The sequence below is a fragment of the Pelodiscus sinensis genome, chromosome 2 (genome assembly GCF_052426305.1).
Source record: "Pelodiscus sinensis isolate ZL-2025 chromosome 2, ASM5242630v1, whole genome shotgun sequence".
Taxonomy (NCBI): Eukaryota; Metazoa; Chordata; order Testudines; family Trionychidae; genus Pelodiscus; species Pelodiscus sinensis.
Window position 1 is genome coordinate 174,900,044 of NC_143053.1, and position 138,646 is coordinate 175,038,689.

The window sequence follows — 138,646 nt, forward strand, 5'->3', positions numbered from 1 at the left end:
TTATACTCCTCACCATGCTTCCAGATACTGTTCCTAAGGCTATGCCACTCCACCTCCGCCCTGATGCAATTTTGCCTATGAAGAGGCAGCATTTAGAGCTAGTTATTGAAACACCATATCTACAGTGCTATTGGCTATAATAGAGCAACATTCGGAAATTATGTCCTATGGGAAATTCCAATATTTGTTTTCATCACAGATTGGATAAAATGTTGAAAACTTATTTTTTTGTGATAGAACAAAATATTTTGAGACATGTTGATTTGAAAATATTGATACCATTTTGCTTTGCCATTTTCTATAGAAAGAAAACATTTCAATAGCCCCGAAACCAAAATGTGTAGTGGATTATCTCATGAGAGCTGTAATTATGGAATATGATGTACCTATTCTTTTCTATAAGCCAGACTTCCTCTGCAAGGAACAGCTCTCATGATCCACGTAAACCACGTGACTTTCACAATGCATCACACAGCTTGATCAGACAGTTATCCATATTGTATTAGTGGATGTATATGCCCCAACCCATGAGAGAAAATGGAAAAGAGCACTAAAACTCTTCATGAGGCAATGCACAATGACAAGAACTATAGTTTAAAGTTGAACTGATTCAAAACAAAACATGTGGAAGACACCCAAAAATCAAATATTTAAGTGTGATTTTTCTCCAGTGGAAAATTTCAATTTTTCTGCAGAACAGTTCAATTTTGTTTTGTTCATCATGAAATCATTCAATAGAAAATTCCAGATCAGCTCTACTGTTGAAATCGATAATTGCACAGGTATAATTTGATGATGCATCAAATACTTATTCGATAACATGACCAACACTTACAAGAATCCAGAATCCAGCCAGTGGCGAATATTTTCTTCTTTAGAATCTTCTAAAAATAACAATAAAAAAGAATTAGGACCACTGGTGACAGTTGCTAATTGGTTTGTAGCAATTTACCATGTGACTGAATTGCTGGATTTCCCAGTACCATTAATTCCAGAATTTGTAAAAGCTCTAAGAGGAAAGGCTGACAGTAATTTCATTAACCTGAATTCTTTCTATATGTAGGTCTGCTTAGCTAGGCAGTCCCTGGCATGATCTAAATGGCAAGATGGAGAAAAGGCTAGAGAAAGAAGGGAAACTGAGGCAAAGAGAAACAGCGCTCATACAAGAAGTCTGTGGCAGTCAGAAATGGAACTCAGATCTCTTCAATGTCAGTCCTATGGTTTAGCCAAAATGTTAAAGAAAGTCTCTAACAGAAAAATTCAAAATTATTTAATCATTAAAAATGCTAGAGTGAAAATCTGGTATGTATTTATGCTTTCTTGCTTCTTGTTGTTCAGATAAATCATGGGTTTAAAAGATGGTCTTGTGGTCACAACTGAGTCTTTCATTAATTAGGGGAGCAGAGCAAAAGTTCATTGGAAGAGTCATCTCTGGAACTTTGTGTGCTATCAGATGTTAGACATATTTCACCAAAATATAAATAAGAGAGATGGTCAGAAAAGTATAGCTGTTGGGCAAACTCAGCAAAAATTAAATGAATGCTTTTATTGTATGTCCATATACTCCATGTACAAGGCTCTTTGGTATTGAAAAGTGGTGTGACATTCTTGTTTATAACTTGCATCAGCAGAGTTATATTAGGAGATAATGAACTAATATTAATGCTTATTACCATATAATTGCTTCCACTGGAGTTTGCGTATGATCTACCATGGAATTATTGTAAAATGACACGATTATTTCAAGGTAGCCATGTGATGATAAGCCTGATCTTACTTCCAGTGGAGTCTGTGCCTTAGTAGTACTGTCATTTGTGCAGTCACTACCGTTCAAGTAAAAATGCCATTATCCTTTATCATAATAGGCTTTTAAGTATCCCAGGAATGCCATTCCCAGGTCTCACTGACCCAGCTGTGAATCAGGAGGAGGGTTATCCACTATAGTTGGAGTCAGAGAATCTTCATCCAGGTGAATCCATGATGCTTTGGCAGATAACAGAATATTCCTCTTGTTCATTTCAAAGCTCCTGCTGGTCCCATGACAGTAAGACTCTGAAGCCATCCCACAGTGCACGTTTGTGAGCTAAGAAAACAGATAAAAGAATATCACGTTTAATACATTTTACAAACCCTGGCTGTTGCACACTATCATCATCCTTTAGCTCAAGTGGCAGAGGTGTGCATTCCCGCAGGGAATGGTTTGAGGATTGATGCATTGGGTTGAAACTCAGGATACCTGGGGTCAATTCCAGGCTCTACCACTGACTTCCTACATGACCTTGGGCAAGTCATTCATGGCACATGAGTTTACATGACCTGTTCTACTCATTGAATTCTCTCCTGTCTCAGGTGACCCAAGTGCTTCTGAAAGAACTAGAGAGTGAAGTCCTCTATTTATGCGGAGAATAGTCCTAGTACAGACAGTGCCAGAGTGAGATTCCCCATGCTGTATTGCCAGTGCACTCCAACCTTTTCTTGGAGGGAGTCTAGTCCCTTCAAACTCCTTTTGCCCAGATGATAGTAGGCAATGGAGAAGGACCTAGTGTGCACATGGGAGGGAGGGAATGTAGAGAGGGAAGAAGAGAACAAAGGAAGCATTTCTCCCATGCACTCATCATACCTTCTGGGCAGTCTCAGCCCTGACACTCTACAGGGGAATAAATTAAATATTCCTCATAGCAAAAACATTTGTCTCTCCTTCTGAGTGACGATAATGTGAAGTAATGACACTGGAGCACAGAATGATCTCCCTTTCTCTTCTGGGAAACACAGCAGTGCCTGGACGTGTGAGGTCTTCTCTCTGTGAGCAGTTTTGGCCAACACATTGCAGGGAGACAAGAGTAAAGGAGAGAGCTATGCCTTTCTGTCCCTGCTTGCCTTCTTGTGGAGGAGGCAAGCAGGAGAAGGAGGTATGCAATGCCCTCTTACTCCTGAACCTACAGACCCAACCTCTGTAGAGACTCTGCCATTGTATAAGGAGGGGAGATCCAACTTCTCCTTACACTCATGTAAAGTTACGTTGCTTGCCTCACTACTGAGCTCACAGTGAAAATATGGGACTACAGGGACTACTGCCTAGAAAGAAGTGGAGTCCTATGCCTGTCACACACAAAAAATGCTGTGAAAGTGGGAAGTGGGTCACACAGAGGATGTACATATACAATGTGGAGAGGAGAGCTCGTTTTTCTCACCATTGCCTCTTCCTGCAGAACCAGAGGGTGAGATGCTGTGGCACAGATTGTCCAGAGATGAAGGCCAAACTTTCAGATATAGCTTTGCTCAGTGTGCTTATTTTCAGGATTTATGCCTGTGGGCCTGATTGTCCGTTGTCCTGAACCTAGTATTGATTGCCCTTTATAGCTGGGCAAAGGGATGCGATATACTACCAAAGCCAGTCTGGTATCCACTTTCCCCAATGTTAATGATTACACAAAGTTCAGGGCAACAGAGAATCAAGCCTGCTATCTGGAAATGCAAAGAGGTAATTCCCTTTAGCTTTAATTATTGTTAGCATCATTAATTTCTTTTTCATAGATAGTGGTAGAGCTTCTTTGGATTTCATATTAATTAATACATAATGAGTAATCTGATAAGGTACATCTTTTCAGACAAGAGTGTCCTCTTGATCATAGTTTGGGTGCCAGAGTCTCTCATCATCTGTGTTTTTTAATTTAACAGATCTCCAGAAGCAAATTTAGCTCTGAAAAGCTGTTGATGAAATGAAGGACTGGCTAGCTTCCATATTCTGTATATTTTTCCCATTAGATAACACATTGGGAACATCTTGGCGGTTCTATTCACAAGAAGGCAACAGGTAGAAGTTAAAGCCTTTTGTGAATGAGCTACGTACATGTTCGTAAATACAAAAAGTAAATAAATCTGAAATAACATATAGACAATTTATGGCAAGTTTTCAGGATGATCGGTCTTACTTCAAGTTGCTAGTGCTTAGTTACTCTATTTTCCTTGCCACGATTTAAAAATTATTATTTAACAGAAAGCAATTTACTCTTGATCTCCCTTCGTCACACAACATTCATTCTGGTGGGTGATTCGTATACATCAACAAACATTTAGCAGAATTAGATAAATACAAGCCAGGTATGAAATAGAAATTAGTTGACAGACAATAGACTGGAAAGATCTCCCAACAAAAAAATAGTGTTCCAGAAGGATCAGGCTCTGGAATGGGTATTATTTAATGTTTTTATTGACTGTACAGAGAAAGGATAGAATTTAATAATCATCCAATCAACCGATAACAGTCAAAAGGAGAGGTCTGCATAAAAAAACAAGCGGACAGAAACAAACTACAGCACTAGAGCAACACGGTGGCTTGCGCACAATGAAAATTAGTATTAATAAAATGTAATGCCAAGTTCCTAGGAAAGTGACATACATCACGCAGATACGGATTAGAAGATAGCAGCAAGTCACTGACATTCCAGTTCAGCTAAGAACTTAAGGCCAGGCTTAACTTTGAACACATTAGTAATTCAGCAAAGCACTTGAGCATGTTTTGGGGGGCCAGAATGATTTATGTAGGAACCCAGCAAACTAGCTATACTGTTACTCTCCAACACCACTGTGGGGAAAAAAAGCCAATGCTATTTTCAGACATATATGTCAGGATCACAACAAGTTCTGTATATCCTGGAATGTTGTAAGTGGAATGTTACATATAGTTTGAAACCGATCCCTTCCATGTAGAAAGAATTTTAAAAAGAGAAAAAACCCTACAAAGGCAGCCTTTCCTATTATGACTTTGAAAGTATTTGTAGAACAAAATCATGTCAATTATCCTGAGTCTTCTCTACTTTCATCATATTATTCCTTCAGGTGAATGGAGCACAATATATATAACCCAATAAAAAGAAGAAAGACTACAGGGGGATACACAACCTCAGAAGCAGAGGGAGAACACAACCATGGTAACTTTCCTCTATCAACACCTTGCCAGATCCAGGGAGGTAAACCCCAGCAGTGACCAGTCCCAGGCGGGCGCAGGGGATTTCTTACATCCTCTTTCCCCTTCCCCGGGTATCTGTGCAGAACTTGTAAAAATGTAGCCCTAGAGATGGGATTGCACTGAAATCTCAAATTTAGGTGTCCCTCCACCAAATTTGAAGAAGCGGGTTTCAGATTTAAATTCCTGAAAAATCAAAAGGGTGAAAATCTTGTGACAGCAGCCAATCTAGCAAAATTTCCACATTCTAGACAGCATAGGCCATGGAATTTAGGCACCTACAAGATTCAGGGGGAGCCAACTATGGAGCTCTGTGATTCCTAGTGGGGGGTCTAATTCTGTGATTTAGGCAGTGCACGTGGTAGTTAGATGTATACATCTTTTTCTGAATCTAGTCCTCTGTGTCCTGATTTCTCCATATATGCAAAACTATTTTACAGAGACATTGTGAGGCTAAATTAATTGTTTGATAAATGTATTGAAATCCCCATGTGAATGCTTCTGTAGAAGTGTAAAATATTATATACTTCGTGCTACAATAATAAGAAATAATTCCATATTATAAAACAGAAAACTTTAAAAAATACAGCAGATACTAAAATGGAAAAAATTCAAATAATGCCTTATATTTATCATGATATTGTAGATAAAAATCTTGGGTCAGGTCACAGTAAAGTGAATTGCAAAACTTCTATTGACTTCAGTAGGCCATGATTTCACTCTTGTTCTTATCAAAGTAGAGGTACAAGTGTAATCTAAGACAACTAATGCAGCTCTTTGTTAATCAATTTTATGTCAGAAGCTGAATCATATCATAATGATTTAACTTTTAATTGAGAAGACTGAGAACAGCAGCTAATAAGAACCCACGGCAGACACTCCCCTCCAAATCCATTTTAAGCACAATGCAAAACTATATAGAAAAAAAGGAGAGAAATAATTGACTTTTAAATGCCTTCAATATTGTTGTAAAAGGAAAAGCTTGAAAATTCAGCACATAGCTCATAATCCATGACACTTGCTGCAACTTGTTAAGTGCAACAAGTATTAAAGTTGCAGCAAGTATTAAAAAAGCAACAACCTAAAAAGTGTAGAATTCATTCCATTTGACCGGATTCCAATGCTGTCATTAATAACATTTCTTGGGCAGACAACTACAATCTACAAGGCTGGGAAAAAGCAAAATCAAGGGTACAGTTCTTTTAACTGGAATTTAAACCAGAAAAAAATAAGAACAAAACAGCATTTTTCATTAAATTGGAAGAACAGAACACATTTTGCAGTATATAAAAACAGTTAGCTGCAATCTAACCTGTGCTGCTTGCTCCATCTGTTTATAAAATGGAATTGGTGTCTGGATGCTTCTACATCTTTGCTGTGCTAGATACCCAAAGACTGAAAAGCCCAAATACAAGATCTTATGCTCATGGGCCAGCTCCTTAGTCCCCATTAAACAAAAAACAAAACAAAAACCACAACATGAAGGGCCAAGAAAGGCTATTTGCCAACAAGTGGTGTTTGAATTGATAGTTAAGATGGACGATTGTTTGCTTACCCTTCCAGCCAAAGGAAAGTAGGAAAATGTCTAGTCTAGGTTGTAATGATTAGAAGACTTAAAAAAATCAGAGTGACGGGTGTGTGTGAGAGTTAACTGAGATCAATACAAAAGCAGAAACGGCTTTACTTGCCTTTACGTTTAAGAAATGTATTCCTGTCCCTTTAACACAATGTGACCCTTTGGCACAGGCACAAAGGGAAGGATTACATTTCACTAAGGAAGCAATGCAAACTTGTCTTCATTTGGTTACCATGGATATGGTTCTCTTTGATACAAACCCTCCCATTTGCATTGCAAACAATCACAAGCAATGAAGGATACAGAACTTGATATTCAGGATGCAGAGCGCCTGTGTAACGTTCATATAAAAGATCACAAGTAAAAATAGCCCGACCCGCAGATCAGCATTGGTACTTAGAATGCTAAACTCAAAATAAAGGATTTAGGTTTCATATTCTTAAGTAAAAGGTACATCCATTAGTGCTTATGTACTTGTAAGTAGTAAATGACATTTCTATTGATACCTGGTTTTGGAATGTAGCTTTGGTTTTATTCCAATTTTGTAGCTACTTTGGCACCAAGGTGGTATAAATCATTTGATATTTTCAAAGTACCAGATTTCTATCAATACTGGAATGGAAATGAAAGTGGCAAAGTGGTACTTATTACTATTGTTTGTTATTGATATTACCATTAAGCCTAGGAGTCCTAGACCGGGGTGAGCAATAATAAATGGTGGCCCACCAGCAGTGTTCCCTCTAAGCTGTGCAACAGCACAGCTTCACAGGTGATTAATCTGCCTCACCCAGTCAGTGTCTCAGGGCTCCCTGCATGGAGCTGACTGACTGGGCGGGGCTGTTTAATCACTAATGAAACTGTGCCACTGTGCAGCTTAGAGGGATTAGTACCTGGCTACCTGCACCTCTACAGGTATCAAGAGATCTCAGCTCTAGTTGGCCATGGATCACCATTTGTGCAGGCTCATGAGCTAGAATTTGCCTGCCCATGCCCTAAATGGACAAAGACCTAGACTCCATGGTGCAAGATGCTGTACAAGCTACAAGAATAAAAATGCAAAATCTCCTGAAAATGAACTACAGGGATCCAATCAGAATGGCTGTAGTAAATAGGAAAGTAAAAAACTGTCATTTGAATCCCAAAGGAATGGCAGATAACTGATCACTAGTAATTCTGTTTATCAACTAAAATTTAGCCATTATTATAGTCATTAGGTCCAGCATATAATTTTTATTTCATATGATACCAAATACGAATGACCCAGTTTTGCTCCAATAGCCAAATTCTCATTGATTTCAGCAGGAGCATAACTGGGCCCCAATTTTGTCAAGCCACAACAGTTATCGAAGAACCTACGAAGGGTTTCTCATTCCAAAGGTTCAGATACAGTTTTCAAGGGAATTTTATACAAGCATTTGGTGAGAAATTCTGTTTAGTCAGTTGGGTTGGATTGTGTTATCTGTGTGCTGGAAACAGAGCTGTAAGATCACCTCAAAGAAAGCAGACAGTAAGGACATCCCCTAAGCCCTCCAATGTCTAGTGGAGCACACAGACTCCTACATCACTTTAATGGCAGCAGCATTTTCATGGCTAGGCAGCTTTGCCAACATGGATGGAGTGAGGAGGGCAGAGCCATGGCTGTCTCACCTCCACCCCTTCCCTTACCATCTGAGGAACTCCCCCTGCCCCCGAGGAGTAATTAGGACCACAATTCTGCCCAAGCTTCACATGTGCCATGCAAGTCAAAGGAGGTTCCTTCTTTCCCTCTCAGATACAGAAACTGGTACCACACCAGAGCTATGCAGAATCCAGAACAGCTGATTCAGAATGTGGAGCAAGACTACATCACAATTTAGGGCAGATGATGAAGACTGTTGTGTATCACATAAAAAGTCATATGTGGGTCCTGCTTACCAGCTCTGGGATGGAAATTTCCATCCCTGCTGTACCCAGCTTAGCATAGCCTGGGGCCCGCAAGCACAAACATCAGCAGGGCTTTATCAGCTCTAACCCATGGTGGGGGGGGAGTCTGTTTTTGGACTGGCTCTGTTCAATATCTTCATCAACGATTTAGATATTGGCATAGAAAGTACACTTATTAAGTTTACAGATGATACCAAGCTGGGAGGGCTTGCGACTGCTCTGGAGGATAGGGTCATAATTCAAAATGATTTGGACAAACTGGAGAAATGGTCTGAGGAAAACAGGATGAAGTTTAATTAAGACAAATGCAAAGTGCTCCACTTAGGAAGGAGCAATCAGTTTCACACATACAGAATGGCAAGCGACTGTCTAGGAAGGAGTACGGCAGAAAGGGATCTAGGGGTTATAGTGGACCACAAGCTGAATATGAGTCAGCAGCGTGATGCTGTTGCAAAAAAAGCAAACACGATTCTGGGATGCATTAACAGGTGTGCTGTGAGCAAGAAACGAGAAGCCATTCTTCCGCTCCACTCTGCGCTGGTTAGGCCTCAGTTGGAGTATTGTGTCCAGTTCTGGGCACTGCATTTCAAGAAAGATTTGGAGAGGGGCCAGAGAAGAGCAACAAGAATGGTTAAAGGTCTAGAGAACATGACCTATGAAGGAAGGCTGAAAGAATTGGGTTTGTTTAGTTTAGAAAAGAGAAGACTGAGGGGAGAAATGATAGCAGTTTTCAGGTATCTAAAAGGGTGTCATAAGAAGGAGGGAGAAAACTTGTTCATCTTGGCCTCTGAGGATAGAACAAGAAGCAATGGGCTTAAACTGCAGCAAGGGAGGTTTAGGATGGACATTAGGAAAAAGTTCCTAACTGTCAGGGTAGTCAAACACGAATAAATATTCCAGGAGGTTGGGGAATCCCCATCTGTGGAGATATTTAAGAGCAGGTTAGATAAATGTCTATCAGGAATGGTCTAGACAGTATTTGGTCCTGCCATGAGGACAGGGGACTGGATTCGATGACCTCTCGAGGTCCCTTCCAGTCGTAGTATTCTATGATTCTATGATTCATGCCTTGAGCTGGGAAACTACTAAGTGGTAAACAAGTTTGACCTCGGTCTCAGCTCATAAAAGTGACAAGAATGGCGTTGAGCCAGTACGCACACACCTGTAAACAACTGGGCTGTGTCTACACTGGGCCACTTATTCTGGAAAATCAGCCGCTTTTCCAGAATAAGCTGCGAGCTGTCTACACTGGCCCTTGAATTTCCGGAAAAGCAACGATGCTCTACTGTACAAAATCAGCCGCTATTCCAGAAAAACTATTCTGCTCCCGCTCAGGCATAAGTCCTTATTCCAGAACACTGTTCCGGAAAAGGGCCAGTGTAGACAGCCCAGTAGTCTTTTCCGGAAAAAAGCCCCGATCGCGAAAATGACGATCGGGGCTCTTTTCTGGAAAAGCGCGTCTACGTTGGCCACAGATGCTTTTATGGAAAAAGGGCTTTTCCGGAAAAGCAGCCTGCCAATGTAGACGCTCCTTTTCCGGAAAAACTTAAAACGGAATAGTATTCCATTTTAAGCAGTTCCGGAAATTCATGACAGTGTAGACACAGCCCTGTAGTATAACTAGTGTAGGGAGTCCCGTGCCACGTGAGTCTCACCAAGGATCTAGACCTCGGCAGGTGCCCTGGATTCCCCCCCAGCTGGAGCCACACCAACTGCGGCCTAGTGCAAGGTGACAGAAATGGGATTCCTCGCAGACTGAATGGGCATAAGCATTTCCAAGTGCCTGTTACTCTCGTTTATGCATAGCTCTGCCTATGCTTATTGACATATTACTTTGCAGTAGCTGTGAAACCATCTGGCAGTATTAAACCTGTAGTAGTAGTGACGTAGTGAGATTAATAAAAGCAACTATCCCTAACTGACTCTGTCTTGAAATGAATCCATAATCCTGTTTGGCCATGGCCCTGTGAATTGACATTGTGTACATGTGAAACTCCAAAGGAGATACAGGGAGGTAGAATGTAATTACTAGAACTAGAAATTGACCAGGTGACAGGCACAGACGTCCTGATCTGGACAAAATGTGTGTCTAGATCCATGACCAGAAGTCAGTATTTCAGTTTTCATGAATAAGCCAGGAGAGAATAGGATCCCTACTGCCATGTTGGATTAGGAGTTCCATATTGACTCAGGCCAAACTGCCCACTTACTGTGTGATGTTCTGTTTGAGAAGCTTAGACCCTAAAGGCACAATCCCTGGTACCACAAATTAATCTAGACCACCACTATCTGCAACAAGTGGGTTCTCTCATGCAGCCTAGAAAGGCTGCTGAAAATTTGACCTGGAAGAAAGTACAGAGGAGTGAGGAGAGAATTACTTGGCATATATAAACAAGTGTGCCTTATTCTCCTATTACTGATACCAATTTTACATCAGAGTAATTCCAGTCACTTAAGTAGATTTACTTCATTTATAGTGGTGTGAATAAGAGGAGGATCAGACCCAATATCCCTTTCTGCCCAATCCAGATGTATTTTGCTTTTCATTTTCTTCTAAATCAGGGAGCTGGCACCAGGCCTAGCTTGGCATGTGTTTTTAAACCTATATTCACAGAAAGTTAAAGTCAAGCACTCTTGTATAGCTGAGCAAACACCGTGAGAAAATAGAAAGGAGGAGGCTTTGCAAAAGGGTTGGAGTTTTTGTTTGTTTATTTTCTATCTGACCTCTTCCTTTGGGCTCAGCGCTGCCCAGTTCTCACATGTGAACATCTACTGGATACAGAAAAATTCACTTAGAGTCAGATCCAAAGAGCTGTTGAATGCCCCTTATGAGATGCTGAGTGCCATTTTCAGGAGGTGCTTAGCATTTGCAGACTGAGACTTTCTCATACTCTAGTGCCCATTTTAAGGCACCTCCTAGCCCTTGGAACTAGGGGTGCTGCCATCCACCCAGCTTGAAGTGAGCTCCACTGTAAACAGGATTACAGTTTGGTTCAATGACTCTTATCAAGACCTTCTCCCCATAAAACCAGTCTTCTGCCCCTACTTCTACCCCTACTTCTGCCCTAGTGATAACTTTCCCTCAGTATGACAGAGTCTGCCAAGCCCTTAGGAGAGCACACTGTGTAGTTGAGAAACAGGGAGGGAAGGGACCCAGAGACCCTTACTCCACCCTTGGGTGGCCTGAGTAAAGCTTGCACAACTAGTCACTGCACTCAGGGGAGATAACTCTGTCCCTACGCTTCCAGGGAACACAACAGTACAAAGGGGACATGGCCCTCCTTTCCCTCCGCATTGCCCCACAAATCAGGACAAGACAGCAGAGGAAGGCAGGCTCTATACAAGGGCAAAGCAGTCCCCTGCTTGTCATGGAGGTCAGTATTGCACAATGCTTCCCCATTTTCCCCGGAGGCATTGCAGCAGAGCTGTCACCCCCAGGATGCACAGCTGGGCCTAGCAGGCATGTCTACTCCAGCGTTTTCGGCATTTGAGGTATACCCTATAGCAGGGACAGGGAAGGATAATGAAGTAAACTTGCCAATTTTTCATGAGCTACATAGGAAAGTGTTAACTGTGGTCCATAAATGCAGAACCAGGCCTGCTAACATAAGGATTTGAAAATGTATTAGGCTCTTACTTAAACTTTTCAGTTCCAATATTTCTTCCCCATGAGCAGACTGCTTTCCTGTCTCTCCTTTTTTTCACTACTATGAAATTAATTTTGAAATGCTGCTGCAGGCATTTTTTTAATGGCATATATAACACAGACAGTAACATGGCAGTAGCATGGCAAGTGAGCTAAACGAAATGGATAATCTGTTGAGAGAGGTATTACCCCAACACCTCTGAAATAACTTCGGTCTAGATCCAGGCTGGGCAATAATATAGCAGTGATTCACCATTAACACAGCTCCCATTGGCTGGGAATGGCAATCTGTGGCCAACGGGAGCTGCAAATGCCTCTACCAGCAGAGGTGTTGGTAAATATAGCGGCAGTGGCATGGCAAGGGCTAACCCTGGTGAACCAAATCCAGCCCCCAGGCCAGTATTTGCCCACCCCAGTCTAGCTCCTCCCCTCAATAGGTCATTTCCCTGTATGTTCAGTGATATAACCACTTACTTAAGTGACAAAAAACGTTTAATTCTGTTAGTCCTGAAATCAACACACTTGTTCAATTCTATATGCAGAGAGACATGTTGCCAACTGGTATAAAATCACTGATGTTTCATTGGACTTCATTGAAGCTAAACACATTTACACCCCCTGAAGATTTGGCCTGCTACTTTTATTTGTAGTGCTATCTGAGATGGAAAGAACCCCATTTGACTCTTGGGGGGTACGTCTAGACTAAAGGCTTATGTCGACAGAAGCTTTGTCAACAGATCCTGCCAACAAAGCTTCTGTTGACAAAGAGCGTCTAGACAACATCCAGTTCTGTCAATAAAGCAAGCCGCTTTGTCGACATGACAGTGTAGACGCAAAGGACAGTGTAGATGCAATAATACCTTCTGTTGACAGAACTCTGTCGACAAAAGGCGTTATTCCTCATAGAATGAGGTTTATCGCCGTCGACAAAACTGCCGAGTTCTGTCAACGTTATATCGACAGAACTCAGCGGTAGTGTAGATGCAGGTATAGTTTTGTCGACAAAAGTCCACTTTTTTCAACAAAACTCTGTATTCTAGACATACCCTTAGAGCCCTACCTGAATTCAAAGAACTGGAAAATAAGATTTAATCCAGAAAGTACTGTAAGATAAATGTAAAACTCTCAATGTAATTTTAATAGGGCTGCTTTTCAGAGTAAAACATAACTTTAAAATATTTTTTCATTAATTAAAATTTGTAATAATAAACTTTTGGAAGCTATTTTATTTCCTTGCCAATGTCTGTTCCCACTTCTCCACTGCATGCAAACACTGATTTATATCCCAGTACAAAATCAGCATTGACTATGTGAATATCACTATTTAGGGTCGGCGTCCAAATGGAATTAGGCAGGAAAGGTACACTTAGATTCTGCCATCTTTACTCATATTGGGCCTGATTCTGATAACTTTACTCATGCACCCTAGTCCACAAGCAGCCCTACTGGCTGCAATGAGAGCAGGTGGAACAAAATGCTTTTCTTTCTTTGTAAGGTTATCAGCATTCTCAGTCTGTGGACTAATTGCTTATTCCATGTGAATAAGAGCAGCAGAATCAGATGTTAAATACTAGAGTTATTTGGTAGATTTGTTCTCTTTAATATTTAACAAGCACCTTCCCTCTTCCTCCTCAGAGATCAAATTTCTAATCATCTTAAGGGCTCTTGTATATGCAAGTAAGGAAGTAGATAGGATTTTTCTCTTAATCATTCCATTTTTTTATGAGACTACCAGCGTGATCCAAAGCCTACCGAAGTCAATGAAAAGATGCTCACTGCAGTAAATTTAACAGCATCAGGCCCTGCATGTCCTAAGAACTATATATAGCTATATATAATTTTTAGGGCACTGATTTTATTCTCTGTTTTGATATCTATAATATAATCAGTTTTGCTTCCATATTATTGACATCTCTCAGGGTATGTCTACTACAGAGTTGTTTTTTTTTAAATATGGCCAGTTTTCCAAAAAAACCTCATGTCCACACTGCAATCACATTCTTAAAAAAAAAATCAAACGAACAGAAGGGTTTTTCTGACATTGGTAAACCTCTTTCTATGAAAAAGAACGCCTTTTCTGAAAGAGCTCTTTCGGAAAAAGGCATGTGTGGATGGAGAAGAGGGAGTTCTTTCGATAGAAGAAGAAAAAGGAAAAAGCACAGGTGCCCTGGTGGCCACTCCACTAATAGTAATCACAGCTTACATGAGAGATAGCATCCATTCAGTGTGGACACTATCTGTCAAAAAAGCAGATCGCTTTTTTGATGTGCTTTGGCAGTGTGGACGCTCTCTTTCGAAAGAAGTTTTTTCGGAAGATCTCTTCCGGAAAAGCTTCTTTCGAAAGAAGCCTGCAGTCTAGACATAGCCTCAGTCGCATATCTGTCAATGTCAATGAGAATTTGTTTGAGTAAGGCCTGATTGGAAAATAAGAAAAAAAAAGTACATCTAGGTCACGTCTACACTCGAGAGCCATATCAAAATAACTCCCCTTGTTTCTAAATAACAAAGCATGAATCCACGCTACCAAGCCTGTTATTTTTAAATAATAACTCCTGCTTGTGAAAAGGAATAGTGCTACTTCAAAATTATTTCAAGAGTTATTATTTCAAAATAACTTATTTCAAAATAACTCTCTAGTGTAGGCAAACCATTATTTCAAAATAATGTCGAGATGGAGGACTTCATACTTCAACTCCTGTATCCCTCATTTCATGAGGAGTAAGGGAAGTCAAAGGAAGAGAATTCTTCCTTCAACTTCCTGATATATAGATAGTGCCAAAAGCCGAATTAAGCTATTTCAACTTCAGCTACGCAATTGATGCAATTTTGCCCTGCAGTATAAACATGCCCAAAGAGAACTAAGATAGAAACAATAGCAACAATGTCCCATAGACATAAATTAGTTGACAGCACATGAGATCTCTAGTGAATCTGTCATTCCCATCTCATATTGTGGTAGATGCATAACACGCTATTAGAGTAACAAAAAATGTGGTCTTTCAAAAGGTATTTTGTCTTGGCAACACTTTTCAGATAGCTGTGGGATATCTAAAATATATGTGTAAGACAAGCATGGTTTTAATAAAGGTTAGGGGAAAGCAGTAAAAATATTGTGAAGCTCATTCATTTTTATAGCCCTGCCCCCAAAAGTTAGAGTAGTTATATATATTTTATATATATATATATATACACACATGCACACACGCACAAACACAGGAGTATAGCCTTACCTATGTAAGCGTGAAATCCAGAAACCAGTTTCTAAAGCTCATCCAGAAGTAGAACACTAACAGATAAAGCTCGCCAGTAGAATTTCCCATTTTAGCTAAACAGCTTTCACGCTTTAAAAATCTTTGACACAGTTTTAACAGTTCCTAGTGGAAGAAAGGAGAAAGGACAAACATTTGCCTAATCGAGGTTGACATTTTCATAATCCCCACCCATTTACTATAAAGAGAAACCTATTTTTTCAGATACACCTTATCTGCTCTCAGTGTCATACAAGTATTATCAGGAAAGGATAGTGTATTCAGTAAGCTAGCTAAACTGATCAACATGCAAATTAGGGAGGAAAAAGCAGTTCTGTGACCTACCAATCCTTTTTCAGAATCGTCTTGGGGAGGGGGGCAAATTGAAACCAAGGAGGAATAAAGGAGGAAATATGCTCAAAGAGCAACTTCTGTGAGCGATTGCAAGACTTTGTATAAAAGAACTGGAGTAAAGGAAGGAAAAAGTAAAAACTGGATTTGCATTCTTATGTACCGTGGTAGTATCTTCCAGTGAAGCTACCTCTTGGCCTTTAGGTTGAGATCAAATATAATAGCCCTTTATTATCCAATACATCCCCTCAGTGGAATCAATCCAGCATGTGTGAGACAGAGAGCAGTTTAGTAACTTTTCCTACTTCTAAACTATGTCAAGATGGAGTTAAGTTTGATATCATTATCAGTGAATTAGGGTAAAATACAATTACATCTTTCCCATCCAACTAAAAAAAATATATTCAGAGTTAAGGTTAAACTTAAAAGAAACCCAGATATGATCAATGACAGGGTTAGCATTTCCAAACAACCTTAACACTGCCCTCTTATGACCCCATTCAATAACCATACAATTACTAGTAAGGCCTTGTAGAGTTTGTGGTTCCAAATACATTAAACGAATTTTTAAAGGCCTAATAAAGGATTACTGTTTTCTTTCCCTTCCTGGTCAGCAAAGTTAAAGTTATTAGGATGACCTAAGTAGGCCTCACTTATGCACAGTTAACTTGCTGTTCTGCAGGAATTGCGCATTCCACAATATTAGGTTTCTACTGCAGTTTTGACAGCAGGAGCCTCTGCTCTTAGTCCCATGCAGCCAAGAGCAGATAATTATTACCACAAATAATAGGGTCCATTATTACTTTTCTGCAATTTTTCATGGCTTGTCTGCAACTCAGCCACACTTTTTGACAATAATCCCAGAATTCAAGCAAGACCTTCTGCATAACATATTTACATGCCTTTAGAGTTTATGGCTGAAATTTAATACGATTGTTATACAGTACTTAACTCCAGATAATCAGAATATGTATGGTATGAAGATCTTATAAAAATCCTTGACTGTATGGTGACAAACACTGTCTTCTGTGCCAAGAGATGGTTTTGATTTTTTAAAGACAATCTCCTTGAGGCACAAAGATCTGTATACTCTCAGAAAGAGAGTATAAGATGTGTGAAAGCTACAGAGTTCATCGAGGGACAAAAAATCTTAATGCCTTCATCCAATATAAATTCCACGGGGCTATCTCAAACATCATCACAAGAACAAACAAGACTTTTAAAACAAAGCAACAGGCTCACAAAAACAAACTCAGGCCTTGAAAACAAATGAAAATAAAAAAGCCAGAACATACAAAGCTGCTTTCATCAGACTTTAAAAAAAATCAGCAAGGCAAACAACAAAACCGGTAACACAATATTATAAAATACGTATCTGCTAACAGATGTCATTCAAGGGAGGATCTTATCTGAGAGCGCTCAACTATTCTCAATAGCCCTTATACTTTGCCAATACTATTATGGGATATGAGTCAACACGAATGCTTCATATGGCAAGGTGCCAGCAACTCCCTTATTCATGTGGCCATAGGGGCAAATGAGGAGAGACACAAGCATGGAGTTAAGCGGCAGGTCACAACTTTTAATAAACTTTTAGCACAAGGAACGGACACTATCCACCCATCACCAATATAACCTTATACCTGGAATATCATGGTGTAAGGTGACCATATTTCCCTATCCTGAATATGTGACTCCTGGTTAAATTACTTTTATTCAAGCAAGCTGAATGACAATCAATCATGCAAATGATCAAATTTACGTCGAGTTGATTGAGCCCTAGTTAAAAAGAAATACTATGTAGCTGGCTTCTTTGTATTTATCTTCTTATCATTAAGGCTTTAGAGTTCACATGGGGAGGGCTGATTTACACACACCTACACTCTCCCCTACCTACAGGTGACACACAAATGCCCATATGCCTCTCTCCCATGGGACAGGAGCAGGATGACTGATGGATCTGATCCTTCCTGCCCAGTACTCTCCTCCCTCCATGCTTGGCTGGGCTCCTGGGATGGACCCATCTCTCCTGGTACCTAGCACCACACCTGCCGAGACAACATGTGGGTGGGAGGAATGCAGGGTCACACAACAGTTGCTGCCTGGCACCTGGCCATACTCGCCAGCCACTGCAGCTTGCAGCACATAGCCAGTGCTGGCTGGAAAAGGGATGGGGAAGGGCTATGCTGGCTGAGAGCTGGGATGGGGACTGCATGCAGGACCAGCAGAGGAAGTAGCCAGCCCCATCTGCTGCATCTTTGCTCCACCCCTGATGGCTGGATGGCTGGCAAGCAGGGATCCAGCCAGTGGCAGGATCTGCCTGTACTGATGAGGGAAGCAGAAAATACAAGACATTGTTTTTAATAAATATGTTTTTAAGAAAAAAGTAAGGACATCTACAGTAAGGCTTAAATATGGGTCTATACCTTTTTAAAAAGGGACATCTGGTCACCCTAACAAAGTTTGATGTCACTTGGCAAAGGCCACATGAGCCCAAGGCCAATCATGAAAATTTCAGGACTTTTACCTCTTAACCGCACTGGAAACTGGCTGCAAGCAATGTTCCCTTTAATTTTTTACATCTATGTGTGGAATGAATTTTTTATGTACACTGATATGAAGATGATGTTTGACAAATCACCTCTGTATTGCTGCACATATTCACTCTGCACATGGATGCCGTGTGTAGTGGGTGGGGCCGTGGGGGTTCGCTGTTTGAGAGGGGACTCAGGGTTGGGTTATAGCGTTTAGAGTGCAGGCTCTAGCTGAGGGTGAGGCCTCTGGATTGAGGCTGGGGCTGAGAGCTTGGGGTTCCGAGAGGAGAGAAGACGACCCCATTTCCTTTCCCACTGCAGCAGCTTGGGGCCAGGTGGGAGGTTTCTCTCTTCCGCCACAGCAGCTCCAGGCTGAGCTGGCTGGGACTCATTTTCTGAGGAAGAACGGCTGTTGCACAAAAGGGGCTTTTTTTTCACAAAACGGCGCCGTCTACACACAGTTTTTCCTCTTGCACAAAAGGGAAAGGAAGAGGACATGCAAATGAGAGTGCAACATATGCAAATGAGTGCTCCATTTGCATTTGCTCTTCCGCAAGAGGCTCGTAGTATAGACGTAGCCTGAGAGGGGACATAAGAGTTGATATTAAGTACCTAAAAGGGTGTTACAAGGGGGAGGGAGGGAGAAAAATTGTTCTCCTTGGCCTCTGAAGATAGGACAAGAAGCAATAGGCTTAAACTGAAGCAAGGGAGGTTTAAATTGGACATTAGGAAAAACTTCCTAACTGTCAGGGTGGTTGAACACTGAATTAAATTGCCTTGGGAGGTTGTGGAATCTCCATCGCTGGAGATATTTAAGAGCAGGCTATACAGACATCCCAGGGTGGGCAGAGGGGTGGAGGTGCATGGTCCTGCCATGAGGGCAGGGGACTGGACTCGATGACCTCTCGAGGTCCCTTCCAGTTCTAGTGTTCTAGGATTCTATATTTTCAGCTCACCCATTGTGACTTGCAGGGGCAGGCAATCAGCTCCACAACCTCTGTCAGGCTGGGTTCCCATTCCTAGGTCAGGTGGGTAGGGTGGGCTGCTGGAACAGGGCCAAAAGAGGCTGAGCATGGCCCCTGTGCTAGGTTAAATGCTGGGCACATGGGAATGCTGTCCAGCCAGTGTCCCTTTCCTCCAGCAAGCCAATGGGTGCCAGAGACTACCACAGGGCCTACCTATTGTCCCTCAGCAAGTGTCTCCCTCCCATGCTATGGGGACTGTCCCCCTTTCAGCCCTATCAATTTTCCCCTTCCTGATATGGATGGGTGGCATTTCTAGACTTAGCTCTGCTGATAGTTTCCTCTGTGGGCTTGGCAATCACTTGACTTCTATATGTCTACATCTCACCACCTGTCAAAGATTTTACTGTACTTTGCTTATCGCAAAAGGGTGTATTGATCATTGGTTTATAGCTCTTAAAGTGACAATAAATGGTTACCTGTACCACCCCCTCCCTCTTTAAACTCAGTTCCTGTTTGAGGTGAGGCATTTTCTTGGCAACCATTGGCCAAGCCCTGTGCACAAGGATCCTCTGAGGAGCCATTCCTTAGGTCAGCCTTTCTGCTCCAGAATCCTGAATAGCACAAAGCTCCAGACTCTCTTCTTTTTCTCCTGCTTCTGACAGGCTGAAGGTTGTTGCAACCTGGTCTGCATGAAATTCCCAAACCACCTGCTAAGGTTCAAGGGATCTAATTAAAAGTAGTGTTAAGAATAGCACAAGAAGATGATTACATGAAAACTAAAGAACCTGGTCTGCCAGCCTGTAAAAGATCATGCAGATAGATTCACTTCAAGTCTAGTTACAGTGGATTTTCAGGGGTGAGGGGGGGAACTTCACACACACACACACACACACACACACACACACACACACACACACACACACACAATGGGCATATGTTGGGAATATTTTATTCTTTTTCCCTTTCTCCCAAACTTCTGAAGTATTATCCCTTTGTCCCTCTTCCTCAAATAGCTCCCCCACACAGTCTCTAGCTTTGGAGATCCTAAGTTCCTCTGCCGCTACAATAGCTTCTCCTGTCTCAAAATGCAGCCACCCTCCTAAGACTGCCAGAGTGAGTTCACCAAGTGAATTGTAATGCTATGGTACAGGCAATCTCACCCTCAGGGTGGAATGGGAAGGAGGTCTTAGCAGCTGCAGTGAAAAGTGTTTCTGTACCTAATTTGTAGATGTCTCCCATGCACTGGAATTCTTCAGATACAGTTTATGGTGAGATGGGAGTCTATCTCCTTCCTGTTTCTCATGAAAAACCACTGTCAGCCGACAGTCAGGGCAGTGAGTGGTGTGTGTGTGTGTGCTATACACCCGAGACTTCAACTGCTGAGACCGGGGTCCCTTGCAGCGGGCAACCTGGAGGAGGTTGACGAGCGCCCCAATAAGTTTGCAGGGAGAGCTTATTACACTTCAGATTTTAGCTGCTAGAATCTGTGATTCCTTCACAGCGGGCAGCCTGGGGGAGGCTGAGAAGTGCCCCAACCGATCTGCCACCTGGGAGTGACACAAATCCAAACGCCCAAGCTCTCCCTATATCTGTCCCTTAAGACCGGCTGAAGTTCTTTTAAATTGTGCCTGGTTCTGTTACAGCAACTGAAGGAGTCAGGTTAAAGCTTAAACAGTTACAGGTTTATTGAGGAAGCTTATAAATCATATGGTTGCAATGGCTATTGTTCTATTTCTTAACTGCTAGCAAAATATAGATCTTAAAAATGGTTAAAAGAAGATAAAGATAGGAAAACAGAAATAGTACCAAGTAACAGCTTAATCTTTAAAGAGCTCTAAGTCTGTGTACACTTAAGACAGAGGACCACATCCAGGTACAATTTTTACGCCCTTCGGTGCCTCTCGACTCCAGCGTGTTAGGCCAGGGCCGGTCCCTCAATTCCTAGGAAAGATGAAAATACGAGGTGGGCGTCCCCATAGAACCTCGGGAGGTCAAACACCTAACCCGACCAGCAGGTAGAGGGTAGAATGACACTCAAAAGTGAGTGCGCTGCTGGACCTATTTTTATACCCATGGGGTCACGTATTTCTCTTTCTTGTCTGTCATGCCAAATGCTGCTGGTCTGTCTTTTGTGAGACCAGTTCTTACAAGGGAGTTGTGAACTTAATTTACACTTGTAAGAGAGATAACTAAATTGGAAGTACTGGGCATTCTTTTCTCAGTGGGGGATTCCTCTCCCAGGGACTGTGTGTGTTCGAATCAACATAGGTGCCAGCTGGGTACTTCTCGCAGCCTCGAGGCCAGCTTATTGCCTTAATCGTTCTCTCCTCATATCTATGTTTTCAGCTTCTCAGGATCAGATGAGCCAGCATAGACTATGCTGATATTATTGCTCCTTCTCTGTCCTGTATGCTTCAGGAACCTCAGAGAGGCAAAATAAGATGGATGAGATGGGGGGGGGGGGGCCTGTCTGGCTACAACCACTAATCTGACTTAAGCACCTAACTCCAGAAAAGGATTCATGGCTGTGAATTCTGAGCAGAGAGAACATGGAATTGAATCCCGAATTCCCTTTGGGGCAATGGGCCTGAGCCTCTGGCCTCAGCATTGCTACCCGCTCAACCTGCTGCCTGATGCTTTCCATGCAATGTATAGGGTCAGTCAGCTGCCCAGGCCCATCTCCTATACATTGCATGGGCAGCATCAGGCAGCAGGTTGAGCGGGTAGCAATGCTGAGGCCAGAGGCTCAAGCCACTCCCCAAAGAGAATCCAGGATTTAACTCCATGTTCTCTCTGCTCAGATTTCACAGCCATGAATCCTATTCTGGAGTTAGGTGCTTAAGTCAGATTAGTGGTTTTTCACCACAAACAGGAAGGAGATAGACTCCCATCTCACCATAAATTATATTTGAAGCATAAGAGCACTCACTCTGGAGGGAGGAAACCTGGTTTCAAATCTCCACGCTGCCTGATGTATCCCATCAGAGAGCCTTAGCTGCAGGATACACCAGCTGCCACCCTGTGTATAAATAGCTGGATATTCCTTAGAGCAGGCTGTCTGGAATGTAAGGGTGCGTCTACACAGCAGGGCTTAACTTGAAATGAGCTATGTCAATTGTGTAGCTTGTCGAAATAGCTTATTTTGGATTTGGGCACATCTACACAGCATTTATTTTGAAATAGAGCACTCTTCCTCCGACTTCCCTCATTCCTCGTACAATGAAAGTTACAGGAGTCAGAGTAAGAAATCCTCCAGCTTGACAGTATTTTGACACTATTTTGAAATAACCGCCTGCTGTGTAGACGCGGACTAAGTTATTTTGGAATAGTGTTGCAGTGTAGACACATCCTAAGTGTCCCACCAACTAACCAGGTGAGTGTCCTCACTGCTGGGATGAAAGTTATAAAGGGAGGAAGGGGCATCATCTCCTTCGGCAGTATTTTTGTGCTGGTTTAGATATACTTAACCCATCTCTTGTGTGGGTTTAGTGTGTCCACCAGATCAGACCCCAAAGGGGAGAGAAATCGGGGCAGGAAGCTACTCTAGAAAATTAAATTGGCTTAACTACATCACTCAGGGGTGTGAAGATCCACACCGCTAAGCAGCATAAATAATCTGACCTAATCCCCAGTGTAGATCGCACTATATTGACAGCATTTTTCTGCCATCAAAGCTACTACTATGGCTTAACTACACTGATGGAATACCCCCTCCTGTTAGGTAAGTAGTGTCTACACAGAATCACTGTAGCAGCAGATTTATGCTGATGTAGCATTTCCGATGTAGACAGCCCCTTAGTTTGAGAAGCCCTCTGGGGTTTAGGCATGAGTTAGGTGCTGAGTTACCAATCTGTACCAGAACTTATACAACTGTGTGCATGTCTACCTGCCAAAAGTTAGATTTCTTGGAGACTTTACCAGTAGAAACTTTTGTCTCTGGGTACTTGAGGAGCCTACATGGTTAGGTAGCAGCTGACCTGGGGTTTTGTGAATGCCGATGGTCTTGGAATATTGGTCTCAGGTGCCTAAAGTGGCATTTACACATCCCTTTGTGACTCCCACAATTAGTGTTGTAATAAAGAGATTAAGTGAATAATTCAAATTATACAGGTGAACACGATAAACAAATTTATTCTCAGCAACTGTTTAACCCAGTTAATTGATGGGCTTAATTGCCATTTGCGCTGTCAGAGCAGTGGAATGCAGCCTTATTATACATAACAATTAGGCTCTTTAAATTGTTGTGAAGTAATTTGTGTGTATACGTTACATCTTTTTGTAAGAACATTTCCCCACATGAGTGGACAGGACTGTTGAAAACAAACAAAGGAGCAGGTGACTATGAAGGAGGGAGGGTTGTAGATCACAAATATAAAACACTGTTAGAGCCCTACAGAGGTTTGATTTTCGATCTCTGCTTTCTTTTAATCTTTCAAGAAATGTGTGAACAAATAAGCTGCTGCAAACTCTACATTGTTTTTCACTGGGCCACAGCTGAGGCTTAGCTCCCTGGATCTGCTTATCAAGAATTTTACTGTAGTGACCACTGAACACAAACAAGGACTCCAAACTGACTCTCTCCTCTTCTTTAAATTCTGGGAAGGGACAGCCCAGGGTTATCTAGGGCTCTTTAAACAGAGTCCATAGCACCATTGACTCTCACTTAGATTTGGCTTAGTGAGTTTAGAGTTAGGGCCAGGGTCTGTGGAAGCTTCCTAACAGTGTGTGTAAGGTCAACTGACACCTGGGCCATGGTCCCACCCTATACACCACACCTTCTCTGGGACCTGGCCCCAATACTGCCCCTCCCCTGCAGCCCCACATCCGCACCACTTGTTCCCCTGACATCCCTCTCCCTGCTCTTTTGTGTCTCCCCACTGCCAGTTAAAAGGGGGGGCATGGCCCCTAGGCTCCCCTTGTTAGGGTGACCCTCTCCATTAGGCCATAGTAAGCACAGTTCTGTTATTATCCCTGTCGTATTGGTGAAAGGTAACATTTCATTACCCATGCATTCAAGACTAAAATGGATTTTTAACCCAACACATTTTGGTGAAGCACATCTGTCTGCTGATCACAGAAGTGTCTGCGTCTAAAGCAGGGGTGGGCAAAATATGTGCCTCTGGACCAGATCCAGCACATCAAACATTTTCCTCTGGCCTGCCAGGACCCTCCAAGCTAGAGCCACAGGAAAATGTCCAGCAGCTCAGTGGGGCGACCAAGCAGTCTACTCGCCTGCCTTGGCCCCTGTCACACTGCTCCTAGAAGGGCTATGGCCAGAGACTGCTGGCAAGTGCATCTGTGTGCTCCTTAGGGGAAGGGTGCAGTGGGTCACACAGCACCATCCTCATAGCTCCTATTGGCTAGAAACCACAGGTTGTGGAATCTCCTCCATTGGAGGTTTTTAAAGGCAGGTTACATCGGTCAGGGATGAGATAGATGGTGCTTAGTCCTGCCACAAGTGCAGGGACCAGGACTTGACCACCTGTCAAGGTTCCTTCCAATTCTATGATTCTCTGCTGGCAAGCATCTCCTGGTACTCCCTCCCACATTCCAATCCTTGTCCCAGGTCACAAACCCCTCCTGCACCTAAACTCCCTCCCAGGCCCCGCCCCAGGTCAGAATCTCCTTCTGCACCCAAACTCCATCCCAGACACCACATCCCACACCCCCTCCATTAATATAATAAAAAGTGTGGTCTGTGACCACTTACCAAAATTACTGGAGTGACCCACCTGCAAGAATTATTACAACAGGAGTGGGCAAAGTCTTTTCCTCCAGTTTATCGACAAATGGCAAAGAGAGAGCTCATTCAGACTCAGTGTCAGAGTAATAATGATGCAAATGCAGAGCAGACTACAGCTGGATGGGGGAGAGAAAGGAGTAGACTAAGACAAACAGTCTGATGAGCTGTGCTGGAGGTGGGAGATAAACTGAATAGGAGTAAAGGGGAGGAGAGCAGGACAGGTTGTGTTAGAAGATCTGAGCTGTGAGGAAGACGAGGCCAGGAATGATAGGGCAAGGAGACTGGGAAAGATTAGGTTGAGATTTAGAGTTCTGTGGGGGTATGAACTTGGAACCAATTGCCTGCCAGAAGAGTGGAAGGAACTGAGGGTGCTGGCAGAAAATAGCTAACCAGGAGTTAGTGATGAGTAATCAGTGTAGGGAAGGAAGAGACGAGGAGGTAGGGGAGACAAATCTGTCAAGGAGAAAATTTGAACTTGTTAGACAAAAAGACTGGGACAAAAAAACCATTGAATAAAGCAGGGTTCAAGTGAAAAAAGTCGTATGTGATTATCTAATCAAAGGCTATTGTAATGGGCTCACAGGGGTGAGTGCTAAATTAAGGTTGCCCGTGCATTTTGGGTGCTTGACTTTTAACATTTTACACACACAAAAACTAAGCTAGACACATGACAAATCTCTGTATAAGCTTCCAGAGACCATTATAGATAGAGATACTTATAGCCATTATAGGGAGGGAGCCAGGAATAACACGAGAAGAATTTAAAGTCACCACGCCCCAATGAACTTCCAGTAAACTCAGTCTATTACACCTCTGCCCTCCTACCTACTGACAATAAGTTATCTCCCAGCTAATGACCAAAACTGAAAAAAAGCATGTTGGAATTACATTGTCTCCTAAAGATTTCCAGACATGGGCTTTGTCCATTGGCAAGAGGGAAGGTATGCCAGTGTTGAGAACACTCTGCCAGCCAAACCCTGAAATCCAACCTCAGAATCACAGATGGACGCTACACCACACAACCAATAGGTTAGCAATGGCATTTGTGTTGCAAACTCTCTTTGAGATCAGCCTCTCCATATCATCATTGAAATGAGCTAACTTTTAGTGACAATGGGCACAATCCTGCTCTCATTGACACAATAGTGCATGATCGTCAACTACTCTCTCTGACTAAATGCTTCACGATGAGGTCCAATTTGTGTCTCTGCTGCTGTCAACCCTCTGACTCTAGGGCAGATTTTGCAACTCGTATAAATCAGTGCAGCTTCATTGACTTCTGCGGAGCTATGCCAAATTAGATCCATTGAAAAACTGGCTTTTTTTTTGCAGTATGTTACATAAACTGAATGGCCCTTGTTTCATTCATTTCTTTATTTGTTGCTGATTTAGAGTTTAGCAAACAAGATGTGTTACAATTTGGAGGGAAATTGGAACCTGATTAAACAACATTAAGGAACCAGTAACCTATAAAATGATGAGCTAAAGGAGATGGTTTGCTAGAAGAAGCTTTCAGTAACGCTTCCTGAACATCTACCACCAAGTCAAGGGAAGTTTGGGCTAATTTATCTGCCTGATGCTGTTCACCTCCTTTCTGGAGAATTCTAACTCTTCCCATAGGTAATCTGTTCTTGGGGCTCTAAAAGGTAATTTTAAAGGGCAATAGCTTCCCCTTTGAAATGCACTGGGTTGGCCCAAATGGCCAAAGTTTCAAAAACATTCCTAGGGGATGGTTCCTTTAGACTCCTCTGAAAACAGCGGCCCCCTTTCCAACGAAGTGCCCATCTATCAAGCTTACTTTACATAAGCTAGACAGATTTATACTTGTTTGGGCACAAGTACATTTCAAAGTATAAATACTTTCCAGCAAATACACTTAATATCAGTGTTTGCCAAGCACTGCAGCCTCCTTTCTACATTATTGTAACAGGCAAATCTTTTTTTTAAATGGAAAAAAGCATAAATGAATGACACACAGCTCCTCACACACATGCTTTCCTTCTCCTAAAAGGGAGGTTTACATGGGATTAAATGGTACGTAGCCCATCCACTGACCCTCTGCACAACCAAGAATTTCACCCTGAGACATTCCCATACCCAACAGATACGTTTCACACAAGCTAGGGAAGAGTTTTTATGAGAGTGCCATATTAAAATACTGTCATCACGTAATAAGAATGTATGCCCACTCACGATGAAGTCAATGGGAGTTTTGTTGTTGATATGAACATAGGAAAGATCGGTACATATGGGGTTCCCTTACACAGTCAGGGTCAAATGCTGCCATCTCACCCTTATTGCACTGATGTAACTGTGGACAGAATATAGGCAGCACACTGCACAGTTAATGTTTTTGACCACATGCTTTCTTCATTGGAACTGAAACATCTCATAAAAAGCTATTGGTTTCAACAGAGCTTTCATTTTCATGGTTTCTCACATCCAGGTTGGAGTTTCTGGTCAAAGTAAGAGATGCAACCCACTGACTAACTAATAATCTGCTGGTTGAGGCACTCCCTTGCACTATGGGAGACCCTGGTTCAAGTCCCTGCTTCAAATCAGATAGCACAAAGGCCTGCACTGGGGTGTTCCACCTCCCACCATGGTCCTTACCCACTAGGCTAGTTACTATTCGGGGTGGTGTGAGGTTGTCTGTTCCCCCCCCCCCCCCCACAACATTTTCTAAAAGTTTCAGTATTTTTCCAATGCAGAATGAAAAATTTCAAAATATCAAGAATTTTCTCAACACAGAATTCTTATTTTCTGGCCTTGTCTAGCACTTAAATATTTTGCTGAAGTGTTTTCCTGAATCAGAATTTTAACTTTATGGGCATATTCTGAGAATCAGCCTGTTAAATGTTCTTGAACAATATGTTTCAAGAAAAGCAAACTTCCTCCCTTTCAAAAATGCAAATAGGCTGGTTGCTGCATAGAGCAGGACACGTATACCCCTATACAAATAAAAAATAAAAGCCCCATTGATGACGTTTGGCTTTCAAGCAAAACTGTTCCCATCAGAGCTATTTCTGGAACACTATGCAAAAAAGAAGAGGACATTTTTCACTAAGTCATTAATAAGAGGGAATTTGAGAATGTCTGTATGCATGCATGTGTTTATCTCTGTGCAAAATTATACATGGCATTGTTAAAGCTGTATTTCTCACATGCCCTGAATGAATTTAGCCAGAAAATGGTGAAGAACATAATTCAGAAGGGTAATAGATAATATTTTACTCTTTCCTCCTATGGTGCAAAGAATTTTTTGTGAATCCTTTATTCCAGGGGTAAGCAATAAAAAAACACAGTCTGCAGGGTTAGTCCCTGGCAGGCCAATGCCACTATGTTTACCTTTGCCTCAGCAGGTACTGGAGAATTGCAGCTCTGGTTGGCTGCAAATTACCATTCGCATGCATGTGAGAGATTGCAATTGGAGTATGAGTCATTGTTGTAGGATTTTGTTGAAAGGCTGAGATGTAATCAGCTATTTTTAAAAATGGATACCAAACATTGTGAGTCAGTCTTGGACATCAATTGAAAACCAGTCTGTGTCCCAAGTGTTCTCTTTAACAACTTCCTATTATTACATTCAATCAGTCACATTTTATTTCACACCTATTCTATCCTGTACATTTTTGGAACTAAGGGAAGTTGAATGTCTACAACTTTCTTCCTCTAAAATATTTTAGCTCCTCATAATGAAAACATAATTTAAAAATGGAGCAACATATTTTGAGGCAAATATTCGTGAGAATTTCATGTGACTTGATACTTTATTAATTGAACAGATATGCAGAATTCCACTAGCAGAGGTCATTTTGACCCAAGAATGAGTTAAGTAGCTTCTTGAAAAGGCCTGCTTTTGTCAAAGGAAACATCTTGAAACACTATTTGATTTATATTCAAAACCCATGAGCAGTTGATGAAGGCTGGGGCCCCTTTCAGCCCCGCCCCTTCTTCTGAGGCCCCGCCCATTCCATGCCCCACAGGGAGGCAGGGCAGCATGATATGCATGCACTCCCCCTCCAAACCACAGGGAGAAGAGAAAAGCAGGCGGGCATGCACTCGACACAGCCTCCCCAGCCCTGGGAATGGCAGAGGGCGTAGCATGGCCCCAGCCCCAGAGGAGGGCACACCATGTGACCTAGCACAGCCTCTCCAGCCCTGGAGGAGGTCAGAGGGCACGCAGCATGGCCCCAGTGTCCCCAGCCCCAAAGGAGGGTGCACTGCGTGGCCTAGCCTAGCCCTGCCTCTCCTGCCCTAGAGCATAGGGAGAGCAGGTGCTGTGGGCACCAACACTCCACCCCAGAATTCCTACTGCAGGCGCTCTGGGGGTGGAGTGTGGGTGGGGCTATGCCTGATAGTTTGGGAAGGCAGAACTTTCCCCTGCCTTACATACCAGACACCCATGTCTATGCCAAAGCTAATAGCTCTGGGATGGGTGAATAAGAGTGCTAAAAAGGGTACTACACTATCCTCCTCTGGGCAAACAAATTCAATATGTGCCACGAAGTAGCAACAATATTCCATTTTTAATATAGTTTGTGCACATGGCATAGTGTCGTTGTAAAGCAACTGGGATGGTTTTTGCTGAGAAGTTACATTTCTCAGAGAAAATTTGTCTGTATGACAGTAAAATATCTTATAAATATCAGTATAACTGCAATGGTGAAATGGGAGCCTTATGTGTCTCCTTTTTCCCTGGAAATCACCAGCACCATTGTCTGTGACTCCCTTCACAAACAGCCAAATCCTGACCTGAGTAACAGCATCTAAGATGTGTGGGTGTCACTGAGGGCAGCATTTGGCACATATATTGTATACCTGCAGACACACAGCCATACACGATCTTTCTCAGAAACATTCTATTTCTCCCATGATGCCTTTGTATAATTGATCTATAGACTTAGATTTATGGATTTTTTTTCTTTAACCAGTCGCTTTTGCAAAGGTGAGAATGTACATTTGAGAGAGATGAAAAATCAGCCAAGATTATAAAGTGCAGTTGCCGGATGAAGTTGGAGAAGTATAAGCTGCTGACCATTAGGAAAAAAAATGGAGAAAAGCTGTAGAGCCCAATAATACTGCACAAATTCACTTGTTCAGAATGAGCATCAAAAGTACTTGGATAAAAAGGAGCTTTGGTAATACAGGAGATAGGTAGTGACGGATTCTTACACAATCACTTGGGGCACATAGTGCATGTAGTTTTGATTATTCAAGTTGTTGTGTATAAAAATGTACTGTGCCATGATGATGTCTAAAAAGACGTTTCCATTATTGCACACATCTTCAGAAGTTTTCACTATCGAGCCCTATATCCCGTTACCCTTTGTATTATTATTTATATTGCCAGAATTTTCAGGAGTCTCACCCATGGACCAAGACCCCACTGTGCTAAGCACTGTACAAATGCTGCATAGAAAGATAAGTCCTGCCCCAAAGAGCTTACAGGATGAGAGCCCCAGAGTGCTAGACAGTGTATAAACAAAGTGGATGTAAACAGTATAAACTGCATCCCATACGCATAATAAATATTTCGAAATGATTAAAGTCCAAGGACACATTCAGTTGCATCAGATTTCTACTAGGTGATATGTCAGTGGAGTATGAATGAGTTGGAGTGATTGATTTGTTTATTTTGCCTCTTAAAAATGATCTTTCTATGTTTTTTGCAACTTCCAAGAAAAAACAACTACCTTGGGGTGAAATGTGGCATATGACATTTCAGAGGGCTGGATGTGGGCCAGTTGAAAATCAGTCTCAGAATGCAATACCAGTTTTGTGTGTAACTAAGGAGCAGCTAGTTCAATTTCACAATCACTCTCCAAACAGCAACATTTTGTGTGTGTTCCATATAAGCCTGACTTAAATCTGATTGAAATCCATGGAAAGACTCTGAATATAAAAGTGTTTTTATTTCTTAAAATCATGGCAGGCACTTTATAGTAAATGTTTTGAAGAAAAAATAAATTAATTATGCCTTCTAAGTTTAAAAACTCTTTTTCAAATTACTATCTGAGAATAGTAAAGCAACAAGGTCCCTATTTTTCCCCATTTTACACCAAGGACTGAAAAGGGAGTTGAAGAAGATTAATTACATGGCCTGCTAATCAATGCAAAGACCTATTTTTCTGCTCTGCCGTCTCGTAATTTTTATTTCATCTATTTTTTTTTAAGATTGCCAGATGTCCCAGTTGCACTGGGACAATCCTGGTTTTTGAAGGTACATCCCATCTGCTCTTGAAAATATTTCTGTTTGCTGCTCTCTTGTTGACTGTGTGCTTTTAGAGCATCCAGCCAGCAAAGGAATGTGGGAGAGAGGCTGATAAATTATTATGAATCTATAAAAAGCTACTCATATTTCCCCAATGCTGATAATTAATTCTACAGGGAGACCTTGTCACAAAAAGTAAATGGTCAACATGGTATGAGAGTAATTATGCCCACGATTTCCATTTCTGTTCAGTGATTACCTCTTACGTGTGCACATTTCCAAAGGGGGCTGGTAAATTTGCTCTTGCAATATTGCATAGGTACCAATCTGTGCATGTAACATCTGCTTTTACCCAAGCAAATCACTATTTGATTACTTGCTCTGAATGCATGTTTACTTGTGCAAAGGCTGGTTTGGCACATCTAATTTTACAAGTATAAATTTAGAAGACACTTTCGAATATTGTACATGTAAGAAGAATTGTTTCCTCTTTGTCAAGTGTACAAAGAGTGGATAATATCCTCTAGCAAATGGGGACACCTTTTGCTGAACCAATGGCAAAATTCAGCCCAAAAACCTGAGCAATCAACTCCACACAGGGCAGATCCTCTGGTAATCTGGGAGGGATAAGTGGAAGAAAGTCATGTCAGGGTTGTTAACTCTTTTTTGTGACAAATGGTATTTTTCTCAAAGCCCCAGCACTTTCAGTCATGTGAATATGTAAAAAATGAAACTTTTATTTAAAAAAGAGTAAGTTTTTAGTCCTCATGCTTAAAGAGAAAAGCTTTAAAATAGACCCCTCTATAAGCTCAAAATAGACCCCTCTATAAGCTCAAAATCTAGAGAGTACATAAAAAGCACCCAACTTGGTTATTTTTAAACTAATCCCATGAGGCCGGGGGGCCAGATTTTTGAATATTTGGGGTTTGTAATACCATCTTGTACACTGGGGTACTGGTTCTATACTGAGTGTCGACAGCTGGAGAATGCAAAGATGAGCTTTAATCTCATGTCTCCACACCTGCCCTGTGCTGAGTTCAGGATACAGCCACCTTACTCCTATACCATGGAATTCAGGGCCTTTTCCATAAATGGCTTTTGGCTCTGACATTTACTCTCTATACACCCTGTCCCACCACTCCTTCCAATATTATTATCATTTTATCATTATTATTAATAACAATAAGGAGCACTCACCTACATTCTCCAGGGATATTTCTTGCTGCTTCTTGCCATGCTCAACAACTCCAGATCTTGCTGTTCAGAGATGAAAAAATAAAGAACTTCTCTTATACTAAGGGATTGTTGGCAAGCCTACTACCTGCCTTCACACACCTGGTTCGACAGAAGCTGAGTTTGTTGACCTTCAGGGCCCATTGTAAACACTCTCTTTTCTCAGACTGTCTCTGATGGAGTAGGTCTAGGGTGGGAAGGTTCCGGGTTGTGCAAGTTGAAGAATATTTCTCAGTCACCCTTAGCAATGTGGGTTTTTTATAACAATGTGTTTTAATATTGAATAGCATTGAAATGTTTGTGTGTGTAGAGTCTGGAGACTGCTATGCCTAAATCAATGAAGTATATGAGGAAACAAATATGAAACACAGCAGTTTTCACATTAGACCAAACTTCATAGCTTCATGTGACTTTTTTGAGCTTGCTCTACTGGAGAATTAACCAGGAAATCGATGTTGTTTGGAATTTTTTGAGAGGACAAAAATGCATGGTATAACTGTCAGATGTGGTACAATGAATATATAGCTAGAAATTCACTTTCATTGCAAGCTATTCTCCAATGCCAGATTCTCATGGTGGAGTGGGGGAAAAAACGGTATCCAAGCTGCATATGTAAAATATCCATTCATGTGCATCCAATATTTATGTGGGGGAAAATATGTAGCTGAGTGCACAAAATGAGTAATGTTTCCTGCTTGTATGTAAAGTCACCCGTTCTATGCATTCTACTGCATTCTGTGCATGTCTGCCCCCACATGTGGAATTTTAGATTCTAGGCAGATTAAAAGACCATCAGAGGAGAAAGATTGTCTTTGTTCCTGTGTAAAGCCTCTCCAGTTGCACATTTTGGATACTGAAAAGGTAAAAATAAAATTTGTTTTTGAAAAATTGTTCAACACCTTGCGGCTGTGAAACTCATAGCTTTCTGTAGCAAGGCTAGCAATAGCAGCACTGATTCCACTCCATTGAATCTGCAGGAACTCTTTCTGAAGGGTACAGAATCCCTCTACATCTTGAGTTCTCAGCATTCTACATTTGTTCTTAGCAGAATTTAAAAAGATGTGAACTAGGGTTAAAACTGCATTTGCATAATTGAAAGAGTGTACAATGAATGGAGCTGCACAAACAAAACCTGTTGCCCTTTTTCATTTCTCGTTACTTCTTATGCTGAGTTTGTACTTTCCGTTAATGTGCATTTTTGTATAGTTCTGCTCAGAAAGTCACCTTCACTCAGCAAATAGGCCCAGTTTCATCCTTCAATAGCTTTTTTCTCCACACTTACGTTTGTAACAAAATGGAAGCAAACTCTACATTTTGTGTAGTATCATCTGTCATTGCTCCAACTCAGAAAACCACATAAATATAGGCTTAAGTTCATACCTATTCATGACAGCATTTAAGCACATGTTTAACTTTAAGATTTGGAATTTAAGCATGTGCTTAACCATTATTCTGAGCATAGATTCCTTCCCAACTCAGAGCAATTGCCATTATCTGGCCTACATATAATGTCAGAAACCATGCACAGAGTAACTACAAATTTGGTCTAGAGAACAAAGATGATTAATTTAATATCCCTTTAGTCTAAAGACAAATGTACATATCATTAAACACATCACTGTTATAGTGTACACCACATAAACAGGATAAAATATGAGCAAGAAGGATACAAAGACAGCTCTGCCTCCTTAATTCTAAGCCAGCGGTGGGCAAAAGCCACTCAGCAGGATGGATGCAGCCCACCAAAGACATTGATTCGGCCTGTGCATCTGTTCCAAGCCTCACCTCCTAGCATGCTGCTGGGGAGACGAAGCCATACGAGTCCTTTCAACTACTTCTATTTAAAGGGCTCGCGCCTTCCGCACAGCTGCCAGGCAATGCGTTGCCTGACATGTGCGGGGAAGGCATGAGCCCTTTAAATGGAAGCAGCTGAAAGGGTTTGCAGCTGCCTCCCCATTGCCAGCGCTTTCCGTGGGAGCCACGCATGAGCCCTTTCAACTGCATCTGTTTAAAGGACTCGCACCTTCGCAGTAACTGGCAGACAACAGCCCCAGGGAAGGTGCAAGACCTTTTAACAGAAGCCGTTGAAAGGGCTCACAGGTCCCCGGCTCCCAGCTATGCACTAGCATTGGGCTGGAGCCAAAAGTGCGTAAATAGCAGGAATTGAGAGGGCTTTCAGCTCCCATCTATGGCTAAAGTGATGCCTGGGAGCCACTGGGGAGGCACAAACCCTTTCAACTCTTGCTATTCAAAGGCCCCACCCCTTCTGTATGAGGTCCCTTCCCTTCTGGGGCAGCCCGCAACAACTTCACAATTTTTTGAAGTGGCCCCCGCTCAAAAATCATTGCCCACCCCTCGTCTAAGCAGTCGTGGGAAACAGAGTTCTTCTACAATAAGAAATTACTCAAATTCACCCAAAATGTGAATCAAATCTGAAAACATGTCTTCTAGGAAGTGCAAAAGGTTTGTTTTAATTTTTTTTTCTGGTTTTGTTTTCATTATTTGCAGCACTTTCACGGTCAAGACCAGATGGGCCAACTTTGCCACACATACACAAAACCTACTTAGTGGTGCTTCAGACTAGATGAGAACCACAAAATACCAGAAACATTATCAAAAACCTCTGTGATAAATACTGCACAAGACGCTACTATAAATAAACTCCTATAAACTTTATTGTGCTTGACGGCACAGTTGCATATGTGGAAGAACAGCAGCTGTTGGTTGGGTACCCCGCTTGAAAGGCATTGTCCTACCAGCAGCAGCACAGAAGTAAAAGGCAGCACCACTGCCAACAGCAGTGAAGAAGTAAAGGTAGCAGTACCACAAACACACATACAATAACCGAGCAGCTCCCCACCCCTCACATCTCCTTTCTGGGTCAGGCCCCCTACAATTACAACAGCCTGACATTTCAGATTTAAATAACAGAAATCATGACATTTACAATTTTAAAAAAAATCTTCTGACCATGAAATTACCCAAAATGAACCATGAATTTGGTAGGGCTCTACTTGTGTTCAGTACTGCAGTTCTGACCACTGTGGGCAGTGGTCAGTGGCAAACAAAGCAACAAAACAACTGTTTTTACAGTAATCTGTTATTTATTTAGAGCAAAAACATTTCAGATAAAATATGTCTTAAAACAATCAAACACACTATACACATGTCACGCTTATAAGGGGGCTATCCATCTTTCTCATGGGCTCATCATATGCACTACTCACATGCAGTATTCATAACATTATTAAAAAACAACAAGTGGTCCTGTAGCACCTTAGGGTATGTCTACACTACAAAATTAGTTCGAACTAACGGACGTTAGTTCGAACTAACTTTCATAGGCGCTACATTAGCGCTCCGTTAGTTCGAATTTAATTCGAACTAACGGAGCACTTAGTTCGAACTAGGTAATCCTCATTCCACGAGGATTAAGCCTAGTTCGAATTTACTAGTTCGAATTAAGGGCTGTGTAGACCCTTAATTCGAACTAGTGGGAGGCTAGCCCTCCCCAGGTTTCCCTGCTGGCCACTCTGGCCAACACCAGGGAAACTCTACTGCCCCCCTCCCGGCCCCGGACCTCTTAAAGGGGCATGGGCTGGCTACGGTGCCCGTGCCAGGTGCAAGCCTGCCAGCACCCAGCCAGCACCCAGCCAGCAGACCCTGCACCTGGCACGGATCGAGCCACCCATCCGATGCCCCTCAGCCCTCCCCCTCTTCCCGGGACCAGGCTGGCGGCTCCCGGGAGCTTGCCCGGGACCGCAAGAGGCGGGCACCCACCTGGGCTAGTGCGGACCTCGTGGACCTCGTCCACGACCTCTGCACTAGGCACAGGAAAGTGGCCAGCTAGGGCAGGAGAGCTGCCAGCCTGGCCACCCAGGAGCAGGTGTGCATGAAAATCAAGGTGGTCCACTGAGACCCCCGACCCTGAGCCCTGAGCTTACAATGGCCGTCCTGGGTCAGACCTAAGGTCCATCTAGCCCAGTAGCCTGTCTGCCGACAGCGGCCAACCCTAGGGACCCTGGAGGGGATGGACCGAAGACAGTGACCAAGCCATTTTGTCTCATGCCATCCATCTCCAGCCTTCCACAAACTTTGGGCAGGGACACCATTTCTACCCCCTGGCTAATAGTACTCCATGGACCCAACCTCCATGACTTGATCTCACTTCCCTTTAAACTCTGTTCTAGTTCTAGCCTTCACAGCCTCCTGCAGCAAGGAGTTCCACAGGTTGACTCTTTGCTTTGTGAAGAACAACTTTCTGTTACTAGTTTGAAGCCTGCTACCCATTCCTTTCCTTTGGTGTACTCTAGTCCTTCTTTATGGGAACTCATGAAGAACTTTTCTGTATGCACCCTCTCCACCCAACTCCTGCTTTTAGAGACCTCTATCCTGTCCCCCCTCCGTCTCCTCTTTTCTAAGCTGAAAAGTCCCAGTCTCTTTAGCCTCTCTTCATATGGGACCTGTTCCCAACCCCTGATCATTTTAGTTGCCCTCCCCTCTCCCAGCCTCTCTCTTCCCCTCTCCCACCTCCTTTTCCCAGTCTCCCCCAGTTTTGTTCAATAAAGACAGATTCCATTTTTGAACACAATTGTCCTTTATTTTGTACATCAAGAAGAGGGGCTAGGGAAGGGTAAGTGGAAGGAGGTGAGGGAGGAATGGGGTACGCATCCCTGATGGGGAGGACTGGGCTGGCTCTGCGGGCTTTTGGGGTGGAAGCTCTCCTGCAGCCCCCCAATTGCCGCCTCTCCCCAGATGGCAGCCTGCGGCAAGTGCAGTCGGTCTGATGGCTGAGTGCTGTGATTTGCCCAGTGTGGGTACTACGGGCAATCCAAGCCAGGACTGCTTTGCAAGCGGGGCACCCCTGAGAACTGTCTGTCCGGGAAGGGGTTGGGACCCTTTAAGCACAGCCCTCGGCTAGCCTGACACAGAATCTCAACGCTCTAAGTCTTCCTCTGATGCCCTGCCGGCACTGCTTCCGGCCATCCTTAAGCCTAGTTCAGGGTCCACTTAATGTGGACATGCTAGTTCGAATTAGCAAAACGCTAATTCGAACTAGTTTTTTAGTCTGGATCCGTTAGTTCGAATTAGCTTAGTTCGAATTAACTAATTCGAACTAAGTTAGTTCGAATTAACGTTGCAGTGTAGACGTACCCTTAGAGACTACCAAATATATATAGAGAGAGTATCATCAGCTTTCATGGGCAAAGCTCACGTCTTCAGATGAGCAGAGTGGACTCCACATCCATATGCAAGATGTACAGAGCCAAATTCCCTAAATGTGGCCATCCATCCCACTTTGCAAGCACAATTTTACATGATATGTGTCTGAACCGGGAAGCTATTGCATAACCTCAGCTCCCATTGACCTGGAGTTAAGAGTGCTCAGTACATTACAGAAAGCAGCTGGCTCTTAGCATGACTGATCTCACTGATCTCTGTTACTGATGTGCCACACACAATAGAATTTATATTCACCAAATATCATGTGCATGTGCAACACGGTGAATTTGATTACAGCTAAGTTTTACTATCTTCCACCAGTGATATGGGCAGCTTAAGTGAGAATGTTCAAACATAGTGCATGCTTCTGAATTCAACAAACAATACTGGACACACAGTGTAAGGGTATGTCTACACTGCATTCCTCTTTCGAGAGAGGAATACAAATGCAGCTGAGCGACATTGCAAATGAAGCGTGGATTTGAATTTCCCATGCTTCATTTGCATAATCGCATCTGGGCGCTATTTCGAGATACTCTATTTCGAAAAAAGAAACGCAGTCTGGACGTGGTTATTTTGAAAGAAAACCCTTCTTTTGAAATTACCCTTACTCCTTATAAAATGAGGTTTAAGGGTAATTTTGAAATAAGGGTTTTCTTTCAAAATAACCACGTTTAGACTGCGTTTCTTTTTTTGAAATAGGGTATCTCGAAATAGCGCCCAGACGCGATTATGCAATGAAGCGTGGGAAATTCAAATCTGTGCTTCATTTGCAATTTCGCTCAGCTGCATTTGCATTCGAAAGAGGAATGCAGTATAGACGTACCCTAAATGTTTTACCCTAGTTTTATTGCCAATGTTTGAACTATTGTGCTTTTGTTAACTGGAGTGTCTAAATACAAAATATAAGAAAACAGAACAAAGTTTTAAAAAAATTAAAAAGGTGCAACAGCCCAGCTCCAATTTCACAGAATGTAGTGCCAGAAGGGACCATTATGAGCTTCCAAGCTGACCTCAGTTTCAAAGAAAACAAAATGAAAAGAACAAGAAGAATTTTTTTCTCTTCAGGAATAGCTGGGTTGTGTTCCTCTATGTCAGCATAATTTTCTGTTCCTGGATAGGTTTCCATTTGTATTGTTCATGCCAAGGGGAACACAAGTAAATTAATTACTGTAGACTACAATGTAGTCAGTAATACCCAAAAGTACTCAGCACGCTGGATGACATTTAAATTGAGGCAGAGAGAACCGTTGGAAGTTTGGGGGCTGCAAGCCTCTTTGGATATTTCACAGGTAGACAGAACTAGTGCTAGGCCTGAGCTACATTTGAAATTTAGGTTGACATAACTAGGCACTCGGGGGAATGAAAAATCTCCACTCCTGAGCTCTGTACCTATGCCATCCTAACTTCCAATATAGCTGCAGCTGGGTGGCTTTCGTCCTTTTAGCTGTCATCGCTCAAGGATGTGGTGTTCTTACAGAGATCGAGAAACCTCTTCTAGTGCTGCAGGCTGAGGCCTAGATCCAAGAGAGACATGGGCATTTAAATTCCATTTTTAGGCACCACTGCAATCCAGAAAACCCCTGCATGGCTGCCACCTAATCCTGAAGGTGCCTAAACTCATTTGGTGCAATTCATTAGATAATAATCAAATTATTTCCTGCCAAGTTTTCCCACTATAACCAGGAAGCTTTTACTGTGGTATTCTACGTTCTAAAAGGATGCATTTGCCAAATAATATTCTGATTACATGCTGTTCTGATATGAGGTTCCTCTCTGGGAAGCTTTTAGCGACTCTGGAATTCATTCTGACAATCCCACATCCACCGGTATAAATCAGAAGCCGGAGCTATCCCTCTATAGTTCCCAGTATAGACATAGCCCTAGTTTGCACATCAATGTTTCTTGTAACATAAACTTATTTTCAATAAACAATCCTTTAAAATGCACTCCCTCCCCAACTGGCTTATGTGGAGGAAGAAGGGCTGAATTTGACTCAATGGTTTTTTTTTAGATAAGGACAAGTCTTAGATATTTTATGTCAAACTGGTTTTAAATTAGGTGGGAGCTCCCTGGACTCTAGCATAGCAGACAGAAATTATAGCAACTTTATTTAAATTTTAAAGCAGAGATTTCCGACACATTAAATATGAAATAGAACAACCAGTACAATTGCCCATCTATCATTTATTTTAATTAAAGTTGCTCAGAAAAAACTGACCAATTTTTTAACATATTTTGGAAAAAAAACCTGGATTCCTCATGAACATTTTTTGTTTGTTTCCTGTAAAGCCCTAATCCAACAAAACATTTGGTCTTTGAATACCATTTTATGTGTATTATTTTTCAATTTTTGGTAAAACTTTTTTTTCTGAAACAAAAAAAAACTTTTAATCAAAAAAAGTTGAATTTTTATTCTGTTTTATTTTTTCATAAAAAGGTGCATTTTATACTGGTTTTCCTGCCTTTCCTTGAAAAAACAGAAACTTTACACCAAAATGTGCATCTTTATTTTGGCAAAAACTTCCTTTTTTGTAAGAAAGAAAGAAAGTGTTTCAATGAGTTTTTTGACCAGATCTAATTTAGATATTAAAATTAACTTAATTTTTCTATGCCTCCAAATTTTTCCATTCTCAATATGGCACAGAATTTTGTGCTGACACAAGTAGTTGAGGCCAGCTCTACACTAGGAACAAGTTACCTGTTTAACTATATCAGCATACTATGCCAACAAAGCACTTCGGGTATGTCTACACTAGCCCCCTAGTTTGAACTAGGGAGGCTAATGTAAGCATTTGAAGTTGCAAATGAAGCCCGGGATTTAAATATCTCGGGCTTTATTTGCATGTTCCCGTCCGGTCGCCATTTTTAAATTCCACTAGTCCGAAGTAACTGCCTGTGGCTACACGTGGCAGCGAAATGGTAATTCAAACTAAGTCCTTAGTTCGAATTAACTGTTACACCTCATTCCATGGGGTATGTCTACACTAGCCCCCTAGTTCTAACTAGGGAGACTAATGTAGGCATTCGAAGTTGCAAATGAAGCCCGGGATTTAAATATCTCAGGCTGTATTTGCATGTTCCTGTCTGGTCGCCATTTTTAAATTCCAGTAGTCCGAAATAACTGCCCATGGCTACACATGGCAGTGAAACGGAAATTCGAACTAAGTCCTTAGTTTGAATTAACTGTTACACCTCATTCCATTTATGTAACAGTTAATTCCATGAGGAGTAACAGTTAATTTGAACTGAGGACTTAGTTTGAATTACCGTTTCACTGCCGTGTGTAGCCGCGGACAATTACTTCAGACTAGTGGAATTTAAAAATGGAGACCAGACGGGATATTGAAATCCTGGGCTTCATTTGCAACTTTGAATGCCTACATTAGCCTCCCTAGTTTGAACTAGGGGGCTAGTGTAGCCATACCCTTCTGCTATAGACACAGCTTTTTCACTTTTGCTGGCATAGCTTATTCCTCATTAAAATAAGCTAACCCCTCCCTCAAAATCCCCTCCACAGTTTTACCACTATAGCTGCAGCTATACAAGAGGCTTTCTCCCAACAGAGCTATGTCAGTCACAAGTCATATCTCAGAGCACCCCTGACTGATACAGCTGGGCCAGCAAAAGTTCATAGTGTAAACCTGGTCTGAACCATAGAAACTCTTGGGGGGAAGTTTATCATTTGGATCGTTGAGTGTGGATAGATGGAGCTTGTGTCACTTTGAGAGGCATAAAAAAAAGAGTTCATGATCATAGGAAAGGAACATTATCTAAATGGCTCTGCTCAAATGACCAGCAGTGAAACTGGGATAGGTGTTGATATTAGGCTATTTCTATATTAAGTACTATGAATGAGATTCTCTCCCTTGCGGTATTCATAATGGTGTTAGCTTGATGTCAACTAGTGAGTCTTTAAATTGCATCCACCGTAGCCCAGGCAATGGCCTGAGCCCCATGGCATGCTTGCTGCCTGTGCTATCACAATGGCACTACTATTTCATCAAGTTAGTACAAGCATGTGTACACATGCTAGGACTCATATTCCTAGCATAGTGTGGATGTTGCCTGGAACTGGTTCGGAGTTATGAACCTATTAACTGAATGGAGCTGTTCCAAGCGCTTGTCTCAGATTGCATACAGATTCATGGAGACGGCACTGCATCAGTTTACACTTGTGTCATACTTTGAAGGTTTCTATCCCCCAGCCCTGTAGGTTACACACAAGCTGCCGTGGATACTGTGGCTGCGAAACACACGGGAGTATCTCAGCATAGCAACGGGGCAGTGTCACTGGGGTGGGCATTCATGTGCTAGCTCTGCTCAAGCCAGAATATTAAATTGATTTGTGCAGCCATGGCTTCACAGGTGGAGCTCACGCTTGCCATCCAAGTACTGCCCTTTCCAACCTTCCAGGTATATCGTTAGTGAGCAGCCTGAGCTGACATCTGGGCTGTTGTTGCTATTTTTAGGCACTGGCTTGATCGAAGATAGTGTGTGAGCCTGAGCTGTTTGGACTCACCCACAGAGACTTGGCTAAAGCCTATAGTGCATTTAAAGGATAAAGGACATCCCCAAATGTCCACCTAGCACTACCCAGTAATCAGAATGCCATACTACTTTTTTTCATTAGAATTTCTCTCTTGCTCTGTACCCCTCTTTTCATGAGTGCTACTTCAGTAACATTCAGGTCAAGCTTCTGAACCAGGAAACCAAATGTCAATGTGATAGAAATGGGGAGCAAGCTTTTGACATTGATGGGATTGCAGCTGCTTAGGTCAGGTTTTAATTTTTCCAAGCAATGGCAAAGTGAGTTCAAAATCGCTCCCCCCATCCCTTTAACTTTAACTGCAAAGATATTAGGGTCCCGGAATCTGCTCACTTTCCTTTTTCTTCACTTATTAATTTGACAAAGAATCTTCTTGTCATAGATGCCAAGTGTTGCACAGCTCCAGGTGTGACCATTTATGCAAGTTATTTAATGAGCTAATTTAAATATTTGCAAATGCAGGAACTAGCTGATTAAATAATTTGTACTGAGGGCTGTAAACTTCAGCTTCTGGTCAGTACACCTTTCCCAAGTAGCAGTGGAGATCAGATGCTGAATGGCACATCACTTGGCAGCTGTAAGGCTGCAGTTAAGATTGTGAGCCCTCTCACCTTCTGTTCTCAGGAGGGGGGTCCCTTGGCTGCTCAGATCCAACGGGGAGAGAAACCAGAGGCGATGCAGACATGAGGCCAAGCTGCATGACACCAAGCTTCACAGCAGCATCTAGCAGCCACAGTCGGAACTGCAATTCTGCCAAATCCAATAGCAAAAGATTCAGGGTTGAGAGATGCAAGCAAGCACACCAGTGCTGCCTTCTTTGTGACTAGCATGATGAATGCACGACACTGGGCATCCCTGCTTTTCCTATTCATCGGGAACAAATCAACGGGTTTCTCAAGGCCAGCAACAACCAGAGGTTTCCCTACTCCTTCCGGCAAAATGGATAAGCATGCAGTGAACTGTCACTGCTTCGTGCTGGTACATGTTGCACCTGCAGTTCCAAAGATTTTTGTGCTAGCCCCTGCGCATCCATTATTAATCTAAGTCAGACCATGTTAAAATCTCTAGCACCGTATCTGCTACATTCTTCTCCAACTGCATTGACTGAGGAGGTCCCAGCAACAGCTACCTCCAGCTACACACAAATTGAGCAGCTTCTTCTGAAAAGACAGCTACACTGCACACCCTCTTCAAATGACAGCTAATCTAGGGAACAGCTGCAGATATGCACAGTGAAATCACTGCAGTATAGCCTACCAAGCTTTAAAGAAATAGGGGTTACAAAACCAGGAAAAAAAAAAAAAGGTATTTCCAGAGAAAGCAAGCACTTAAACTCAGGCAGATTTCCTTTAAATAAATTAGTTTAATTACTTTGTTTCATATGGAAATATTGTATGAACGGTATTGCGGATGTGGCACTCAGGTGGTTAAATCTGCACAATTTGCTTTCTGAAGCCTGGAATCTGCTGATTTTATTTCAAAGCAATCAAAAGTATCTAATTTGCATTCACATTCACATTAGTGGTCCATATGTTACTCCTGTTTAAAAGCTATATGCTGCATTCATTATGAAATACTTGGCTTCCTTTCTTCATCCTTTTACTTTGAAATTATTGTGATAATATTGCAACACTTATATTCAGGTTAGTCTCAAATATACAGTTTTTGTGTGTGTGATTCAGTCTTTTTTCAAAGGCGGCTATGTCTAAAAGCATAAGGTTTTAGTTATGTTTACAGTATTATAGAAACTTGCAAATCAGTTAAATAATTCACTATCAAGCCATTTCACATGACCGTGTAGTATTCCTCATATCTAAAGTTTCATTAAAATATCACCTTTTCAATCTGTCTTTGCACAAGTTTTCAGATCACACACAGTCATGATGTGTATATCCTTAGAACTTGGGGTGTTGTTCACATAATTGAACTATGCTTTAGGAAATGGCAAATTTAGAGTTTGGTTACGTTAGCAGCCAAACTAATAGCATTATAATAGTGCATAGTGCATCCAGCAGAGGTGTGTACAAACACACAGTAAGAGATGGTCTCTCTCATAGAGCTTACTGTCTAAATCGACAAAAGAGAGACAAACGGTAGAAAAAAAGGAGTATTATCCCTACACTACAGATGAGGATAGAGGCACAGAGAGATCAAGTGACTTGCTCAAGGTCACCCCGGAAGTCTGTGACAGAGCTAAGAACCAAGCTAATGACTGCTGAGTCCTAGTATAGTAATTTCATCACAAGACCACCATCTCTTATCGGATTCATTTTCCTCTCACATTTCATCACTTCATTAATATTTGCTATTGTATAATAGCACAATAGCACAATAGCAAATATTAATGTCACTGCTGCAGTGTATAGTCTTCACAGTGTTGTTACCATAAATTGTGATGAATAAAAAATAGTTTAGTACTGTGACAAAATAATTCATGTACAACACCAATGGGCTGGAGTTATGATCATATTTCTTCTTTAGTTAACAGAGACACGGTTCCTATTTGAGACTGATTTAGACTCATATACCCTCAAACGTTCTGAACAGAACAGCTTTCCCACTTGGAGCTTCACAGTTTTTAACACTTGGAAATGTCCTTTAACTTCTTCAAATTGTATCTCAAATGAACCTTGATATGAAATCTTCATCTTCGTTTTCTTCATTAGACATCAATTAGCAGTGTACATAATTATTGTTGACAAAATGGGAGGGAAATTTTTTTACTTAAATGAAAACATCTGTACCTTTGGAGGCTTCATAAAGATGCTGGAGAATATAAACTCAAAGAGATATCTTCCAGGATATATCAATGATAAAAATGTACCTGCAGAACCTATATGTTCTGAAACATATAGCTCAGGTAAGAAAGCCAGACAACTTCCTTTAAAACCTAGAGTTGATCCTCTCTAGTCATGTGGAACTTGAAACATAGTTAGGTTTCTTTTTTTATATATTTCTTAACTGGGACTCTTAACACATTGACAAGGCAGGTTCAACAAGAGATTTGTTTGAGATACTGGACATAAATGTACAAAAATACATACAAGAACTGAATGTATCCTAGCCCCAGCAGACACATACAACACAATTAATGTTCATCTGCTATTATAAACTAAGTTTCCTTCATATGGTAGACACTAAGGGTGTGTCTAGACTACAGGGTTTTGTCGACAAAATTTGGCTTTTGTCGACAAAACTATACCTGCGTCTACATTACCGCCACGTTCTGTCTACAGTAAGTCGACAGAACGTGGCAGTTTTGTTGACAGCGGTAAACTACATTTTACAAGGAATAATGCCTTTTTTTGAAAGTACTCTTTCGAAAAAAGGCGCTATTGCATGGAAACTGCTTTTTCAAAAGAGAGTGTCTAGACTCTCTTTTGAAAAAGCGGCTTGCCTTTTCGACAATACTGATCATAGTCTAGATGCTCTTTTTCGACAGAGGCTTTGTCGATAGTATCTGTCAACAAAGCCTCTGTCGAAAAAGGCGTGCAGTCGAGACATAGCCTAAATGAACCCATGCAACAAAAGATATACTAGCCTCTCTACATAAGTCCAAATGCCACTCAGTAATGTTTGAAACAGTAGAACGCTTAGATCTATGTGTGCTTGAGTTGAAAAATGGTCAGCAAATGCAAATAACCAAATGTATAATTTGGTGTGATGGGTTAAACTCATCTTTCCTGAGTGCTTCAACCAGGCTGGATGTGGTGCTGCAATCCTTTTGTTCTTGACACCCCTGTAGTTGTCAACCTTTTTAGGCAAGTGGCCTAGACCTCAAGCCAAGTCACATAGCTAAATGGCAAAACCACTTCAGGGGAAGCAAAATCCAGCAGACTATCTGCCCTCATCAAAGTCTTCAGCTCAGTCTCTTTTAAACCTTGCTCTTTGCTTGTGCCTTCTAAATAAGTTTTATCCCTTTTTGGTGCCTAGGCTACTTTTCAGTGACCCATGGGGGAACTTGAGCCTGCCCACTTCTCCAGGTCCCAATACAGGGACCCTACCAAAAGAAATCACTTATCATTGCTTCTAGTTTATTGCTGCTATTCATAGGGTATTTTTCTATGGAGCCTCTGGCTGTTCACCCTGATCTCATTTCTGAATTTCTCAGATCCTCTTCCTCCTCGCTGAATGCAAATGCCACCTGAAACCATATTCTGTTCTCTCTGGAGCTCTTGTGTTTAGCTAGCTTGCTTCCCTCCTTTCTTCCTCTGGTTTCAATCAGGAACTGACCAGCTCAGGTTCTACAGCTCATTTTATCTAGGTCTGCAGGCTTCTTCTATGGAGTCTCTCTAGGCAGTCCTAGAGGGCCCACCTTCACTACTCCTTTTCTGGGGTGGGGTGGGGTGGGATTGCAAGGTCTCCAACAGGGGCCTTTAACAGGCCGGGTACACCCCATTATATTTCACAGAGTGAAAAAAAATATATTCGTAATGAATTTATGAGATATTTAGCAGACTGGAATGCAATAAGGATATACATCATAGTGCTATGGATCCCAAAAATATAGGCACTGTACAAAATCTCATTAGCAATAGGAAAAAGTAAAAGCTGAACTAGATCAGATGGTAAAATCACATGCTACTAAGATGCTACTAATTGCCATGGTTAACATTGGGGCCACCATTAAAAATTAAAAAAAAAAAAAACCCCCAACTCATGAAGGGTTTTTATAAATCTAAAAAGAACTGAATAAGGCCATCAAACATGAGCATTATCCCATAAAACAGCTGAAGAGGCCATGACCAGATTTTAAAATATAAGAGTATTTTCAGTAACTTTCCATTTTCATAGATTCAGACTCTGAGGTAACTAAAAGCAGTTTGTCTGCAAGATCACCTCCACATAGCATATACTTAGAATGGATTGACTATAACAGAACAGAATTATGCTCAGATTGCAAGTGGAATGCTAGCAGTTGTTTCTGTGGTGAGCAGAATAGTGAGTATGTTTATGCATAGAAGTTGGTCAAGGCAGAAATCACCCTTCAACTGTTGGAAGCCACAGTACAGAAATCATTATGCAATGCAACACCTACACACCAGAAAACAATCATGAAATTGCAAAAGTACTCATTAAATGTGAGATACAAGCATAATAAGAAACTTCATATGGCAGACATGTTTTCATGAGTTCCTGTAAGCAGTGACAGAAAGGAGCTATACAAAGAACAGCTTGAAATAAATATGATTCAAGAACTACTCATTTCCAGCACAAAATTTGGCAAGCTCAAGTGAGAAATGCAAAGTGATCCAAACTTCCTATCTCTTCAGAGCACAATTCTAGATGGATGGAGACATCTCAAGCATGAAAATAGGTTGGAACTACTCAGGAGATACTGCTGCAAATGACAGGTTTGGGGGAAAGGACATGCTGTCATAACACCATACAACACAAGTTAGGAAAGTCTACAAATTTTCTCTTGTGCTACCCATCTGGATAAAAAAAAAAATTTAATTGTTGAGCCAGAGCTGGCCTATTCTGAGCCCTCATGAATTCTGCAATCAAAGATAAGTTACTCAAGTGTGAAATCTAATAAATACAGCAGGAAGAATCCAAACCCATCACTGAAGCCACAAGACATTCCTGATCATTCTTGGTCCAAGTTTGGTGGATAGCTATATTAATTAAATGGGAAACGATTGCCCTTGTTAGTGATCTGCTTCTCCAAATTGTTTTAAGTTGAGTTCTTGAACGATGCTGTTATAACGTAATAACCTAGTTGCCTTGCTAGGGGATTCCAAGTGAGGTAACAACAGAGAGCAGTCCACAATTCACAAGTGATTTCTTTCAGTCAGTAATTCTCTTTGATATATCAGTTTAAAATGCATTATGGCAAGTATTATATTTTATCACATGGGTCAGTAAAAGGTCAATGAAAACAGCATTATGGCAAGTATTATATATTATCACATGGGTCAGTAAAAGGTCAATGAAAACAGCAAAGATCTTGATTTTTAAAAAGTCCCAGCGGATACAAGATATCTATCATAATTGAGCATTATTCTTAAAATCAGTTCAGAAAGTTTGGGCAGAAGGCCAAAGTCTTAATGCCAAAAAATCAAATAAACTTCTTAAACCAAGGAGTATTAACCCTGAACCACTTATAAAAGCACAATATGGCAAGAAACTAGAACAGAAGTACAAGTAGGAGTTACACCCACTGCAAGTAGGAGAGAGTATTACATTTCAACAAGAAAAAGGGTGATAACCTGGCAAGATAACAGGTATGACATCCATAGCAGATTATACTGACTACCACTCAGGTTCGATTCTATAGGGCCTAATGAGAAAAACACTGGTACTTTGTTTCCAGAATGTTATTCACTGTGTTTATTCACTGACATAAGAAGAAGTTTGATTATCGTGGAAGTATTGTCATATGGAAGGTTAGGGTCAGATCCTTGGTAGGTGCAAATCAGTGTAGCTCCAGTGAGGGAATGATCATATCTTCAGCTGCTATAAATTGGATAGCTCCATGAAGAGAACGATTTAATGCTAATTTTCACCAGATGAGGAGCTATCCCATAATGGTTAGCTAGACACTATGAAATTCTAAGGATTCTGGATAATGCTTCAGCAAAATTACTACTGTAACCCTTCTGCCAGGTAGGCCTGGCAGTAACCAGGGCTGGGTTCAATATCTTGGGGTCCATCTCACATAGAACCGGCTCGAGCCCCCACCCAGTAATCTGGGAAATTCACGCACCCCAAGGCGCCTCTGAGAGGCAATGCTTCCCCACTCGCAAGCACTGAGTCTGAGTGTAGGAAAGAAACATTTAATGAAAGAGAGAGAGAAGTCATACGGCATTAACTTGGGGAAAATACCATAAACAGAGTTCATAACCCAAACATGAGCCAAGCCCCCCCCCAGCCAAGAATTGCCCGATGTCCAAAGAGTCCGACACCCCAAAAGTCTCTGTCCCTGGTCCGTGCCACCCAGAGTCCCAAAGTTCACCTGCAGGGTTTCACCTCCCAACCTGGTAGAAATGGGGTTGGGAGGATAGATAGGAGGCACCTTATACGAAACTCCGCCATGCTCCACTAGCTGTCTCGTCCCACACCACTGGACGCTCCGCTGGGCACCTGCCACCGCTCGTCTGCTGCCGCCACTGGTTGCCACTCCTCGCCTGCCGCCGCTCCACACCATGCCGCTGGTTGCCGCTCCTCGCCTGCCGCCGCCCCACGCCACGCCGCTGGTGGCCTCTCCTCACCTACCGCTGCTCCATGCCACACCACACCACTGATGGCCACTCCTCGCCTGCTGCTGCTCCACACCACACCGCTGGTCGCCGCCACTTCACTGGCTGCAATAGGTCTGGCTCTCAGCCAAACCAGTGATTTCAGCTCTCATTGATTTCAACTCTTTAGCCACAGCTGGACTGGCAAATGAATCCTGCTTTCACTGGACTAGCAAGAGAAAAGACTCCTCAGGGAGTCTGCTTTAAGTCTGTCCTTAAAACAAAGGGGGAAAGGTGCAGGCTGGGCCAGTCTTATAGCTCACACCTAGCAGGTGTGAAGCAGGCTGACTCAAGCCCTTTAACCCTTTCCCCCAGCTCTGTTCACTCAACTCTGGAAGGGGGGAGGCTTGTTCTTCCGAGACCTCTTACCATGATGGTGGTGTCTCTCCTGCAAGCACTGGTAGCATGTTTTACAGTTCCCACATTTAGGGGTAGCATGAATAGTGACCCCCACAACAGTCCCAAATTATATACAATTCTCCACATTCCATTTCAACACTGACCTTCCATCAGCCCTGGCTGAATGGGATTTACATAGCCACACCTCGGATTCTCTCCTGAGCAGTATTTACATGTCAACAGTTAACAGTTAATTACCTTGCAGAGCTAAACAACTGTAGTGGGCACACCCACCCCTCCTTTTAGCTGGCTGATAGCAAGCAGGAGTTCAGCCCCTGCTTACACTACATTTAGGATTATATTCTTCCTTTAACACATACATGTAACTCAGAAAAGAAAATATAACTCTAAATGTGAAAAAAAAATCAACCAGGAAGTCAAGATCTTCTGTATGCCTCTTTGTGTGCCAATGTCTAAGGTAACAACTGTATAACACCAAAGGCAATGTCAACATACAGGGTGTGTCTAGGTGTGTGTCTAGACTACAGAGTTTTGTCGATAAAAGTGGACTTTTGTCGACAAAACTATACCTGCATCTACACTACCGCCGCGTTCTGTCGACAGTAAGTCGACAGAACACAGCAGTTTTGTCAACGGCGGTAAACTTCGTTTTGTAAGGAATAACGCCTTTTTTCGACATAGTTCTGTCGAAAAAAGGCGCTATTGCATCCACACTGTGCTTTTTTCAAAAGAGAGCATCTACACTCTCTTTCTAAAAAGCAGCTTGCTTTTTCGACAGAACTGGTTGTAGTCTAGACGCTCTTTTTCAACAGAGGCTTTGTCGACAGTTTCTGTTGACAAAGCCTCTGTCAAAAAAGGCATGCAGTCTATGTACCCACAGAGAAAAGAAATGAGCACTTAGGCTAAGGGAAACATACACAAAACTTTTCAAAGAGAAGTATAATGGGAAAAAAGAATTAAAATATGCAAATGAATATGTAAATTACTCTTCAGTGACTATGAATCCTTTCATGAACCCAAATTCTGATCTTGCCTTGTGTAAGTATTAGAATATTCTTGCTATGGATAGGAAAGCCAATTCAGATGAAATAAAATTATCATATAGCTTTCTTTACCCAAAACTAAAATAGTACTTTTGAAGAGGCTTGAGGAAGTTCATATAATTAGTTACTTGTTTTTTGTGTACCTCTGCACTTCCTTATTTCAGGGGGATGTCCTGTGGAAAAAAAATCGGGTGTCACGGTATTGCCAACCTGCAAGAAAGAAAGGATTAGAAATCACATTTAAAAAGCACAGAAAAGATGGTAAACTTATTGTGACTTGGGGTGAAGGGGAGGTTTGAGTGGCTAAAGAAGCTCTATTATCACCTGGGGAGCCCCAATCTGGTCTATAAAGTAGTTTTCTGTCCCCTTAGTGCCACTAGAGTGGGGGCTAAAGGAGGGGGTCAGAATCAGACCTTGATAGTTTTGATAAGTTATGGTTTTCTCTAGCTGAGTCCCTTCATGGACTTGATGAGGAATTTTTTCACAATGTGACTACACTTCCAATGGTGCTACTCTGTGCTGTTCTACCGATGTACTTTGCAGAAATTTAATTTCACTACAATACCATCGGCATCTGGAGCTGTCATAAGGAACACTTCAAGAAAGTCCATGAAGTGGGCCCCTCCATTCAATTCCATGCTAAAGTTTTGAGATTCCCCATTTGATCACATATTGCCCATGTGTCAGATTTGAACAGATGGCACCAGGCCACCTTCTGCTCTGCTGTTTTGTTTGAAAGGAGACTTTAAGGTTGCTAAAGTGAGGATATGAAATGCAAGTGAGGATATGAAATGACAGATCAACTTAAGCACTGGCTAGAATCTCATTTTGCAGTTGGTTTTATTGGGTTATAGCTGGTAGAGTTACCCAGGATTATCTTAACCTAAAATTATGGTAACTAATCTCTGTTTTCCATGCCATGTCAAGAAATATTGGGCAACACAGAAACTCCATCTGATAAATGATGAGTGCTATCAGAGTCCTACTACTCAGAAATCCTTGTTTTGATTGCGAACCAAGCACATGTCAAAATAGCAGCTATCTAGTGGATCCCAAGTAGTTATAATTAACCAAAGTCTGAGATTCAGAAGCAGAAGGTGAGTAGACTTCATCCTAGCTCCTAGAAGGGATACCCATCTTCTAGTTCATAGAAATCCTCTAAAATTTCTCTCCCAAGCTTCTCCGAAGAACACACTCTCACTGAAATCTTTATAGTTTTCTTCAGACAAAGCATGTAACTCATAGAGGCCCTAAGAGGCTAACAATTTCCCTAGCAACAGCATTTAATAATCCATTATTCTATTTATCAGAAAAGCAACTTCATCAAGAAACTTATATTGACACAATGACTGAAGGTCAGTTAGCCACACTCCCTTCCATGCCCGTGAATTTTCATGCATCTGTCACTTCATCATATCGATCTTCATTAGGAACACACTGCAGCGGTATGGTTATTTTTGTTTTTCTAAAAAGAAAAGGTACATTCTTTTGCTATGTGGTGTCTTCATTCCAGATTATGGTAGCTAAGTACACAAAAGGTACATATTAGTTTGAAATAACTAGCATTTTTTTCAAAATAACTTAATCCATGTCTACACAGCAGGCAGGTATTTCGAAATAATATTGAAATATTGTCAAGCTGGAGGACTTCTTACTTCAACTCCTTTAACCCTCATTGTACAAGGAGTAAGGGAAGTCGGAGGAAGAGTGCTCTATTTCGAAATAAGTGCTATGTAGACACTCCCAATTTCGAAATAAGCTATGCAATTGACACAGCTCAATTTGTGTAGCTTATTTTGAGTAAGCCCTGCTGCGAAGATGCATCCAAGTGACATCAAGTCCAGTGCTCTCAAAACAGTAGTAAGTATGACAGTGGGAGTTTTAGCGATTTAAAGGCTCTCTCTTGTTCACACTTACATCAAAATTTGCAAATCAAGTTAGATTAGACTAAGAATAATTGCTCAAAGAATTTAGCCAGATGCAACCTTCTCTATCTCTTTTTTTTAATGTAGCTTTCATTGGAGCTTCACTTTGCACCAGAGTCTCCAATACCTTGCACTTTGTCTAATTTAACTAGTGCAAAATGAATGCAAAATGCTGCCATTCTGATTTAATATCTCCTGCCAGTTTGCACGGGTATAAGTAATTGTACAAGGTACAAGGCATTAGCGAAATCTGAATTTTTTTAAATGTTGAATGGGTGGTAAGATTATACTCATCCATAGTCTGATGGCTGGTTCTTGTCATAAGAAGATAAGAAGGGTTTTTTTCTTTAAGAGCAATAATGTAAAGATGTATGTTTCACCACATGATGTCAGAATTTACCTACAATATGGAAAAATCAAATAGTTCTTCTTACAAGGCCAGCTAAATACCAACATTAAATCAGCTTTGCATGTTTCTAATAAGACCAGCTTTTACTGGTAATTTCAGTGCTAGCCTCTCAGTTGTTAGTGGGAGAGCCAACATTTGCAGTTAACCCCCAAAACAAGCCATGCCTTTGTTTAAAGTTAGGACCACCTTATTATAGTACAGTGGGGGGTAGGAAACAACGCTATACAAAAACTCTGAGATGAAACAATGCTACTTTTGCCTGACTCATGTCATTTAACCTTGCTGCAATATTAATTGTCATGTAGACAGTATGTGAGGAACAGTGTCATCATTCCAAAGAAATCTGTGCATAGACAGCATGAGTGGCAAAAAGACATATTTGTCGGCTTGCATTCAAACTTTGAAAGTGCTCATGCTTTGAGATGATAAACTCCTAAACTGACCACAGCCATTTGCATGTCTGTCTACTTTGACTTAACATAGGACATTTCAGACAGAGGGATGGATGATGAATAAGATGCTTCCTCTCCAGAGTGGCTGCACAAAGCCTCTTGTAATAAGTCTGAGGGTATGTCTACACTACAGCACTAATTCGAACTAACTTAATTCGAATTAGTTAATTCGAACTAAGCTAATTCGAATTAGTGCATCTAGACCTAAAAACTAGGTGATGGTCCCAGTACTCCTGGGTGCTGGTCCCAGTACTCCTGCTCCGTGGTGGTGTTCCGGAGCAGGCCGCGAGTGTGGGAGCATGTCCTGGGCGGGATGGTGCGCCCTGCACGAGCAGCTGGTGCAGCTGTAGAGAAAGAAGAGAAGTGGTCAGTTCTCCCGGGGGACGCAGCGGATGATGCCCAGCCCCCTCCCCCCCCCACAACATGAGGGTGACCATGCCCTGCACCATCAGAGCCGCTGTGCTTGTACAGAGGCCATGGTCAGGATGTCTGGCTCTCCCCGGGACAGGGAGTTGCCCCAAGACCGCACCCATGTCCCTGTGCCATGTATAGTGTGGCCGGGGCGGTGGGAAGTGTGGGGGGGGGGAGATGTCCCCTGCCTCCGTGTAGAGGGAACACGTGAAGGGAAAGCATCCTGCTGGGTCCCACCCCGGGTTCGGGAGCATGTCAGGTCTCTTCACACATGCATGTACCTATTGGGCCATGGCCCCTGGGTGTCACGCAGCTGGAGCCACCTGCCCAAGGGTGGCATGGCACGTGCTCGCACGTGCACAGGTGTCTGCATGATCTGCGGAAGGCATGGCCCATGCGCATGGTCTCTGGTCTCCCTCCCGCTTCCCCCCCCCCCCCGAACTACTTAATTCGAACTACTTACCCGGTACGGTCTCCCTGGACGACCCTGCTGGAATAGCTGGCAGTGGCCCCTCCGGTGCACCCGGGTCAGGGCCCTCCAGTCCCGGCTCGCTGTCCTCCGGGCTGGCACGGACCGCCCCGCCCCCCAAGAGTCAGTTGAGAGTGGGAAAATAGGGGCAGGTGGCAGCCCCTGCTGCAGCGCCACCCCTGGTGGCCCTGGCATACGCCTGCCGCAGCTGCTTTACTTTCAGGAGCACCTGCTTCTGGGTGCGCCTGTGTCCCTTTCGGGCCATGGCGGCTGCTATGCAGCCGTAGACAGCCGCGTTCCTCCACCTAGTGCGGAGATCATGGAGGTTGGGGGCCTGCCCCCAAACCTCAATGAAGTCCATGACCTCCGCACTAGACCAGGAGGGTGCGTGCCGTCTACGGCCCCTGGATGGCCCCTGGGTGCTGGGGGACTGGGCAGGGGACAGCTCGCTGGCACTGGCTCCCTGGCTCATCGTGAGGCCACTGGGTCGGGGCAGAGACCGCTGGCAGGGCTGGCTGTGTCAAGTGCCGTCTGGCCAGAGTCTACCCCTTTAAGGTCCCGGGGCTGGGGGAGAGAAGTTTTCCTGGTTGTGCCCAGAGTGGCCACCAGGGGAACCTGGGAAGGGCTAGCCTCCCACTAGTTCGAATTAAGTGGCTACACAGCCCTTAATTCGAACTAGTTAATTCGAACTAGGCGTTAGTCCTCGTAAAATGAGGTTTACCTAGTTCGAATTAAGTGCTCCGCTAGTTCGAATTAAGTTCGAACTAGCGGATCGCTAGTGTAGCGCCTATCAAAGTTAATTCGAACTAATGGCTGTTAGTTCGAATTAACTTTGTAGTGTAGACATACCCTCTCAGTGTTAGGTGGCATGCCTGGACTAGCTCCTTCTACATCCATCAGGGATCCACATTCCATCAGAACCAAGTGACCTGGGCATGTTAAGTTAGGTGCTGAAAGGCATTGAACAAAATGGTGTGTAAGATGGGAACACTGAACCGGTTGAACTGGAACCATTTTTATAACAGGGATGTTAAAAGTGGAAACCATGTCGTTAGCTGTAATTACCACCACACCTCCAGCACTCCTAGTTCCAGCACCCCTGGGAACAACTAGGGAGTTCAATGTGTTCCTTACAGAAATTAATATGTACTGTATTAAAAACATGTGTGCTGTTTAAAGCCCAGTGCTGCAGGCTCAGCTATGTGAGTTGACCTTAATGCTACCCTCAGCAGTGAAGTCACTGGGGTGCTGTAAGTGCAGGGGACCACCTTGGTGAATGGTTTGCAGGATTGGCTCGAAGGCTGCAATGCAATAGCCATCCATCCCCTTGATGTTTTTTCTCAATGTTCTGGTTTTCCTTAAGGAAGATAATTTTCCACTATTTTTAAGATACCCATTTAATGGTTTAGAAGGCACACTGGAAAGCCAATGGAATTGAAAAGGGATGTGACCAACTATGTTCCTATAGAAATTACAAATTTGTATTGTTTAACAGATGTTGAGATTGTTTCTGAAATTGCTAATCAGTCTTCTGAATTCTGTTCCATAACTCTGGGACTGCAGAATGGTCTGAACCAGAGATACAAACATTTAGCTGTTGGTGGGGCCCAATTACCTGGTTTGCATAGTAAATCACACTATATTTGTTCTCTTATTATATATTTGATCTTTATAAAAATCCACCATTTCACATTTTACCACAATTCCGATTACCAATGCTATGATTCTATGAATAAAGCATTGATTCACTCAGTCCCTTTGGTCGTAATTCAGTCTTCAGCAAACACAACCTTGACCACTGTTACGTGACACCCTTTCCCCCTAGTGTACAGGTCTGCATGCCTAGCTATAGATTGTAAGCTCCTCAGGAGAAGGGCTCTGCCATCTTTGCTGTTCGAAGTATGTCTAGCACATGGTGAGTACTAACTTAATAAAAATTCCATAGGCCTACATTTTCTTAAGTGACGGATAATTTTGGGTGCCCTGCTTTGAGTCCTGTTAAAGGGGTCTGCTTTTCAGAGAGCTCAAACCTCTTGCCCCCTGAAAATTAGGCCATTGTAAGGGTTTCTCTCTCTGTTGAAGCACCCAAAATGAGTCACTTTTGGAAAGGCAGGCCAATAACAAAATTCACAAATGAACTCCTTCCCTCTCTGACTAATCTTTCACAATGCAATATTTCTTTCACTTTAGCAACCAGTACTCAGACAAAGTCTAACCTGCTTTCAGAGATCTCCATTCATTTCTATTTATTTCAGAGAAAAAAGAAATACAAGGGTGTTTTAAACATTATATCTGACTGAAGTGATTTACAATCCAACACCTTCAGTCAAATACAAAGATCTATGACTTTTCACTAAAGGGGAATTTACTGTTTTTGGAACCGGTGTACTGAGTTTGTGGACTATTTATTGTGATTCAGCCTTAAAAAAATTGCCAATTATCTCAAACTAAGCTGTTGTGCAATTGGCTCCTATAATTACTAGCATAATAGTTTATGGTTGGTTCAAACAAACAGAGGGTGACTATTGTTGGTTGTTTTTCTTTTGTTTTGTTTTTGCCAGAGTAGTAGTTTCTTTTTGTAGAAACAATTACCATGGCAGTGCTTTGCAGCAAAGAAAAACATAGCCTGCAGCCATCGCATATTTCATTTTCAGTCCAGCAGTTTTAGAGGGGTTTTTTTTTTTTTTGCTTTTCTAGCAAATGTACAATAAGAGGAAAATGACTGAAGGTGTCAAATAAAATGTGGTGTGTCATAAAGCAGCCATCGAGGCAAACTAGAGGTAGAACTGAGAGGAAGCGGCATGGGTCTAGATAGCTCCTTGTTTTCATGCATGTACATAAAGTGGTTATATGGATTCATTACAGTGCTGTCACCTGACAATAGGATGCAACTAATCCCCATTTACACCGGTCACAGCTGCTACGTTATTTCCATGGCTGACACAATGGTTTATGATTCTGGGATGTAAGACCACATAGGGTCAAGCTGTCTCCAACCCTAGCACGCAGACTTCTGTGCATACCACTTGCAAAGCCAAGAAGGGCCAGCCACAGTCAGAGTCTAAAGGGACTAGAGCCCCCCTGTTTAGAACAATGCCACTAAATACCACAATTTAGGTTAATCCACAGTTAGAGCTGGGAAAATAAATGACTTTTCATTTTGGTGGCCAAACCAACCCTCTTATTCCCTCCCTCTTCTCCCCCCCCCAAATGTGGTTAGTTTTGCACCCAAATGAAATTATTTTTCCTGTTGAAATGAAAAAAATGCTCAAGTGTTTTTAAATAGATGTCTATTTGTAATAACATTTTCAAAACAAAATATCAAAATGAACCAATTTGATCATTTGGGTAGGGAGGGAGTTTCTTCAATTTTGTTTGTCCAAAACTGTCAAGCTGACGCAAATTCACAAATAGTTTCTGCATGTTTTGGCAAATGTACTATTTAATAGAAAAAATTCACCCACTCTGCCCATGGTGACTAAGAAAGACACTCACAGCACCAGTGCATCAGACATTTCCATGTATACAACACAACTGGAGTCAATGCTAAATGTGGTGTTGTCCACCACTTCACTATGATTTCACTTTTATAGTTCAATAATGCCTACAACCTTGCCGCTTCAGGGTCCCTTCATACTAGGGACAGTAGAGACATACAGTAAATGACAATCCCTGCCCCTATTTTTAAAGTTTTCTTCATCTAACTCTGAATATTCCATTGCATATTGGCCTGCAATGCCAGTTTTATTTTAGCCCAATGCCTTTCTATTACAAAGAATATGTCTACACTTACAGGAGGAATAACAGGTAGTTCGAAATAGGGCTTTATTTTGAACGCCCGTTTCCCTGTCATGTGTAGATGTGGGCAGTTAGTCCAGGCTTGTAAATTTCAAAAATGGCACCCAGCCGGGAACATGCAAATCAAGTGCGGGATATTTAAATCCCGGGCTTGATTTGCAAGTCCGAATGCAGCCCTAGTTCGAATTAGGCTGCAAGTGTAGACATACCCAAAGACTGTCAGATGCCATGCCAAGCTGAATGGAAGTTTTGTAATATTGGGCAAATGTGGTGAAATAAATAGTGGTCAATGGGCAGGAAGCAAGTATAAAACCACATCTGACTAATGACGCAAGTCAAATATAAAGTCTCCAATGGCAAGAAGCTAATGCACTGTTAATAATAAATAATACATAGATCAAAGAATATTTGTAGTTCTTTACCAACATGAATTAACTAACCAGCACCGTGCCTGTAGTGTTGAAGCTAAGCTAGCTAAACACAACAACCGGTGCCAGAGAAAACCCTAAAAAACATAAGATGGTAGATGATTCTCCCCATTTTAAGGATGTGAAAAGTGAAATGTTAAGTAACTGCCACAAAGAAAGTTAGCGGCAGAGCCAAGACTGGAACCCAGATTTGTTGTGTCTCAGGCCTAGATATAATCTTCTCAACTGATCAGCTCTCCAGCTGCTATGCAACATAGAGATCCCAGCATCCAAATTCCAGCCAGGAACTGACATATCCATCACCTCCAAATAGGTGCAGGGAGGTGTTGCAAAATCAGAGTCTATGTCTGCCTATACTGTAGCTCTGAGCAGTCCATTCATAGTGCACAATCACAGATTTTCTTGGCTAGGAGCATGAATAATAGGTGTACAGGACTGTACACTGAAACTGATGCCAAATCAGCCAATGCCAAATCATGGGGCATTTGAGTATGCACATGCAGCCTGTGCCCTTCCCACCCCCTCAGCTGTTGTGAAGGACCTGTAGAATGGTCCCTTCCTGAGTTTTGATGGGAGACAGGATTAATCGTATAACTTCTGCTCTACACTTTGACTGCTGGCTGGGGATTATTTGGCATGTACTTGTATGCAGCACCTGCCAGAATTCAGCCCTTAGGCATTAAAAGTTTAACTGAAGGATTACGTGGGGTGATTTTTTTCTCCTGTTTGTTTGGAGGTTTTTTAAACTATTTCAAGGAAGTGTGACTCTAGCTTTCATGCAAGGGGAGGAAAGAAGAGCAATAAGAACTTAATTTTTTTCTCCTTGAATTAGAAACATGAATTTTCTTCCCCTCCCACTGATTGTGGCTCAATATTCAGCAAAGATGATCATGGAAAAAGGAAAAAGCAAATGAGCAGTGCTGTTTCTTAGGATATGAAATACTTTACAATTAAATAAGGTGCTGTGGAGTATTGTGCTGATCATCCGTGATTGGTAGCTCTCTGCTAGGTTGCAAATGAATTCAGCACAGGACAGCATTCCAAATTGCTCTTACAAGCTTTCCTTTATTATTTTTATTTGGTTATGCTCTGACTCTCATCCAGAATTGTACTTAATGCCCTCATCTGAAGTTGTTGGAATGGCACCCTATGGCATAGTGTGACAGTGAAAGGATATTGCCTTTGGAAGCTGCTAATGGTCCATGAAAAGAAAACAGCAGAAAATGGGAGAACAGTTGTTCCAAAATAATAAGAACAAAAATCTTTACATCTTTAGCTCATCATCCAGCCATTGTCAGAGGATTGAGAATGGGCAGAGCATGCTTTGAAGCTAGCAATGAGTTTCACATCCAGATGGGTTATCAATCAAAGCTAGAAATAGTGTAAAGAATGAGTGCAGTTTATAAAACAAAATTATATACATAAATCTACTGTTTTCAATGTAAAGTCAGTATTTTACTGTATAATCACAATTCAGGCAATAAGCGCAAAGAAAAGAGAAAGATGGGTTAATACCATGGTGCAGAAAATGCTGAGTGAAAATACAGTACGAGCTTTCCATTCAAATGAGGTATTAAGTCAATGCTTTCAGGATATTATTATAGGCTGAGATACTGCAATTCAGAGGTTCATGGATTCTAAGGCCAGAAGGAACCCTGGTGATAAACTTGTTTGACCTGCTCTATTATCCAGGCCACAGAATTTCACCAAAATAATTTTTAGAGAGCCTGTCTCTAAGGAGAACCTCCCATCTTGATTTAGAAATGGTCACAGTAATGGACAGTCTACCAGAATCCTTGGTAAGCTGTACAAATACTATCCTGGCAGCATGCCTAAATTAGGTCAGCTTCTTGGGGCTGTGCTATGAGCTGCAGCACTGCTGAAAGTGCCTGAAACATAACACATTGCAACCCCACTCCCAATACACCACTCCCACTCCTAACCCCTGCCAGGGCTTGTGAGGAGTCATTGGAAGACAGAGTTATGGCTGCTTCCAAATTTCCTCCAGCCAGAATCAGGACTTTCATGGCCCTTTTATGCTGCTCTAGCCATTTCACAAAATGTATAGAATATCTCAGAAAGCATTTGGTCCTTGGTAAACAATGAAGACAAAGTTTGACCGTAAGATGTGTGGAAGCCTGTTTGTCCCTAACAGTTAGCTAGTTAGACTGTAAGCTCTTCAAGTTGGGATTGTCTCTATTGTATATTTGTGCAACTGCTCGCACGATAGAACCAGGACCTCTTGGGGATAGCATAATACAAATTAATATAAGAATAAATCTGTCATAGGTGTGAGGGTCAGTGTCCTAATTCTAGAGTCAGTTCTGTGCTTGCACTAGCCTCAGCATAATTTACAGCAGCCTTCAGCTCTAAATTATGCCACTTAGCTATGGTTCACAAGGAACTGTATACAAACCAGTGATCACAAGAGCAGTAGAGCTGTGGACAGACCCTTTTTATTTCCTCAGGCTATGTCTACACTACAATGAACTGTTGGAAAAAGGTCCGCAAATTGTGCTCCACAATTCGCATACCTTTTTCCGATAGTTTTTTCGGAAGAGGCTTTTTCGAAATTTGTCCCATCTACACTGGGCCAAATTTTGGAAAAGCCTCCTCTTTCTTGGGAAGAGGAAGACAGGGCTTCCGAAAGAGCGCATCTGATCTTCCACAAAAAAAAGTGGAAGAGCAGGCGCAGTCCCTGGACACAGCAGAGTTTTTCCGAGATGCCTCTGGTATCCCAGAAAAACCCCATAGTGTAGGCATAGTCAAAATGCCCCTACAAGGGCATTTGCCTCAGCAGAAATATAACTGCTTTTTGCCTCAGCAGAGATATAACTGCTTTCTCACACTTTTGTGCCACCTGAGCTGTGAAATGGGAACAGATCATAGTTAAGAATTTATCTCTTAAGTTACCTCTGGGCTTGTCTTGATTCTGATTAACTTTGCCAAGAAATAAAGTGCTTAATTTTCCAATCTAACCATAACCTAATTTTGCATTACCATACATTTTTTCTATTTTCCTCTCCTCCCCAAACAATATGATCAAATAAAATAATAACAATAATAATTAGAAGGGAAAAAATATTGTCCTAGGAGACAGTCATTTTTACTGTGTAGTGATTTCCCAACAGAAATTAATTCAACACAAATTTACATTCTACATTTTAAAGATGATATAAATAATTCATATTTTGATATCATGAGCACTCTGTATGTCTTACACCGGGGTACCTGTAATTTTTCAGTTTTCCCATTTAAAATTTTCATTTGGTAGCTCATTATTATGTTTTTTTCTGCTTCTGTTCCACTGTGGTAATTTAATAGTCTTCAATAAAATTATGTTCAATTAAAATGTATTCAGTTTTATCATTCCAAATCTTTTTAGCTGTAAATTTAAATTGCTGTAGGCTTCAATTTTACTTATGTACTATTGACATACCTTGTTCTCTCTCTCTCTCCCTCTCTGCTCGCAAGAATAAGGAAATACTAAAGCACAAGTATAGCCTGTGAGACAATTTCTGACTTCACTCAGTCAGACTTACTTGTCAATCCATGGACATGAAAGGCTGGAAGGAAGGAAGCCAGAGTGGAGAAAGTGGTTGATTTACCCAATGACTTTGATTAGAATCAGGCTTTTTGGCTTCATTATTTAACATCTATCCTTCTTCTATGTGCAAGTGCTTAATTGATCTCTAATATTTTTATGCAGCTACTTCAGTAAAAACATTGCACACAATTTTAGCACATATAATAGCAACTTTTTATATATGTTAGTCTGCCTTTTCCAAAAAGCATACATAAAACCAAGGAGATTGTGGTTTAGGATAGTTGTAGAATCCTTCCCAAACCAGCAGAAGACTTTTTGGTATGGGAGACAAACTTTTCTTTTTAGCAAGACAGCACTAAATTAAAGTCCCTTCATAGAGGCTCCTCAGTTCGCGCATTCAAAACAAGGTTCCTGACAAGAAATAGGTACACTTTTTTCTGTCTTTCTGAAAGATAGACTTTAGCTCAACCCCACGCTCTGAGCTAGATGCAAGAGTCATTGGGTGAAGTTCTACGGTCTGTGTTATGCAAGAAATCAGACTACGTGATCATAATAGTCCCTTCTGGTCTTACAAACTATCAGTCCACTAACCATAAGTATATATATTTTAACCAATCTCTTTGGGAGAAGAATGTTATTGTTTTCCTAGCAGCAGCAGGAGAACCTTCCTAGGAGGTTGCCCTCTTTATGACTCTGATCCAAACCCCATCAAAGTCAGTAGAAATACTCTATTCACCCACTTCCTGCTGCTCCCATTGGCCAGGAACAGTGATCTACAGCCAATGGGAGCTGCGAGCAGCTGTACCTATAGACATGCAGATAAATAAAGTATCTGGCTGCCCACCAGGGGCTAAGTTTGGCAAACCTGTGGGACACTTATTGCCCAACCCTGCTCTATATACAGCTGTGTTACTTTCCTCCCTCAAGCTCATTGAGAGATTTCTCTAGTTGCCTACCTTCTTTAGGAAGGCAGGGATATAGTACCATTCTGTCTGAGTCCCACCATTTACCTACTGACCGTCATGTAGATAAAAATAACGTTCTATTTAAATATTCTTATAATGTGTATTTAGTGCCGTATGATCTCGAATGGCAACAAGCAGACAAGTCTTCTGTTTTCTCTCTCTTCTGCAAGATGGCAACTCCAGCAGAACAGTGATGCTATGCCAGGCTGGCTCCGGCACCAGGAAGGCAGGATAAGGGACGTCCTCAAGATAGGAGGGTGGGATGGGTTCTAGAGTGGCCTGGCTGCCCTGGGAGCAGCTAGACAGTCAATACAGGCTGCCCCAGGGATGGACCAAACTCACTGTGGCTGGATGTGGGGCAAGAACTGCTGGCTCCCATTGAGGGAAGTAAACTGGAAGTGGCTGGAGAAAACCCGTGCCTAATTTGTGAATAAGAGACAGTTGCCCATCCATTGGCCTGGGGCTGTATGAAAGGCTGGAAGGAAGGAAGCCAGAGTGGAGAGAGTGGAAGCGGAGTGATAGCACATTCCTCCTGGGAACAGACACTAGAGTCCCAGTTGTGTATGGTGAAAAGGTGGGGGGCGCACAACCTGTACAAATGGCACCAACGGTCCCTGAACCCTACGGTCTCTGAGTGACTTGGTCAGCACAGCAAGGGCAGGAGTCAAGAGGGGCCTGCAGAGCTCTGCTACACTGAGACAAAAATGTTCCACCAGTGCTCCTTTGAGAAGCTCCTAGGTAGAAGTCACCTATTTTAGCATTAAGCTACACTGACTGCCTCTGCTTGGTTTGACAAATGCAGTAAGATCACAGATCACATGGCTACCTGTGAACATTCATAAAATACACAACACAAACACAACTTGTAATGTATGGAACAAAGTACAAGATAAGGAAAGAGTCCCAACGTAATTTCTAAGTGAGGAAATAATACAAAAAGTTTACAGGAAACGTATGTAACTCTTCTGCCAGGTAGCTCCAGCAGCAACTAAGGCCAGGTTCAGTTTCTAGGGGTTCCTCTTTGTCCAGCCAACACAGAACTGGCTCGAGACCTCTCCACACCCCACCTCAGTAATGGGAAAATTCACACTCCACCCCTGGGCACCTCTGAGAAGCAATTCTTCCCCACTCACAAGCACAGAATCTGAGTGTAATAAAAAAGACTTTTAATAAAAAGGGAGGGAAGTAATATGGCATTCATTTGGGAAGACACCTCAAAGGAATTCATAACTAAAACCATGAGTAAAAGTCCCACCCCAACTGGGTTGGGCAATGTCCTTTTTCCTCTCAAGTTCTAAGTCCAGCAGTGTAAATGTTCCTTTCACATGCCCAACCCTGCTCTGCACCCCACTCACACTTGCTGCCCTTGGTCAGGACAGACCCAGAGTTCAAAGGTGCAGCCACAGAGTTCACCTCCCATCCTTAGTTTGGGGAGGTAAAGAGGCATCTTACTCACTCTGTTCATCACTCACCATATGCCTGCTCACTGCTCTCTGGCGTCGCCCTGCTGGCCATACATTTCACCTCTCCACTGCCGCCCTTCTGACCACTCATTACGCTTTTCTGTTGTCACTCTACTGGCTGTTCATCATGCTGCTGCCACTCTTCCGGCTGCTCGTCGCATTTTTGCACCACCAACCTGTTGTCTCTTAGGCCATGTCTACACTAGGAAACTATTTCAAAACAACTAAATTTGACTTAATAACCGCCAATTTTACAAAATCAAAATAGTGTGTCCCCACTATGGGGAAACCTTGAAATTAGTATGAGGCAGTGTCCATTAATGTGGACGCACTACCTCAACTTAAAGCTCCAGGTAGCATGAGGGAGTAATTAGTTCAAATTATTCTGGGAAGCAGTAATTTTGAAATAGCAGCACCTGAGCATGCACACTGCCTCTACTTCAAAATAACTATTTCAAAATTAGCATTTTTCCTCAAGAAAAGCAGAGGGCAGATTTCAAAATAAGCGACCCCCTTATTTCAAAATAACAGGGCTGGTAGCATGGATGCTCCACTTATAAATTAGACCTAAGTGGGATATTTCGAAATAAAGCCCTAGTGTAGATCAGGGCTCAATCGCCATCTGCTTCATGGCTGTAACTTCTGCCCGTCAGTCTCAAAAGATTTCAGCTATCAGTGATTTCAAGTCCTAGGGTATGTCTACACAGCAGCATTATTTCAGAATAACAGACATTATTCCAAAATAACACAGTGCATGTCCACACTACAAGCCTTTATTTCGAAATAATGTCGAGCTGGAGGACTTCTTATTCCAACTCCTGTAAGTCCTCATTTCATGCGGAGTAAGACATTGTTCTGGTATAATTCACTGTAAAAAGGGTAAGTATAGAAAAGGAAATGAAAAAGGGTAGGTTTGTACTTCTCCACTGGCTGCAGAGTGTTAGGAAAGACATCTTTATGAGAACAAGGTCTTTCAGTATTTCCCCTGTGATTCCTGCATTGTGTATTAGTATGGTGAGATGGGCAGGTTGAGACAGATGAAGAGCAGATGACACCTGAGATGACAACTTCTTTAATCACATCAACAATATTAAAAGCCAAAGTTGGGCCTGAACTGCAAAATTTGAATTCAGATTTCAAAGGCCACCATACTTGGGGATGAATAGATCCAGGACCTTTCACACACTGTAGACTGAGAGGCCAGCTGTAAAACTTGGATCTGGATTTAGATTCTGTGTCAGTTTTTAGATAGGGTTTTGGTAAAAGCCTGATTGTTTAGAAAGAAGTTGAGGTAGGTCCTGCCTGCATATGATTTAGGTTACATCTAGACTACAGAGGTATCCCGGAAAAGCTCTGCATCATCCTGTAGAGCAGGGGTGGGGAACCTAAGGCCCGGGGGCCAGATGTAACTCCCAGCTTGCCTGGATCTGGCTCCCGAGGCTCAGGGCTTTCCCCCAGCATTGGGTAGCACTGGCATTCCAGCCCTCTGCCACCTCCCTGCACAGCTAGAGCTCACAAAATGTACTAGCCTGGACCCCCTAGCCTTTCGTGTGCGAGGGTATTCTGGGGAATGTCTTCTCCTTCTCAGTTGGGGGCCATGTCATTTTGTTGTTGTGGTTGGGTTTTTGGGAGGAGGTGGGAGGAGTTTTTGCTTCTCACTTGAGTGCATCCCCTGACTGATTTTTCTGTGGGTCAGTGGCCCCAAACCAAAAAGTTTCTCCACCCCTACTATAGAGCTCTGAAAAGTCGAGCATGGTCCTACTTTCTGTATGCCCACAAAATTACTAACATTGGTAACCATATTTTTGCTATTCCTACATTTCATCCAAACATAGCTGGTGTTAGGTCACAAATTAAGTTCAAATACCACTCCATCTACTGAATATTTAACATACCCAAGCAAAGCAGGAGCAAACTGTATTTACATAGACACACAGCTAGCTGTAATGAAAATCATTCCTTTTACTCACACTTTTATTAAATTCCACAGGATTTCTTCATAAGGCATAGTAGAAGATCAGCATTTCCAGAATGGTATGGTAGACCAGGGGTCAGCAACCTATGGCTCTCGAGCTAAATTTGGCTCAGTATGAAACCAAATATGGCTCTTTGTAAATTAAAATGAAAAATGTATTCTTTTTTCAACTATTTCACCTTTAACCAGAGGTGAAAGTAAAGCAGTGCACCCAGGCAAGAACCGGCTGGGAGCTCTGCTCATTTAAAGGGCTGGCTGAGAGCACACTATAGGGGGACGCATGCGTGCTCCCAACCAGGATAGTGAGAGGGGGAGGCCACAATTTGGCTGCGGCGATCCTGGCCCAGCTCTTCATCCAGCCCCTAATCCAGCCACTGCTGCCCAGGTGCCGTGGGGGGTAGATAGGAGAAACTTCTCTTACTCCTCAAAACTGCGAGGAAGTCCAGGGTTGCCAGAGTTACCCTTAGTATTTGATTTAGTGTGTCCTAACCAGACCTGCTAAATCAAATGCCAGACAATCAACCTCTGGAGCATAGATCTTCCTGGAAGTGTAAATGTGACCTAAGAAAAGCAATGAGCAATATTGAGAGGTTAAAGCAGGTAAAATATAATACAGTCGGTAGTTTTTTTTTTTTTTTTTTGCAGTAATACCTCATAAGAGCAACCACCTCTTCTGGACAACATTTCCCCAGGGAACACTTTCCTTACCTTGAATAACAGCAACATTATGGACTCATAAGAGCTACATTTGTGATATTATGATCAAGGACTGTCTCACTGAAAAAAAAAGGGCAGGTTATCTGAGACTCTCAAATTCTGGAGACTACCCAAAACTAAGGCCAGGTCTACACTAAAAGGAAAGGTTGATTTAAGATATGTAACTCCAGCTTTGTTAATTAACAGCTGCCAGCTCCAATGCTGGTGAAACAGGACTTTATCCAAAAGGGTTCTGTGACAGAGGGCATGTAGAAGAAATTGAAAAGCCAGAAGGAGGGAAAGCTTCAAAGGACGGGGTAGCTGTGCTACTCAGTGCCAACGTGGATGGGAGTGAGAAACACCCACTGCTCTTGATTGGAGAGTCAGAACAACCCAAGTGCTTTCTGAAGGATTTCAGTAAACTAACCCCCAATTGCATCAGTTGAGCGAATGCCTAGATGACAGGTGTGATTTTCATCAATTGGCTAAAAAAGTGGGATTGCCAGCTTTGATTCTAGAGTCGTAAAATATGCCTCTTTCCGGACAACTGCTCCCCACACCAACAGAAGTCGTTCTCACTAACATTCAGCTTGATTTCCTACCTCCAACACTGTATCTTTGATACTACCTATGGATCAGAATAAGATTAAGAACATGAAGGAACATTACCAATCAAAAATCCCACGCCAGATTATTGTTGCTCTTGATGTGGACTCCAGTGCAGATGTTCAGATAGTCCTGCAAACTGTAAATTTGCTAGATTGTGTTCATCTTGTTGCTGAGGCATGGCAAGATGCAAAGCTGGCAACAAACCCCAACAGAAAAGGCAAATGTGTTGTGTCAGAGGAAGGTATGCAAGACAAGGATATTGAAGAGTCTGAGATCCTGAAGATGTTCCACTTCTAGTTAACATAGAAAAAAGAGGACTCAGTAGCTGCTGAGTTGCTCATTTTTTGAGAGCTAACCAATGAGGAATTACTGAGCACTACTATTGCTGCAAGGCCAGAGAAATTAGCTTCTGTTGATCGAACATATCATAATCAAGAGGATAATCAAGAGATGATGTTTTGGATGAAGTTCCACCTCTGACAACTTTTGAGCTATTGAAGGCTATGAACACACATTGGCACTTTTCACTGCTGGAGGGACTTAGTGGCAAGTTCTATGGCTCTCTTTAGAACATGGAATCCAATCTTCAAAACAAAACAGTGGCTGAAAAGAAGCAAAGCAAATTCTGAGAGTTCTTTCCCCCGACATGAGTGAGTTTTTCCATTTTGAATTTACATGTTGATACTCACTATATAAACAGAACACACTTTGAGGTGGAATAACACTTTAATTTAGGTTATTACAGTATTATTACTTGCTTAGCTGGTGCCCTTACAATGCGTGTAAAATATTACAGTTAAATATGAGCTCAAAAATGTTTACGAGTAAGAGCATTAGGTTGTGTATGTTGTCGTGGTTGATGTTTGTTCATAAAATATCAATAATAAAATGTGATTCTTTCATAATGTTAACTCAATACTGTTTTCTTGATACAATATGGTAGTAGGCTACATGTGGATCAAAGCGTGATTAAGAACATTAAACAGCATATGTTTAAAATGTACAGGAGGCACACTATTTTAATGCCGTAGTCATGATACTAAACATACATGACATTGTTACATGTATAGATTGTTAGTGTGTGCTGTCACTGTTTCATGTATCAAGAAAAGCAGGCTGCCTTTGGCCAGATGACTACCCATAAGAGCAACAGCTGCTTAGGAGCAATGAAGCAAAAGGATGCCTATATGTTGGTACAGGTTGAAACTCTCTGGTCCGGCAACATCCGTGGTCTGGCATGATTGTAGTTAGCCAGATGTCCACTTACCATGTGTGTAGCCAAGTTTCCCATAGTCCCATAAAGTTTGTTTACAGCCACCAGTGTTCTGTGCTGGCTCTCAGTGTTGTGTGCTGGTATTTAGCTCTAATTTACCCTGAAATGTCTTCTAAGAGCCCAGTAAGCAGTGGAAGTGTTAATAATGCTGCTAGACAATATTGACCACCATGGAGCAGCAAATTCTCTGGTTTGGCACCAGTCATGTCCTAAGGGTGCTGGATTAGAGAGGTTCAACCTGTACTAACAAGAGCCTACCATAACAGGTGAGTCAAAGTTTCCAAGTCCAAAATGATAGCAGCAGTGTAGTAATCTACCAGTTTCACAAAAGGTTTTTCAGTATTATTCTGAGCCACCCAGAATAATACTGGCAATCTTCATCTTCTCATTAAGTGTTTGCACCCATGCAGTGGCCAACTGTTTTGCATTTAGCACTCCTTCATTTGTATTTCATGAGTTAGTTAGTCAAGCCTATATATAACGTAAATGCCTATTGTTACATTAGAAAAGGAATACAATAGAGAAAATAATACAAGTAACATTCCATTAGTTTCCATGAAGTTCTGACAGCTGACTATAGTGTTACATTAACACACACTTTGAATGTGGGTTATTTAATTACCTAGCATGCATAATGTAAATGTAATATAGGAGTAAAGAGCAGGTTTATAGATAGGTAAAACAATACAATTAGCATCTCCTTTGATCTCTATTAACACATAAGTGCATTGCCTATGGCTCTGGCTCAGCTGATCTGTCAAGGGAAAAGTAGGAAAAGAAATAGTAGGAAAAGAAATGGCTCATTTGTGAGCTATTTTCTGTGAATTGTAGAAGTTGCCTTAAAATAAATGAGTCATGGGACTGGAAGTTCAGCATGATTGCTAGAATCAAATTTTTAGACATGCTCAGCATCTAGCAGCTCCCAATCCAGGAGAGCTCAGCACATGGGATTCTTCTCCCATTTGGAAAATCTGGCCATTAATGTCACTTTCTGAGATGTCTTTTCAGGCCTACAAACACCACTAGATATGCTGCAGCATCTGGCAATCTATTCCTCATATGCATCTGAGCAACCATCAGGGAAACCAGATACCAAGTTCTACAAAGCCTGTAAGAAGAAACATCCAGGATCCTATCCACTTCATGGTGAAGAAGGATGCTACCCTAACATCCTTTTACCAGCTTATTCACCCCTTTGGTTTCAGGTCACCTTGCCATCCCCACACCAGACAGGAAGAAAATTAGGGGCTTGATTTCGCAAAATGCTGAACACCCTTTTCCGATTCAGCAAAGCACTTGCTCAGCTTTCCCATTGAAATCAATGAAACCACTGATGTGCTTAAAATTAAGCACATGGAAAAGCACTTTTCTGGAGTGGGGCCACACTGCTTAGCATATTGCAGGATCATGCCATAAGAATGGACACAGGTGGTCTTCCAAACACTTTAGGTGGGTGTCTCTAGATAGAAAGGAAAAATACTCCACTATTTCTGAAGGTGGAGGGGTGAGAACCTAACTTCAGGTTTCTTTTTAGATTGGTGGAAAGTATGAATAAGAGATCCTCCGGAAAAGGGCTTTATTCCGGAGGATCGCGCCAGTCTAGATGCTTTTTTCCGGCTTTTCCCCAAGCCGGAAAAAAAGCGGCGGCCATGTTTATTTAAATCCCGCGCGGGATATTTAAATCCCCCGCGGATTTCCCTATTCCCAAGTTCAAAATTAGCATGCTCCTACCGAAGAAGGGGCCAGTGTAGACATAGCCAGTCAGTGTAAACCAATGAAGAAAATCAGGCCTGACATTTGCCAAAGAACTTGCCATAATTTTTACCCTAAATGCCAGTATATCATTTATATACCAAGAATTCAGCCAGCCACTGGTTCCTTTTTGTCTCCATCAGCAATGATTCATTTACATCATAAACTAGCTGCCAACTACATTGCACTTTTAATATCAGAACTACTTCTGAACTATGTAGTTAACTCCCCAAAAATGCTTTGAAGACTTTCACATGCCATTTTCCAAGTAATTCAAAAATAGAAAAACAAAGTTTTGGTGTTTAAGTTTCAAACACAAACAGCTGAAGTTAGGCTGAGATTTTGTGTGGCAAGTTTCAGCTTGAAGGGTTTTTTTTTTTTTTTTTTTTGGCTCCTCCATAAGCCCTAGAAAATAAAGGTTTATAATAGAAGCATCAAATCACACTTAACTACTGTATGGCAGAACAAGTGGCTCTGCTATAATACAATCATTTAATAAGATAATTTCTTGTGTTAGCATTTTAATTAAAATAAAGAATACTTGCCTTCGACTTACACTCTACAATTCTCTCTTCAAATTACATAGTTAGACAAAACATATAAACCATACAAAAATGGGTTCACAAATTCTAGCAGACTTGAAGGCATGACTCAGAATCTTTTCAAGAAATACGGCCAATAAAACCAGAGTTAATGATTCCATAAACATGTATTTCTACTAAATATTAACAACAGTCCCTAAAATGTTGCAGGGCAATAAAGGATAAATAATGCCTATTATTAATATAAAGGTAAAAATGTCATTTACTGCACATTTGCAGTACTATAATTAAGTACATTATTACACAGCATTCCAATAAGGATTAAGGGTGAGCAGAGGCTGCAGATGTTTCCCTCTATTTTTATCGGCAGCAACATGGTTGCCACTAGCCCAATGTGAACAGGGCCTTTGGCTTTCTATATTGACTTTTTGGGATGAAGAATAAAACTTGTGCTGATTTTGTGCTAGGCTTGGTGCTTTGCTCAAAGCACTTTTCAATAGGCACGAAAATTACTGGAAATGTTTTCACCTAAGCTGTAATTTTAAAGTAAAGCAATGGGGTGAAGCCCTGTCAGTTCAGTCTTGCATCCCACTGTTTCTAACCTTACTAACTGGACACACAGTTTCCTACAGACACATGTGAAGGAGAATACAGGTTGGACCTCCCTTGTCCAGCTCTCTCAGGACCTGACTGGTCCCAAACTAGGGGATTTGCTGAACGAGTGAAGGTCCTTCCCAACATGGTCTGTGCTGCCCCCAGGTAGAACTGCAGCCACGCCCCGCTGCTGCCTGCCCAGCCGTGGCTTCCCAGGCTGTAGCTCCGTAGCTACCAGGGCTGAGGCTCCAAGTTTGCCAAAGCCAGGGCTCTGGAGCTGTTGTGGTTGCTGGGGCTCCGGGCTGCTGTCACATTGCGACTTCCAGGGCCAGGGTTCTGTGGCTGCCACAGCAGCTGGGGCTCTGCAGCTGCCACCAGCCCCCGCTACTTCCAGAACTCTCTACTGCACCCCCCACCCCTCCCTCAACAAGGGGCTCCTGGCTGAGTCACGCCGCCCTGCTCAGACACCGCTCCTGCCCTGTGGCCTGAGCTCTTATACCTGGACTCTGTGGTCCAGGAATATCCATGCCAGATCAGAGTGTGCCGGTTAAAGGAGGGACAGCCTGTAGAATTTTCCCTTATCCATGCCAAAGGATGCCTCCATGACTTTCATCACAGTATTATCTTCTCCTTACACTTTACACAGCAGACACATCTTCATGATCAGTGCTGGGGGAGAGGATAGAGATTGGGCCACTTGGAGCAGAAGCAGGTAGCCAGGGAGGAGGAGGTATATCAGCCCCTTACTGACCTTACAGAAACTGGTAAAAGAAGAGACTACAGCTCCAGCCATTGGTACCAGAGGAAGCATAATGTTAGGGAGCAGGGATGGAGGGCAGGTACGCTGAGAGGAATTGGTGCAGAGGTTTAGGACTTCCACAAGGTTGACCTTGACCTTACTTGAATCCCTTGGGATCTGTATATCCATTTGCCAAATTTAGGGCTGAGTCTAGAGTCGGTTTATATGGGGGTGGAGGTAAATTAAAATTAAGCACAAGAATAAATGTTTCCACTGAACAGGGACCTAATCAGGGCCACAGATTTCACACCATGGCCTTTTGAATCACTTATTCCTGATATAGTGTAACACGGAGATTTAAGTTGGACGTTAGAAAAAGCTTCTTGTCTTCTTGTCAGGGAGGTTAAGCACTGGAATAAATTGCCTAGAGAAGTTGTGGAATTCACTGGAGATATTTAAGAGCAGGTTAGATAAACATCCGAAAATGCCAACTAATTGAAATCAAAACACTTTGTAGGAAAGGGACAGTTTTAATGAATTTTTCATTTTCAATTGTTTTGGGAGAAAAAAAGTTTAAAAATTGTCAAAACAACCTGAGTTTGGTTCAAAATAATTTTCTGGTTAGAAATTTAACCTTATTAGAGTTAAAAATATTACAATAAAAATCAAGTGTTTCCAAATAACCAAAACGATAATTTTTAATTTACTCAAAATCAAGTGTTGTTGTTAGTTCACAAACAATTTCAAGATTTGGTTCCAATCAGAGACAGGAAAAATCTCAAAAAATATCTTGTAAAATCTTGTTAAAAATCTCAAAAAAAAAAAAATTCCCAAGATGTGAAAACCATTTCCCACCTGGTTCTACCATTGACATTTGTGATGATAATACATGGCAGCTACCAGCACAAGGAATCAGGGACTCCTTGTTCTGGTAGAAGCATGTAATAAAAAGGCAGACTCTGTCCCTAGGAGCTAATAAATCTGGTTTAAATATTCCAATATGCTACCTCTTGTACCGTTGGTTATTCTTTGTCTGGAACTTCAATTCAGTGCTTTTAGGCAGTAGTATTTAATACGTGACTGGTAGACATGGCAGATAGTCAGGTTTTCCCCTCATTATTTGAGAAATTAGAAATCATGCATTTTATCAACATCAGCAACAAAATAATAGCTCAATTTGTCCTTTTAAAAAAGCTAGAAAAATAATTATTTTCAGAGCTTCATCACCATGGGACAAAAGTGCAGAGAAGATATTTAGAGAACAGAGCCTTTGAGGTCTGCAACATGCTTGGTATGCTGGCTCCGTTTTCCTACTAATTCCTCCAGGACTAACTCACTTCAAGTTTATAAGAAAAAGGCCAACAACACACAAAGCATCAGACAGAAAGGATGTCCTGAGGTTTGGAAAACAGAAGTATCTTTTATCTTTATTCCTCGTAATATGAAACATGAGATACACACACCAACAAAAGGCAGCAGAACAACAAAGCACAACCATCGCCAAAAAACAGTGTTATGGAAAACCCCAGAGATTAGTACCAGGAAGCAAAGAAAGATAACATAAAATTCCATAGAAAGACATGTCACATTCTAGATAGATATTTAAATACGTGCACGTACAAGCACACACACATGCATGCACTCTCCTTCTCCCCCCAGAGCTTGAGTTAACTATAATCTAGAAACAACACTAAGCCAGTAGAACAATTATAAAAACTGTACTATCATCTAAAAAGAAAAGAATAAAGCAGGCTGCATACTTTCTTTTGAACATCAAAATAGGCCCTGATACTGCACTTGCTCGCTTGAGCTTTAATTGCACCTTCAAAGGATCTCAGCATAGGCACAAATTGCTGCCTTCTTAGGTTTAACATCAGGATTTGTGCTTTAGTCACTGACCCCTGTTCATTCCCAGGGTTGTCCACACTGCGCCAGGGAAAAGAAGCATTTGTATATGGCTATATCCAGACTTCAGGCTTCTTTTGGAAGATCTTCCAGAAAAATGTCTTCCGAAAGAGAACGTCCACTCTACCAAAGTGCATCGAAAAAGCAATCTGCTTTTTCGAAAGAGAGCATCCCCATTGAATGGATGCGATCTCGCATTTCAGCTGTGATTACTATGGACGGAGTGGCCACCAGGGCACCTTTGCTTTTTCCTCTTTCCTCTTCTTCCAAAAGAACTCCCTCCTCCCCGTGCTCACATGCCTTTTTCAGAAAGAGTTCTGTCGCAAAAAGGCTTCTTCCTTGTAGAATGAGGATTACCAATGCCAGAAAATCCTGTCTGTTCTTTCGATTTTCTTACAGAAGAACGTGATTGCAGTGTGGACATAATTGAAGATTTTAGGAAACTTTTTTGAGAAACATAATTGAAGTTTTCTTCAGAAACTTACCATACTAACATCCTGACATTGATCTGTTTTCTGTATGGATGGCCTGGGATCATCTGGTTTTCCTTCTTAGCATGCTCCATTCCACCCTCTCCTCAACGCATTGCTGGTCCTGCCCCAGCTCTGGTTTCAGGCTGCTTCAGCTTCATTACCTTTGCATTACCATTACCATTACCACAGAGAAAAAAAAATAAGAAAATGAATAGCTGGATTTGGCTTGCCATAAGCTGAGCTGCTGCAGTGTCTACACTGTGAAATGCCAATGGGAGAACATGCTCCCTTTGGCTTCCCTTAGTCCTCACAGAATGAGGACTATAGGATGTTGACGGAAGCTACTCTCAGCGTTTGATTTGGGCGGTCTACATTAGACCCACTAAATAAAACGCCCAAAGGTCAGCCCCTGGAGGGTCGATCTTCTCCGTAGTGTAGACATGCCCTTAATAACTAAAGTATTACAATTCATTCTTCTTGCTCATTATTCTTACCTTCTTTCCACTTGTTTTATCCAGGGGTGTTTCTACACTGCACCATAGCTCAAAATAAGATATTCAACTTGAGCTACGCAAATCGTGTATCTTTTCGAAATAGCTTATTTTGTACTTTGGAGCGGTCTACACAGTGCCAAATTTTGAAATAGCCCACTATTCTGAAATGTCCCTTACTCCTCGCAGAATGAGGTTAACAGGGACATCGGAATAGCAAGCCTGTTATATTTTGAAATAACGGGCTTGCTGTGAAGATGAGAGATAGCTATTTCAGGATACTCCGGTGTCCCGAAATAGCGTTGCAGTGAAGATGTAGTCTAAATAATTAGTTATTGTGTAACAATGTTTTTTCCAACCTGTTTTAACAGCTCAGTACATGAAGTAGTGTGAATTTTATTGTAATGTTTTCCCAATTTATTAAAAAGGCTATACTTTACAAATATAACTACTGAATGGATTTATTATTTACACACGTAGTCCTAGTCTTCATATCTACTTGATATGTGTAAAGTATTTAGTTTTCCAATGTAGTCCAGCTGCATCACTGTTATCAAACTTGTAATTGCCTCTTTGGGAATTAAACCATTATAGTTATGCTTTTATGTTCCCTTTTGTTTTGCTTGAATCACTCTTTCAGGTCTATGAAGTACAGCTGGCACAATGAAAGTTTGATCAATGCCTAACCAACACAGTGTATATTTCTTGCAGAAATATAAAACCCCGGTGACAAATGTTAATCTCCAAAAATTAGTTTTGTCAGCCATGTAGTTGTGGAATGTAAATGGTTCCAATCGTGAGAGACATAGTTTGACCTGGGGTTCCAGTCTGGGTTTCTCAATAGTTTCATGTTTATACGTACTTATGACACATTGAAATGAGTGATTTCCTGATGGAAAGTTTCAATTACTAGGACAGTTTTTTTTTCTTCTGCTCTGATTGTGAAACTTAGGTAAGTTCATCATGGTATCACATGGACCCACAAGATCAGCCTGTCCATTTCCCAGCCACAGCAAAAGCATTCCCTATAACATATATCTCTAGCGGATGAGGCACTGAAGCTACATGGTCATCTCTTACATTGTAAGACCTGAAGCAAAATACAGGACTATGTAGCACTGGACTATTGTAGGACCTGACAGCCAGCAGGCTACTGTGGTGGGATGAGAGGAGCACTCACCTCTTCCAACACCTTTTTAGTGCCTGGGTTTGGTACTGAAGTTCTCTTCTCACCAGCAGCTCCCCCTGCAGGTGCTGGAACTGAAGTGCTTTCCATTCTATACAGATTATCCAGTTTGGTTCAACAGCTCTCAGCTCTCCCACTTTACAAATTGTTCCAGCACCTCCTGGCTGATCTTTAAGTTAATACCATGATGGGTGATGCCTGAATTTTGAACAATTGGGGCTGGCAGTCCTGCAAACAATTTTTTAAAAGGGCACTGTAAAGGTATGATTATCGCTTTGACTGCAGAAGATGCTGTTTCACCTAGAGGTTGTGTTATAGTTACAGATCAGTGATTTTACATATCATATCAGTGCTGCAGTTTCTAAATACGATTGGCCCCATCAGCAGACAACATAGGACACACACAAGTTGGCCACTGACCTATTCAGGTAGAAGGTCTGTCCCCAAATCATTGCTGGGGGATGTTATAAACAAGCTCTGGGGGCAGAGGCTGCCCAAAAAGCACTGTGTCATTTTCCCTAGAATGTGTGGGGGAACAGCGACTAATATGGGGAACATCTTTGTAAGTAAATATTTTATTCCATCTTTTTTTCTGACCATGAACATACTGATTTTCCAGAATGTATTCCAAATTACTCACCACAAGAATTTCTGTACATAATTCTTGTCAACTTTGTTTAGGAGCATTTCATTGTGGGCATATGCAAGTCTTGCCACTTTGATTGGATACATAGGACACATGGTACATGTCTCTTCCCTGCCTATATAACCAACTGTTCACCACTGCATTTAAAAAAAAATAGTTTCTGTCGATATTCTCAGATAAAGGTTTAAAATCTGTTAAATTCCTATACATTTCTTTTAGTAACTTCTTTGCTACACTATCTATAAAAATGAAAGTAAAAGGAATGCAAACACAATCCAAGCACAATTGCTATTAATGTGACTTCTTATTAGTTTATTTCAAGTGAAGCCCTCTTGTACCTTACTCTTCGAAAGAGGTGTATCAGGAACATGTTTTACAGGCACAATATTTCCCATATGGTGGCTAGAACAAACAATATACACAATCCTCTTCTGTGATCTAAAATTCACAAAAGACAATGAAAAGATTCCCACTGACTTGGCAGGGCTTTGGATCAAGGCCCAGATGCACAGACAAAAAGTTCAGTCTTCCTGTATAAGAGAATTCATTTTCAGCTAGCTTGCTACAAATAGAAAATATGGGACCATGATAGCAGTCATCAAATACTTGAAAGGTTGCCATAAAAAAGATGGAGACATGTTGTTCTCTTATCACAGAGGGCAGGACAAAAGGCAGTGGGTTCAAACTACAGCATAGCACACTTAGGCTTTGTCTACACTTGTAAGTTGGCAGCGCTTTAATGGGACAGTGTAGTCATGGCCCCAGCACTGGGAGAGAGATCTCCCAGAACTGTAGGTAAACCACTTCCATGAGGGGAGTAAATAACAATGCTGAGAACCTGTTTACACTGGCACTTTACAGTGCCTTTACTGTAACTTGCTGTGCTGGGGGTGGGAGGACTTTCATACCCCACAGGCAAAAAGTTACAGTGCAAGTAAAGTTGCAGTGTAGACAAACCCTTAGATTAAATCTCAGGACAAACTTCCTAATTATAAGAACAGTAGGACAATGGAACAGACTGCCTACGGAGGTTGTGGAAGGTCCTTCACTGGGGGTTTTCGAAAGGAGGCCGGATAGCTGTCTGTCTTGGATAGTTTAAACCAGTGATACTCTCAATAGGTCAGGAGCCAATTTAATGATCAACATTACTCAAAAGAGCCATGGTAGTGTGAATTCATTGTTTCATTTCCTATAGTACAATATATTCATAGTTAAACAGTATCACAGGGAAATCTTTAGTTTATATATATATATATCAGTGTTTCTTAACCTTTTTTATAAAGTACCCCTTTTTCACAAAAAAGTACCTCTTTAAAAAAAATTATAAGTACCCCAATATCTACAATTTCCAGACACATACAAAAATGTTCTACCCTTGGCAACACATTTGTTTAAACAACTTAATTGTAGCTGGGCAGGTGGTGACATTTGGGTGTAAAAAGTACAAAAAAAATAAAGCTCTGTAAAACTTACAACAAAAATTCAGTTTTCTCCACATTTCAATTGTGTTGACGTACCCCCCCAGACTTCTCTCACGTACCCCTAAGGGTACTCACACCGCTGGTTGAGAAACACTGATATATATTAGTCACAGCAAAATGACTGACTTAGTATTATTATTTTATCAACAACAATTGGTTAACATAGTAAAAGCAGCCTGATTGGTTAATAATTAAATCACACAGTGTTTTAATATCATGTGCTGCAAAGAGCTGCAGGAGACACATTAAACAGTCATTTGCAGTTCATGAGCCTCTGTCTGTGTATCACTGGTTTAGAAAAAACAAATTCTGCATCTTGGTAGGGGGTTAGACTAGATGACCCTTGCAGTCTCTTTTAACCCAACGGTTCTATTTATACACTTGATTATTTTTAGTCATAATACAAGCTTTTCCATTTTTCCAATGGGACTGCTCATGGGAACAGAACTTCTCTCGTGTATGTTTGGGTTGCATGATAATCAGGAATGTTTATGTGGATCTGTGACATCCATTGGATGCTCTTGTCCCCATCTATTATGGGATTTACACTTGTGACATGAATAAGATGGATAATTGTTTATAAATCCCATACACATCTCTGCTCTTTTTTTCCCTGTGCCATTATATAAGGAATCCTCTTTCTAAGCTGTCCCTCAAACTGAACCAAGAGGAAAAGAACAGCAAGTGGGTATCTTTGGAATAAAGCTTGAGCCTTATGCAGATAATGAAGGTTCTTAAGGTGAGAAGAGACTTGCACCAGGTTTTGGGTTTCCTCCAGGAAGGTGATGGTGCCACTCTTCAAAGGCTCATTTAATCATGTACAGATCTTTATATAGTATTTCATATTTCCATGCACCTGAGGGGAGTTAATGTCAACACTTGGTATGTTGGAGATATGACCCCCATGACTGCATAAGCTTACCCTGTTAATGCCTGGGCCAGGTCCAGATGTGCTCAAATGAGAGCAGTGGTAAAAGAAGCCTTGAGCTGTTCAAAAACTCAGTGAGCTTCTGGCATCCAAGTCAGATAACAGGCTTGCGGAGGAGAGTTGTCATGGGGGCTATTTCCCAGAGAAGGTTGGAATGAAGCCTTGGTAACATTCACAAAGCCTAGGAGTACTGAGAAGAGAAGGACCTGGGCACTGCCCGAGCTGCAAATAGCCTCTGTTTTCTCAAGATCCGTCTTAATGCCTTCTGAGGAAAGGATATATAACCCGCACATTCTGTGGAGGATTAGTCAAAGATACATGTCAGAATCCTGAGCAGTCTTTTTACTTCAGACTGGATGTCTCTAAATACTTTGTTCATGAACTCTGTACACAGAGACATCCAGGCCCAGTCTGTAGTCATCCATCTTGATGATATCCTTGAGGTTTCAGACCATCCCGAGTAGCATTATTAGCATGTTCATTCCATCCTGAACATCCGACAGTCCCAACGTGAAGGTAGGATGACTTTTTTTCCCCAAAACCTTTGTGTAAACCCAATCCTTATCATGGAGGATACAGGTTCCTTCTGGCTGGCTGCCACCATGTGGGATTTCCCACATGTGCTGTCACCTCTGATCAGCTACAGGAGCTCAGGACTGGAGGGCTGGGCCAGTTTAAGGGTTAAATAACATGCATGAGCCAATCAAAGGGCTGTAGGGAGCTGTCACTGAACTCTTTAGGCGGTATGTCTTAGGGTATGTCTTAGAGATTAATCATTACAGTGGCCCTTAGATGTAGCTTTACATGGCTTTACATATGGATATGTCAGTTGTCCCACACACTGCAGAACTGGCGTCTAGGCCCATAGATCCTTACAAGTAGCAAGAAAACTTCATGGAGGTTTCCCTTTAATTGGAAGTCCTCTCATCTACGTTGTTGGAAGGGGGGAGACTCTGTAGGGGTTATTTTGTGGTCAGAAGATATGTCTTGATCTGCCTCCTTAATTAGTATTTCCCTACTCCACAAATCTGGACTGCATGATGCTTCTCCCTGAGGGGCAGAAGAGTTTTGTAGCAGTAAATGAGTGAACACAACTGATATTTTCATGAATTTGATATTGGGATGAATCTGTGATTATGTTTAGTAGCTGAGAGCCAACAGAATAGGCAGAGCACTAACTCTAATCTCAGAATTATCTGTCTGGAGTTGGTGAAGTACTGTAGCGTGTTCACCATTCAAATCTTTTTACCTTTGCCTTTTGCCCTTTAAATTCACTGCAGCATTGGCCAAAATACTGCAAATACCAGAACATTGTTAATTGGATAGTGTATGTGTAATCTCCATCTTGGAACAATCCAGGAGCTAAACGTATGACTTTCTACAGCTTGACAGAGAGCCAGTCAACAAACTCACCTGCTCTGTGGATTGAGTACAAAGGGGATATGTAACACACAATGAGCAATGGATGTCAGGGATGACTACTAAATGACTGCACGTCAAAGAGCTGTTCCAGATCCATCTGTAGCTGTAGATGGTAGCATTTTCAAAACAAAAAAAACCACTGTAGAGATTTAGGGACCTATGTCTCATTGGGATTTCCAAATGCCTAATTTAGGCTACGTCTACACTGAACGCTTATTTCAAAATAAGACTTTCCGGAATACTTATTCCAAAATAACTTATTTCGAAATAGCACATCTGCACTGCAGGGAAGCTTCAATATTAGTCTGAGGCAGATTTCCCTAATGCAGATGTGCTATCTAGATTTAGATCCCCAGGAAGCACTGAGAAGGAATAACTTAGAACAGCCCTGGTGATGAGCTATTTCAAAATAGCAGAAGTGGAGTGTCTACACATGCCTTATTTCGAAATAGCTATTTTGGAATAGGCGTTATTCCTCATAGAATGAGGTTTACAGATTTTGGAATAAACCATCTGTGATTTCAAAGTTATTTCAAAATAATGGAATGGCAGTGTAGACACTCGCATTGTTATTTCGAAATAATACTTGTTATCTCAAAATAACAGTGCAATGTAGACACACCCCAAATTATTTTTGAAAATGGAATGTTAGGTTCCTAAATCACTGATGTGCTTAAAGATGTTGATGCAGATACAGAAATCAGTGGAATTAAGTGCCTAGAGATTTTTGAAAACCCCACTACATGCTTATCAGGCACCTAAATACTTGTTAAAATTTGGCCCTAAGTAAATTTTAAAAATGGGACGTAGAAGCCACTAATGCACTTCTGAAAATTTCAATCCAAAACAACAATGCATAAAAAATTATATTAATTTTATTAGTACATTCTGTTTAGGGCACAGAATTTATAACATGTATTCTTATAAAAAGAGAATTAATTGCCCTTAAGTTCTTGTAATAATCCTAATCCTTTTTAGAGAGATTTGAATAATTTGGTATAAATAATATTTATCACACATTTTTGTTCTGTTTTGTTGAACAGCTTCATAAATGACTTTTTCATTATTAAGCCATTCATTAACATCTTGTTAATAATATTCACTGAGGAGCAAATGATAAAATATTCAGATGATTTACAAATCAGTATTTTCACTTTTTGTCTAATTCTAGTCTTCATGCTACCCAGTACATTACAAATATACATTTTGTATTTGGAAAATGTGATTTTTTTTTCCCCCCATACATGAAAAGATTTTTTTTTCTTGTCAATTTTGCTTGGTACAAATCTAGCTTAACTATAATGACAAGTAGCAAATAACATTTTTTTATTGATTTGACCACCTAAATATAGTCAGATGCATAATAAAATCATGAATATCTAAATAAATTGATATATATACTCACATGCAAAGAGGGAAGGAAGCCTGCTTTATTCATTTTACAGGGTGATTCCACTATGAATTTATTTCTGTAAGTTTGAGACGAAACATTCCAATTTGGCCCTAAGTAATGCGTCCAGTTCTGGGAAGTGCTACTGAGTCCTGCAACTCTCACTGAAATCAATGAGTCCTGTCGTTTGAGGTACTGAGCATTCTGCCTACACTTAAAAGGGCTTGCCAGTTTAGAAATATAGGTGTAACTATTGTGGTAGCCCCACCTACACCCCCTTGTGGAGAGAAAGCTTATAACAACCAATATACAATTATTTTGCCAATATAGCAATTTAGTTTCCTAATGGAAGGGAAGAACTTTGTTCCCATTATCTGCATTTGAGCTTTCCCCGGCATAGCTATGCTGGGTAGGGGTGAGATATTTTCCCATACACTCCTACCCAATATAGTTATGCAAAGCCTTTAAATGTGGAACAAGTGTGAGACAAAGGCAAGCTAAGTGACTTGCCCATGGTCTCTCAGTGATTTAGTAGCAGAGCAGATAGTAGCTTTCCAAACTCCTGCTTCCTGTGGGTTTTGAGGGTGCTCAGAAACTCAGTCACCTCCACTATTCACTGCAGATGCCCAGGATTTGGCCTATTTTTCTTTGTTAAGAAAAACTAGTCTTCTTTTTGTTTCTTGTTTACAAATGTGGCACCTCTGGTCACCCATGAACAACTCAACTAAAGCCAGTCACTGTCCAGATATTATGGCAGCACCTAGGTAAATCAGAAATTGGATAAATATATAGATCACCTCAGTATGTTCTCTAAAGCTTCCTTAAAATTAAGGAAAATGACATTCCCCTCTCAATGTGCACATATTCCTAGCTCTCAGTAAGTACCATGGTGCTGTGCAAATCAGAACATTTAGAAGTGACAATCTAATATATAAAGGAGAATGTTTGTAAGTTTCTACGCTAATAACTGGAACACTATAAGAGCTACCGCAACCAAACTTTGCATGGGATAACTTTTCATCCAGGAGAAGGTTTTAAGGTACTTTTGGACCCAATTGGGCCTGAGCTCAAGCTCTAAAAATAAAAAAGTAACCCGCCGCGCTGGGCTGCAAGGGCTGCCCCACCCACCTTAGGTCCCATGCCCACCGCCTGCGGCCCCCTGTGCCATCTGGGATTCGCCCCCTTCCACCTGCGAGGTTACATAAGCGACCCTCTTTCCCCTCCCTGTGCCGGCACGCAGTGCACCGACTCACACACACACAATGGCTCGGGCATCCGCCCTGCCCCCAATGGCACCTGCAGCCCTGGGCGAGAGCTTGGGCACCCCTCCCGCATGAAACCTATAGAAATCAGTGCAACTTTTCTACCATTCAAAAAAAGATAATTGACTACTGGTTTTCTACATTTTGTTCCTCCAGTTTCCCGAGCAATGCTGGGTAACTCCAGCTAGTGAAAATATATTTTAGTGACTAGATCTCCTAGTATTAGGGTAAAATCTGGTGGGAAAAACAACTTGGAAAGCTACTCACAGACACTGTTTTTCCTCAGAACCATTGACCCTCATTTTCTAGCATTAGCAAATAGTTAGACATTATCAATAAGGTGAGGGGCAATGTTTTGTTTTAGTCTTTCACACAACAAAGGAATCCCCTCAGTTCCCTTATTCACACCAAAACCAGATAGCCATTCTGTGGGTGCTCTCCTTCTTTAAACATTATTGTTTAAGAAGCATTACTGGAATTCACAGCAGGGGTCTCTCATTGCAGGAAAAAAGTGTGAGGGAACACGTGAGTGGGACAAACAGATGCAAAGATGATTAAAAACCAAAAATATTAGAAAGGTCTGATGTCTAAGGCCAGATATTTTGCACATTCTCCATTTTTCTAACAAAAGACATGAGTGTGCACTCTCTCTCTCTCTCTCTCTCTCTCTCTCTCACACACACACACACATGCTTATTCCTCCCTTTTTCGCCTCATCTGGCAGCCGCTTTCCAGTCCAGCAGACACTAACATCTAATGAGTCAAACTTCCCATTTTCAGACTAATCAGTCGGCTGCACTAATTGCAAATGCAAATATGCAAATTTATATTAATTAATTACTCTGCTAATTAGTTCTGCGGTCTTTTTTGGGTAATAAATCATTGTGCAGTGGAAGGGAAACAAGTCCTGTCCCATTTTGCTCCACATAAAAATTTAATGTACTCATTGAAGGAAAAAAATTATATATATATTTATAATTTTTTCCCATAAAATATAAAATCTATTCTGATCACTTTGCTTCTACTGATGAGTCCCCCACAGAAAGGTACAATCGTGAGAAGGCTTTCACATCTTCAGCAAATGCCATCACTAAGGTGCCTGTTAGCAATTTAATTATCACATTATGAGCTTCAGAAAAAGCCAGTTTGCTGTGCTGCAGGCTGTGACTCCGAGCTCAGTAGTTCACACATTTTGCAGCAAATGTGTCTTTATATATATAATAAAAATAAAGATAGCTATCTGGAGGAAAGCATTCACTTCAGTTTACCTCAGTGGACCCCATGGGATCAGAATCAGATCTCAAGAGGCCATTTATGCTAAAGTCATTACAGATCCATGCCCTTTTATCTCAGAGTTTCACTCAATTCTAAGAGATATCCATTTCAATGCACTGTCAGGAGAGAGGAAGAAAGGCAAAGAAAGTTCAAAGGATGTTGATTGGACAGCCCTTCTCCCCAGCCCTGACCCACAAGTCAGAGCTGACATAGATGTGGAATTTCTGACTTTGCTCTTCATTTTGATTTCACTTCTAAGCCTCTTTTTTCCCCCATGTATCCACCACCGCGCCCAACATACTACTAGATACTGTTTTCCCAGTCTCACTTTTGGGCCACTCTTAGAACGGTACGTCTACACTGCAACGCTATTTCAAAATAACTAATGGTATTCCAAAATAACTTAGTCCACTTCTACATAGTAGGCAGTTATTTCAAAATAGTGTCGAAATAATGTCAAAATACTGTTAAGTTGGAGGACTTCTTACCCCAACTCCTGTAACCCTCATTGTATGAGGAATAAGGGAAGTCAGAGAAAGAGTCCCCTATTTCAAAATAAGTGCTGTGTAGACTCTCCCTATTTTGAAATAAGATACACAATTGATGTAGCTCAATTTGCATAGTTTACTTCGAGTTAAACCTTGCAGTCTAAACGCACCCTTGGTTTCCAGAGTCTTCATTCTACTCTCTCTTCCAACCACAGATTATTCAGTGGTTGAAGTTTGAGACACACAGTAATATAGTTTCTAGTGCTGTTCTCTTCCCACATTAATACTGAACTCGCTAGCATTACATTTTCCACACATTGTTCAAATTCCCCAAGTGCTCCAAATCTGTACAACTCCATTGACTATCATATTCACTATCCCTCAATATAATAGTGAAGCTTCTTGCGTAGCTTTCCAAACCAGGGCTTAATTTGCAACGAAAGATGTACCTGGGCTCAAGCAACTAGAACAGTATTTCATAGAATCATAGAACTGGAAGGGACCTCGAGAGGTCATCAAGTCAATTCCCCTGCCCACACAGCGGTCTGCAAAACCACTTTGAGAAACTTGCTAACTGGCCGTGCCCGGCCCACACTGCTTCCCGCAGCTCCCCTTGGCTGAAAATGGTGAACCGGAGCCAATGGGAGCTGCAAGGTTCCGTGGTTATGGTGCCAATAACCACAGCGCGGCTAGTTAGCAGCTTTCTCAAAGTTGTTTCACAGGCCACTTTGAGAAACACTGAACTAGATGCTCAGCCATTTTTTTTTACACATTCATAACTGATGTGGTAAGCCCAGAGATATGCACTGCCAAGTCAAGAGGGGTTGGGGCTCGGACCTGGTAACAAGCTATGGCACCAATTAAGCACTGTTCCAAACCCGTTGTGGAAAATAAATTACTTGCAGAATGAGCCACTATTCACCACAGTATTGCAAACTCTTTAGCAGTACAGGACTAAAATGGTAGCTTCAATGAGCCAGACCATCAGCTGATGTAAATCAGCTTAGCTCAGTTGAAGTCAATGTAGCTGCACCAATCTACATCATCTGAAAAATATGGCTCCTCATTAAGCAATACTGGTTGTGCATAGTTCATCCTTAGCATATAGTGCCTGCCTGAATTCTTTCACAAAAGGTTTGGAAAACCATGGGAAAAGATTTACCATCTTGTATTTGCATAAGAGCAAAGAAACTAATCAGGAATACAACAAGGTGTCCTGTGGCACTGTAAAGACTAACAGATTTATTTTCTGCATAAGCTTTTGTGGGTAAAGACCTACTTCAAGCCCTCCTCTACTGCAACAAGAGGATTTTGAGGGGGTATATACCTACTTCCCTTTCACTGATACATACTATCATTTGGATACATTTGGATAACACATTCTGAGCTTCTTCTTGAGAGATTGTACATTGTCAGCCTTAATAATACATACTATGGATGTAGGCCGCAAATAGATAAAGATACAGATTTGAAGAGTCAACAATGCTGTGGTTTAATAGCTGGAGGATCAGACAGGCAACATTTAAAATTCTTCTGAAATAAAAATAAAGCAGCCATTAGCACATATTTTGCTTTATGTTTTAAATGATGTGGTTTAAACTGAAACAACAATGAGGTTTACAGGTAATTAAATTCCAAAAACCTTTATCGTGGCAGGTTTAACCAGAACTTGATCTGTCTATTTTTCATATAATTTACAGCCCTGGGAGAGGGTTTTCTACCTCCAATCTTATCTAGACATTGATCTGAGGTGATTTTTAGCTCCTGGAAAAGGAACTTTTAAGTAGAAATATATTTTCTGGACAATTTCAAGAAGAATTAGATTGAATTTTTACGAACTTTTCCTTCTTTGCTTAAATGTCTAATGCACAAGCATGATTTAGCTTAGCAGGTTAGAAATTATGCAAATTAAAATATTTATTTAAAAGGCAACAAGGCTTTGTGCTCTTTCCAAGTTTGAAAGCTCTCAAAGTCACAGGGGATCCAGACTGTTTGTTCTACAGTACAGTCGCACCCACCTGCAGTGATATTTGTCTGCTATTAGCAATTGGCTTTCTTTGCAAACCTACAAGTTTGCATTGACTAATATGTAAAGCTTTTGACAAATCTCCACAGGTAACTCTTCTATAATTAATAGACACTAGATAGGGCTATGTACAGGCTGTTAGAAGTATTCTTCAAAATATTAATTTCACATCTTCTCAGCGTATGTGCAATGTGCCTCAGGTGGCATGTAATCAGAATTCAACCCAGAATTTGGCCAGCTGGTTAGATCATTAGTTTTCCCGGCTCAAGCTATGTATGGACGGGGAGTGAGATGTTGACACCAATCTGTGCCCCTGCATCTAACCATGAGGAATACCTTCAAATTCATTTGGCTAAATCTCTTTAACCTTTGGTCTTTTGATTTTGATTAAAAATCCTTACAAGAGCACTTTCATTAGCAGCAAATAACAGGAATTACTGCAACAGAGACTACAAATAAAAGTGATTTCTTTAATGTTTTGATCTTGCATATGAAGTTTCTGGACAGAGGGCTACTAATTGTTTCAAACATATGCTAACAGGTCTTTAAAAGTGTTTCTAATTCGAAAAGTGACTGAAAAGTTACTTGGTAGTTTTCCATACTTATGCTCCTCCAATTTCTTACAAATGACATTTGCTCTGTCTACAAGAGCAGTGAAATCAAGATTTTTCTTCAGATTTAGCACTGCAAAATCAGTTTGGGTTTGACCATGAATTTCAGATTACTGTTTGGATTACCATATTTGTACCCCCTATAATTAGCTATTTATATAAATGGGTTTGGAAAAAGCATCTGGGGAATGGTTGTGCTTCATAGAAATATCCATATGCATGTCATTTTTTTAAATGAATGAGCAAGAGTATTTGCTCTTTATTATTAGCAGCATTTTGCTAATTGTTATTTACTATCTAGCATTTGTTATTCTCCTTTTATCAAAGAATTGGTGCTCCAGAAATAATGCCATGAAGCAAGCCTGGCTCCTTTGCACTGATCCAATGGCACAGATGTTGCACACTGTATAACACAATGAACTTGAGATCAAGACTTTTCCTTGAATGCCCACTACATAAGTAAGAGCTGAGAATAGGGTCAGGGATAGGAAATGTGCTTTACATTGACCATGGCTATCCAAGTCTTCAACAGTAATTATGGGACCTGATGAGAATCCTACTCATTTCTCTTTGACCAAAGGTCAATGAAATAAATGGCTCCCTGGTATAGGAGAAGGAAACAAAGGACTGAACTGCCTTGACAGATTTCACAAGACCCCCGATGGAATGGTCTTTCTCAGATGTATGGAGGCACGGAGGCACACTGCAACCAAAAATAAAACACCCTATCTGAATTACACCCAACATGTAATTGACTGTGGAACCCATCGCTATATGAAGTTGTTGGAGACAAGAACTTTCCAAGATTCAAAAAGGGATTGCATATGTATAAAAATATCAAGACTATTCAGAGTTATCAACTACTTACAACAAAATGTTTGTAATGGATAGTAAGCTTCATATTTCAGGATTTACACCAATCTCTAACAATTAGAGATCAGAATAAATCCAGGGGAAGGAGGGTAGGAGGAAGCTGATATCCCACATCTGCCTACTGTGGAGTTCTTATACCTTTGACCTAGTAGTTAATAGTGTTAGAGACAGGATACTGAACTAGGTTTTACCCAATATGGCAATTCTTGTGCTCTTAAATATGGATTCTTTTCTTAAATTCTGCTCTCCCACATAGAAATAGACAGGTTGTGAAATACGGTTTGTTTTCTCATACTATTCTTTCAAGAGATAAAGCAAACTAAAATCTCTCTGATCATCTAAGGAACTGGTGGTGCAATACATCAGGCATATTATTACAAAAATAAAATTAATAATGTTCATCCCTTTAGAAACAATGGCACATAGAATGGACAAGAGGACAGATTTAAAAAAAACTAGATTACATAAAATCAATGGGGGGAGAAAATAAAAAGAGAGCAGACTAATGGTGGAATCAACACACACACAAAACCCCCTAAAGGCAAACAATAGAATGAATACGTATGGAAACCACCTAAGCAAAAAATAAAAATAATTATTGTGGAAACTGCAGTAAAATGAAAAAATCATTTTGTCTATAGAGCAGCTCCATGACCACAGCTCTCTGCCTTCAGGCACTCCAACAAAAAGGGCACCTTCTTGTCCAAGCAGTAAGATATCTGGAGAAGCAAACTGCAATGTCTGTTCATCTTTGTAGTTCATCTTTCCCAGATGGGTGTTCTCTCTCTCTCTCTCTCACTCACTCTCTGGCCTTTTATATATTTTCATGGGGGTTGTTTTGTTTTGCTTTGCACTGCTGTAGATACACCAATTTAGTTGAAACACTACAGAGCACTAGTATAGCTACACAGCACCAGTGTAAAAAGTAACCAGTCGATCTAGTGATAGCTTGGTTTCAAAATGGAGTAAGTAGAACTACTGCACATTACTTTTTATTCTAGTTCAGTATCTGCTCTAGGGGCTTACACAAGTGCAGGTCACATCAGGATAGATATATCTGCACAAAAAAAGCCCAAGGTAGTCCAGGCTGCTGTCTTTTTCAACTTTAATTTTTTAAAATTCTTCATACCTCTGTTGCTGATACTATGTGTCCTTCTGAGGAGAATGGATTGATCTCAAGAGGTGGGTATGTTAAAAAGGGAGTTGAACTGTTAATACTTCTTAGGTTCTGACTACTGGATTCTGAACAGAGCCGAGAGAAACATCAGAATTTCTCTCCTGGAGAAAATTCTTATCATCTGATATTTGTTTTCATCTGAAATCATGAAAAACCCTTAAAATAGCCAATTTTTTTCATGGAATGAGTAGTTCAAACATTGTTTAGTTTGGACATGTTGAAGTATTCTTCACATATTCAAATACAATTAAATATTTTTATATTCCTGACTCTAACTGTCCATTTCAGATTCTTGGACTGACTAAACCAAAGCATTTCAAATCAGTTCAACATTAAACTGTATTCCTCTGCATTGTTACATTGCCTCCTAGCAGTTGTAGTTTAGAATCCTAGTGCACCCATACATTCTCTCACATGGGCCAGGCTCCCTGGTTGGACTACATCTCCCATCATGCACCTGCAGCTCTGAGATGACATATGTGTGTATCAATCAGAGGAAAAGCTACATTGAATTATGGGAGATGTATTCAAGCCATGGCATCAAGTCCACAGGGATAAATAGGAGCCAAAACTACAACTCACATGAGGCAATGATGCCACAATAGGAAAATGCAATTTTTTTATTTGAAAATAAAATACTGACTCTGAACAGTTTCAGTTCAGTTCCGAGAACTGAAACATTCCAATTTGTGTCCAATAATTTTGCTTTGCTTTTACTAATGGAAAAATCAATTGCAGGGGAGGGAGGGACAAAACTGAAATTCCCACAGAAAATTTTGATTTTGTAGAATTTCCCAACAACCAACTTCTGTCATGAACATGTGAACACTTAAACATAGGCATAACATGTGTGCCGTCCTATCATTCACTATGCACCTTACAAATTGCTATATAAATAGAAATACCACTTTGTGCAGTGAAAAGGAACTAACCTCACAGAATTAAAAATTTACAAGATTGCCAAAGAGTTTGCAGAATCTATTCTTTAGTTCTTAAACTAGGACAAGCAACACCAAAAACATAACTGAAAAATAAAAATAAAAATACCAGCAGAGTTACCAGGCTAATAGCTTGCCTTACCTGTCCTTAATCAGTAGGAACCTGCAGAGTTCACCTTGCTGAAAAAGGAGTTCAAAAATTTGAGAATCAGTTTTCTTATTAGATTTCAAATATCATGATGGTTTTAGGTTCACTGAAAGTACCGGGTTGTTGATAGTATTTCATATGGTATATCAACACTTTCCAACCAAAGCCTAGAAATACAAGTATATTAGGATTAAAGCAAACAAAAGAAAATAAATAGAACTGTTAAAACCCTTCTATGAACTTAAGTGATCTTTTTCAAATCTACAAAAGTGTTTGGTTTAGGATGAAGGCTAAACTTTATTTGCCAATTCCTGATTTTTATCTCTCCTGTATATTTTCACATTTGAACAGTGCACAATTAATGAACTCAAATTTATTTTTGAAGAATTTAAGTGGGTGATTCATTTTGACATCAGCATATTTATTTTTTCATTTCTTAATTAACTTATCTTTAAGATTTTTACTCTCTTCAGATCAACTTTGGAAATACCAAGTTGTATTTGCAACCTTAACTTTGCCATCTACTCATATAAGCACATCTTTTATTTTCCCTCCTCCCCCGCCCCTTGTAACTTTAAACACACAAGTAGAATATTCTTCTACTTGGTACTACAAACAGAGATGACACAAATATTATATATATGATTCACGGTGAATGAGGCAAGGACTCCTTGGCCGTAGTGTAATTTGTATGGTGCACAAATGTAAGACCTAAGTACACAAAACTAAGATATATGTATTTTCAAAATTAGGCTAGGTAACATAAGCATATAGTGAAAAACACAACATTCTAATTACAGTTCCCCCATCACAAGCATTGTAGATTCAGAACACAGTTTTGCCCAGTTTAAAGATGAAATGTACATAGATCATGTGTTTGAGGGTGCAAATGTGTTCTTGTGTGTGAAATGGTTGCACACACATTTTACTGGTGCATTCATTGTGCTCACCACTGGAAATCTGTTCCATAAGGTTTCAGTCAAAAATAGATGTTCTTAATATACATTTTGAACAAGTTTGTATTTTGCAAAGGGAAAGAAAGGACTCATTCAAAATTCTTTTTGTTGCCTCTATGTTAAAAGTGGATGGATTGGAAGGGAATGTGTTCTAGTGGATAGAACTAGAGTTTTCAAATCTATTTCCAACTATGCCAATGTGAACGTGAGCAGCTTCCCATCAGTAAATTGGGTGTAATTGTACCTACCTATCTTACACAAGTGCTGTGAAGTTTAATTTGTGTTTACATAGAAGTCTGCGCACGGATGCTGTAACAATTTTTATAGTGTAGGTGCTGAGAGCCATCAAACCAAACTACAAATACTATCTATGACTGAAACCACTTCAAGCCAAGAAGCGTAGTAACATACACAGCACCCCTTGTTACAGCACTAATGACTTTGAGATCATTGACTGAAAGGGGGTATAGAACTGAAAAGTATTTTTAATAATATTATAAGTAATAATATTCCTTCTAATTTCTCTTGGGATTTTTCAAATATCTCAAACTGCTTTACATTAGTCAGATTTTGCTCTTTTGATATAGGCAAAAAGTTCAAGGTTTTTATTTGGAAGTGGTGTGATTGTGCGTAAGCAGTTATTAACTTTTCATCAATGTCTTTATGGATTAAATACTCCCTAAGTACACATTGACAGCACAGATCATTATGGTTATGGACCCTTAACATTTAACGTGGGAGGGGAGGGAAGGGCTGTATACATGTATTCATCTCCTTCCTCTCTTTCACAAACTATAAGGTTTAATAGCGATTAACAGTAGACCACAGCACTTCTAAATTAACGATAGCCCTGCCAATTCTAATTGGTATTCTAATTAGTCTGACAATTCTACTAATTAAGCACATTAAACTTTTTAACAAAGGCTATTTTTGTGCTGTGTGGTGTATAATGGATTTAGGGCTGGGGGGGAGACTGAACTTGTGCTACTGAGAAATACTGATGATTAAATAAAAAAGGGGAAAGAGAAAATACAATAGCTTTTATATTTGTCACTAAATAGTAATACACTAGAATAATTTTGTTACTGAAAGTTTGACAATTGTCCTTTGTAAAACTTAATTCATCACAAACGACATAAGATCTCTTAGGTTATGTCTATACAGCAGTGTTATTTTGGAACAATTAATGTTATTCAGAAATAACATAGTCCGTGTCTACACACTATTTCAACATAATGTCGAAATAACGTTGAGCTTGAGGACTGCTTATTCTGACTCCTGTAACCTTCATTGTACAAGGAGTAAGGGAACTCTGGGGAAGAGTGCTCTATCTCGAAATAATTGCTGAATGGACAGCACCAATAAGCTCTTTCGACTTAAGCTACACAATTAGGGTAGCTCAAGTTACATAGCTTGTTTTGATTTAGCCCTGCTGTGTAGATATGCCTTTATAGAGCTGGCTTAAAAATAAGAATTTCTATTTCAACATCTTGAAATTTGTTTTCATTCCATACTGAAACAAAAAACAAACATTTTTGAAAGTTCCCATAAAAAATCATTTAAAAAATTTTGGCTTCGTGAAAACATTTCATTTTGATAAAAAATGACATATTTTGTTCAGAATGCAGCTTTTTAAAACATTATAAAAAGTTGTTTTGAAATTAATAAATCACTAGGGGGGGCTGCACCTCCCTGCTTGCTATACTCACCAACCACCCTCTCTCTGGGGGTAGGTGTGGCTGGGGGGAGAGTGCTGGAGTGGGCTGGGGGCAGGGTGTCTGGCCAGGAGGAAGGTGCAAGAGCAGAGGAGGGTGCAAGCTGGGGGTAGGTCTCTGGCTAGGGGGAGGGTGCAAGAGCAGGTGGAGGATAAGTGTCTGGCCAGCAGGGAGGGTGCAAGAGCAGAAGAGGGTGCAGGAGCAGGCTGGGGGTAGGTGTCTGGCCAGGGGGAGGTAGCAGGAGAAGGCAGTGTGTGCAAGGTCTCGGTGGAAGGCTGAGTGAGGGAACTGGGAGATGCAGGGTCTTGGCTAAGGAGGTATGTGAGGGGGCTGGGAGTGTGGGGTCTCAGCCGAGGGTGTGTGACAGGGCACAGGGTGCAGGGATGGGGAGGGTGCATGGCTCACAGCCCCTCTTGCGAGGGGGGAGGCCTTGCGGCTTCTGGCCCCTCTCTCTGCCAGGGGGGATGGTGCGTGGTTCCTGCCCCCCCCCCCCCCACAAGGGGGAAAGGGAGAGGCTGCAGGCTGCATGGCTCCAGTCTGCCAGAGTAATAGGGAAGAGGGGGAGGAAGCAGGGTGGCTGAGGGCAGAAGGAGGGACTATGGAACGCAAAGTGACATGATGACATGACTCTGTCCTACAACAGGAAAAGGTTGAGAGAGAGAGAGAGAGAGAGAGAGAGAAAGAGAGAGAGAGAGAATGATTTGTTTCTAATACTTTTTTAGCTTCTTTTTTTCTGAACAAAATTTTGTCTAAATTGTCACAGTCCTGCAAAAAGTTTCTATTTCAATGAAGTGGGATTTGCCAGCAGAAACATTCTATTGGAACATCTTCAGCCTGCAGTAGTTCCAAGGTCAAACCCCACATCATATTATCAGAGAGTTCTGCTTTACTGAAACATCAACTTTTGAGCAGAGCCTGTGCAAAATCTTTGAACAAAACTCTTTTTGATCCTATAAGAGTTCCATGCATTGTACGAGAAAATAATTTGTCTTCCAGGCTAGTTAAAAACCAATGTGTAATATTACCTAGACATTCCATGCTCTTAAGAACTCTGAATCTTCTAGATGTTGCACATTGTTAACACATATTGAGTTTTCTGAGGGCTGAATGCATTCAGCACCTCTCAGGATAACACCCAAGTAGTGCAGAGGCTGGTATGAAATGTCTATTCTCATCCCTCTGCCCTTTTACCATTCAGGAAAAAAGCCACATGCTTGAATCATCGTTCCTCCCAACCCCATGTGAGATGGCATTTTTGCACATCCCTAAAGTGGTTCTGCCCAATTGATAATTCCTTCTGCTTTTCCGGTTTGAGAGTGAATGACAGGACAGACAGAAACAAAGCACAAAAAACACCACACTTCTTTCTGTTGAATATCTTTCACCTTGTCCCTGGGAAATATTTCTTCCCCTACTCCCTTCAAAGACACAGTCCACTCTAGCACTTTTAAGAAAACTTTTAATGCAAGAGCCTCTTGGAATTTAGTTGTAAATTACACTTTCATCTATCTGCTCACTACATCTGATGGGAAAATGGGATTCTGACATGGCAAGGCTACTTTTTTTTCTTTTTAGGTTTATGTGTTGATATCCTGAGAATTTGCTGTGGACTCTTTCTGCAGATGACATCAAGGAAACTTTCTTGGAATGAAAATGTAATCAAAGATGATGGCAAAGACCCAAAGGGAGGAGGAAGACTGTAGCTGGTTGAAATTGAGAAAATTACTTAAGCATATTTGCCATTAGAATACTATCCAAAATATTTTTCTAATCTGCAAAGAATTGTCAGTCTAGTACCTTCAGTGTTATCTGTGCCTGTTGATCAGTAAGTTAGTCATTGCAGCAGACCTAATGCTACTCTAAACTGTGATGGGAATCAGGCTGGCCACGACCATCACCTGTATTCAAGTGGGAAATACGGGAAAGCATTCAGCCATCCAAGTGATAGTCTCACACAGCTGAGAATCCAGACCATAACGTAATATGATGCCCTTTTGTAGGGAAACATTATCATTTCAACTTCACTGAGGGTATGTCTACACTACCCTCCTAGTTCGAACTAGGAGGATAATGCAGGCATACCGCACTTGCAAATGAAGCCTCATTTCACGAGGAGTAACGGTAGTTCGTGCCCCGTGTAGCCGCGCTGCACAGGGTTCAAACCAGCGGGGTTTTAAAAATGGCGGCTCCCCGCTTATGCAAATGAAGCCCGGGAAATTCAAATCCCGGGCTTCATTTGCAAGTGCGGTATGCCTACATTACCCCGCTAGTTCGAACTAGCGGGATAGTGTAGACATACCCTGAGTAAACAGGTGAGATAACCAAAGCCAGTTATCTCTGGACAGGACTAAAACCCATGCATGTGGCGGTTTGCAAACACCTCTCTAGGGATTGTTCAAACATCGATTCCAATGGGCACATATGACCTCAGGTAGGATTGGCAATAGCTTGCACCCCAAAAACTTGATAACTGTTATTCTATTTTTGGACAGCAATAAGACCTACTGATGATTTTAACTTATCTCACTTAGTTGTTATCAGACAACACCTTCTTTTGGTACTTTTGTCTAGATCCATAGAACAAAATAACAAGGACTCTCTCTCTGTCTCCTGCTGATATTTGGAACACAGACAGTAAAAACCCACATACATTTGAAGAAGATGCTTTAGGGTATTCTCCATTTTAATCTTTTCCTCTCTGCAGTAGCAGGCTATGCATGTTGCAACACCTGCATGGAATGCCCTAGGACAGCTGTTTCCTCTGGACAATTCTATACAACCACTGAATGCACCGCCATGCTCCATGCAGCATGACCTCACACATACTGTATGGGAGGAGTCCCGCGTTGCATGCAGGTGTAGAATGGTATGCCTTACTGAGAATGGCATTTCTAGATAAATTAGGACACTTTGAATGGAGGCATGTGAAATTTATAATCCTACTGAATGAGTTTGTGGAATTTGAAGTTATCTAATGAAAAACATATTACTTACATTACCTTTTACGTTAAGGAACATCAGACACTGGCAGGTAGCTGGAAGGCTACATTGGATCACATAATTGCCTCAGAATAGCATCATTAACTCATCACTGGAAAAGCATTACTTGGGTTTCAAATTTTATGCCATGGCCAAGTATCTTTGGATCAGTCTCATCACTGGCAAAAGTGGCCCACCTGCTATTGACTTCAATATCATCCTACACCAGAGTGGAACTTGACCTTGTCTTTCATCTTCTGGGAGGCTTTGTTTACTAAGGCTTTTATAAAAGCTGTTCTAGCTATGGTCAGATTCTATCATTGTAAGAACTAAGGGTCACCAAATGAGATTAATAGGTAGCAGGCTTAAAACAAAAAAAGGGACATTTTTCTTTGTGCAGCACACAGTCAACCCGTGGAACTCCTTGACAGAAGATGTTTTGAAGACCAGGACTTTAACAAGATTCAAAAAAGAACTAGATAAATTCATGGAGATTAGGTTAATCAATGGCTATTACCCAGGATGGGTAGGAATGGTGTCCCTAGCCTCTGTTTGTCAGAGGCTGGAAACTGATGAAGGAGAGGGATCATGTGATGATTACCTATTCTGTTCATTCCCTCTGGAGCACCTGGCATTGGACACTGTCAGAAGTCAGGATACTTGGCTAGATGGACCTTTGGTCTGACCGAATATGGCCATTCTTGTGTTCTTATGTTCTTATCACAGCTATAGAGGGAGGAGGAAGGTTCATCCAGTGAAAAGACTCTAGATCAGGATTTAAAAGATTTGGGTTAAAATTCCTGCTCTGGTCTTGAATTTTTTTGTAATTCTGGGCAAGTCGGTTAATCTCCATGTGTGTCTGTTTCCCATATCCCTTTTATGGGTGCGTCTACACTGCACCATTATTTCGAGATAACTGGCGTTATTTCGAAACAACAATAGGGGCATCTACACAGCCATTCTTTTATTTTGAAATAATTTCAAAATAACGGATGGCTTATTCTGAAATCTGTAAACCTCATTCTACTAGGAATAATGCCTATTTTGAAATAAGGCGTGTATACACGCTCCACTGCTGCTATTTTGAAATTGCCCCTCACCAGGGCCATTCTAAGTTATTCCTCCCCAGTGCCTTCTGGGGCTCTAAATCAAGATAGCATGTCTTCATTAGAGAAGCCTGCATCAGACTAATTTTGAGGGTTCCCTGCAGTGTAGACATGCTATTTCAAAATAAGCTATTTCAGAATAACTATTCCGGAATAGCTTATTTCAAAATAGCCATGCAGGGTAGTCGTACCCTACAACTAGGGTAATTGTATTTCTAAGGCAGTGGTCCCCAACCTTTTGAGACTGCTGGGTGTCCAGAGGCAGGGCCGCTCACGTGCCAGGAGTCAAGGGGCACGTGGCCGGGGCCAGCACCGCACATGTGCTGCATGCCCGGGACAGGGGCCGCCCATGCGCCACACCTCCATGGCTGGCACCGCACATGTGCCACACACCGAGGGCGGGGCCGGCCCAGATGATTCGGCAGGCGCACATAAATGCCCCCGCAGGCGCCATGGCACCTGCAGGCATCGCATTGGGGACCACTGTCTAAGGAGTCTGCTTGATGCCTATATTTCTACATACCAATATCTGCTAACAGCCCAATGCAGACATTAGGGGATCACCCAAAAATATCAGATGTGTTTGGAAAACACCATGGACACTACATTTCACAGTCCTTTTGGGACAAATTGAATGCCTGGCTCCGTAACTTTCTTGATCTTTATAAAGAAACTGAACTCATATTCATCAGATCAGTGTGCTGAAAATTCAGTAAACACATGGCTTTGCCCAAAATACCACAAAATTCAGCAATTGGAAGACAACCAAGGTGTCGGGATTCCTTATGCCCCGAAGCCCATTATCCTAGTCTTAAAATTGTGGTTCTGTAGAATAGAATCACCTCGGCTGATCTTACTTACTGGGGGAGCATCACAGCACACACGCACAAGGGGCAGAATTAAGGTTGCACAGGTTATTGTAAATCTGACTTCTCTTAGCTTCGCAGTGCTTTACTTAGTAGCTTACATAACATTCTTTTAAAACAGCGTTTTTAAAAATAAAATTTCATAGGTGTTCAGTTAGTATTTTGGCTTGCTGCCTGAAGAATATAAGTAAGAGAAAGGAAATGGCAATTTTTAACAGTTTACAGCTCAGCTAAACCTGAATGGAATTACAGGGCATAAAGAAAAGTCACTTCTCTAGCCTCAGAACTTTCTCCCTACTGAATTTCAAAGGTCAGTGGCAAATAATGGAAATGTCAGAACTTCTCAAAAGAGTTTGAAAGAATCTTTATAATGGAAAGTGTAAAATGAAAACCTAAATATAGGGTGCTACCAGCTTCCTGAATGATGAACACTACAATTTTCTAACAGATGTCCAACAGAGGCTGACATCAGTCATGTTTTCATTAGGTTTTATTCTGTGGTTCCGTCAATTCAATGTGAATTTAACTGCGCTATAACCTTGTGTCCTGTGTTTAATTTAGATCATGCTGTGCAGTTCTCAACGAACTGCTCACCTCCGCATGTGCTGTTATGCGCCTGCTAGCCAAATCCTGCAGTCCTTACTCAGTCAAATCCAATTCCAATAGGGCTATTAGCCTAAGTGCAAACCCTGGATTTAGCCCTTAGTGTGTGGTCAGTCATTAAGGAAAGGATGATCCTCTCCCACAAAGAAGCCAACAAGAAAGATCAGGAAAACAGAGAGTGTGGCTTGCCAGCCCCTCAGCTCCTAGGGATCAACAGGGAATGAGTACTCCAGTTTTAGGGAGGAAAAAGCATCTGCTCAGAAACCTGCCAGCTCCATGGTTCCTTCTGATTGAATAAACAATGAGGATAATTGGGCCTAGCCAATCAGTGTCTTCGAAGATTCTGTCTTTATATTTATTACACTACCAAAGATCTCAATCTACAAAAAAAAATAGGGGCAAATTGTGTCAAAAAAAAATAGGGGCAAGCAGTGCCACTGAGTAAAGGGGTGTAAGATCTATTCACACACACCTTTGTGTAGCCATATTATGGCTCCGCACACTAAAGCTGAAACATGAAGGATGAGATAGACCTGCACTTCTTATAGTCTTCTCCATCACCATGAGTAGGCAGTGGTAGAGACTGGGCAGTATCTTGGCTCCATATTAACAAAGAGGGAGAAATTAGCCAGCAGCATTATAAGATGGCATTAATTGCTTCTTCTGCTGGGAAAAGAAGTCACCATCCCATCCAAGGGCTCCCCCTTGAGTTTGCAGCTTCCCAGTTCTTCTGATAACAGACATTGAGCAAAGAAATAGTCTAATCTTAAAACTGAGACCCGAACGTAAAGAAGAGAAATAGTCAGATGGGTACACAGAGTAAACAAGTCAGTCAGACTGGAAATCCTGTATGAATGAAAATAATGGGAAAGATACAAGTAAGTTTCCAATTATTTAAATTCTTCAACAGTGACTGCCAATACAAAGTGGGCATTGACTGCCCGGTAATGTTGTTTCGATCAGTGTGTCACATTTATATTTTATAGTGTCTACCACAGCAAAGTGTTTACACCATACCTCTGAAAACTGCTTACTTTTTAGGGGCAGCCACTGCTCTAAGTGTATCAGCAAGTTATAGTGACAAAAATATGGCAATCCCATTTGGTGAGTAGGAATGAAAAAAATAAATTCCAAATGTACCGTAAGACTGTTTTACAGCCACACTATGAGTAATTAAACTAATCTCCTTGTAGTAGACTCCAAGGGCATGTCTACACAGCAGCGTTATTTTGAGATAGCATTAATTACACTATTTTGAAATAACAAAGTGAATGTCTACACAGCAAGCCCATTATTTTGAAATAATTTCAAAATGAAGGGCTTCTTATTCCGAATTCTGTAACCCTCATTTTATGAGGAATAACACCTGTTTCAAAATAGGGTACGTGTAGACAGCGCAGCTGTAGTTATTTTGAAATAAGTGGCCTCCAAGGATTCTCACAGCTGCCCTGGTGGTCCCTCTGTCCACACTCATGAGAACTTTATCATTCCCCTTCCCCTGCAGGGTTTAAAGTTGCAGCCACAGGGGAAAGGGCTTGTGGCACAAGGAAAGTCCTGCTAATCCTGTGCCACAAATCAGCAACCTTCCCTGCTGCCATGAGCAACCTCCGTGCTCCTACTGAGCTCTCCATGGCTGCAAGAGAGCTAGTAGCCACCTCTGACGTTCCTGCCAGGAAGCGAAAGAGAAGGGCACCATCCTAATCTGGTGCGGAGATCCTGGCTCTCATTGAGATCTGGGGAGAGGAGGCAAATATCCAGGATCTCTGCACCAGAAACAGGAACACCAACATCACTGGCTGGATGGCTAGTAGCCTGGGCCAGAGGGGCCACAGCCGCACCCAGAAGCAGGCGCGAATAAAGGTAAAGGAGCAGAGGCAGGCCTACACCAAAGCCAGGGAGCACAACTCCCGCTCTGGGGCAGCTTCCCACTCCTGCCAGTATTTTGACCAGTTCCACCACATCCTGGGAGGGAAGTCAGTCCCTCCCCCTCTCCTTTCCTCCCCCCCCCCTCCCCCGTTGTGTGAACTCTGGGCTGGAGATGTCCATCATCAGCCTCCCAGAGGGCTTGGCAGTAGAGCAGAAGGAGGAGGAGGAGGAGGAGGAGGAGGCCAGCACTGTCCACCTGTCAGCAGTTGGTCCTGTCCCTGGCTGAAGTGCTGTGGTGTCCACAAGGGCAACCAGAGCAGGCAGTGAGGCTTTGTTGTCCCACAAGGAGACAGGCAAAGGTGAAGAGCCTGAGATACGACTAACGGGGGGGGGGTCCCTTTAAGCATGAGCCTCAGATAACCTCAGGCAGCAGCTACAGGAAGTGACTGCTGTCCTGATGCCCTCCCTGAAGTGCTTTGAGGGGGCCTTAAATGTGATTCAGGCTCCAAGCAGTGTGGACGTGCCATTTTGAAATAGCCCTGTGCAGTGTGGACCTAGCCCCAGAGAGCTAGATGGCCTAGTGGTGAGTGCACTCAATTTCCAATCTCTTGCCTGCCCATAGAAAGGGCCTTCAGTTCAGCTCCTATCTTGTGTTTGTGGCTTATCCCTCATTAGAGGGTTTACAACAGCCTTGCCATTGCCCTGCTAGAGGGAAGAGTTGGAAATGTTTTTTGTCCAAGAGTTGTTTGTAGGGGAAGCCAGACCCACCTACTCCACTGGGCCTCAATCCAGGGACTTATGAGAGACAGCAACATTATGCACTCTGGAGCTCTCTAAGGAGCTGCCTCCTTTGGTCACTTCCTGCCATCCTTCTCCTCCAAAGTGTCCAAGGAAAAGAAAAGAAAAGAAAAGAAAAGAAAAGAAAAGAAAAGAAAAGAAAAGAAAAGAAAAGAAAAGAAAAGAAAAGAAAAGAAAAGAAAAGAGCCATCCAGGAGCCCTGAGGGTAAGTCTATCATCTTCTCCAGTCTTTACCCTTTGAGATGAGTGGCTCTCTTTTAAGCATCCTCTCCAGATGGAGCATGCTCTGCAGACCTGGAGAGACAGGGCTAATCAGTCCTGTATTGTCCTTTAATCCGTCTAGTCTCAGTGTTGGATTGTACATCCCCAACAGTTCTAAAATCCCCTACAGTTTCTAAAAATGGCATAGCCATGTGACTGTTTCTTATGGAGACACTGCTTGGTTCTCTGAAATCCCAAGGGGAAATGGGTAGGTTAAACCAGCAAAATGACAAAAAAAAGTCTATTGCTCAGAAGTATGCTAGCCTGAGCACTATGTACCAGCCTATTATTCTTAACAGGAATTCACAGTAGACAGCAACACAGCAGTTATGGTGTATGCTGTGAATACATATTAACATCAGTACACATATGATGGAAGCATTATATAAAATTCACAGTAAAAATCCATAGGAAAAGTAATTACGCACACATGGTAGATGCTTTTTAAACCTTTATATCTCAGCTGCTTTCTTTCTTAACAATTTATTTGAAAATATTAAATAGGTCAAATAATGGATAAAGAGTCTGCAAAATTGAATCCTTCCCCAGATCCTAACTAATTTATTTTAATTTTAATGGTAACATAAAATACATCCAAATATAAAATGGTTTTATTGTTGTTGTTATTAAATATCGTAACAGAGAAAAGAAGTGCAAAATACAATGTGTGTGTTGGAGACTAGATGATTTGACTGGAAATTTTACATTTCTTCCACTAACACAGAGCCGTTACAATGTCAACATTTCCTTAGATTTTGCGTAGTATTTTTAGTATGCACTGAAACGTTGCTTTGGGACTTTGCATATTTAGAATATTGTGCATTGTATAATAATCTCTGTATGCAAAATTTGTGAAAATGTTGACAATACATAGGTTCTTTCACAATATAAATCTTAATACATAAATTCCAATTGAGAATAAAGGGATGCTACATTCTGTTCTATTATAGTAATTGTAATAGCAATTTAGAATGAAATGAGTATGTGAATAGTCTAGTATTCTGCAATATCCACTTAAGTTTTAAGACTTTGGCCCCTTCAAATATATATATATATTTAAAAAAAAAATAGGCCCAATCAAGATAAAGAACTTATATCCTGCAATTTCTCTGCAATAAAAAAGAAAAGTTTGCTTGTGAGATTGTTTTTTGTTTGTTTTGGAGGGTTTTTTCGAATTAGAGGTAAAATAAAAGGGTTCCTGAAATTGACTGGTTGGCACACGTGCAGGCAGAGAGACACACACACATTTTCTGCCTTCTTATAAAAAAAGTCCAAACCAATTTAACTAAAACTTTATGGAAACAAAAAAAGAACAATAATGCCAAGCTTGGGCCCAGTGTGAATTAAAGCAGATGAGATATAAACCATTCAAAAACAGGATTTATAATTAAATGCTGATACAGACCTATAATAACAGGAGCCTTGCCAGGGATTACTTTAATACTAAAAGCATACTCAGTCTCCCACTTTTTAAATTTTAGCTTACTTAGTCACTAAAAAGCAACAAAGTACGATAATAGTAAAGGCTTAATATTTTTTACATAAGACAGTCCATTCTTATTTTAAGTCTTGATAACATTTTGCTTGTGTGAGGCATCTCTCTCGTAAAAACAAGGTGGAGTTTGTCACAAGCACAGCACCATAGCAGGGCTTAGCCGAGAGGCTTTGTCAGCTTTATTTAATAGTTTCTTGTCTGTTGTTGATGAGAGAGACAAAAGGGTTAAGGAAGAAAGAGCAGATAGCAGGGAGAGACAGCTGACAGGAGGAGAGAAAGAGAGAGAGAGAACATGAGAATAGGAAAGGAGAATGAATAAAAGTAGAAACAGATGCAGTTGGAAAAACAGGTAAGAGAATCAGGAAGGAAGAACAAAATTGCAAATAACATTTTAAGACAAAAAGACTTCTTAAACATAAAGGAAACATTTAATAGAAGGCAAGATATTAACAGAAAGCAAGCTAGGGGAAAAATCTTCTGATTACCCTGAAACAGGTATGATTATAAATGGATCACAATGAAAGCAGCTAGTGCATTTTAAATATATCAGAGGTGGGAAAAGCAATTGTGTGTATGTGTGTGTGTGTGTTTGGCAACACGCTAATTTCTGATGTTGCGGTGGGCACCCATTGCATTGGCACATATTTTTGAAACATTCAGAATGTACTTCTAGTTTGCATCAATTTTCTTTTTTTCCCCCAGGATTATTACCAAAAATCCCTGAAGAAAAAAAAAAGGAAGGATTTCTTACAAAGACCCCAGATGGATACACTCTAACATGATTTTTGTGTTCTCGAGTAGCACACAGCATTTTGAACCCCACACATAGATTGCTCATGATAGCACTAACAAAAACTACTGTTGTGACTTACACCTGAGCTAAACCCCCTCAGGTGTGTCATAATACCTGCATTTCTTTCTGATTTCAGCTGCTCCTTAATTGTTTTTTATGGCTACCTAGGGGCACAAAGGAGATTTTGATCAATATGACATAGCCCTTTTTTATAAATAATACAATATTACCAACTATGGAGTAGCTGTACCTGTAGGAACGGATAAAAATGAATATTGGCATGTCTATCTATATAGATTGCCCATTAAGTAGAAACAGATTTAGTAGAAATGCACCTACTGTATGTAAAATGCTGGTACAGATTTTTTTTCCCCCTATCAGTCTAACCTTCTGTGTTGATACATGAATGCTGGTACCCACTTACAGGGATGCCAGATGATCAGTGCAGAATGAAGGTCCCAGGAGAAAGGATCACATGGTTTTCTCTGCCCTGTGACGTCACTAGCAGATGGCATGGGTACCAGCTCTGGCAGTTGGCATCAATGTCACTTTTTAGAGATCAATGAGATAGTGCAGAGATACACAGATCTAGACTCCAGGAGACGATGCGACATTCAGACTGAAAAGATTTGGAAGGAAAAAAATGAAAACTGAGTTTTGAATGAAAAAAAGCTAAGGTAATATAAATAAAGATATATTTCAGTTGGGGCTATGTGTGCATGCAAGTGTTTAAAGATACAGTATCATTGTCTTGTATTTTATGTATGCTGTTTACTACCTATAACTTCTCCTAACATTCCATTCTTATGATGTAATTGCATACTTTCACTGGGATTATGCAATACTGAAAGTGTATAGAAAATACTAAGAGAGTTAGTCTTTTTTAAGGGGTTTTGTTTAGTTTTGTTCTATTAAAAAGTCTGCCTTTATTTGTGCTTGTCTCTGAGGACAGTGGATCTAAGTATTTGCTGTTTCAAGACTGAAAACAAAAACAATTCAAAAAGAAAATTATTTCCTCATTTCATTCTGGATTCTGAACACACGTGCACAATTGCAGTCAGAATCCACAGCCCATTCCTGTCAGATATTAGCTAGAGGGAGACGTCTGATTCTTGCAGAACATAAACACTGCTAAAGCATGGAGGGTTTTTGTTTTTGGTGATTATGTTTTCTAACCCTGATTGACTGAAAAAGAAAAACAAGTTAATTCCAACAACTAAATTGTACTATTAATTTAGAATCTTTCCTTTACAAATGAGAGAAAAATTTTCTTTTCCAATTCTTTCTAAGTAAATACGTTTAAGTATAGATAATTCCTGGTTTATTTTCTAATCGGAAATAAATACTCCGTGTTTCATATATTTTCACATTGATCATTAGAAAACCTCACTTCATTTTAATTAAGTCACTGAATGATTCATTTGTCTTAGGGGGTTTTTCCCATTTGAATTCTTTCTAACCAATTTTAATTTACCGGACTTAAAAGTATTGGTACATGAACGAAAGCATGTGAACAAACTTCAAAATAAAAGTTAATAGGTGATTTAAAAAATATTTGTCTACCAGTTAATAGAGATATAGCGCTTTCATTTTTAAGACTGGTCTCTCCTTTTTTATATTTTACCCAGGGGAATTTGTATTAATGAAATCTCCACGTTGCTTTATCATGTTTTGCATTTGCTTAAATTCCACAGTGTTGGGGATTCTAAAAGCTTCTTTTAAAAAAAATACAAATGTGGAGGGAGTTGATTATAATTATTAAATACTGTTCTGCTCTTTATGTACTTGTAATAAATATGCTTATATCAGTGATCATATAATTCATGTTTTTTATATTTTTTACAATTTTGACAGCTAATTTAAAAAAAAACTAAACAGAAAAAACCTTTCAAAGTGATAAAGATATTTTATTAGAAAATTGTATCGTATATTATATACATGTACATGTGTGTATATACATACAAGTGAAAGGTATGTGTAGCTGTTTTGTAAGTATACAAGCTTGACAAATGGAAATATTTAAACATTGTGCTGGCATTCTTTCAGGTAACTTAAGATTATAGAACCATGCTAACACTACCATTTGATGAGTCTGTTGTAATGCCAGAATCCCAGATGTGCAGAAAGTTTTCCAGAGAAAGTGAGGACCAAAAGCAAATTAAGAAGCCAGAAAGCTTTTCCAAGCAGATTGTGCTCCGAGGAAAGAATATCAAAAGGGCCACTGGTGAAGACACAGAAAAAGAAGAGGAGGAAGAAGACAGAGAGGAGGAGGATGAGAATGGTTTGCCTAGAAGGAGGGGCCTTAGGAAGAAAAAGACAACCAAGATAAGAGTGGAAAGGGTCAAATTCAGGCGGCAAGAAGCCAATGCTAGAGAAAGGAACAGGATGCATGGCCTTAATGATGCTCTGGACAATTTAAGAAAAGTGGTCCCTTGTTATTCAAAAACACAGAAACTGTCTAAAATAGAAACTTTAAGACTAGCCAAAAACTATATTTGGGCTCTTTCTGAAATCCTGCGTATTGGCAAGAGACCCGACCTGCTCACGTTCGTCCAAAACTTGTGCAAAGGTCTATCCCAGCCAACTACAAATTTGGTGGCCGGGTGCCTGCAGCTGAATGCCAGAAGTTTCTTGATGGGCCAGACAGGGGAAACTGCCCATCACACAAGGTCACCATATTCCAGTTTCTATCCTCCCTATCACAGCCCTGAGCTCAGCACTCCCCCGGGACATGGAACTCTTGACAATTCCAAGTCTATGAAACCCTACAATTACTGCAGTGCTTATGAATCCTTCTATGAAAGCACTTCCCCTGAGTGTGCCAGCCCACAGTTTGAAGGTCCCTTAAGTCCTCCCCCAATTAACTATAATGGGATTTTTTCCCTGAAGCAAGAAGATGCCTTGGACTATGGCAAAAATTACAATTATGGCATGCATTACTGTGCAGTGCCACCCAGGGGTCCCCTTGGGCAGAGCTCCATGTTCAGGTTGCCTACCGAGAGCCACTTCCCTTACGACTTACATCTGCGCAGCCAGTCTCTCACCATGCAAGATGAATTAAATGCAGTTTTTCATAATTAATGAGGAAAATGAAAATAAACAGTGGTCACTCACCTCCCCATCTAATTAAGATAAAGCAGATGCTTGTGCACTGCATAATGGGCACAACTCTATTTAACGTGTTTACTAGTTTCTAAAGTGTGTTTCAACTATTGTGGGAATTTTCTATGTACTAATAAATCCTTTTTCTTATACGTATTTTTCCTTTTGTTTTTTGTCTGTAAACACTGTGAGATTGTTTCTTACAAGAGGTTTATTTTATTCTTTTTGTCCACCCTATTCGCTTGATTCATTGAACAGTGTGTCTAAACAATATAATTGACGTAAACGCATACACACTGTCTAAAGTCAATGTCTGTTTTAATTGTACAGTACCTATACAAATGCATGTTATTAAAATCAAATAAGTGAAATGATGTATTTATAATTATTAGAAATTATATATTATGTATTTGAGAAGAACTGGAATTTTAAAAATTATTCAGAATTTTAAAAGAACTGTCCCTAAATTGAGATGGTCTTACGAGATGCAGAGGAGTTAGTGCAGCAATATTTAAAGCTATGCAAAAAATATTTTCTTTGATTTTGGAGGGGAATTGTTTTATTCTCGGGCACAAAAAATATCGGTGATCACCTCTGAGAATTATTCCGCATAAAATTTGGGGTGTTTGCTGATAGGAGTTATATAACATTTTAGACGATGTTGTCAAAATTTTGCATTAGTTATTTTAACATAATAATACAATGGTATCAGCACTTTTTTGTATTATCCTGACTTCAGATGTAAGGGTTTGTTATGACAATGTATTACTGTGGTTTTTTCACTACATATTTTAAATGCGATTAAACATACATGTCTCCACTCATAAAGTACATCTATTAACTGTGGTACAGTATTTTGCCTGATACTTATTATTGTACAGTACACAGGTGTTTTTTTCTCCTTGTGCAGCATTATTTTTTCCACACTCTTAATGATTACATTTGGATTTTGAAACCATGGACAATTATCAGGGTTTACTACATACCACATTCAAACACACATCTTACCAACATATAGGCACACCCTAGATAGCCTTAAACAGCAGCAGCTATATCTTCATCATTAAAGATAATAATGAAAATAGTATTTTCAGACGTTAGTATTTCTAGCCTACTAAAATGCAAGGACAGATCTTAAAACATACAAAAGTTGGTAAGTTCACAAATAGCACTGAACTGCCTTTAAACAACTCTGGCATCTAGAATAGTGCTTGGGATAAGAGGCGAGGAAGGGTGTGTCGATTGACAGATTCCCTGATCACTGCTTGCTGTAGTTCAGGGTTTGTGTAATGAGAAAGTTGCTCTCATTTAACTAAAAATGCAATTGATTTAATTCAACTGGTGCAAAAGGCTATGTGGAAACTCTTAGCTCTGTTTAAACTAGGTTTATTCCAGTTAACTGTCAATTAAAAACAGGTTTAAGATGACTTGAAATAAGACCTTTTAAAACTGAATGAAGTATCGGCCCAGCAATTTGCACTGGGTTTAAAAACTGATAGAAATTAAATTAGTTTCTGCCTGTAGACAAGGCCTCTGATTTTGGAGAAGTAAATACAAATGCTACTGACAAGCATTCACTTCTAAGGGACAAGAATGACTTCACTTGGGTACATGTGGAGTTATTTTTTAAAAAAATAAAAAAAAAATCCTTTCTATATTTTATATAAACCTAACAACCAGAAACTGAACCACAGCCCTAGATATTGGTTTGGTAATAGCTGATGCACTTTGGACCCTCACTTTATTATGCCTCCCCCAAAAGGAGGGAACAGACTGATTTCTCTTTCTAGCTTCATGGTTTATCTCATGCCTAATTTCACAACTAGCTCTAGTTGTTAGTATGCTCAGTTACTGGTCTAGGCTGATGTCTAGTAAATGCTAAATGTTTCTTTTTAGTTAGAAATGGGCCCAATCCACAAAGTGTAAATCTAGATTCATATCGATAATATCTGAAGTGGGAGAATGGTTTGGGTCCAGGGTGCTGCTTTGGTAGAGTCTTTTACAGACATAGGTGTCCTAACATAGTAGCTGATAGAGATCACTATCCAAACCTTCCCATAGTTCAGGATTGTTGGTTCCACAGTTTTGGTTAAGGGCCCATTTCAATATTATATCGGAAACAGGAAAAAGGGAAATTGGCAGAAAGCAGCTTTTTATATGGGACCAAATGCCAAAAATATTTTTACCACCATCTTATTAATTTTTGTTGAACATGATAGGGGTTTGTGAAATTAGGGATGAAGAAGATACCCTTTTCCCTGGTAACTGTTTCCGTATTTATGCAGAACACCAAATACTATTTAACAACAATAAAATACAAGCAGGTGACAGAGGGATGTCTGAGGAAGAAAAATCTGAATGCACGGAGAAGAAACATGCAGTTACTACAAAGTGTGGGTATTATCCTGTCACTGGACAGCAGGGTAAGCAGGTCCAGCCAAAGGGTTTGCGGGGCCTGAGGAAAGACATTGGGAGTGGGGCCCCGGGCCCAGCCGGTGGATGGTAGAGCACGGGGTTCCAAAAGCGCGAGGCCCAAGGCATTTGCCTTATTCGCCTTGCCCCAGGGCCAGGCCTGAGGGTAAGAGTTAGGGAAAGAAACCCACAATTCACACTGTGCCCGCGGCAGAAGAACCCAGAAACACATGACCTTTGTGGAGTGTACGCCTACTGGTTGCATGCAGCAGTCTTACGTTTTTAGATTTTCAAGTGTTTGTCTTCACCTGCAAGGAGACAGAGGGGAGCACGACAAAGTGCACTTCCCACAATGGTGTATTTATGAAAATGTGTGTGTGTGTGTGTGTGTGTGTGTGTGTGTGTAAGTTGTGAGAGATGTTACAAAAATGACCCAAAGTTATGTACAGAGGGAAATAAATGCCTGCTATGATATACTTAACAAACGCAGGGGCAGTGTGCTAAGCAAAAAAAAGCACTTCAGGCCCTGCAATTTGGTGGCTCTAGCTCTGTGGGCCATTGTTAACTCAATAACTCGGGGGACAATTCATCTATCCTTCTGGCCACAGAACCAGGAGGGAGGGAGGAAAATCAATGTCAGTCAGGATCGTCACACTCAACGCCATGGAAGGTCCAGAGAAGAGGCATCTCATGGCCAGATTACTCACTCTGGTAGCTCTGTAAGGTCACTGCTCTGCCTCAAGGCACTGCAAATTGTAAAATCAGGGCTCAATAAATGATAAAGCAAATAACAGAAAAATACTGAGTGGAACATAAAATTACTTTCCCTGGCTGGTAAATTATGAAACGACTAGAGATACTGGAGGAAGGAATTCCCTTGATTTAACTATGTCTCTCCTACACATATACCCATTAATATAGGGAGCAGATTATCTGCACAGCTGCCCATTGCAGAGCTCTTCTGACACCTTGCTCTGAAGCAATTGATACTGGCCTCTGTCTGAGTTTGGATGCTGGCCTAAATGGGCTGCTGGTCTGTTCCAGTATGGAAATTCCTGTGTTCCTAAAATCTATTACCTCTGACATCCCTATTGTCTATACAGTGGGGTTATGCCCACTATAGGGATCTGATATCTAAAGCGCACTACTGTGTTATGCTTTTATTGGTCTGTGTAGACCCTGCTGGTGTGCACTAAAGGTTCCCTAGAACAGTTTAACATGGTACTGTTTTGAACATCACTTCTTGAAAGCACACCAGGGAACTTTTAATGCATACCAGTAGGGCTATATGGTACGATTAACACAAAACACATTAGTCACTTTAGATCTCACACCCCCATAAGGCCCATTACTCCAATACGTTGACAAGCCCTTAGTGTGCTGGGGTGAGATTTAATTAGTGCCCCACAGCTGGCCTATCTCGGCTACCCTGCACTCTTCTACTCAGGGAAAAAGGGTTATTTTGTTGCTTGCCAAGCTCTAAATGCAGTGTAGACACACTCCACACTTCCATGGTCATGCACCCATTTTGGAAAACCTTCTGGCTTTACTCTCTCTGGATTCATCTGTGCTGTTTCTCTCCATAAATATACACAAGGAGACCTTTAAAAGGCATGAAGAGTACACACACACACCCAAGACTCACACACACATACACACACACAGGCAAAGTTTCCTTATACTGGTGATACCCTTTCCCACCTATACCTACCTTACTCTTCTTTTATCCACTGTGCCCTTAGGGCTCTTGAAGGCAGCAAATTAAATGAGATTGGAAATCCAGCTGAAACACATGGCAGAATCCTTCAACACAGAAGCAAATGTCCAATCTCTCTTTATATTAAAGGCGAGCTGTGTGAGTTTATGTTCTGAATTATGATCTGAATTGCATTCAGCCAATGATTTTATTTTATAGTCCATAGTCAAGGTCAAATCAGCCTTGATTTGGCAGTATCAAATCTTACAAGATGGCCTCACAAAATGTTAAGCCAACACAACAAAAATCTGGGCCTGAAATTTGTGAGGCCACCACTCTGCATGAGATTTCATCAGTTTCAGAATCAGAAAATATTAATTTGGATCCAGGCCCACCGACCAGGGGGACGAGAGGGGATGCAAAGGGAACAAGTCCCCAGGGTATGGAGATTCAAAGGGGCCTGGAGATCCCAGCTGCTGCTGTCACTAATGCAGCAATGGCAGTGGCCACAGCCCTGGGCCCCTTTGAATTTCTATCAGAGCACTGGTGTGTGTAACTCTGAGGGCTTGGGTGGCACTAAGGGCTGACTGCCCATGGCCCCTCCTCTTCCACGGGCATGGAGCTCTGCCCCACTGTCTGGATCCGACTCAGAAGTAAACAATAGAGGCAGGCTCAGATTTACACTGGAGGGAAATAGGTCAGCACAGAGGGCAGTTGGCACAATACCACTGACCCTCAAGGACAGCTCTGCCGTGACTCATCTACTCCAAGATGAATGTCATCATTAGGGGCCAGCATTCAAGTTTCCCAGTTCCTGACCCTCTACATTCCAAGACAGACATGTCATATCTGCTCTCAAAATTCTGTCACATCACGCTGGTAAAAGGCTGGCCAGTTTGGCAAAAGCCCTGTCCAAAGACATGGAAGAATTTACCTGGTGGGAGTGGGGAAGCCAACTTTGAGAGCAGAACAGCTTGAGAGGAATTAATATTTTTTTTATGCCAAGCATGATCAATGAAAGGGGCACCCCATGCAACCAAATGATGGCTATATGATGCCCTCAGATGGGTTATTGTCTCAGCCTCATGTACAAAAGTTATTACATAGCAGCACATAGAGCTTCTCCAAAAAGGCTTTTCTCCAGAACTGTTCTTCTTAGTTAACCTTGCCCTATATTATAATATTTATATTTATATTTGCAACTGCATTATACACACTATTTAATTCTGGAATGCTATTAATATTGAAGACACTGTACAAAGCCAAGCTGGATTGTCACCTAGAACATAATCAGGTTTCGGTATCAGTTGAGATTTGGAGGTATTTTGGGAAGTTTTTAAAAGCCTCTGATATTGGGTATAACACCTATTTTTAAAATCCACCTTTTTCTTGGGAATATGAAAGTCTCTTCCTTTCCCCCCACGCCACTCCCCAGTATTCAGAAGCCTTGAAAAATTGTTTGCAGAGTAGATATCCACCCAGATGTTTTTTCTGACTTGGACTTTATTAACTTGCCAAATTACATTTTTCACATGAAGCAGTTTACTGGTCTAAAGGTAAAGCCTGAAATATTAACTTTCTGATGCTTTATTAGATCAAAACTTTTTTTAAACATTTTGTATTTTTAAAAAACAAAAGGGCAATAAACAGGGAATCTAAGCCCAAAATAATTATCTATAAGCCCTTGAATACCAGGGTTGATAATATAAAATGTGCCATATAAGAGGAAGAAACTAAGGGCTGAAGTCAATAGGAGTTTTGCCAGATTTCAGACAGGTCCTGAAGCAGATGGGGAGGTAAACTTTCCCTTACCTTTGGTGTCAATTATTCACAGACACATGAACTGCTACATAATGTTCAAATGCAGTTGAAATGACATTTGTGCTGGGCAGAAGTCTGGAAAACAGAAAGCTTACTCTGGGGGTCTCCCTCAAAGATCAGAAGAGAAGTGTGTCTGTGAGTGCGCTTGGGAATGTCAGGAGACATTGGATTACAACCCCATGCAAAAGGGAGATACAGTAGATGGAGAAGCTACTACTTGCCTATTGATTGATATAAAGGCGGTACAACTTTTCTAAGAATTGTACTTAGAATTGTAGTAAGAATTGAATATGTGATCCACATCTTATCTCCAGATTTTTAGAACTGTGTCAACCACGCATGCAAAGCCCTCTCTCTGGTTTTGCAGAGATCCCAATTTTCAACCTTAATTAAAATTTATTAGATGACCTTTGCTATGGGATCTGGGCAACATTTTAGAAAAATTAACACACAGAGAAATACTTCCCACAACAGATACACAGAGAAGATAAACTGTCTCCACCCTACCAACACCAGTTAGCAGATCATTCACCAGGGCTACTCAAATTTGGAAGCCCCAGGGGCCACAATAATACTCACAGCATATGCCAAGGGCCGCAACTTAAGTGTGCTTGCATATACATGCAAATATGTATGCAGATAGCTTCTTTCACACTGATGGGCATGAATACAAAGATTAAGGCAAGACTACATAACATGCAGGCCCCATTTAAGTCAGTTCTGCTGATATTAATAAAATGCAATATTTACACGATTTCCATCCCTATGACAGCACTTTTAATGAGCAATGATAGTCCAGGAATTTAACTACTAAAACGCATATCAACAAAAGACCATTATATTGACTACATTTTTGTTTTGGCTCCCACCTGCATGTTGAACCCTGTATAAACCCAAACCACACCATGGACTGCAAACAAACGGGCAGTGGGCCGCATGTGGCCCTTCGGCCACATGTTGAGTAGCCCTGTCCTACACAGTCAGGAAAGCCCAACCCAAAGTCAGGCAAAAGTTTGAGCAAATGCATTTAAACCAGGGCCGGCTTTAGGCCGATTCCCCTGATTCCCCCGAATTGGGCCCCGTGCCTAAGAGGGGGGCCCCGCGCTTAAGAGGCCCTCGCTCCCGGGCGCGCGGTGCATGCGTGGCCCCACCCTTGCACTTCCTAAAGCCAGCCCTGATTTAAACCAATCTTGATGTCTGAAGAGCATCAGTCTTAGGGTATGTCTGCACTGCCACCCTAGTTCGAACTAGGGTGGCTAATGTAGGCATTCAAAGTTGCAAATGAAGCCCGGTATTTAAATATCCCGGGCTTCATTTGCATCTTCCCAGGCACCACGATTTTTAAATCCCCCTTAGTCCGAACTCCGTGCCCGTGGCTACACGCAGCACAGAGTAGGTAGTTCAAATTAGGAGAGGAAGAGGAGTGTTCTTGTTTGAGGCTAGAGTGGCCACTAGGGCACCCTGGGAAGGCTGGAGGCCCCCTATTTTGAAATAAGTGTCTACACAGCACTTATTTAGAATTAGCTATTTTGAATTTGGCATTATTCCTCATAGAATGAGGTTTAACAAATTCGAAATAAGTGCTCCACTATTTCAAATTTATTTAGAAATAGTGGTTTGGCTGTGTAGACGCTAGTAAAGTTAATTCGAAATAACGCCTGTTATTTCGAATTAACTTTGATGTGTAGACATATCCTGATAGAAGAGGAGTTAGAGCAGTTTAAACAAAGTAAAATCTTTCCCTTGAGCATGCCTAGCCAACAAGATTTCAGCTACAAAGACTGACAGCAAGAAAACTCTAATCAACCACAATCATCATGATCACAGCAGCCTCTTAGGCCTTCGTCTCTTCTTAACATTATTTGGTTTTAGAAATAGCACAGAATGGAAAGAATATAATATCAGGAGATTTCTGATGATTGTTCAGCATAATTAAAAACGGGTTGAGATGAAAAGAGTTGCAACCATCAGTAGGGACCCATCAAAAATGACTCTATAAGGGTATGTCTACACTACAAAGTTAGTTCGAACTAACGGATGTTAGTTTGAACTAACTTTCATAGGCGCTACACTAGTGCTCCGTTAGTTCGAATTTAATTCGAACTAACGGAGCACTTAGTTCGAACTAAGTAATCCTCATTCCACGAGGATTAAGCCTAGTTCGAACTTACTAGTTCGAATTAAGGGCTGTGTAGACCTTAATTCGAACTAGTGGGAGACTAGCCCTCCCCAGGTTTCCCTGGTGGCCACTCTGGCCAACACCAGGGAAACTCGTCTGCCCCCCTCCCGGCCCCGGACCCCTTAAAGGGGCACGGGCTGGCTACGGTGCCCATGCCAGGTGTAAGCCTGCCAGCACCCAGCCAGCAGACCCTGCACCTGGCATGGATCGAGCCACCCACCCGATGCCCCCCAGCCCTCCCCCCCTCTTCCCGGGACCAGGCTGGCGGCTCCCAGGAGCTTGCCCGGGACCGCAAGAGGCGGGCACCTTCCTGGGCTAGTGCGGACATCGTGGACCTCGTCCACGATCTCCGCACTAGGCACAGGAAAGTGGCCGGCTTGGGCAGGAAAGCTGCCAGCCTGGCCACCCAGGAGCAGGTGTGCATGAAAATCAAAGGGGTCCACTGAGACCCCTGACCCTGAGCCCTGAGCTTACAATGGCCATACTGGGTCAGACCAAAGGTCCATCTAGCCCAGTAGCCTCTCTTCCGACAGCGGCCAACCCTAAGAACCCTGGAGGGGATGGACCGAAGACAGTGACCAAGCCATTTGTCTTGTGTCATCCCTCTCCAGCCTTCCACAAATCTTGGGCAGGGACACCACTCCTATCCCCTGGCTAATACCACTCCATGGACCCAACCTCCATGACTTGATCTCACTTCTCTTTAAACTCTGTTCTAGTTGTAGCCTTCACAGCCTCCTGCAGCAAGGAGTTCCACAGGTTGACTCTTTGCTTTGTGAAGAACAACTTTCTGTTACTAGTTTGAAGCCTGCTACCCATTCCTTTCCTTTGGTGTCCTCTAGTCCTTCTTTATGGGAACTAATGAAGAACTTTTCTGTATGCACTCTCTCCACCCAACTCCTGCTTTTAGAGACCTCTATCCTGTCCCCCCTCCGTCTCCTCTTTTCTAAGCTGAAAAGTCCCAGTCTCTTTAGCCTCTCTTCATATGGGACCTGTTCCCAACCCCTGATCATTTTAGTTGCCCTCCCCTCTCCCACCCTCTCTCTTCCCCTCTCCCACCTCCTTTTCCCAGTCTCCCCCAGTTTTGTTCAATAAAGACAGATTCCATTTTTGAACACAATTGTCCTTTATTTTTTACATCAAAAAGAGGGGCTAGGGAAGGGTAAGAGGAAGGAGGTGAGGGAGGAATGGGGCACGAGCCCCCGATGGGGAGGACTGGGCTGGCTCTGCGGGCTTTTGGGGTGGAACCTCTCCTGCAGCCCCCCGATTGTCCCCTCTGCCCAGATGGCAGGCTGCGGCAAGTACAGCCGGGCTGATGGACGAGTGCTGTGATGTGCCCAGTGTGGGTAGTCCGGGCACTCCAAGCCAGGACTGCTTTGCAAGCGGGGCACCCCTGAGAACTGTCTGTCTGGGGTGGGGGTTGGGACCCTTTAAGCGCAGCCTTCGGCTAGCCTGAGACAGCATCTCCATGCTCTAAGTCCTCCTCTGATGCCCTGCTGGCACTGCTTCCGGCCAGCCTTAAGCCTGGTTCAGGGTCCACTTAATGTGGACATGCTAGTTCGAATTAGCAAAACGCTAATTCGAACTAGTTTTTTAGTCTAGATCCGTTAGTTCGAATTAGCTTAGTTCGAATTAACTAATTCGAACTAAGTTAGTTCGAATTAACGTTGTAGTTTAAACGTACCCTAACTGGGATGCAAATAGCAACCAGTAGAGTTTAGTGCTATCATGAATCCAATGCCTCTGTTGAAGCTCAAGGCAGAGTCACTGATCATCCTACGCAACAACAAAGCAATTTGGTTGGGTGGGGTCAGAACCGTTCCATGGGCACACAACTCCATCTCAGTGGTATTCACAGAAGCAATTGCTGCAAGATACACAGGCTGAACATTAGGTGGGCCCTGTGTGCACTGTAGGCATGTCCTGGCTATCCCTCCTCCCATTCCTTAGGGTATGTCTACACTACCACCCTAGTTCAAACTAGGGTGGTAATGTAGGCAACCGGAGTTGCAAATGAAGCCCGGGATTTGAATTTCCCGGGCTTCATTTGCATCTTGCCAGGCACCGCCATTTTTAAATGTCCGCTAGTGCGGACTCCGTGCCACGCGGCATGGACTAGGTAGTTCGGACTAGGCTTCCTATTCCGAACTACTGTTACTCCTCATTTCATGAGCCTAATCCGAACTACCTAGTCCGTGCCGCGTGTAGCCGCGTGGCACGGAGTCCGCACTAGCGGACATTTAAAAATGGCGGCGCCCGGCAAGATGCAAATTAAGCCTGGGAAATTCAAATCCCGGGCTTCATTTGCAACTCCGGTTGCCTACATTACCACCCTAGTTCGAACTAGGGTGGTAGTGTAGACATACCCTTACAGTGTATGAGTGCTGGTTCCTCCTCCTTGCTCTCCAGAAAACCCCTGGCTGGGAAGCCCTCTTGTCAAATTGTTCAGTACTCAGGACCACCAAGCTACCTTCCCCACATGAGTTTATTGTTCGCCATCTTCTTACAACTTAGGTACAACCCAACTATATAGCAGCATGTATGGGGAGCCCCTTCCTGCTCTCTGGGTTAGCCTTTTATACAGCTCCTTTCTCTTTCCGGGTTCTCCAGCTGGTAAACTAATTGCCTCATTAACTCAGCAGGCGATCAGCATACACAAGTATTCCCTTGTTCCTGAACCACACCTATTGCCTTATGTGTTCTCAGTGGCCATGGTGCTGGCTTCCATATTGCCCGATTTGAAGCTGTTAACAGCACCCTTTCACGGTACCAAACACTTGGTTTGCACCACAGGTCGTCCAGGCTATAACAATTACTTCAGCCTTCATGCTGAAGTAGCCAGCATTTCACCACAGCTGAGCCTGCAAAAGATGCCCTAGAGGAGATATGTAGCTGTACAATACAGCTGCATCCTACTCAATCATGGAGTTCCTGTGCCCTCAGGTACTCACACAGATGTCAACATGTTCCATAAGATGGTGGATTCTTTATGAGTAATGGCCTCTACAATAGGCATCCCTGTATGCAAAAGCTCTTCAGTAGATCAGTTTAACAGTGCCTAATGCCTCCATGACAGCCAAACAATGAGATCTGGCCTAATGCAGTATCTTCCTTATACTGGGGTCATGCACTGCATTTTCTTCTTGGACAAGAGAAGCAGAATGTAAATTCTCCCTCACATTCAACCTAGTTCTGGGCAAATTATAAGGTCAGTAGAGCTACTAAAAAAAACATTAATTCTGTTCCCATGTGACTTAAAGCATGCTAAAATAAATATATCCCAGGCAGTAGCAATTCCAAACTGCAAGTGCATAAATACCCTGCTTTCTAGTCATGGTCTAGGTCCCTGTTAAGCAACCAGTACACTAGGAAGAATGGATCATGGGTACAGAATATCATTCATGTGGGGGCTAAACCCTTGTGCCCCCTCAGACAGTTCCATAGCTTCATTAAATGGTACAAAACATGGTGTATAGCTAAATGTACCTTCTCTGCTTAGTTTATCCACTGCACACATGGGTTACTTCTGTTCCCACAACACCTGTAGGTAATTTGGCCCTAAGTCACTCCACAGATGTACAACAGTTTCTCTAAAACCGTTTTGGAGAATAGGGAATTATTAAATAAACTCGGAGTCTCAAAATGATAATCTTGCATTACTTTTTTTGTTCAAAAAAATCTACCGATTTGTTCCTAAATGTATTTAAATCTTACCAGTGAACATGATGCTGGTTATTAAAAAGTAATTCTGGAGAAATTAGCTTGCAGCTACAAAATTAATATAATTCATTTATTACTTGCAGCCACAAATCAAAATGCTGTTAACACTGCTGCATACCATTTAATATGCACAGTAAGTTTCCATATGGCTTCAGTTTTAGGATCCTGGTCAATCCACAGAATCACTTGCAGGATGCTCTGTAAGCATGTGAAGTCAGCTAGTGCTTATTGAAATGAAGATCTAAAATAAATGTTTAAAAACCATAAAAAGAAAGACTCCATAATTCCTTTTTTTTTAATTCCAGAACTGTAGAACCACAGGCCTGATCCAAAACTCATTGAAGTCAATGGTTATCTTTTCATAGGGCTCCATCTGTTTAAAGTTCACAAAATGTTTTTGACCCTACACATGTTGTGGTGCCACATCTGGAATGGACTTTTGGAAGAAATGTGCAGCTGCATATCCAATTACAAAGAAGAAAAATAAAGCAATGTTGCCTCTATATGTATCACAATATAAACATTTAAAGTAAAAATACCCTTCAAGCTGCCTAAATAAGGAGGCAGATAGTCAAGACTGCTGAAGACCCCATGCCTCCTTTGGAACTCAGTGAGAGCTACTGACTGTTCAGCACTCCTGAAAATCATTATCATCATTATCAAATTATTTAGATGTCTAAATGTGGACTTTGAATCCTAAATTTAGACAATCATATTTATAATTCTTGGCTGTTGTAGGTAAGTATGTATGTTATACAACACATACACACATGTCACACTTTTAAAATTCAGCAGTAATTTGGAAGACATTTTCCTGGCATATGCAGTATCTTATATAACCCATTAATTCTTAATTGGCAAAGTGCAGGGCTTTGTTACTTTTTAATTGATGGTAGTGTGTAATCTAAACCATGTCTCTCTTGGTTTTATTTTAAAAGCCTTGCAGAAGGCAACTAATATGCTTTATACAAATTGAGGCTGAAAAGCACTTGTGAGAATTGGACTGAATAACTTAACTGTCTTGCAACAATAATTTTAATATACATATATTCTAGGAAGGTACTTGGTCCCACACTGCACTATGTTGCAGGGTTGTGAGACTGCATTAGCTAATGTAAAGCATGCTAAGGGTGTAAGGCTGTGTAAAAATGATACAAGTGAAAGCTAATATGGGCCTCATCCTGTGCTACTGCAGGGAGATGCAGGGGTCAGTGATTCTGGAGAGGAGGGTTACCTGCAGGCAATACACAGAAGGGGGTTTCCTTCTCATGAGAGAGAAACCAGCGAAGGTGAAAATAATGATGGCCACAACGATGAAGTAAATAAATGAATGTCATCACATTTCCAGTGCAGTGGCAGGTGGTACTCGAAGTGGAGAAAGGACTCTTGGGCTTTCAGAACTTTTGTAGAACATCGAAATACCATGGTAGGGATTGGCAGTGCATTTACTTAGACTGAAATAATAAAAAGATGCCGATTCAAGCTTCTACAAGGCCTCATAAGTAACTATTAACACAAAATCCCAGCAGCAATACAATATAGTCATTTCAACCAAGAATTTAGCCAGGCATCTACAAAAAAAAAACCTCTTTTCCATTCCTTCCTTGTTGTGAGATGTATTCCTTTAACTCTTCTGTGAACTTAAAGGTTACCAGAGTCACGCTATTTCAGCCGGGGTGGAGGGAGTGGAGGGTCTGACGTTCCAAAGTCCCAGAACCCTCACACAGTGTATCCTTCCAGCCATCCCCTCTTAGAGTCCCCTCTTTAGCACCCTCCTCCCTTAGCACCACTTGGAGCACAACACTCTGGAGGCAATTTAGAGGGTCTGAGGCAACTACCTTAGGGCCCAGTGATTTTAAGGGGTCCAGGGCACCACTGGACCCTGAACCCTTAAAATCGCAGAGCCCTGGGGCATTTGTCCCCTTTGCCCTCCTCTTCCCTGTCGACAGGCCTTTCACATGTCTTCTGGGAGGGGAGAAACACACTAGTTCTATCAGTGGGATAAGAAAAGCTATGGTTGCAAGTGGTTCCTAGAGTGCTTTCTGTGCTTCAAACAGGCAACCAACACCCACTATAGAATAGTGTGCAACATCTGGAATGACAAATAGGGACAAAACCATGGACGTGAGAGCATTTTTCCCATTTACCTCAGTCATTGAACCTATGCCTCTTCTCTAACCAGTTGGCAGCTGGTTAGGTGCAGAAGGGATCATCAGTGGATGGGTTCTTCGCACTGCTGGGAAACCAAAACAAGCACGATCTTAGCGCAGTACATGCTCAGAATAGCCAAGGTAAGAAGTAACATAGCTCAAATAGAAGGGAGACTTTCTCCTCACCAAACCACAGTGTGCCAAGGCAAGTAAGTACAACTTTAAGGGAAGGAGAGGAACAATACCAGCATAACTATGAGCACACCATCAGCTGTAAGTAGGAGGACAAGCCACAAAAATCTAAAGCAAACAACCTCTACAACCACCCTTTTACTGAGCTAGCCTGTACAAAGATGCAGGCATTTGACTCACTGCTACGTTTGAGGGTTCCAGCAGCTGATGGCTGCGACTACTCTATAAGTGGCCGGTGTCAACCAATCCTTTGAAGAAAACAAGCTGTGTCAGATCTTTGCAGGGCAATAAAGGCTAAAGTATAACGCTGCCCTTGAGAGCTGCTCAGCTTTCCCAGCTGGGGATGCCAAACTGAGCATGGACAAGTGGAACAGTAATCAAATGCAACGATTACACAAAAGCCTTCATATCAAAAAGGGTTCCCTGGAGAATTCCTCAACCCGCACTATTTTCTAAGGATGAATTTCCTACGAAAATGTCCTAATTGACTCTCCCCAGCATATTTTAGTAGGGAAGATGGGAAGGAGACTGGGGAAAGAAAACAAGAGAGGCAGGCAAGTCTCATTTCAAAAATCCTTCTAGCACCTGTGCTGTGAGTAAATGCCTGCCCAACTGTGAGCATGCTGTAAGGGAAAGTGGGCTCGAAGAAGTATTCCACTGAATTTTCTACACTGATTTCCTGAACTACGAGGGAGGAAGCTGCCCTTTCTGTTCTAGCATTGTCAGTTGGTGCCGAGAGTCTCACTTTCGTGTTATGCTCTCATGAGCTGGCAAACCTGTTGGGAATATAATGAGGCTTTGTGCATGCACCTCCTGGTGTGATGTTTTAAAACTTCATTTCTAACAACTTATTCCTCAGATGCTCTCCTGATTTTCTGGAGGCATAAGGACCAGTTGAGTATGCAAATGAAAGAAGAGAATGTAGGAAATGAGTTAGACACAGAGGGAGTTTGCTGGCAAATGCCATTGCTTCCTCAGGGCATAATGGTAAGAGACAGCTGCTACTGCCAGCCCAGCAGCAGTAGCCGATGGGGGTAGCTCTGCTCTGTTGAAAATCTTTAATCTGATGAATAACTGGAGACTGCCTATATTTTTAGGGCAAGACACTTAAACTAAGATATTTGGCTCTTTTTCTGTTACTGCACACGGTTACTTGCAGAGATATAGAAAATGATATCAGATGATTTTACAGAGATTCACAAGATTTTTGACAGCATATATGACTGTTTGTATTTCTTGCAAATTTTCATTATATATGCTGAATGGCAGGACAAGCCACGATGCACCTATTTGTGATGATAGAAAGCTATTAAATTGCTTGTGAATGGACAGCACCTGTATCTTCTTAAGCTATCACTGAAATACCAGGCTGACCATTTTACAGCAATGGATGCATTTAATTATCTAGGCTAAATGTTTAGATGACACATATAAACCACCTGCATTAGTATGGCATAATTAATTCTGCAAATATTTCATTAATATGATAAATTCAATTAATGTTTCTTTTTAATTATAAAGTGATTCTGTCAGTAATTGTCATGGCAATAGTAACTGAGATACATTTATTATGTGATTCACAATACATGGTTGCAGATCATTGTAACTGATGTGCATTAGTAAATATTTTACAACTTTGTGCCTTTTAAGTTGTTTGGAAATACTTATTGTAACTCGTAAATACTGGCATATTTTTTCTTTATTTTCCAAAAAATTCTGACACTTGAAAACCTGGCATAGGGCTGACAGTAGCATTTTGCAGGGAAAAAAAGCCAAAAAAGGAAAAGAAAAAAACCTTATTGGTAGCATTAAAGAAATGCTCTGTGTTTTTCAGTCCTGAGCAGAATTACTGTCTAGATAGCCACATGTTATGATCAATACACAAAGATGAAATTAAAAGATCTTCCAGAGGGGAACATCTTCAATTTAAACTAAAAAACTCCTCTCAATATTAAATTATATAAAATATGCGGTGGCAAAAATGGGCAATTTAGCAACTTTACCAGACGGTTATAAATAAGCACAGTTCTTTCAAGTAAACCCAAAGAAAATGTAAATGACAATGAAAAGTTGGAGACAGAGCTTTCTGAAAAACTCTGCTCAGTGCATACAAGGAATTGCCATAAATATTAGGGGAAGTTTTGTGTACTCATCTATAGAAGGATAGCTCCTAAGGGTGAAATCCTGTCCTCATTTACACTGGTACTGTAGAATTACAGGAGAATGAATTAAAATAGAATTTGTCATTAGAGACAGGCAAAATTCACTTGTGTCCTTGAAATATTTCCCATTTATGCTTAATAATACTAATAAATACAAAGTGTTTGTCTCCCTGCAATCAGATATGTGACTCCAGCACATATAGGCTGACATACACGTACAGCTAGCTCGAATAACAGCAGTGGAGCCGTGGCAGCACAGTGTGTATGAGCATGGATAGAATATCAAAGCAAAGCAAAGCATCTTACAAACATGAGTGAGCATTGTTACTCGTATTCTACACACGAGGAAACTAAGGCATGGTGAGAAGTAACGATTGCCCAAGATCAAACACTGATCTTTCGCCTGAACACAGTCCAAGCCTCATCTCCTCACTCAGTACCTGCTATCCTATCTATCTAACCACACTGCCTTCCCAAATTGTTTGCATTTACCTGTGGTTCCTTGGCCACATGGAATGCTGCTCCAATTAAATACTGTAGACATATCTTCCAGTGTATCAGTGTGATAAAAAATCATTGCTTCATGTCTATAGTCTCTAATTCAGGAGATATGGATCCAATACAATTTCCAAAAGAAGACATTTCAGAGAAAAGGCTGCTATTGCTGTTGTGTCTTAGGCCAGGTCTACACTAGGGAGCAATGTCGAACTAGCACAACTCCAGCTATGTGAATAGTACAGCTGGAGTCGATGTAGCTTAGATTGAGTTACCTCAGTGTCTCTACTGCAGAGGGGGAGTCCACGGAAAAAACTGTCTCATCAACTCCCCTATACTTCTTGATTCGGTGAGGTACTAGAGTCAACAAGCGTGATCAGTGTTCAATCTATTGGGTCTTTACTAAACTTGTTAGCTCGATTTCTGCAGCACCAATCTCCCAGTAAGTGTAGACAAGGCCTAAGGTAACTCAGCTCTTACAGTACAAAGCTAAAGAGAGAGGTGGATCCTCAATCCCAATTCCATCTTGATCCCTTAACAATATCACCCACCTCTCCTCTTGGAACATTACCCTTGTTTTTGATGGAGTTTTATCTTCCTTCCACACAGGGGCAGATGAGAGTTTTGTGGGACCTAGGGTGCAGGGCCTATTGAAGCGCGGGGCCCAGGGCAGCACAATTTCGTGCATGCGCCACATCCACAGCCGACAGATAGTAGCGCATGCGCAGGGCCTATTAAAGCGTGGGGTACGGGGCAGCTGCCCTGCTCGCCCTAAGCTATATCTGCTGCTGCTTACACATCTTCAGATCTGCTTGCATCTGTCACTTCCTTCAGCTCGCTTATGGGGAATTCTTTATTCATGCCTTTCTTGCCATTTACCTTGATTAGTTCAAATTTCTTCTCCATATGGCCCCCTAAAGATCCAGCTCTTCATTTCTCCTATGCCAAAAGCTCATCTTTATCATTTCCTCTGCATATAACTAACTCTTCTTTCATTTCATGAACCCAGAATTGCCGCATCTGTTTCCTCCCTGGATCTCCAGCACCATTTGCACATTTATTGTGTACCAATCTCAGCAACGTTACTGCAAGAGCCCTCTCCTCTCCAGTCTTCATCTGAGACATTCTTCCTAAGATCTCCACTCCTCAGCAGAGAAAGCACCTATTCTCTCATGCTGCTCTCTCTCAATTTCATTTTCCTGTTATTATGAGAATAGTATAATTTAACTCAAATAAGTATTTAGGATTCAGATCACCTGAAAGTCGCTGTGCAAAATAAAGTTGTATTTTTTTGTATTGCATAGATTCCCCATTGGTCTGCAATATCTATGAGAAAACAGATTTAATGAAGGGCAGAGTGAAAGCATCTGAATTTTCTTATCTGCTTGATCTAAGGCACTTTCCTACTCCACTTTTTCTAAGTGGTGCACAGGTTTGTTTAACAAATGAAGTTACACGGCTCAGACCTTGGGATTAAATTTATCTCGTGAATCTTTTGTGTGTAAACAAACAGCACTGGCTTCCTCTGTGCAGTTAGCAATCTTTCCAACATTGCCCTGATCTGCCGAGCCATTTTGCTTGCAGTCACAAACCAATTTGTCCCAATGTGAAGCCATTCTGCATTGGTGAGAAAGATAGCCAGAAAAGTTACACTTGGAATATCAAGAGACTGTGTCTACACAGACTTGTTGTGATGAGTCCAGCCCTGCTTCCTAACGAAGACAACGATACTTATGTTGATTTAAATGGCAGACAACTTGAGCCTAGTGTTGTGCTGAGCCTACTGTTGAGTCACCTGCGTGAACGTTATGGGCTAGACTGAATTATTTAACTTCTGCCAGTGGAATCTATGCTGAGCGCCCGTGGCAGCAGAAGCCCAAAAGGAGTGAGGGTGGGCAGGGAAAATTGCCTACTCCCCCCATTCCAGAGGAGAACCAGGAGCCAGCTGTCACAGCTCTCCAAGTAGTCAGGGCCAGCCAGGGAGGGGCTGAGGTCAGGCTGGCTAGGAGATGTGCTGATTTGGCGTATCGCCCAGACAGCCTCCCTTGGCAGGGTTTGAACAGAACCTTGGCTGATTTTTAAATCTTCCCATCCCTACCAGAACCTCTGGGGCAGGGTGGTGATGCTGCTGCTGGGTGATACCCCTGGGAGTGAATCCCTTCTCTAGTTCAGTGGCTACCACCAGCAGAGAGAGATGTGATTTAAATACCTTGCCCCGGTAGAAGCTTGTCCAGCCCCATGCCTTTATTGTACATAAGCCAGTTGTCATGACAGAAGCAGGAAAAGAACACCAGGCATTCTTTTCATTGTGAAAGAAAGGCACATAGGAAACATTCGCTGAAACACAATAATAATAATAAAATAGCACAGCATGCAAAAAGCTGGAGACAACTGGAATATATTCCATTGCATTTTCCCAGAGCGAGAAAGAAAGTAACTAGTTCATAAATTCCATCAGGAGCTTGGGGATTTTTGATGTAATGAGTTTTACAGTTTCAGAGGAGACTGCTTTGCTAATAATTATGTAACAGTAATTAAATCTGAAAAAGGCTGTACTCTAACTATGTTGATTTATTGCAGCTCCAACAAAGTACTCCTCGAGCGTGCATTGGAGTGTGCTGCCTCCTCCCTCCAGTTTTCTTTAAATTCTCACAGAGCACTGGGTCACAGATGGTCTGAGATGCGATATTTTCCCTATTAAATTCCTAATAATCTTTTGCTGAGGCTGAGTCATGGAAGCCTAGGGATTTCTCATTTTAATTAGAAGGTTTAAGGAGCTAACTCTGTTTGAAATTTCCTCCTAGGAGATATGGGTGCAGGTGATCCCATTCAGAAGAATGACACAATATCAAGGCCAACATCTCATTTCCATATTAGATTGCAGCTATTTTGGCATAACTCCTGATCTGGATGCTGATGATGCGCCGCCTGAGCTGGAGGCATGAACTTTTACCATTCGAAAACAAGATTATTTTAGTATTACATTTTAAGACATTTTTTGGCTCTCTATGGATGTTTCCCACACCACCCCCACACTCCATTCTGTCACCCTGCATGGAAAACAGCCATTTATAAATGTAAATTATGTATTAATCTGATTGAAGCCCAAGTGTACATCATTCTGAAAGTATTGCTGTTAAGGATGCTCGTACAAAGAGCTTTGCCATATTGTCCAAAAGACAAGAACTCACCACACTTAATATGTTCATGTTTCAAATGGATTTCACCTGTAAATATTGTACGGTATGGAACCAGAAAAATCACAAGCAAGACATTTTGTATATTGCTTCAGTATTTGCAATGCACCAATATCAACATCCCTCCTTGCAATTCAAAGGAGGTTATTCTTAGGCACTCATAGCTGAGTTTGATCATTTGTATGAATGCCTGTTGTTTAAGAGTTAGTCTGCTGTACTGTTCACATGTCCCTTGATAATCTATTGTAAAAAAAATGCTTCTTAGAAGACAGCTGTTCAAGTTTCATCAACCTGCATTGTACAGCCAATTCTTTTGCTTTAGGAAAATAATGAGCAGCACTTATCCTTTCACTGTGGCATGCAATTGTCAAGAAATCAGACCAGAGCTTAGTTACCTTTTTTTTAATACCACATAGCTTCACACATTCCACAGAATGGTTTCAAAACCATCAGCAAGTGCATTTTATGAAAATAAAAATTGCTGACTGACCCATGCTGCAGAATGTTCATTATGTTAAAAATTAGATTTCATGGACAGAGGTCTGGAATAAATGGGCTTAACTGTAAATATAAAAAGTACCTTTTGCGGCACCAGAATTCGGCTATATATTCTGTCTATATACATCAATGTGGATTCTTATCAGATGAGTTAGTAAGGGATTGGGGCAGTTGCATATAAAATTATGTGTGTAAGTATCAACATAAATTGTTTGAGAGGTTTCGATTTTTTTCTAGACAAATAAGCTTGGTTGCTTATGGAATTTTGTGCTCCTGGGGTTCTGAGGTAATGTAAAGATTTGGGATTTGATTTAGTTTGGTAGCAGATATCTCTCTTACCACAGAAACAAACAATGCAAGAAGGCAGAATAATGAATTTACAATATTATCCAAACCTGAATGCACAGAACCAGATCCTGCCTCCTTACTTGCATGCAATAATACCTTACTCTGCAAATACCCTCTAGAAATCCAATGGGACTACTCACATAGTAAGGTGCTACTCAGCATAAGCAAGTGTGTGAGACTCTGTGCCATTAGAGAGTTTTAGAAAAGCCAAACCTTGGCAAGAGTGTAAAGTGAGGGAAGAATTTGGCCAAAACTACTGGAAACACACACACAAAAGGGTCAGTTTCACATGCAAAATACTTGTTGCATAAAAATGAGCAAATGTAATAAACTATAAGAATAGACAGTCTTCTGAAAGCCTGCGGCCAAACTGATGTTGCTAGCATTTGTGGATTGGGCCCTGTGCTTAGCAATTTCTTTTGTTAAGCCTAGGAAGGGGGTGGCTAGAGGTAGTATGCTTTGCCAAACTAGTTACGCGTGAGCAGGTTGGCTCCTCTGATATATGTTTATAATACTGTTTTTTGTAATAAGAAGGGAAAGTACACCCAGCGCTGTAATTGTGGGGAGAATCCAAAGGTGTTAATTTCCACACACAAAAAGAAACAACAAAAATCCGATATGGGGGGAGCAATGTTTTTCATGCCCCATGCACATAATAGTTCAGATGCAAAATGAATTCCACAGTGGAGGGCAGGCACAAAGTGCAGGATTTGTCCTTCTATGAGAGATGACAGCTTTCCCTGACATTTTTATGCTTTCGGCTGTGCTCTTACAGACCAGACAATGCCGTTAAGAACACCTGCAAAAAGAGAGAGATTCAAAACAGCCATCGGAGTGAAGAGTTAAGAGTGGTGGATGTGAAACCAGATTCTAGAATGAGTTAAATGGAAAATGTCTTCGAGTTCTGATTAATGGGCAGGGACACCTAGAGCTGCTTTTCCTGTCTCAGCAGTACATGACTGGTACAGCAGGGTAATGTCTAATAACTAATCTTTGACACAAGAATTAAGTCATTTTGCAAGAAAGCAGGTCATTAGAAGCAAAATTGAATTATAAGTAATACTATCTCTATGGAGGATTGTAAATTAATTGGTTTTTAACAATAACATTTCTGTATTTTATTAAAGCAGTGTAAGAATCCAGTGAAGAAAAGAATGTAGCAGATAAACAGGGCAGGTGTTGATGATGCAAATGAAATAGATGACAGATGGTTAGTAGCACGATCACTCACTGTGTGTGTATAATGGATAGAGGTAATCAAATTCCTTTGTGAATTGGTGACTTTCTTTACATCAAGAACTTTAACTGTGGCATGCTTTCACAGCCTCTCCTTAAAAATTAATTCTACTCTATGCTGTTATGGGAAGGTGCAGGCTACGGCCTTATTTGCATAAAGCCACATGCAGAAGAGGCTATTACAAATAACACTGCACCAGTCAAAAGGGATACATTTAAAAAGTCATGGCAACACTGAAAAGAATCCTCTTCCTTGAAACCGACTGCTCTCTCTTAAAGCTACAAAATACTCCAAGCCATGCATGACCATGCTGCCACCTGGCACAAGAAAACAAAGAATCCATTTTGATCTCGGCACCTGTGAGAGGATCAGTTCTGGCCCCCACAGCCCAGGCAAAGGTTTCTTCTTCATATAGGAAGCAGCCAAGTATGTGAGCAGCAGAACAATAAGTACTGTAATGTGCTAGTGTGCACTAGATCTACTTCAAGCTATTGACCGATACATCCGTGGTGCGTTAGGGGAATTTAGCTTGATTATCTGAGATCCAGTTGAGGAGTATCCAGCCTCCAGTTGAGGAGAAGCTGAATCTGCTATGGCAAAGACAAAAATAATTGCTCAAGGGCAACCGATAACATAGCATGAGTCACTCCACGAACGTTGCAAATGCAAATGCAGAGGGATGGCAGACAATATGATGGGTGGTAAGCAATTCTCACATCTAATAAGTGTAATGACTCTCAACACTCTATATTTTACATCAAAACAAAGTTGTACTTCCATTGTGGCTCCATTCTGCATGTAGTAATCTAGGCAGGCTGCCCTGCAAGAGTTTCCCAGTGTCACCAGTGAGGGTGGAGGGACACTTCATTCAATAGCATTCTCACTCTTGACATTAGGTACATGAAATGGAATCTCAGGGCCAGATTCTCTAGTTGTTTTGCTTCCTCGTGTCACACGGGTGGCACAAAGGGACCATGATCTGATTGTAAATGCCCAGCGGATAATTCCCTGTGGGAGGGCAACTCTCTGCTGATGCCTCTTTGCTGGCTGCTTCTGCCCTCACCTTCCCAGGAGCAGCAGGGTGTCGGGAGTAGAGAAGTGTGGCACAGTGGCCACAGCAATGTCATTTGTTCCATGGATGGCTCTACATCAGTGGCAGAACTTTAAGTTTCCTGGCCAAAGGTTTAATCTGCACTGAGGCTTGGGCTAGCTCCAAAGTGGGGAGCTGGAGGATCTGTCTCATTGATGTAGTGAATGAGGTTAGTTTAATGTTTGTTTATTATGTGATGTTATGATTAACTAACATGTTGTGCCATGTATAGTCAGCTTATGCTAAATAGAGTTAAATTGCTGGATGATAGCAGTATAGGAGTGATCAGCAGTTAGGGATAATGATGTATTAAGTATGTATGTAAGTAGGGCTGAAACACAAGGTCCACAGATTTTTAGCTTAGCCACCCTAAGTGACCAAAGAATAATCTCACACCACAAGATTAGAAGAAACAATGTACCATGGATGATACTGCTAAAAAATTAACAGTGAGAGTAATTTTTTGCTTGCAAGATACCCAGTAGCCACATTTTTCTAACACTGGCCCTAACCACAAGGTGCACTATGTGTGTAAATGCTAATGGGGTATGGTCAGAATCACGTTATAAAAAATTGAGCTCCCTATGGAAATTCCAACCATCCCTCTACTGATGATCAATTGCAAGGCAGCTGTCAGACCTTAAAAATGTCCTTCAAGGATGCAAATATAACTATATTTGCAACTTGTGCATAGGTCTTTATCGAATTTCTATATGCTTTTATGTAATCACAACTTTAACAAGACTGGTAAAACAGACTAGACCGTGCACTTGTGAATGAATGTGTGGTCACTAATCTTGGTGTATATGTGTAACACCAACAGGTGGAACTAAGCCTGGGACCAATGGAGCTTATTGCATGAGCCTTTACCACCTGAGCTAAAAGCCAGCTGGTGCACATCAAAGGCTGTGGAGCAGTGGTTCCCAACCGCCAGGCCACGGACTAGTGCTGGGCTATGAACCGCTGCTTGCGGCACACTGCCAGGCCATGCCCATGCCTTGATCATTGGCTCAACGGGACTCTGGAGCAAGGCCCAGTCTGTCCTGAAACACCCCTTTCTCCTCTCCCTGGCTGGGATTGTTTCTTGTCCCTATGCCCAGTGCTGTGTTGGCTTCTGTGTATGATGCTGCCTTGATACAGGGATCGCTGCCCGAGCCCAAGAGCAGGAAGGTCTCCAGGGGAAGGAGCTGCAGTGTGGTGGGTTGCTCACTAGGACCCAGCAGCAGCGGGCAGGAGCGCTGGAAGCCAGGGCCAGGGCTGGGCTCAGCCCCCGCAGCAGGAAATGACTCGCAGCTCCTGCTTATGGTGACTCTGGAGCCAGATCCCCGAGACCCCGATTGTCTTCAGAGAGATAGACACTATGGGTATGTCTAAACTACATCCCTCTGTCGAAAGAGGGCTGTAAATTAGGCAAATCAAAAGTGCAAATGAAGCTGGGATTTAAATATCCCGCACTTCATTTGCATAATCGCGTCACAGCGGTCTTTCAAAAAAGGATATTTCAAAAGTGAAACCACCAAAAAACCCTTTTTTGAAATATCCTCCATTTCTCAAAAAATGAGGAGTACAGGATCTTTCAAAAAAAGGGGGGGGGGGGCTGAAAGAACTGTGTCTAGATAGCGGTTTCACTTTCGAAATACCCTTTTTCAAAAGATTGCTGTGACATGATTATACAAATGAAGCATGGGATATTTAAATCCCAGCTTCAGTGGCACTTTCGATTTGCCTAATTTACATCCCTCTTTCAACAGAGGGATGTAGTTTAGACATACCCTCGGGCTACGTCTACACTGGCAGCTTCTTGTGCAAAAACTCTTCCACAAGAGAGGGTCTACACTGGCATGTGCTTTTGCGCAAGAGATGTGCTTTTGCACAAGAGCATCCATGGCTGTGTAGATGCTCTCTTCTGCAAGAAAGCTCTTATGGCCATTTTAACCATAGGGGCTTCTTGCGCAAGAAATGTACGTTGTCTATCCACACTGGCCTCTTCTGGAAGAGCTCTTGCCCAAGAGGGCGTCTTCCTGAGAGGGAGCGTCAGAGTTCTCGTGCAAGAAGCCCTGATTTTCTACAGTACAACGTCAGTTTACTTGCTCAAGAACGCGCAGCCAGTGTAGACAGGCAGCATGTTTTCGCACAAGAGTGGCTGTTTTCACGCAAGAACGTGCCAGTGTAGACACAGCCTATAGTGTCTCTCTCTTAAGTTCTCTAAGAGTATGTCTTCACTAGCCCCCTAGTTCGATCTAGGGAGGCTAATGAGGGAGACCAAAATTGCAAATAAAGCGTGGGATTTAAATATCCCACGCTTCATTAGCATGTTCCTGGCTGGTCGCCTTTAGAAATTGACTAGCCCAAAGTAACTACTCGTGTCTACACGCAGCAGTGAAACGGGATTCCGAATTAAAGCCCTAACTTGAATTAGCTGTTATTCCTCCTGCAATGAGGTTTACCAGCTAATCTGATTTAGGGCTTTAATTCAGAATCCCGTTTCACTGCCGCGTGTAGACGCGGGCAGTTACTTCGGGCTAGTCAATTTCTAAAATGGCGACCGGCCGGGAACATGCTAATGAAGCGTGGGATATTTAAATCCTGTGCTTCATTTGCAATTTCGGTCACCCTCATTAGCCACCCTAGATCGAACTAGAGGGATAGTGTAGACATAGCCTAAGTGCCACTACATGGGACAGTAATAGAGAGGTAGCTGTGTTAGTCTGATCTTGCTAAAACATGGGACAGTGCAACATACCCACAAGATATGTGTGTGTTATGCATGTGTTTCTAGAGACTCCAAATCTGAAGGAGGTAGCAGAGTTGAGCTTAAAACTGTAGCTACCAGAGCCAAACCCATGGTGGTGAAATACCACATTGCAAAATGCACTTTATAAATAAAATAAAAGGTTCCACTGGTCTCTGATGTTCCTGTCCTGAGCACTAATAGCTGCAGTCCATCTCACCCATGCTCATGAATAGCTTTCTTATATTACCATGTTCACCCAAGTCACTGAGGGTATGTCTACACTACCCTCCTAGTTCAAACTAGGAGGGTAATGTAGGCCTACCGCACTTGCAAATGAAGCCCAGGATTTGAATTTCCCGGGCTTCATTTGCATAAATTGGGCGCCGCCATTTTTAAATCCCTGCTCATTCGAACCCCGTGCCACGCGGCTACACGTGGCACGAACTAGGTAGTTCAGACTAGGCTTCCTAGTCCGAACTACCGTTACTCCTCGTGGAATGAGGAGTAACGGTAGTTCGAACTAGGAAGCCTAGTCCGAACTACCTAGTTCGTGCCGCGTGTAGCCGCGCGGCACAGGGTTCGAACAAGCAGGGATTTAAAAATGGCGGCGCCCAATTTATGCAAATGAAGCCCGGGAAATTCAAATCCTGGGCTTCATTTGCAAGTGCGGTATGCCTACATTAGCCCGCTAGTTCGAACTAGCGGGGTAGTGTAGACATACCCTGAGTGCTAGGGTGAGATGGTATAATTCTGTGTGGCTGGTTTGCTGAATGGATGCGATATTGATTCAAAGTGCACAGCTTATGAAAGCTAAACTCTATTTGGTGATTTACCGAAAGCAAGCAAAGTCTGTCCTGAGCGATGCATTGTTTGACAGTGGACCTAAAATGCATATTTTAATATGAATTGTACATATCCTCAGAAATTTAAACAGGCATATCTTAAACCAAAATAAGCAAGCAAATAGTGCCAGAAGACAATGATTGTGAATCTGCTTTTGGATGAACCTTCTTATGGCTTTAAAATACAGGTTACCAAAGGAATGACCTCCTGTTTAACCTCCATCTCCCCTGGGACTGACTGACACAACAGACAATGCAACTGTATTCGCACATAAGGTAAACCCTAAAAGGGAAGTAGCCACCATACAAAAGAAGCTGAGATATTTATTTGCCTTTGTCTGTAAGGGGAGCTGTTGCAAAAGCAAAATAAAGTTCAACGCTGACGTTTGCCATCATGCTGAGCATCCACAATTCCATGGTAAATGTCTAACCCTGGATGTGAGAAGAAATTTCAATGACAGACTTACGATTCTGGAACTAAAAGGCCTTCTAGATCAGATAAGAAAACACATAGTAACTGTAAAAGTGTGGGCAGGCCCTGTAGGTTTGCCCCCACCTTAATTTCCTCAAGCACAGCAGCAAGAGATTTCAGTTTAAACCCCAGGAGCAAGTAGCAGCTAACACATTAACAAAACATCGGCTCCTTGGAACCAGGTTTCAGGCCAGGAATCTTTATTACACACCGGTCATCAGGCCCCAGGGCACCCAACCACAAATTTTTGGGTCAGGTCTCCTAGTGCTTGAGAAAGAAATTCACACCTGCTGCAGCCTGCTCAGCTTCCTCCCACCCTGCTCTCTCTTTGCTGCACTTCCTGTTTACATGGCTGAGCCTCACCAGGCAGATCAAGTCCTCCTTGATTATGCTCAGGCTTTAGACTCCAGCCTGTCCCTTGAAGTAGTACCAAAGGTGAAAGGAAGCCAGTGCCGTGAATGGGTAAGAGACTGGGGCAGGGCTCTGGATGCTGCCAGCACCTTGGGCTGCATATCCACAGCACATCTGAGCTCCAATCCCAGTGCTTAGGCAGTTGGGCAGTGCAGTCCCCACCGCCCCAGGGATCTGGCGACCGGGCAGCATGGTCCCTGCTGCCTCAGGTATCTCGTGGCCAGGCAGCACGATGACTGGACCCAACCAGTCCCAGCAGCCAGGCAGCACAGTAGCCAGCCCTGAGCTCCCAACACACTCCTCAATTCTTTATCCTGAGCCACCTAAACCTTCCCATCTCCTACCCTGAGCCATCCACACCCCAAACTCCTGCCCTGATCCTCTCCCAAACTCTCCAGTTGCCTTCACTAGGCCCTCCCCACCCCAATCTCCTGCCCTGAGCCCCCCACATCCTACAACCCAAACTCCTGCCCTGATTCCTATACCCCTCTCCATCCACAACCCCTGCCTTGAGCACTCCCCAAGGGGGGCTGCACTGCAACAGTATCTGCAAGAAATTGCTACTTTCGTCCGTGACAACCCTTTTTCCCCATACTCCCTTACACATGAGATTTTCTCTTGATTTTCTCATTGGAATGGACTCTAGTGTTTGCCACCTACAAGAAAATGAAGTTGTACCCCATTGCTAGGGCATTAGAACATAAAAAAAAATGCATGGACCAGAGATCATTACTATACTCCACAAAACACTGTGACTGTATGTGAAATCCCTGGCTGTTTTATTCATGCTGTATTTGCTGTTTTATGTAGCTTTGATATTATGAGCCATTGTTTTTGGTTTATTCATTTCTGTATTTATGACTGACACCTGCAAACAATTTAACAGAGTTATTATGGAATTCTATTATTTATCCTATGGGAAGTGTGTATTTCATAGAGAAGGGAACATGTGGGGATTTTAGTTATTTAAGACATTAGCTAGTGGTAGACAGAACACACTTAGATGGTGTTATACTAATGTGATTATTTGCAGTACAATCTATGTTGTTTAGAAGTTCCTAGAATAAAGCAGAGTTAAAGTGTGATTCTATCCTGAAAACTAATTATATAATAATGGTACTACTTGATCATCAGCTCTTATCCCTTCATTTCAATTGCAGTTGCACACTTTTTTGACAAAATTAAGTTTTTAATTCTCCCCCCTTTCTTGTTCAGGTCCAGCACATTTACTAACCTCAAGCTACCCAAGGAGTTAAATATGACGGAAGGCAGTAAGATGATAATAGGTAATAGAACACAACAAGGTAATAGGTTTTAGTCACCACACAATAAGGTTTCCTTTGTGTCAATATAAAGGTGAAATGTTCCATTATGAACCCACTGAGGCATGTATTCCCTTGGTATGGGTCATTCTGAAAAAGAGATACAAGGAAAGAATTCTGACCTTCTAGATGGGACTAAGGATGTTAAATTGTGGTTAACTTACTAGTCGAGTAGTCGATGGAATTTCCATTGACTACTCGACTAGTCAATAGGCACTTCTGCATTCCTCATTTGAACTATATAAGAGCCTCTGCTAGGGCTCTTATACATTTCAAAGGAGGAATGCGGAACTCCATGTACAGCCCGGGGCTAGTGGGAAGTCCCGCTGACTCTGGGCTGCAAGTGGGTATCTGCTATGAAATGTACAAAAGTCCGTGGGCCATGCTGCACTGCATGCCACGTGGAGTCCGGGGTCAGCTAGGGACTCCCCAGCTGACCTTGGATTCTGGGGAAATGCCAGGTGGAACCCAAGGTCAGCTGGAGAGTCCCCAGCTGACCTCAGGCTCCACAGCACTGCCCCTTTGAAATGCAGAGGCAACATTTCAGAGGGGCAGCTGCTGCACAGCTGATCCCTGGCTCAGCTGTGTGGCACTGCCCCTTTAAAACACCACCTTGGTGTTTCAAAGGGTCAGCTGTGGAGCCTGGCGTCAGCTGGGAACTCCCCAGGTGACCCTGGTTCTGCCCAGTATGTCCCCAGCTGACCCTGGGTTCTGGGGAAATGCTGCTCAGAACCCAGGGTTAGCTGGGTTGTCCCCACCTAACCGCGGACTCCATGGCACTTGGGTATTTTAAAGGGGCAGTGCCGCACAGCTGATCCAAGTATTAGCTGTGTGGTGGCTGCCCCTTTGAAACTCCACCTTGGGGTTTCAAAGTGGCAGAGCCACACAGCTAATCCCTGGCTAAGCTGTTCAGTGCTGCCATTTTGAAGTACCCCTCCCCGCCTTTGCTGCTTTTATCTCATAGAGGCAGCAAGGGGGGGGTAAATCGAATAGTCGACAGACTATCCAATAAGAAAATGCTTATTGGATAGTCAACTAGTCCTTAACACCCTTAGATGGGACCCCTGTCAAGATTCAACACAGACATATTAGGCCTAGAAACCTTTTAGTGTGTATCTTAAATGTATCCAGTCCCACACTCATTTGAGAGTATCACAGAATACTAGCACTAACATCCATCACTAGAGTTAATTCTTACATGACACTAATCTTGCAAATGATTTCCATGGATTTGAAAATGCTTCATCATCAGGTTTGTGCACTCTTACCTTGCACTCATTACTTTGGAGGGGGAAAGTACTTCATAGTGTTAAACTAAATTAAGAAACAAACATTCATAATGCTTGCTTTGGACTGTGAGAAGCAATCCTTTTGGAGGAATGGTAAGAATACAAGTTCACACAACCTCCTGCTCTGAATGACAATCTACTCTGACACCAACTTTGTGGAAAGAATAAGGGAGGTTGGATTTACAGAGGAAAAAACTTCTTTATAGTGCGAAGGTCCCTTTAAGACCCAAATGGATAGTGGGAATAGTGGATAGTGT

The 138,646-nt window shown here is 41.7% G+C and overlaps 1 protein-coding gene and 1 pseudogene across 1 annotated transcript; both read left to right on the forward strand.

Moving 5' to 3' along the window:
- The first annotated feature begins 820 nt into the window (after positions 1-820).
- On the forward strand, positions 821-68,591 carry LOC149525377 (uncharacterized; annotated as a pseudogene).
- Positions 68,592-105,450: 36,859 nt separating this feature from the next.
- NEUROD6 (neuronal differentiation 6) lies at positions 105,451-108,934 on the forward strand. The gene is made up of 2 exons (XM_006124026.5): positions 105,451-105,697; positions 107,067-108,934. Exon 2 carries the CDS (start codon positions 107,088-107,090, stop codon positions 108,099-108,101), a length of 1,014 nt encoding a protein of 337 aa, XP_006124088.1. The 5' UTR covers positions 105,451-105,697; positions 107,067-107,087; the 3' UTR covers positions 108,102-108,934.
- Positions 108,935-138,646: the final 29,712 nt, after the last annotated feature.

What these genes read in the sequence shown, in the direction of transcription:
- NEUROD6 (XM_006124026.5), top strand. Translation starts at nt 107,088, where the DNA reads ATGCTAACACTACCATTTGATGAGTCTGTTGTAATGCCAGAATCCCAG.